The 108,299-nt window shown below is 41.8% G+C and overlaps 4 protein-coding genes across 6 annotated transcripts; 2 read left to right on the top strand and 2 right to left on the bottom strand.

The window, feature by feature from the left end:
- The first annotated feature begins 34,845 nt into the window (after positions 1–34,845).
- LOC135932403 (cholecystokinin-like) lies at positions 34,846–38,263 on the top strand. Its single transcript, XM_065469879.1, has 4 exons — positions 34,846–34,896; positions 35,461–35,581; positions 35,661–35,816; positions 37,828–38,263. Exons 2-4 carry the CDS (start codon positions 35,461–35,463, stop codon positions 37,962–37,964), a joined length of 414 nt encoding a protein of 137 aa, XP_065325951.1. The 5' UTR covers positions 34,846–34,896; the 3' UTR covers positions 37,965–38,263.
- An 8,184-nt stretch (positions 38,264–46,447) lies between these two features.
- Positions 46,448–66,216, bottom strand: LOC134623162 (trafficking kinesin-binding protein 1-like). 3 transcript variants are annotated; one of them, XM_065471210.1, is made up of 18 exons: positions 66,056–66,216; positions 64,972–65,166; positions 62,089–62,165; positions 61,849–61,965; positions 61,671–61,771; positions 61,460–61,565; positions 61,292–61,370; positions 59,250–59,380; positions 59,072–59,146; positions 58,838–58,975; positions 58,682–58,758; positions 54,730–54,981; positions 54,339–54,616; positions 51,689–51,807; positions 51,302–51,509; positions 50,980–51,085; positions 49,976–50,101; positions 46,448–49,620 (listed from the first exon to the last, which is right to left on the bottom strand). In XM_065471210.1, the coding sequence occupies exons 3-18, from the start codon at positions 62,137–62,139 to the stop codon at positions 49,026–49,028; spliced, it is 2,559 nt and encodes an 852-aa protein (XP_065327282.1). In that variant the 5' UTR covers positions 62,140–62,165; positions 64,972–65,166; positions 66,056–66,216; the 3' UTR covers positions 46,448–49,025. The 3 variants fall into 3 exon arrangements, with proteins under 3 accessions (XP_065327282.1, XP_065327280.1, XP_065327281.1); XM_065471208.1 differs by lacking the exons at positions 64,972–65,166; positions 66,056–66,216 and adding an exon at positions 62,946–63,066; XM_065471209.1 differs by lacking the exons at positions 64,972–65,166; positions 66,056–66,216 and adding an exon at positions 62,311–62,341.
- A 4,534-nt stretch (positions 66,217–70,750) lies between these two features.
- Positions 70,751–83,391, top strand: LOC134623164 (solute carrier family 22 member 13). The gene is made up of 10 exons (XM_063468364.2): positions 70,751–71,209; positions 74,301–74,404; positions 75,176–75,330; positions 77,981–78,149; positions 78,297–78,411; positions 80,215–80,321; positions 80,416–80,627; positions 80,726–80,834; positions 80,918–81,130; positions 81,294–83,391. The coding sequence occupies exons 1-10, from the start codon at positions 70,877–70,879 to the stop codon at positions 81,394–81,396; spliced, it is 1,620 nt and encodes a 539-aa protein (XP_063324434.1). The 5' UTR covers positions 70,751–70,876; the 3' UTR covers positions 81,397–83,391.
- A 1,903-nt stretch (positions 83,392–85,294) lies between these two features.
- Positions 85,295–93,145, bottom strand: LOC135932402 (digestive cysteine proteinase 2-like). The gene is made up of 11 exons (XM_065469878.1): positions 92,984–93,145; positions 92,268–92,327; positions 92,092–92,184; positions 91,319–91,491; positions 90,096–90,357; positions 89,810–90,005; positions 89,517–89,710; positions 89,345–89,436; positions 87,123–87,284; positions 85,896–86,085; positions 85,295–85,810 (listed from the first exon to the last, which is right to left on the bottom strand). Exons 1-11 carry the CDS (start codon positions 93,027–93,029, stop codon positions 85,623–85,625), a joined length of 1,656 nt encoding a protein of 551 aa, XP_065325950.1. The 5' UTR covers positions 93,030–93,145; the 3' UTR covers positions 85,295–85,622.
- Positions 93,146–108,299: the final 15,154 nt, after the last annotated feature.

Here is a 108,299-nt window from a genome sequence, read left to right as displayed (position 1 = left end):
GAGTTTTCTGTTTGTTTCTTCCTCTCTGGTGACTGTGGAAAACCCACTGGTGAAGAGCATCAAAGTTTGTTTCATGCTGAGGCTTTTATTCTGAACCTCTGATGCGCTGTAGATGAATTTGCTGGGTTTTTAAAGCCTTGTGGCCTGTTTTATAAATTAGTCTAAGTAATGAGAGCTCAGACCTTAGTCATCTGCATTTTTGATAGATCCATCCTTCCACTGGATCTATCATCCTTCCACTTTATAAGACAACAAGAAAACATTAGACATCTCATGGATAAACTCCTGAGATACATCAAATGGGCATGAATGGAGAGGAAAACCTAGCAAAAACCGAAAGACATCCGGCTCAGTGACAAAAAGTACTGCAAAATTATGTTCTGATACCAGCTGTCCTTGAAACGCCCATAAAAAGGGTAAAAAGGCAGACACACACGAGCAGCTGAGGCAGGAAACACTCACACGCCTCAAGCAAATCAACAGCACTGCTCTCTACGGGAAGCTTAAACTTTTAAGCTTTCAATTTTGGATGCTGCCCTAACTCATGGGTGTATCTCAAGCAAATTAGGTGTAGGGTATGGTGAAGTCACAAGTGAGGAAATAGTTTAGCTGCTCTGAGGTTCACTGCTTTTTGTGGATTTACACACCTGAATTTAACCAGATGTCAGCAGATGTTTAATGAGTTGTCCTGGCTGATTTCCATCCTCTACACTGACAGTACACAGTTTAGTCTGTCTTTATATTAGACACTGTACAGTTGGTATAAAGGTGGAATTCAGTGAATAAACTCAGCATCAGCTTAAATTCAGATTAATCTCCGCAACACTTGATGTAACCTAACTCTGACCATGAGCACCACAGCTGCTGTGCACCAGTCACACACTGTTCTTTACTTTAAATCCATCACAGTACAGCAAACTGAACTGTTTATCCAGCAGAGGATTTTCATGCAGTCTTTAAATAACACAGTTAGTCTACCTCAGTTTGTTTTACAGCATGTTTCACAATATAAAAAAACATAATGTTACATGTACAGACCCAAAATCTGCTTTAAAAACATAAAGACTTAGATGTAAGCTTTACATTCCCATTTCTTAAATCCCACTGAGCAGTCATTACCTTTAAATCTAACCTCTATTCTTCCTCTCCTGCCCTCTTTCTTAGCTTTCTCCATCTCTGAGTGAAGTTAGCTGGACCTTTAGCTAGCAACACACTGTGAGACAAACTGCACACAGTTTGTGTATTTGCTGATGTTTGTTGAGCTCATAGAAATGCTGCATTTAAAATTACCTGCCACTTAAAAAAAGTCTCTCTCTTTATGTTCTCTCTTTATCCTTTGTCGCGCTAGCTAGATGCTGAAGTTGCAACTACAACTTATGTACACCTGCAGTTGGTCTGGTGATATGCTAAAAAAACAAAAAACTCAGAAACAAAACATCCACCGGTTACCCAGATGATTCATAAAATAAAGAGACTGGGTCATTATTTGCCATAGATTACCAGGATCCGCCTCTTAAGTCTGATATCATTAGCCGTTTCCGGGTCCCAACTCCTTTTATTTCCCAAACTCAAACAAACACCTGTTAAACACACAAACACATTATTATTATGTAATAATAATTATTATTATGTAATAATTATGTAATCAGTTCCACTTGTCTGTCTTACTGTTAGCACAGTAGTTCACAGTTTTCAAAATATAAAATATAATTTGGTGGGGATAAGAAAAAGAAGCTGAGTCTGAGGGTTCAGGTGGTAACTGTTTTCTAACATTTATTTTATTTAGATATGACTGATTTTATATTGAAGGACCCAAGTTGTTAATGATCTACAGGGGACACGTGGGTAAACTTTCGTTCATGATGGAGACAAACCGCACCTTGACATAAATGATATGTGCTCAACATGTAAAAGTCATCTGATAGCGAGATAAGGGACTGCAATACTGTCTTTGTTTCATTGCAGGTAATGATTCAGTCAATATCACCTGAGGATGGCAAACACGGAGTTGTTGGCACAACAAACCACTGAGTGATTAGGTTTCCAGGGGCAGGGTTGGGGTCGTAGTGATTCAGGTTTTAGTTGCTAGGTGCTGTATATCCTCACATGCATTTGTTTGTTCTGGATATCAGTGAAATACGTGAAAAACAGACAATTTAGGTGGAAAATGAATTGAAAAAGCTCTGAAAATTAACCATTATTTTACAGAAACCTAACAAAAGACCTCAAAGGGAGGTGAATACTGTCACACAACAGGTACGACCTTGACAGATGCTCTGCGTAAGTGAAACTACTGTTTTTAATAGATTTTATTTTCTTTTTTTAAAGGTAACAATAACACGTCAGTCATAATAACATGTCATAATAACATGTCAGTGTTCAAGCTTGATGCTCAGTTGGCTTTGAAAATCAGGTCAGCACAATAAAAAAAGAAAAGCAGCTTACAAAACCAAACCAGAGCCCTAATTTCACACATGCTGCTAATGTTCCCTTCTTTCTTGGTGCAGAAGAAGAAAAAATAAGCACAGCTCACAGAAAGCGTGGCCTCTTTTCTTTTTCACAGAATTGAGATTTAAACTTCGGAGCCTGATTTGCGAAAGCCGACGTGTGTCAGTTGACACCACAATATCTGCAAAGTCTCTGGGCCCATCAAATATTGAAGGGATGTGCATTAAAAATGCACGAGGTTAACAATAGTGAGTTGTTTCTCTGATCCTTTTCCCACTGATCATCTTAAAGGACCCAGACAAGCGGCCGCTTACACAACAAGCTCTCGCACAAACATGAATCATCGCCGAAATGGTTTCCAGTGCAATTTCACTCGATCTGTTTTATTTCTCTGGGAGCACACAGTGTTATTGACGTCGAACAAATTGAAAAGAAGGTTGTTTTTTTCTCTTTTTTAGATGGCAGTACCTTTTTTATTATTGGAAGAATATTTCAAACACTTTGAAACTTCTTCCACTTTACATCTTTAAAAGAACCGTGACCCTGTGACCATTTCTCTGTCATCAGCACTTCAGTCTGCATCTGTAATTATACACTGCAGGTTTATGCATATTTAGATATTATACTTCATTGAATTTACCCAAAGGCTCCAGTTTTTCTGCATTCCAGCTGGATACATTTAATTACGTCTACCTTTGCTCTTAAACAGATAGTTGAGGAGAATGGCAGAAATACATTTAAAGTGCAAATGTTCTCTGATATCTCTGCCGTCTCCCTACCTCTGTCTTCCTTTGCTCCCAACTCTATTTCCTCTTCCTTTATTCCCTTTTCTCTTTCGTTCTTACTCTGTAACAAAAGTTTGGAATAAAAACTAATGAAGACCAGGGAGACTTCATAATGACACGTCACCACAAAGGTCTGCAGGCTTTCATGAATTAAGACGGAATGACAGTGAAGGATTTTTTCATCTTCATCATTATTATGATGATGACTTGACTTGAGCTAGAAACACATGTTATATTTGGTATAAAATGAGGAGCAGACCGATAACCTTCCACCACGCATAGACCCCTGTGTGAATATCCCTCTGCAACAGCAGAAGCACCGCCATATGCTGTTGTGATTGTTGTGTGTCTCAAGGCTGCTGTATTTTGACATGCAGTGATTGTGGATGAATCCATCAGGTTAAACAGGACAGGGGGATCAAGAGATTAGAAGCTTTACTGCCGTCCTCGCTGTCAGCATGGAGGACAAGTGATGTGACGCTGCTGGGAGAAACGTAATACATTTTTAAAGAGGCAGTTATGGATGGATGCGTGCGTTTTTTTTGCATTCTCAAACGCATGCTAAATCTTTCACTTTGACAGCAAAAACACTGGTGATCAGTGGCACTACAAAAACACGGAAGTGCCACAGGGTAAAAGTTAAAAATTTAAAATGTTGACACTTTATGGAAAAGCTAAGACTGGGTCTGCGGCTTAAACTGAGAGCACTGGTTTGTTGCCTAAGATAGATATCCTTGACTCATACACGATTGTTAAAGTTACTTATTGCAAATTCCTGTTTTAAAAAGCTTTCTTTACATTTCTTAAGAAAATGTCAAGAAAAAAACTTCAGTGTTTTTATTTCCAAAAACATCTGTGTGCAGTACTTTGTTGAAGGGATATCAGCTGAAGCTGAAGTAGGGCTGGGCTGTACTTTTGTCAAATATCAGTTTTTACCACTAGGTGGTGTAATGAGCTATTTAGCCAGGCAATGCATGCCCACTGGTGGTGATAGCTTTAGTGAAATTATTCAGAGTGTAATGACATCTTTTGGGGACAGAGTTTACTGTTATAGATTATTTTTCATGACCTAAGCCAAACTAATACAAAGCTTCATGGAAGGATGCACAAAATAATGAAGTGGAAAACTGAACCATGAGCTGAAGGGTCGTTTTCCCATTGACTTCTGTGTAACTGGACTTATTTGTAAAGAGTGATGTATATCACTACTGACCATTAGAAAGAATCCAGGTTTAAAGGACTCCTGCAGTCCATTCAACTAAATCCACTGTTATGCTCAGATATTAGTAAAATTATTATCCTTACACCTGAACCTATTGTTATTATTATTGTTATTAATTAATAAATTAGACTACTGGTGTCCTGTTGTTTTTAAAAAATAAACAAAAAGAAAAATTAAAGGGTGTTTGTTCACCAGAACAGTGAATATTAGTGCATTAGATAAGAAATTGGGGGAAGACGCACATTAATGTACCTTGGTCAAGCTCAGGCTGCTGCAGTGAGCCTTCCAGCATATGGTTTCTCTCTAAACCAGGTGAGCTAAACTGGTGCCAGTGCCCTATTCTATTCACAGATGATGTTGTAGAGAGCATAACGTTCACCAAGGTGTCTCCAGACTCTTTCATGCCTTTCACATGTGGTCAGTGTGAACCTGCTCTCATCTGTGCAGAGAATGGGGTGCCAGTGGTGGACCTGCTAGTTCTGGTGATCTGTGGTGAATTCCAGTTGAGCTGCTAGGCTGTGACTACATCCCACCCTCACGGACACTATGAACTTTGGTCAGAAACATGCCCACGAATAACCTGCTGGAGGTCATTTCATGGGGTTCTGGCAGTGCTCCTCCTGTTCCTTCCTATGGACCAGATAGCGCTCCTGCTGCTTGGTTGAAGCCATTCTACGGACTTCTCAAGCTCTCCCCGTGTATCTCCCGGCATCTCCTCTACACTCTTGAACTGTGCAGGGAGACAGTAAAAATTCCTGGAGCTGGAGTCCCTGTGCAACCTAAATGGGCTAAATGGGAACGTGCCATGCCACCAGCAGTGAGAAGGACACCACTGAAAAGCAAAACTAAAGAAAAACCGGTGAGGAGGATAATGCAATGGTCTGTGGCCACCACCTGCTAAACGGTTCCCTTTTTAGGGTTTGTCTCAATAGTCTCTTCAGTGCACCTGTTGTCACTTCCATTTGCACCAAAGCAGATGAAATGCATTCACCGTGGTTTCTGCTTCCTAGCTGGACAGATGATATCCCTGAAGCTTCACTGACTTTGTGTCACGCCGTGATGATCGAGTGTTCCCTGAATCATTTCTGACCATTGTGGTGTCTCTAGCTGTTGTCATTCTCTCAAACTGCACAGTAACCAGTTGTTTTTCAATTATCGACTGCTTCTCGCAGGAAATTAAATAATCTACTGTAATAATTTAATTAGGAGCAGCGCTGGTGTATTTTTGGTAGGGTCAGCAATAGGATGGCCTTCTAGAAATCGTAGCAGTCGATCATCGCTGCGCTGTAGCTCCTGCTTCTCCTGACAAAGAGTAAAGGAACGGAGAAGAAAAAAGACAAAACCACAGCTGTGATTGAGGGACAGACAGATGTTATCACCCCCTCTTTCTAATTAACACCCCCTCAGACGAACATCAGTGCAGATTGATTTTAGTCTTGAGTGCTCCATTGTCAATTCCCTTGTCTTAGAGGGAGTGATAATTAGTACTGTTACAGGACATGGCTTACACTAAAATGACAAGTAATCAGTCAAGAGAGGTAGTTTGCCCTAAATTACATAAAACATTTGAGACATTTTGTCTTTATTAAAACCTCCCAGAGGTGCAGCATTGCCTCTTTACTGTATCACCCACATACTTCAACGGAGGGGGGCTTGATTTTCAAAATTAAGGCATCTTCCGTGGATTCTGGAACAAAATTAGGAGTTACGGTCAATGTTGATACATTTATTTGAATTTTTTTTTTAAATTAGCCCATGCCCAAACTACAACAGCACATCTGGGGCTAACGTTCAGTTTTTAATCTTCCCCAGAAAAAAAAAGAATGATCCAATTCATTCCCGAGTAACCTTGATCACTGAAAGACCCAGCTGTTCACTGCTGTTCGCTCATCTCGTACAAGCCATTAAAACTCGCACAAAATGAACTTCATAAATTCTCGAGGATAAAATTATATCTAATATCCATGTAGTGGAGTGATAAGACTTACTGTGCGTGCAAGTCATTTCAGCCGCGCAGTTTCTGGTCCATTAGTGTAATATGAGTCAACTGAATGGATCAAAGTGCAAAGCATGCTGTGAAAACTTGTTTTTTTTTCTCTCTCTGTGATACAACATTTCAAGTAACTCTTCAGAATTAGTGTATTATTTAATTTAAAGCTGAATTAAAACAGTAATGCAGTTGTTAGATGGCTGCACTGATGCAGGGGAGAACAAGAAGGTTCTGGGTTCAGTCAGCTGGAGCAGATTGCATGTTCTCCCTGTGCTTGTACGGGTTCTCTCTGGTCCTCTTGCTTCGTCCCCAAGTCCAAACATATGCATGCTGGCTTACATAGAGCTTTAAATTGGCCTTAGGTGCAAATGGTTGTCTTTAAATGTTAGCTCTATGATAGGCCGGTGACTCCAGAAGGGTTTTCCCAGCAAGACTCCAATGCTATCAGGGAATCACTCCAAACCACTAACATGGTAAACTTCATACGGTTAGTGAAAGTCAGTATTCATAACCAAATTCATAAAGATGACCACTGAGGAAAGTATTACGATATTTATGTATTTACCGTATAAAGAGCTGTGAAGTCTGGAAACGCCTCTTCTGTTAACTGATTACTTAGACCACTTTATGGAGCAATGTAGCCAGCAAGTATTTTCATAGCGGACTTCCTGGATCATGTGCCATCCCACGTTCACATTCAGATTCAGTCAAATAAATAAAGAAAGCAAAGCCGATTTTTAAAAAAGAAAAAAGGAAAACATTGTAAGATGGTAGCCAATGCTTTCAAGAAAGCCAATCAGCCGATGTGCTACTCTTCTGCTCTCAGACTGTTTACTTGGATGAAGCCAAAGTCCATTAAAACATCCATCCATCTTTTTCTTGACTCATCCACTCAAACAGGACTGGGGAATATTCTCTCAGCAGACTTGAAATGAAAACCAGAAAGTTAAGATGTCTATATGTCTACAGATGTCTGATTATTAACTGTGTAAAGCTTCAAGCATGAAGTACTTGCCAGAAAATTAACATTTTTTGCTGCTGTTGCTGTCATATAAATAAGAAAGGGGCTGCTGAGTGAGCTACGCTGACTTATGTCACTTATGTCACACGGAAAAATTCCTCTAAATCTTGTTTTATTTATTGCTCTCTAGTTTGTTTTTTTGTTTTTTTACCATTTGCCCCTTCGAGTGATACACACTCACTTAACTACAGGTGTGACCTATTTGTTAATGACTCTCACAACATATAATTTTAATTACAGGACAAAGGCACGCTACTTCAGTATTACCAAAACACCACGCTCACTCTGAGTAAAACGTCACGCCTGTGTCACAACATATGGCATCCACAGACAGAGACAATGGAAAAAATATTAATGAAAGTTTTTTAATTCTCTGCTGAGCAACCTCTGAACTGTGACATGCTGCTCAGATTTAACACATACTGGTCGCTGAATTGCGGACTGTTGCGATTCGCCTTTGCTAACTTAATAAAAGTAAACACATTTCATCTGCTGCTTATTTAAACATTAATTTTAATAGCTGAAAACAAAACCTAAGAATAAGCACGGGCAGTCAGGATGGGGCTGCTGGTGAAGTGGGCGGGCCCTGGCCCCATGAGGCCCACCCACATCACTCCGGTGGGGTCTTATTCCTGCAAAATGTAGTGATTTAGTTACTGCTAATGCAAACTGAGCTTTTCCTATACTGTTGAAGCTTCAGATTAAATACTTTATTACAAAATAAGCACATACAGTTTTAAGTGGGCTTAAAACTTACAGCTAAAATGCACTCAGAATTTTATGACCTGTTGTTAAACAGCTCAACACACAGTCTTACCTAAAGACTCACTGAAACCATTTGATTATTCATTGATTTATTGAAAAAATGGAAACGTATTCTAACTGCTAGTCCAAAAACCAAAAGATGTTTTTAAATATCTCCTATAAATAATCACTTCTCAGTTTTATTAAAACTCTTGGCGGTTTACCGTCTGTCAGAAGAGTAAATCATGTCATCTGAACACTTCACAAACACAAGCACAAGCCAGCCAGGTCGTATGACATCATAAAATCCACACAAGGGTCAATTTAAATGTTATTACAAAAAGGAAACATGGAGTACAGCCTTTTTTCATTTTCACTTTCACAGCTCTATAACCAAATTGAAGAGCTTCACACTTTCTCTCAGACCTGAACGTGGTTTGTTTTAAAGAGGTTTTCGCACAGCGACAGAAGCTTCATTAGATCTTAAAGGAATTTTGAAGCCTACACCCCCCTAACCGCTTGTGGATGGAGCCATCTGGGAGATGGGCGGCTTGGCTCCTCTGAGATCGTCTGTCAAGCCTTAGTGCTGCCTCGCCTGTTTGGCTTCGTCTCTGTGGGATTCTCTGTAGATTCAGGTTGCTTTCTTCTTCATCTTTGTTTTACTTCCGTATCTCGTGGACCACATGGACTAATGGGTTGCCTGCCACATGGGTAACGTGGCTGTGCATTAGACGTCTCTGTTAACAAACATTTATGAGTCCGCACATTGTTAATTTCTTAGCCTTGACTTTTGTTTAAAAATGTAGAAGTTAAAAAGCTTTTATCTAATTTTTTAGCAACTCTAGAAAAGAAGATGAAGCGCTATTGTCAGACTTGCGTTATTGCCAAAGTATTAAATTTAGCTCTGAGCAAATATCTACCTAGTCCACTCGCCTTACGGAGCAACGTCCTTGTTAAGCTTTCCTGCTTTTCTCTGTAAACTTCCTGACAAATGTGAAACAGCATCTTTGGTCATTAAACCTGAAGTAAGACAAATACGAGTAGAAAAAAGGATGTTTACAGAGAAGCAACTGGCTGCATGACTTTCAAATTTTTTATGGATCCCATTTGAGTCTGAAAAGAACAAAATGTGGTGAAATCGGGAAGCAATTGAGCAGACCTTTCCTGGAAAGTGAGTACATACCACAGTCTGTGCAAAGAAGAGAGAAAGGAGAGTGGAGAGAGAGAAATACATTCTTAAATGCTAATATGTGAACAAGGTCCAGGTGTACAGGAGACAGGCAGAAGAGGTACCATCTGCTTATCTGGACAAGGCATGCCAAATATGAAATATTCATTATGATTCATAGACACACACACACACAGCCATACCATGCATACTGTATTTCAGCAGGGTCCGAGGCTACGGACATCCATATGCAATAAGCTGGGAGCTGGATGTAGCTGTCGGGATGTGTGAGAAAGAGAGACCGAGTGCCCACATAAAATAACTGTCTGGGTTTCAGTGTGGCTGTTGTCATGGCTCTGTGACTAATTCCTTCATGCCAGCTCTAGTTAGGAGCGTTTAGCCTGTCATTGCTGGGTGACTATATGACTGTGTTATTCCAAGGAAAAAAAGAAACGTCCCCACCATTCCCACCCATAAATGTTTTCATAGTATTTTTGTGTATGTGTGGATTTTTTGATTTGTTTCCAGCAGTTCTGTAAAGTAAAAGATTTGTCCACAGTTTTAAATATATGGATGATAAAGTTTCTGAGAATAAAGGAATTATATGTGAACATTTAAACGAGGTTAAATTATATATTATATATAAAGGATGAAGCCCCTATGACACCCATGTCAGTGATTGAAGTCTGATGTTGACGCTTCAGTGTAACATCTCAGCCCCCATCTTTCTGGATGCCTTGAAGGCTGTTGATACTCGAACTGCTGCAGTTTTAAATTTTATTTCCTGGCTGGTAATTTTTCAAAAATCATTGCAGTGTTTTTGTCTTTATATCAGGTTTCCAATTATATAAATTTTATTTAAAAAAAATGTATGCTATATTTTCACGTTTGTTTCTACAAAGACGTTGTCTTTATCATAACGATAAAACAGGTTTTATTTCCTCTTTGTGTTTTCTTAAAATTATTAATTATGAAGGAAAGCCTAACCACTCTGTTATTAATTGGGATATATCTTTAGACATACACACATAACTTAGACATAACTCTACCAGAAGTTGTGTGTGTACAGAAGATATGCAGTATGACAGAAGGGAACTGGAAAAATGTGAAACAAATTGATTTCTGTGTATGTATGGATCAGAAAGTGAAAAAAGCCAGTGCTCGAAAAAACAAGTACAGTTATGCAGATAATAATAATAATAGTATGTTGTTGTGATAGGTAGTGATAAGTTCACTTATCTGTCTGGTGTTTAATGGTTTAGGCACTAAAACATTCACAGCAGGTGGGATATCCAATCTTTTAAGTGATGATCTGGGTCCAAACTACTCTGCGTTTATTAAGGCTGGTATGTTTTTAACACATTTTAAAGTTTTGTATCTTGTTGTATTCAATCTGAACAAGCTCCTAAAAAAAGTCAGTGATCACTGTCGGCCTCTCTTGTTTTTTATTGCCGCTATTCAATTTAAAACTCAGTTTTTAAAACCTTACGATGTAACTACAGCCCAGCCCATGCAGCAGTATATTAATGACTAACCTGGTATTGTGGATGGATTATCTCAGTTGTTCTCCTGACTGAAGTTTGGTCCGTTTACAGCATCCTGCCATGTGATTGCATTTGTCCCTAACCATCGGGAACCCTCGCGTTAAAAAAGTTAGCGTTCATCATTCTTCACTGTGTTAATAATGTTTATATTATGCTAACCACAGCTGTGTAGCTAGCCACCACGTTAGCACATCGTTATATACCAGCTAGCCCGACTTCAGTAACCCTATAACCCTCACTGCTGTTTAGTTTTCTGTCTTTATGTTGGAAGTGAAAGCGGAACTGTATGTTGTAATTTTTCAGAAATCCCTCAATCAGAACATGGTATATAATTTAATCTTAAAATTTCTTGGAGACTTCCCACATGCCACTAGAGGGAGCCCACGTACCACCAGTGGTACGCGTACCACAGTTTGGGAACCACTGGTTTAGCCCTTGACTGTCACATTCAAAGCCGAGCATATCACGTTTACGGTACATTTACCTCTGATAGAACAGCCCTGACCCTAACGCTAACTGTTAGCTTTTTAAATGTTTAAATTTACTGCATTTTTAGCTCCAAAAATTGCGGACTCCATGCCTGAGAAAATACTGTTGTAGCTGCATTTGTTTTTACAAAAAGAAGGCTTTAGGTGTGAACATATCACACCAGCCTTCTGATCTGGCCTCAAGTGCTCAAGCTACAAACTGCAGTTTTCAGCAGTTCTGCACTGGCTTCATTTTCCAGACCCACAGGTTGCTGCTTATGTGTTACATGAGTTGTTTGTAAGGCACTCTTCTTGAAACAGACCAAATCTGCTCTCAGTGGGTGTCTGCAGTCCTCATAATTAAATTTCTTGTAAGCTTTTGTCTTCTTTCTCTGTACTAATAGCTCTGTATAAGAGGAGTGTTTTTGCACCTCCTAGAGATAACCTGTCAATCAGACAGCGCTTCCTGTCAGCACTCTCTCCGTAGGTGGCACTCTGTTTATTCAAGGTGGCGATCAGTGTTCAGCTTACTACCCACTCCTTCTATTTATTCCCTTCAAAGCAATGATAAAGGTCAAATTTTGCTGACAAAGTCCCATCAGAAAACAGATGCTGTATAGCCGATAATTTATACAACAAATATTATAAGTTTCCACGAAAGTTGCAAGTTGAATTTCTACTTTAGCAAAATAAAAAAACCCAAAACAAAGCACAAATATAGAGTTAAAAGTCAGATTTATAGATCTATCCACTGGTGACATGTCCAGGTATACCGTGCTTCTCATTCTGTGACAGCTGGGAGAGACACCAGATCCAGGTCCAGGACACCAGTTGATTCCCTACACTGGAAACAACTAATCAATTTAAACACTTTTAACATATTTTAAGCAACTGATGTTGTTTCACATCAAAGCATTTTGAAGTCCTGAGGGTGCTCAGAAAAAAATTTAACTGTCATCCTAAAAAGATCATGGTCTAGAAATTACTTTCCATTAAATATTTGTAAAAACTTTACTTTTATTAAGGTGCTGGTTGAGCTCACTGAGTGAGCAGGCAACCATATAGCACATGAAAAAAAAAATCAGCGGTCCAAATTCAAGTTCAACTGGTCGCCCATTGCTATCTTCACAGTTCCACTGTGCAAAAAAGGGAAAAATACCCAAACTATAATTAAAAAGTAAACTTAAGTCATTAAAAGTCTAATAAATATATTTTATTAATATATACATCTATAGTACGGCGAGTTCTTATTTTTGTTGCATATTTGTCAACTTAAATGTTTCAGATCATCCTGAGTAAATACAAAATGCAGTTTTTAAATTATGATTTTATTTATTAAGTGAAAAAAAGTTATCCAACCTACTTGGCTTGGTGTGGTTGTGCCACCCTTGGGAGTAATAACTGGAATCAAGCGTTTGTGATTACTGGTAATGAGTATTTCCCTTTGGAGGGATTTTGGCTCGCTCTTCTTTGAAGAATTGTTTTAATCCTGCCACATTGGAGGGTTTTTCCACCATAAACAGCCTGTTTAAGGTGACGCCCAGACATCTCAACCTGATTTCACTATGGACGTCATCTACATCAAAGAAACCTTCATTTTCTTTTTTTTTTAGCCATTCAGAGGTGGAGTCGCTGCAGTTTTTCAGATCAATGTCCTGCTGCACAATTCAAATGTGCAACAAACCAGCTCCAGACCATCACAGTACCGCCACCATGTTTGACTGTTGGTGTGATGTTCTTTTTATGAAATGCTGTTAGTTTTAGTTTTAGATGTGACGGGACTCAAATTTCCTAAAAGTTCAAAGTTTGTCTCGCGAGTCCACAGAATATTTTCCCAGAAGTCTCAGGGACTATCAAAATGTTTTTGGGCAAATGTGAGACAAACCTTTTTCTTCTTTTTGGTCAGCTGTGGTTTTTTCCTTGGAGCTCTCCCATGGATGCTGTTTTTGCCCAGTCTCTTTTTGTTGATCTGAAACATCTAAGTATGGCAAATATGCAAAAAGCGAAAAACTCAGGAAGGGAGCAAATACTTTTTCACAGGACTATGAGTGTGATAAAACTCAGAAAGATTTATTAACAACTCCACGTACATGTATACTGGTATTTCCATGGCTGACGGTTGAAGCAGCACATTACCAGAAGCATTTTTTTGTTCTGTTTTTAAGAAGTGCCAGGGTGACATAACCCATATGGAAAAGAAATAGAAAAAACTTATAAAAGACTTGCATCAGATGTGGCCTACTTCATATAGTGAATCATATAAGGCTTATATGATTTACTCATGAAAGTGGCCACTTTCATATATTGTTTTAGTAAGTATCCAAAACATACAAGTTTCATTTATATAATTTTTCTAGGGATCTTATATCTGTTTTCACTCTTGTATGCTTTTCATACAAGTTTCACACAAGACAGAAACAAACTTTATAAGATTTATATATATCTTTTCCATATGGGAAGCCCTGAATATCACCTTGGTACAAAAGCCATTATCACCTAAAAATCTTTTGGATTGGATCGACTGAATCACTGCTGCTTAGGAAGACTAATAGATGCTTTCCAATTCTGAATTCCTCAGCAGCATCTCTGACATGTGCAACGTACCTCAGTGCTCTCAGCATCTGTCATTCTCTCGGGTCAGTGCTTGCACACCCCCACACACTCTCCTTCTTCTCTGTGCTTGGACCCTTTACTTCTGGTAATTGCCAAATTTGTGTCACATTACTACTCTGAACTCTCACAGAGCCAGCAGCTGCCAAACTCCACTAACGCATAATTAATAGTACATCCTGTTGGAGGCAGAGCCAGGCAAAGGGTGTGTGTGTGTTCTTAAGTCATTAACTTCCCTGCTGTCTTTAGCATTCAACAAGTATTTAGAAATGGAAGTTGAAGGAATAGTGAGAACATTTGTATGAGGATTTTAGTTAACTGACACTAATTTGTTCTAATTTTTATGACTGAGAGACATGAAAAAAAGAAAAACCTCATTCAAATTCAGCAAAGCTCGCAGGAAAGCTTACAGAGCAATTGCTGGTCCGCTCTGTTACCTATAGGTAACAGAGCAATCTGCCGCAGTCACACCTTCAGTTTGTTGTCTGTGGTGCAAACCTTTTAAGCCTTATCTGTTGATCTTTTTTTTACATTCATGCTGCCTAATCACACAATAAATAAATAAAATATAAAAATAGTTTAAAGTCAATATGCTGTGTTATTCTACGCGATCCAGAACACGCAGTATTATACATTTCCTTGAGCAATAGCACGTGTCACATGCGGCGCATAAATATTAATCTCAGCCGATCAATATTTGGTTAGTTTGTTAAGATTGTGTTTGATCGTTACAACTGCAGCAATCAATAGAGATTCTCCGGGCCGGATTTTAAATCTAGTTAATGGTTTCCCCTGATGACAGATAACGACCGCTGCTTATCTCCTTTTATTGGCCGATTCCTTCTTGTGTCACCAGCGCAAACATTGAACACAAAATCTGCGGCGCACGCCTCATATACGCACATCCAAGTGTGAGTCCATCATTCTAAATGACAATTAGCGCGTGTTTAATATTTAATGATTTATCTAATGGATTTGTACTTAACTGGCTTTGACGTGAGTTGTGGTTCGCATTAACGCGCCCGACTCTTCCCAGGCAAACACCGTGAGGTGGAAAAAGAAAAAAACAAAACGTGATGAATCAAGTGAAACTTTCCAAAAACCAAAATGAAGGGGGAGGATTCAAATCAGAGTAAGTGTTTAATTTTTGACAATGTTGTACTGGTGAGCTTACTGAGGAACAGTCTAAATACATTTAAAACTTAAAAATAAATTATCAGGTATTGTCATTTTCTAAAGTTTTTCTAAAGTCCTGGACAAATTAATCATGAGGTTTCCTCCATATTGGATGCGATACAACCACCAGTCACTAAGGAAAAATGCAAGTTTTCCCCCAAAATCTACTTGTCACTGCATTGGTTGCAAGCAGTTTGCTGCAGCTGTATTTTGTATAAAAGACAACAGCTTGTCTGCAAACACTTGCTAACTACTTGCTAAGAGGAAGCTAAACTGGAAACCCACTTGGCTTCAAAGTAAAAGTTTTGCACTTTACTGCTGAAGCCAACACATTTTAAAAGGAGCAACTTTTACTTCATGTTTCTCGCTTGTGCCACAAAGCTCTAGCACAGTGGTTCTTAACCTTTTTGGAGGTACCAAAAAGGTGAAAAATAAAATAAGATTTTTTTCAAATTCAAGACATACATATGTTTTTTACTGGTGCACAAAATGAGCCGTGCATGTCACGGCGGAGGCTGTGCCGAACCCCTGAGACCGACTCACCGAACCCCTAGGGTTCGATTGAACCCAGGTTAAGAACCACTGCTCTAGCAGTTTCCAGACAAGTCTGCTACTTCCATGTAAACACTGGGTGACCACGGCTGAAGGCCACAAGCTGAAACGCGTTAGTCAGCTAATAAAGTTGTTCCAGATCTTTGTCCTTCTTTGGATGTGCAGTGTGCAAGCAAGGAGCTTTTGGCCAACAGGTCAGGGAATAACCTCCAGCAACCAGTCACCAACCAGTCAGGGAATGAATGTTTCTCTTCCATTTAGTGGTTGCCAGAATGTTGTGGATCCGTCTCCAGGCTTGCATGGATGGAGCCCATCACTCTGACTTCACCCACGAGTAGTGTAGTGCTGTGGCGTTGTTGGCAACATCTCTGTGACAAAGTATCCGTTAGACTGTTTAGCGCTACTTTTTAAAAACTTTGACTAAATGAACGAGCTGCTGGTGAAGATGCTGATTTTGTCTGGAACATACAGCTGTAGCTTCAGAATGATGAGTCATTCCATCTCAAGTCAGCATATTTTACAAACATTTTCTAGTCAACCAGTTTTTCTTTGCCTTAAAATTTTATGGTTTAAAGTTTGGACACATAGAATGATTATTGTGAGATTTAGTAGCATACTTTTTAATATGGAATTCTTTATCAGTTGTGACCTAAAAGAAAAATTGAGAAAATGCTATTTTCATCCAAAATCCATGCTGGATTAAACAAATATGTCAGAATCCTGTCTTCTCTGAACAGAATAAAAATGTGAAGTTTCTGATCAGCTAATAAAATATTTGCTAATTTTTTTTTAAAAAAATTAAAAAATAAAATAAAGAATTTTGTAAAGTATGTCTTTATTTTCAGAGCCTGTCGTGGCTTCTTGTTGCAGAATATTGAGAGAGCCTCTGAGTTTTGTTAAAGCTCTAGATATTAGTTCTTGTTTAATTTCATTCCCTTTTCTTGTCCAGTCTCTTAGTCCTTCCTCGCTGCTCAGCGTCCCCAGTGTGTTGTCAGTCATGTCTGTTTACATTTAACCCGTGTCTGTTGGCCTCGTCATGTGTGTGGTTCTCATTTTCTACTTTGGCTATTGCTTGCTTTCATGTCTGTTCCCCTTTTCGTGTCCAGTCTGTTGTGTGTTTCCATGGCCGTTTCTCAATTCTCAAGTATGCGAGTACGTACTCGCGTTCTCGGCCAGTACGTACTCGCGTTCTCGGCGAGTACGTACTGGCCGAGAACGCACGGGAGTACGGACTGGCCGAGAACGCGAGCACGGACTCGCGATTTGTACAATTGGAACACCAGCGTACGTGATGATGTCACAGGTCCGGAGTTTCTACTGCCGTCCCCTCTTAATTTAACTGTGCGTAACATGTTATGAAGCTTAACTTTAATCACAGCCAAACCGGTTTACTCAGGGACAAATAAAACACTGAAATAAACCAAACATTAACATTTAGAAGTGATCTAAGTGACTTGTATATCATTTTTAACCTCAGTAGTGAAACCTCTATTAATAAAAATAGTGTACATGTACATACGTGTACATACCTTAATAAAAACAAGCAGGTGAGATGTTGGAACGCTTCTATTTTTATTTTAGTGGACACTCAATACTATAGACAGCTGCTGGGGTTTCTTTAACCTGAGTAGTGAGAAGACCGCGAGCGGGGGGGGGGTTGAAAACGATGTGCCGGGAGTCCGCTGTTGAGTTTTGGACGAAATGCATTCTGGGATATTTAGCTGTACCAAGTCCACACAAGTCACCACCGATGCATGCTCGATAAAACGGGCGGAGCGAGAACACATCCGGGACTTTTTCGCGTTCTCGGCGTGATGCGTACTTCGAATTGGAACAGTACTTGGTCTCCGACTGATGACGTATCACGAGTACACGAGAACGCAAGTACGCACAAGTACGCATATTGAGAAACGGGGCATGTCTGTTATCAACTGTCCTAGTGTCAAGCACGTCTTTGTCTCAGTCTCAGTGTGCTGGCCACTTCCTGTTTTATTTTGATAGTCCCTCATCTCATGTGCGTTCCGTTTGGTTTTGCTTCCTGTGTTTCATTAGTTAGATTTCTTCCATCTGTGTTTTCCACCTGTTGCCCATCCTCTTTTTATCCTGTGCATTTAGGTCCTTAGTTTTCCCTGTTCCTTGTCACGTCGTCATCATTCCCTCCTTGTGTGTTTCCTGTTTGCTCTGTTATGAACTCAGTAAGTTCTAGTTTTCAATTTAAGGCGTGTTTCTTGTTTTTTTGTATTTTATTTCGTGAACTGTTTAATCTGTTTAAGTTCTTGTAAGCCTGCCAAGTCCTGCATTTTGAGTCCTCTCTCTGCCTACCATACACCCTCACGCGGCAGACCCCTTTTTTTGTTTGCACATTGAAGTCTGAGGCCATAACTGAAGATGAATATCTATATCAAAATCTATTACAAATAAAACCCCAAATTTTCCCTGTTCTTTCTTACAATCAGAGTAAACCAGAATCTGTCATTTGGGACACATTCATCAACAACTGAATGCTGTGTTTGTGTTTTTTGATGAAATAGGCATGAAATGAGTTTGTTAAAAAAAATTTGACCTAAACATGCACTCACGTAGAATACACAAGTGGTTTCACTGCATGCGTAATCATCAGCAGTTTATCCACTCATGATAAAAAAAGATGTGCCTCCTCTTCCCTTTTGATCCTAACCTTATCTCCCTCTTATGTTCCTAAATATAATATTTTTATTAGCTTTTACCTCGTTTCTGTCAGTTACAGCCGTCTGATTTGCAGCCCCTACGAGTCAGATTTGATGAAAAGAGTCCCATTTGCCCCTTTTGTTAAATTGAAGAGAAAAAAAAACCTCATACTGTTTCACATTTACTGCACATGAGTCCGTGTCTAAATGTAAGTGTAGGAATAAAGCCATCTCAGATATCTTTTCGCTGCTTGATGCCGCTGTTTGCTCAGTCGGAGTAACCTACAGTATATCCACTGTCGTCTGTCAGCCGTGACACACCACAGGATCATTTATAATTCAGTGCAGAGACCAAGTAGAGCCAGAGGAGGCACACGGATAGCTTTCCTGCAGACAACGCCGCAGCCGAGAAACAACCACCATCCTCTTGGGCCCCTCTCCACCCATGTGTGCCGCATGTGTAAACACGCCGTGCAAATTCGTTGATGACATTTTAGAGCTTTTAGATAAAAACCGGGAGGACTGACAGTGAGAAAAACTATGTGTGTGTGCGGCGCCTGTCCGGTGTGATCCATGTTCCATGACAGAATTAATAAGGTTTCAGCTTACCCCATCTTCTTCTATAGGCCTTCACTAGTTTTTGTCACAGGCTGCCTTTCCTTCAAAAGCTTTGTTAATTGCTTTGGGTTCAGAAATGTGGCGTCAATTAATGAAGGCTCATCAACTTAATTGGATGCGCACGATTCACATACAGTCAATATAGCAGCTGACTGCACACATACAGATAAATGTGCACGCGCACATACTGTACGAGTCAAATGCAAATGTGCACGATAACATATTTGCGTCCTGATTCAGGCTTTAGCCGAGCAGCTAGGAGGAAAATTTATTGTACAGGAAATAGTTTCTTAATGGAAGCTGTTCCTATATTTTTTTTGGGGGGGGGGGAATCCAAAAAAAGCCATCATTTCAGCTGGAAGCCTTTTGCAAGCATTAATGAGCAAGTTTTCTTTAAAAGCCATTCTTCCTCTAAAGAGACAGATCCATGCTTGGTATTGCAGGTCAGGATATCTATAAAAAAAACAAAAGCCCTACTTATTTCGACAGTTTTCTCTTCTTCTGGGCTGTATCCCCCGACGCCAGCAGTTTTCTAAATAAGAAAAGTGATGCTGTTATATAACAAGTCCTGACGAGGAGATGCCAAAGATCAGGACACGAAGGAACCGTTTGCGAGAATATAGCTGAGGGCAAAAACCTGGCTTCCCAGTGAAATGCGAAATATGTTTGTGTATCTAAATTTTTTCCTGAACGATAATGACACTAAAAGCAAACAGTCTGTTACAGCTCTGCTGCATTTTACATCCTAGGTTGACATGAGGTAGTAGTCACTTAAATAGATGACCCCATCTCGGTACAGTCTCATTACCTACCATTACTAAATGTGGAAATCGAGTCAGTTTTCCCACTTTTCCCTGTTTGACATCATGCAATTTGACTTCTGCAAAAGTCACAATGACACATTTAATACTGTTTGCAGTTCAGTCTACAGCAACAAGGTGACACTATAATAAGCAGTGTCATGTGTTCTGCCCTAAATCAAAAACGCCTGTCTCTGTTGTGCGAGGCTTGATGAAACTGATTCAGATATTGTTGAGGGCAAAGCTATAAAATAATGTTGGCTGTTCTTTACTCTTGACTTGACCTGAATCTGGATGGACTTCAGTAACACTGTGAGGAATCTTTGAGTCGTTTTTGACCACGATATGTCCTTCAATGTGCACATGAAAGAAATATGTAGGACTGGTTTGTTGCATTTGTGCAGTCTCTAAAATTAGAAACTTCCTGTCTCAGAGTGATGCTGACAAAGTAGTTCATGCATTTATTACTTCTAAGTTGAACTATTGTGGTTCATTATTATCAGGATGTCCTAAAAACTCCCTGTTAAATTCAGAATCAAATGTAAAATACTTCTCCTCACATACAAAGTCATAGCACCGTATCACCTCATTAGAGGATGTCGCTGTTTTTGTGCTTCCTGGAGTATTTAAACGTATACTGGGAGGCAAAGCCTTCAGCTTTCAGGCCCCTCTTCTGTGGAACCAGCTCCCAGTTTGGATTTGGGAGACAGACACTCTTTACTTTTAAGATTAGGCTTCAAACTTTGCTTTTTCACGAAGCTTACAGTTAGGGCTGGATCAGTTGACCCTGAATCCTCCTTTAGTTGTGCTAGGCTTGGGGGCTTCCCATGATGCACTGAGTGTCTTCATCACTCACCTTTTTTCACTCGCCATAAGTTTATACATCACTCTCTTGAATCATTAGGTATTATTAATCTCTGGCTTTTTTCCCACAGTGTTTCTTCTCTTGTGTCTTTTTGTTTGTTTGTTTTTTAATCTGAATTTTAGGTTGATCAGATATTTTCTCATGTTGCATTATTATAAGTTGGACTACATGTTTGTACTGTACCTTTTCTTATTAACCTCAAGCAGTAAAACAGTAAGTTCTTTCAACGGAGCTACGGGAACATAGCAGGAGCAGTAGTGTTGTTTAAAAAAAAATATAGCTTATAGTTCATGTGCCAAATCATGCATGTTTTGATGGAGCTGATCATTCAGTGTATGCTCATTGTAGAGAACCACATGGGTACGCTGCCATGGCTTATTTGGCTGGAGATGATGTAAATTTTGCATGTTTGGACTACCAAATAGAAGCAAGAGTCTGCCAGCTCGCTGGAGTTGGCTTGGTTTTTGTGACATTCACAAATTAGTCCCGAGCTGATGAGACGCAATTTAGCAAATACAAAACTAACTTGAATCTTCAGACTGAGAGGAAACATAGTCTTCTCACTGAATACAAAATGTAGTGCCTTTTATTTGTATGTAAATGAAACATGCAAAACATAACCCACACCGAGTCTACTCTACATAGACTGATAACCACCGGCGTTTCGAAGTTAAATATGAGAAAAAGGCTCATTTACTACAAATCGCAGAGGACCAACTATGTGCTGCTGGAACAATGTGTTAACAGATGAGCTTATCATGAAATGTGAAAAGTGGAAAAATGAAAGCGCAGATGCTCCTGGAAGCCACGAGCTGCCTTAAGCTCTGGCAGCAGAGAGGCTTTTCAAAAAGCAGGTGAAACAATGTTTTCATTAAAGTGAATCCATACTATTGACCACCTGAACATCTTTTAAATAACAGCTAAACTATACCTGCTGTTAATGATTCCTTCCTTCCTCTTGTTTTTATTTTTTTAAATCTGAGACTCTTCCTTTTGTCTGCTCTTTTCCTTCATTCAAATCTGTTTCCCCTCTTTTCACTCCTGTCGTCAGTTTAATTTAGAATAGAAAATGAACACCACACAGAGAGGGAAATCAAAAATAAATTAGATAGCCAATACATTATATTAATTTCTTCCACCTAACACATTCCCATCTCCGTCATATGAGACGGGAGGAATAACGTGGACCAAAAGAAAGAAAGAAAAAGCTTAACAGGAAGAATTTCTGAGCAATTCGCACGTGATAATATGTGTGAGCATGTCCATCATAGTGGGTCCATTGCTGCGGTGAGACGAGTTCAGTCTCATCAACCCATGTGTCAGAACAATTGATGGGAAGCAGGGTGTAATAGGTCTCCCTGTCCTGTCCGTGCTGGTGCTCGATCTCCCGGGAGATTCATTCACACGAGACGTCGCCTACGGCCCGCGAAGGAAAATGGAAAAGCTTCATGTGTAGAAATTAATCCTAAACGTTCAGCAAAGGAATGAATAAAATCTCTGTTTTAATAACGTTTCCAGTTTTTTTCACTAGATTTCTATAAAAGAATTGATTTGGACATATGGTCCGTGTATGGTAAGCTAACAATGAGATTGAAAGAAACCGAGATCTGCATAAGAATGCTGAGAAATGAGTTTTTACTGTTCCTTTTTGAGTTTGTAATGGATGCAGGATTGGATGATTTCCTTCCAGGTATGCGCGTCTGCGTGTGTAGGTGTGTAAAAGGGAGCGCGGGGGCTCCTTCCTTGTATAAATGCAGCCGAGTGCCCAGGTGTCTTTTTCATACTCCACTTGAAACTGAATTCATTGGGACTCGAGTGCTGCTGGACCACCTCAGTATCAGCACCACCGGCACAGAGCATTCATCCATAATGTAAAAGTATGTGTGCTTAAACTGTTTCAGAGCAAACCTCCAGGCATACACCAGTGGGTGGTTGCTACGCTGTTGTGTCGCTCTGCACTTGAACTGAGGTTGTAGCTTTACGTCATAACACACAAAGGGTTACTGAGAGCTGATGACAAGCACTGGATATGTAGTATCATCTGCTGTTGTGCAAGACGATTACCATTATTCGTTATTTATTGAAAATTTTATTGCAAAAAGCATAAGAGATGAGTCGCTGTGACTCATCAGTCAAATAGGATTATACATGGCTATGACAGATAACACAGTCTGGAACAAGACTTACGCCATTACACATCGAGCACGCTGTGAAAAAACAGCTGGATTTAAATTTGTCGTGTAACGCATGTGCCACATCATTTCTAACTTACCACAATGACAAGGCCGTCATCACACAAACATACTTTCGGAAATATTGTTGGAGGTTATGTTTTTCCTTCTTATTGATACTTTGGGCACAATTTGGACATTTTCCCTTAGGGGTGTACTTACTTTTGTTGCCAGTTGTTTAATTAATGGCTGTGTGTTGAGTTATTTTGAGGGTACATCAAATTTACACTGTTATACAAGCTGTACACTGATTACTTCACATTGTATCAAAGTGTCATATCTTCAGTGATGTCTCATGAAAAGATTTAATAAAATATCTACAAAAATGTGAGGGGTGTACTCACTTTTGTGCGATATTGTATGTAGCAAAGAAAGAAATGATAAATAACTCTAACATGTCTTATATTTTAGACTCCTGAAAGTAGTGACAGTGCTGCAAACCCTTGGCCTTCACAGGTGTGTCAGGGTTCATTTGTGGAATTTCTTGCCTTCTTAGTGGGGTTGGGACCATCAGTTGTGTTGTTCAGAAGTGAAGTTGGTACACAGCTGACAGCCCTATTTGACAACTGTTAAAATTCATATTATGGCAAGAACCAATCAGCTAAGTAAAGAGAAAGTCCATCATTACTTTAAGAACTGAAGGTCAGTCAGTCCGGAAAATTGCTCAGACTTTGAATGTGCCCACAAGTGCAGTCGCAAAAACCATAAAGCTCTACGATAAAACTGAGGACACATGAGGACCGCAGCAGGAAGACCAAGAGTCACCTCTACTGCTGAGGATAAATTCATCCGAATCACCGGCCTCAGAAATCAAAAGTTAAGATCAGATTAGAGCGCAGATGAATGCCACACAGAGCTCCAGTAGCAGACACATCTCTACAGGGTGGGCCATTTATATGGATACACCGTAATAAAATGGGATTGGTTGGTGATATTAAAGTCCTGTTTGTGGCACATTAGTATATGTGAGGGGCAAACTCCTCAAGACGGGTGGTGACCATGGTGGCCATTTAGAAGTCCGTCCTAGCTTCATTCAGCAAGAGCCCACAGCGTAGCACTCGCTGCATGTCACTGGAGAGTGGCATTAGTCGAACATCCCTTCAGCAGATATTAGCTACTCACAAATGGCACCCTTACAAACTCCAGCTACTGCAGCATCTCAATGAGGATGACCCAGATCGGTGCACAGAATTTGCAGAATGGGCAAAACAAAAATTGGAACAGGACCCTCAGTTCACGCAGAAGATTTTGTTCAGTGATGAGGAAAACTTTTATGTTAATGGTGAAGTTAACAAACAAAACCACCGCTATTGGTCTGACACTAACCCACATTGGATGGATCCCTCCAAGACTGTTGGAACAACAAAAGTGATGGTTTGGTGTGGTATATGGGGTACAATGATAGTGGGTCCATTCTTCATCAATGGAAACCTCAAGGCCACTGGATATTTGAAACTTCTACATGATGATGTGTTTCCCTCTTTATGCACTGAAGCTGGCACGTTCCCTGAGTTTTTCCAGCAAGAAGGTGCACCACCACATTATGGGTGCCAGGTCCGAGCATTCCTAGATGAACAGTTTCCTGGAAAGTGGATTGGTCGTCGTGGGCCAGTTGAATGGCCCCCAAGGTCTCCCGATCTGACCCCCTTAGACTTTTATCTTTGGGGTCATCTGAAGGCAATTGTCTATGGTGTGAAGATACGAGATGTGCAGCACCTGAAACTACGGATACTGGATGCCTGTGCTGGCATTTCTCCTGCGTTGTTGCTATCAGTGTTGAAGAGTGGGAGAAGAGGGTTGCATTGACAATCCAACACAATGGGCAGCACATTGAACACATTTTTATAAGTGGTCAGAAACTTGTAAATAACTCATGAATAAAGTTACGTTGAAACCAAGCACACCATTGTTTTTCTTGTGACATTACCAATAAGTTTGATGTGTCACATGGCCCTCTTCCTATTGAAAAAACAAAAGTTGTATCCAAGATGGCCGACTTCTAAATGGCCACCATGGTCACCACCCATCTTGAGGAGTTTGCCCCCTCACATATACTAATGTGCCACAAACAGGACTTTAATATCACCAACCATTCCCATTTTATTACGGTGTATCCATATAAATGGCCCACCCAGTACATTAACAGTTCAGAGGAGACTGTGCGATGGTGTGGGGGTGCTTACTGCTGATACTGTTGGGGATTCAAAACTGAAAGCACACTGAAGCAGCATGGCTACAACAGCATCCTGCAGCGAAAAGCCATCTCATCCGGTTTGCATTTAGTTGAACCATCATTTATTTTTCAACAGGACAATGACCCCAAACACACCTCCAGGCTGAGTAAGGTCTATTTGACCAAGAAGGAGAGTGATGGAGTGCTGCACCAGATGGCCTGGCCTCCACAGTCACCTGACCTAAACCCAGTGGAGATGGTTTGGGATGAGATGGACCTCAGAGTGAAGGCAAAAGGGCCAACAAGTGCTCAGCATCTCTAGGAACTTCTTCAAGACTGTTGGAGAACCATTTCAGGTGACGACGTCATGAAGGTCATTGAGAGAATGTCAAGTGTGTGCAAAGCAGTAATCAAACCAAAGGGCGGCTATTTTGAAGAATCTAAAATATAAAACGTGTTTTGAGTTATTTCACACTTTTTTGTTTACTAAATATTGTTCATTCAATATGTTCATTCATAGTTTTGAATCTACAAAGTAAATAGTCATTTAAAAAAAGCGAAACCTAACATAACCTTTCCCAAAAAGCTGATTCTGTTCATCTGGACGTAGCGCTTTCAGTGGGAGAAACGTTTCGTCAATCATCCAAGTGACTTCTTCAGTCTCAGCTGACTGCAGGTTTCCCCAACCTTAGAAACAGTACTCATGGCCATTGATCAATGGTCATGACAATTTGCATATTAATGATCAAGGAATTGACCTCACAGTCCATTGTTCCTTCAGTGGTGCTACTTTCAGTCATTGTGCAAATGTACTGTTTATAAGGTTTGGGACACCTGCAGTCAGCTGAGACTGAAGAAGTCACTTGGATGAGTGATGAAGCGTTTCTCCCACTGAAAACTCTACGTCCAGATGAACAGAATCAACCTTTGGGATTTACTTACCCGGATGATTGAGCATAAATCAAGACACAATGACCTAACCTTTATTTTTATTTCTTTATTTTTTTAAATAAAACAAAAATGAGAAGGTGTGCCTAAAGTTTTGACTAGTAGTGTAGATGGCTAGTGTCTAGGCATGTCCATAAAATGCCATTAGGCCACTGTATTCAACATGGCTGTTTCCATAAACTGCCACTCACACCTATTTATTTTTAATGGGTTTACTTTAAGTATGAGAAGACATGTAACCAATGCATATTTATCAGTACAATATCTTTTTCCCTAATGAATAAACTCAAAAATTGACTGACTGTACCTTTAAAGCATACCATTCAAATGTGAAAGTTATATGTTTCTGTGTAAAGAGCTGCAGCATTGTTCGGATGAACTTGTTTTTTGCTCTTTTATCTTATCAAAAAAGATCAAGAGCCTGGACTTCTTGGTTTGGTCGGTGTATGAATGCTGAGCTTGATTGTAACACCTGGGAGAACAACTACATTGATCATGTAATTGGAGAAAAATCTGGAACATTTTTACCTCTGATAGTGCCTCAGTTTAAGTGTGTTTGTTGAAGAACTAGGAAATGGCTTGTTATGTCAGGCATTAGTACCGTTGCTCTGGTTACGTACAGTTGGAATAGTTATTTTTAGGGAGCTAAAGGTGGGGTTCATCTGTTTACTAGAACAAATCATTATCTTTTTTTGTATTTGAATGACCTCTCTTTACTTGTTTAGACCTTAATTATGAAAACAAATAACTCCAGTTTGTCATGATCATGGCAACAGCAAAGCAGTGTTACTAAATATAGTCTAATATTTGTTTTGGTTACTTTTACTCAGCTCATAGCCTCTCAAACAAAACTTAATACTGCATGTATATACCGGTGTATAAATGGTTCATATCATGGTGGGTGGAGCATCATTTTTATGCTCATGCCTACATTGTTAGACTCTGTAGTTGCATGCAAACTATTGTTTTAATTTTAATTGAAGATTTCTGGTTTAAAAGTTTACGTGGGATGAGAAATGTGAAATGAAAACAGTCAGATTTTACCATGCACCATTGCATTTAAACCAGGGGGGTCAAACCCAAGGCCTGCAGGCCAGAATCTTCCCTGCACAGATTCTTATCGGGTACACTGGATGGTTTTGGAAAACCATCCAGTGTTTTACAGCAGTTTTACAGCTTTTTCTACTGATAAAGACCTCCCCCATGGCAATTCATACGACACCAAGGTAATTAAGTAATAGATTAACAATTAAATAACGGGAAAGTTCATGTTTTCCTCTATCTACTGTTTGTGTTTTGTGGATCATTGTGCAAATTAGCAAAAACTTTCTGTTTTATAATTACAAGACAGTCTGTGCCATGAGGTACCTGAACCTTTCTGTAACTTTACACAGTAATTTCTTACTACTTAAGCTCATAGAGTCGTGCTGACAGATTTATTTATTAGAGCAGTATTTCTGTATCATGTAGAAAAACTGTACTGTTGAAATTCTTTGTCTTATATTAGGATAGCTGAGCAATTAAATGTGTAGTTAAACTTATTTACAGTGACTAGAGGTGGCTAAAGCACAGACTTTCTGTACTTAAGTAGAAGTACAGATGCTTTTCTTAAATAATACAACTTCTTCACTCAAGCAGAAGTGAAAACGTAACAGGCTCTGAAAGGTAGTCAAAGTAAGAAAGTAAAAAGTAGCTCTTTGAAGGACAATTCTACCTACCATTTTGGTACAAAGGTAACTGAACTATGTGCTACATTTGAGATGTTACTCTCAATGTTGTTGGCGCATTTCAGGAGGACGCTGCTAATAAAGTTACACAATTACACAGTGAATTCACGTTTATTATTATATTTACAAAAAAACACAGATTTTGTCTTGGTCGTATCATTTTATTTTGTTGTATTTATCCGCGACACCTTAAAGGCCGGTCCGTGAAAATATTGTCGGACATAAACTGGTCCGTGGTGCAAAAAAAGGCATGGACTGCTGCTTTACTATACATTTACCACATTGATGCAAACTAAATTGTTTATCCTGGACAAAACTACCAGGATTTTCTTGCAACATTTGAGCTGTTGGAAACGTAAAATTTGAAATTACCTGCCCCTTAAATTATGTCATTCCCTTCATGCATCCTGCTCTTCTGCAGCGCTAGCTAGAATCTGAAGTTCCTCAAACATAACTTACGGACACCTGCAGTCCTTCCGGCCGTATAAACCCTATAGATGAACCTAAAGTCTGTTTTGTTAGAAGTAGAAAATACAGATATTTGCATTAAAATTTAGGGTGAAAAAGTTGTCAAAAAAATAAATACTTAAGTAAAGTAAAAATTCTTCCCACCTCTGACACTGACAGATCAAAGTATGTGGTCCATGGTGTAAAATGAGTTTGACATCCCTGGTTTAAGAACATGTGAGGTGCAGGAGTGCGTCATTCATCCAGAGTGTATTTTCCTGCTGTCTGGCTATGCTATGGTCTTCGGCTTTTGTGATGTCATTGAATTTCAGTTCCTGTTTTATTTATTTGTCTTTCAGTGGTTTCCTTTCTTGGTTTCCTTACATCTTGTTTCATTTTGTACTACTTGTCTACCTTTTGCTTTCTCCCTAATTGTTTCCACCTGTGGAAACCTCTTGTGTTCCCTCTCTGAGTCCCCCCTTTGTCAGATCATTGGTTCATCTCCAGTGTTTGTCCTAGTTTGTCTTTTTTTGTGGGGGATTTTTGCAATAAGCTAAATAAAAGACACCTTTTCATTTCTTTTGTTTGGCGGATTTCCTGCATTTGTGTCCTCTCCACACCACACCCCGACAGATTAAGGCTGTGACTGTGGCAAGTATAGCATAATAACAATGTCCAGTCAATCCACAGAATGCCATTTTAGCCCGGAAGCCACTATAATTGGGACGTGAAGAAATGCAGAAGAAATGCCTTCAAGCATCTACATCACCGCGGAGCAACTGCACAGAAAAAAACAAAATATTTTCAAAATGTTTACATGTTGCAGTTTTTCTTTTGTTTATGTGTGTATACCTGTGTATATACGTGCGTACATATAGATATTGTGTGGACACTGAGATAATAATAATTACCAAATAACATTGAAAGGCATAAGATTGCATAAGTTTATATTTTGTCCTACTCTTTTTTCAGTATGTAAATTGTGCCGTATTTCTATTGGCTATTTGTATTATATTATTTTTGCTGACATCTTCAAAATCAATCAATTAAAACTTGCATAATAAAACACGTAAATATGTAAGCCATTTAATCGTGACTGCTCTAAGACGCTTGTTTGAGTGGAGCACAATGCTACTGAGACAGATGCATTAATAGATCTATGCATTATTTAGTGTGTTTACTAACTGTATACCAAAGCTGTAGCAAACCCCTCAGCGAGGGGTCTCTGCCAGTTGTCTCTATAATTATGCGCTTTAAGAATAGTTACTTCTGGAAATCTCCTTGAGTGTCATCAGTTAAATTCTTCATTCGAAGCAGTAAAACCCGCCTGTCTGGCCAGATGTGTGCTGCAGATAGACATTTAGCTCTTGGAGTGCAGACATTTTGCTCACTTCCACTAAAACCTGAGAGTGAGAGCAACAGGTTGCCTCTTGGCTGCCATCTCGTCTGTCCACATCCCAAACACACATACACAGCCCAAGAAGAGACGCCCAAAAGCAAGTGCCTGAGACAAACATGCACGCCTCCCACACCGCATGGTTAATTAATTCTAATTTGAACGACCGTAGCCTCACCTCCTACACTCATGCCTTCTGATGGTGCCTGGAGAAAATGTCTCAGTGATCTTCAGTGAGTGGAAAAGCCGAGCAGAGTGAAGCAAAAGCATGAATGTGAAAATAGAAAAAAATGTCAGGGGGAGGTGATGTGATTGGCAGAGACTCATTGTTCCTGTGTGGTGGCTGGGAGTTTGGCTCAAAGTTTTAAAGGCAGCTTTGCAAGTGGCAGCCAGAAGTGCTGGCTTAATTGGATTGAGATGGTCATCAAGTGTGGTGTTAGTTCTTGGAGGATACAACGTCGAGCTCCGCTGCAGTCAGTGCTAGGACACATCAGCTGATGGTGCAAATTTACACAAGTGATATAAGGTGCTTTAGCCTGTCCACAGTCTAAGTTCAGAGAACTGAAGAAGCTTCTCGGATGAGAGGTGAAATGTCTTCAAGCAACTTAAAGAAGTCCAGACGCTTTTCTTTCCAAGCTTCTTTGACTACGATGACCTGGATGACTGAGAACCGTCACAGACATGTAGCCTGTCCACAGTTACTGTGCAAATGCAAGCCACTTTACAACCCACCGACCAAAAGCAAGGAACCCACTAGCTTTTGGTCAATCCATCCATTTTTTTCTGTTTATCCAACTCAGGGTCACGAGGAGGCTGGAGCCTTTTGTAATTATGTTCTAGCATTTCGTTGTTATATTGCTCTTGAATGTCATATACAAATAAATATTTGACTTTACTTACTTACCTCCACACACACACACACACACACTCCCCATCCCCATGCTGTATGTAACTTAATCAGTGTTGTACATGTTGCCACTGATGCCTGATGTTCAGTGCTGGCTTCTCGCTGCCTTATGAAATCCATGTGTGCACAAAAAAAGGTTGGGGATGTCCCAAAATGAAATCATGTTGCCACATAGATTAGATAATATTACAGTACATGGAAAAATCAATCTTCTTTTAACTACAGTGGTTCTCACTGAAGTACCATAATTCTTTTATGATGTCAGTAAACAGTTTACAGCAGTTACACAACCTGGTGAGGTTATGATATCTAATGCAATTACTGGGATTATAGAGACTAGTGCGATAACCACATCTGTGCTCATGTCTTGCAGCTAATTAAGAAGAATATTTAAGTTTGAATGTGCCACTCAAACCTCCATGTATGGATGGCACATGCGCAATGAGACTGCTGCTGTAATACAGATATACAGACAGTTACATTATTTGATGCATGTGCAGGTGAGACGAGTGCCGTGGTGGTGAAAAACTGTCTATTGTGAACATTAAGACTATACAGAAAGGTGTTTAACCTGGGGTGTAGTCATTTTCCCTGTTCTTCCACAAGCAGCAAGATAGCCCAGAGAAACATGAAGATTCAGAGTAAAAGGTACATGTGTAACTAAGATGATTAAATCAGGTGTGCTCAGTGTGGTATATGTGGTATAAATTATATAAAACATAAAACCAGATTTTTTTTGGCTGCTTGGGGGCATTGATGTGTAAGGACAAGAAAGAGCTAATTCATTAGTTTGTGTGGAAACCTCGTGGCGCTTTTGTGAATCTATACCTGTACCGGGCTATAATCACAGCAGATGAAGACTGGTGAATCACACTTTTTTGTTTATGTTTATTTCATTGATGTACTGTAAGAAGTATTAGTGTTTTGAGTTTAAAGACTAACCAAAAGGCAGTGCGCCTAAAAGAGCGGTGAGAGATTGTACAAATGTGTAACGTTGCTCTATGTCTATACATTTGCAGCAGTAAAGGCGAAACTCACAAAGCTACACTGGTTTTGATTCATCTTAATCCAAGTGTGCAACAGATGAAAGCAGAAAACACTGAGAAATATCCCAGCAGTTGGTGCTGAATAATGACTTTTTTACACATCCAGCAGCTACATTGGATTTCTGACATTTACTTAGATTCATATTAATGTCCATCTGACAAATGTGAGGCCAGTTTTTACTCTTCATTTTGGTGCATTATTAATGCAGTTAAGACAAATAATATTGATGGCTCCATGGTTAATATAGTTAATGGCCCCTCTAAGAAGTGTGTGCTCCAGTGTGGGAGATTTGGGTATCTGTGTCTGTGCGTTGCATTGTGTATGGATGCATCTCGCTTATTAACTTACTAGCAAGCTTAGTAAGCTAGCTTACTAAGCCACTGACCAAAAGCAAGGAAACCACTAGCTTTTGGTTCCATCTGGCCATGTTTTTTTGTTTATCCAATTCAGGGTCACTAGCAAGCTTGGTAAGGTAGCTTACTAAAGCTAGCTAAACTGAGATGTTAGCACTGCACCTGTTCAACCAGATACAAACAACCAACATGGCAGCTAACTAACTAAAATGCTAACTCTGGGGCTTCAAAATGCTCAATCCAAAACCAATAGGTAGCATCATGGTAGCTACGTCCATGACGGGATTTATTGGGGGTGTTGGGCTACATCATCTCCTAAACCATTTTCATTCCTGGTGGGGATCAGTATTTATATCTTAAAACAGTTTACAGATCAAACAACACTAAAACCAGGAACTCTCTTGGGATTTCAGCAGATGATGATGAGTTAAATTTATTCAGCTTTTTATTAAGCTACCAAGCACTGGCGTTTCAGAGTGTGCAGCTTCTTCTGTTAGCTATAGTGCTTGCAACATTCTCCAGGTAGAAAACCGTGTTATAAAGGGTGTCTCTGAAGAAATTACCCGCACAGTTTGTTGGCTCTGCAAATGATAGTACAGCTGCTGTGATGAGCTGATATAGAGGAGCAGCCACCCTCCTGAGTGAAAAGATAAACCTTAACCTGTCCGCCATTCACTTAATCAGTCACAGCTGGAACTCGGGCTCCATTAGACTGAGCGAGTCATTTTCACGTATTTATTGACTCTCCAACTCCAGAAGTTTGCAGCTGATCTCAGTAAATGGAACAGTTTCGTCCTCCTCTGTTTAGAGATGCAGATGTGGGTTAAAGGGAGGCAACTCGCTGCAGGTGATGTTCTGCAAAAAGCAGAAAGAGTACATCGTCAAAGTGGACTGTTTTCTGAGTTTGATATGTAGAAATTTACTCTGCAGGGTGATATTTATATATTTATTTATTTGTTTTTCAACCGACAGCATTTTGTTCTGGTGAAATATTAAATGCATTCAAGTGGCACAGCTGACCAAATAGCAATGAAGGAAGTGGGATTTAATTCAATTTTATTCATGCAGCGCCAAATCACAACAACAGTTGCCTCAAGGCGCTTTTTGTTGTAAGGTAGAGCCTACAATAATACATACAGAGAAAAACCCAACAATCATATGACCCCCTATGAGCAAGAACTTTGGCGACAGCGGGAAAGAAAAACTCCCTTTTAACAGGAAGAAACCTCCGGCAGAACCAGGCTCAGGGAGGGGTGGCAATCTGCTGCGACCGGTTGAGGTGAGAGAAGGAAAACTTTTATGACTAATATGTAATTATTTAAAGCACACAGGATATAGTGAAATGAATATTGGTACTGATGACATATTTATTTCCTCCTGGGTCTTTGACACTGCGAGTGACCTCTTTCATATTAAACACTGATGATGTAAGCTTTCATCTGGTGCAGCTTTGCATATTTTACAAACCTTTCCACTTTGCTAATGCAAAAATGTTAATTCGAACATGGTATTAAATGTGTGAGAAAAACTGCAGCAATTTTCTAATCTCTCTGTTACAGGGTCACACCATTAATACAGCTTCTATTTTTGACTTGTGGCTTAAATGCAGCTAACTCTCAGTGTCTTTATATATGTCTGGCAGTACAACTTCTGGACAGGACAGGTTAAAATATATATATATATATATATATATATATATATATATATATATATATATATATAGGGGTACATTTAAAATCTCCATCTTTTAAACAGTGGATGGTGTCTTTAAAGAGATTTTTCATCTGCACTGGCAAAAAAAAAGCAAGGTAAAGAAGTTAAATGTCAGGAACAGTTATTGCTTTTAACAGAAACCCCCCAAAGAATCTTGGAATTGTGATTGTTTTTCACTTATTTGACAGCAAATAAGCAATTAATCCATATTTCATGGAGATGTAAGCATACTGTAAACTGTAGCTGCTTTGAAACATTGCTCGAGTACACCTTCAACATCCTCTCCACTTCAGACCCACCACTCATGTTTCTCCTAATTAGTCTATTTGTGAGAGAAGGACGTCTGCGTTCCTCTTGTACAGTTCCATTGTTCACTTTAACCTTATTTAACAGCCTTATTGACGCTACGTTATCTCAGCAGGTAAGAAGAGCCCCGGCGCTCTAAGTCGTCCACCAGCATCGGGAAAATCAGCGTCATTAATAAACACACCTTGCCCATAACAGCTGATCAATAGCAATCAACCGATTTGCACCTGCATGATCAATGAGGCGGGTTAATCCTGCGTGGTTAGAGAAGCAGAGAGGGTGGGGGGAGAGAGACAGTAGGTGGATGGTGAGGATGTCTCACTTCAAGATCGGTCAACTGTTAAATGAGCAAAACCGAAGATTCTCATTTGTGCTTCCGCCCACTTTTTAAGCAGCCACTGACATCTAACACATATGTGGGTGTGCACAAACACTCACACCTACACATGCCTGGCCAAACGGCCCCCACTCACACACACACACACACACATGCACGTGTGCACACACACACACTCATGCATTATGAATGTCCTCGATTTTCCTACATGGATACTGTAGAACTTCTCAACATTTAAATAGCAGTTTGAGGCTTTACTTCAGATCAGAATGATTCAATGTCGTGTGCAATGTTCACAGATACGTTCACGATCAAACACACGCACACACACACACACATATAACGCAGTGTCACTGGATGTCAAACAGGCAGCTCTTGATGTGGAGTTTTATGATAAGCCAACAAACAATAAAAGTGAAGCTCTCCGTTGTATCACTGTAACAAGCACGCTTGTGCACGGCTCTCAAACACTCAGAGGGATACACAGGATGCACACTCAAGGCAAATCACGCACACGCAGACACACACTCTGAGGGCGCTGAGCAGGGAGTATAAAAGGGGCATCCTTCCCACTCAGCGCAGAAGTGCTCTCACTCTCACACACTCCTATAACGCGCTGAAGATCTTTTCTCAAGGTAAGCTTTATTTGCTTTGTGGCAGGTGATTTGAGGCTTTTATGAGGATTGTTAAACTAAGAATTTCCTTCTTTTTTATTATTCTTTTGTTTTCTTTTTAATCATTTCAAAATTCAAACACAGAGTCTATTCTAAAACAGACAAAAAGTGAGGTACAGAGGATAAAATCTGATATTTTTGTGCTAATCTTTAATTTTTTGAAAGCTACACATGCTCCCTCCTTATCTATACAATTTGATTAATATGATTTGACACTAATTCATAAAACAAATTCCAGAGATGTTTCCCAAAATCAAAATGGACATTTTTGTCTGCAATAAAAATCAAGTCACTTCCACCTGGTGAAGCTGCATTCGTGATGCATTCGGCCAGAGTGTGTTGCGCGCGGGTGACTGTGTTAATATGTTAATATGCTGCCCTCATTAATGTGTTGAGTCAGAGTAATTGTTAGTTGTGAAGGAGCGCTTGTCTGGCAGATGGTCCAAGCTGTCGTTTCTCACTCTGGACTGCATCTCTGATTCCTTCTCATTAAACTTCTGTTTGCTCCTCTCCCACCGCTCTCAGATGAATGCTGGGCTGTGTGTGTGTGTCGTGCTGGCAGTCCTGTGTGCGAGCTGTTTGGGGCTCCCCTTCTCCTCCCAGCCATTAGACGAGGGCCAGCGCCCCATCTCTGCTCTCTCTGAAGGTAAAAGTTGCGACACGTTTCTCGCCATCACAGTGAGTTTTTGTGCCTGACTCGTGCTTTTCTTGCCTGTTTTGAGCAGCTCTCCTTGAGGCTGACACCCACACCTTGGGAGATCTCCACCTCCGACACAGGCGCTCTGCCCCCCAGCTGAAAGCTCTTCCTCTGGCTGAGGAGGATGCAGACTCCCGGGCCAATCTCAGTGAGCTGCTCGCTAGACTCATCTCCTCCAGGAAAGGTGTGTTAGTGAGTGTGAGGAATGTGGATTTAGGTGGCATCCTGTCCATGCCTGCAGCCTTAAATGATATATGTGTTTAGAGAAGTGTCTGTGTGCATGTGAGTGTGAAACAAAAAACATCTGGCAACAGTAGTATTTGGAGCGCAGTGCTTTTTCCTGCCTTCCCCCTCCCCTCAGTCATGCTAATTACGGGAATTAGTGCACAACCAGCTTTGTAAAATGAATTAGTGGCTCTGAAAAGCTTTTGTGGTTTGAAAGAGCACGTATTAGTGTGTAGAGCCTTCCGGCCACTTGCCTCATACCATCTTATTTCACTTTTGTTTTCCCCTATCTGACTTCACATCACTTTTTTTCTTTTTTTTGCTAAGGAAACAAACCCTTGACCCTGTCGTAGATTATAACGTCCAGCACTCACGTCTCTCGGACAGCTGACCGGACAGGGGAAAACACACAGACGCACAGACACACTGTCAGAATCAGACTTTTCCACTTGGCTTCCAGATACTGAAACTGACTCCTTGCGTGTCTCTTTGTAGGACAGTTTGTACAGACTGAAACATTTTGCAGAGCTACAGACGGACAGCGAAATCTTTTATTTTGGCATCAGTGGCTTTAGTGAGAAATCTGGATTTTGTTTTTACCCCGTTCTTTAGCTCATTTTTTCAGCTTAAATAAAACACAAATATGTATTTGAGTTACAGCCGTACTTTTACTTTGCTGTTGTGTAATATCGATTATAAAAGTTCCCCAGACTCAGATAGCGTTGGGCCAGACAGTGAACACTCTAAAATGTCAGAGGGCGCCGTGAAACTCATATGTAATGCCTCAGGGAATGTGTGTTTCTGTTAATCGTGCGTGTGCGATTGTGGGTGTCTGTGCTCATGTGCATGCTGTTCACTTGCATGTTTTGGTGTGGGAGGTGTCGTTATCGAGTCTTTCTGCAGCCAATCTTCTCAGCACGCCAGGGAGTTGAAACGCAGTGTGTATGCATGTGCATGCCGCCGTGTGCGTGTGTGTGTTGTGTAGGAGGATGTGGGTGGAAAAAAACTCCATCTCTGTGAGCGCGCAATTGATTACCAAACGGAGAGCAGTTCTGCTCCAGTTCACTTGGAACAGAAATCAAAAGATCGGAAGCAGACGTGTTCTACAAGATCTGTGTGTGTGTGTGTGTGCGTGTGTGTGTGTGTCTGTGTGTGTGTGCGGTCATTTCACTGCAAAGCACACACAAATTTCTGCACACATGCACTGATACAGCGATCATGACACACAGGAAGGGAGGCTAATGGCACGCTGTCAGGCTAAACTTCAGCTGTGTCTTTAGTGTGTGTGTGTGTGTGTGTGTGAGAGAGAGAGAGAGAAATAATGACAACGCGAGCTCAGAATCACTACCGGGCAATTAAAATGCCCAAAAGCCACCCAGTTTACTGCAGAGCGATCACAAAATGAAGCGAAGATGAGAACATTTTTTCAAAGCCCAGCTCACCAGCCAAATATCCTCAGTGCGGAGAGCCAGTTTTCGAATATTGTGCGCACTTTTTCTTCCAGAAGGCACAAATAAAGAATTAAGTTAAGCTGTAAGCTGGTAATGAACACAGCTAACTGCCAAAGTGCCCTTAAGTGCACAAAATGTGCCTTAAAAAGTTGGAAAAGAGATGCAAATTTAGATATTCAAAAGATAAATCCCTGAAAATGAGCTTTTGTGCAGAGTCTATAAACTGCTTGGTTTATGAGAGCACTTATTTGCCTCAGCGTTTCCCACATTTTTAAATTTCCTGCATGTGCTAAAAACCTCTCTGCCCTGCTCAAGCTTCTCGCGGAATTAAAAGTCTGATTCATGTCTCTTACTTTGAAAATCAGAGCGTCTCTATGCAAAATAAGAAATCAAAAGTAAGATCTCACCGCAGAGAAGTTCTCAGCTTCTCTCATGCTCTCCTCACTCAGAGGAATACTAATTTCACTCATGCTCTTTTTCTCTCCTCCACCCACGCTTTTTTCCCTCCTCCCCTCCAAGGTTCTGTGCGCAGAAACTCCACGGCAAACAGCAAAGGCGTCGGACCGAGTGCCAACCACCGGATAGCAGACAGGGACTACTTAGGCTGGATGGATTTCGGCCGCCGCAGTGCAGAGGAGTATGAGTACTCCTCATAAGGGGAAGTCATGGCTCACACCACCACCACCATATGGGCACAAGATAAAAAGAAGAAAAAAAAAACCCTGCGCAAGCTGTCTCACAATAAGAGTCTATTTATGATGTATTTGTTGTACATTTGTTTGTAAAACTGTAATAATGCAATATACATACAGTATGCCAAATTTTGCAGAAAAGCTCTCACTGTCCAACTTTGTTCGTTTTTTGGATTTCTCTGGTTTCTTTATCTTTCAAAGTGGAAAGGAGTCGGATGGTGTCAGGGCTTGTGGAAAGTAACCAAATAAAGTTTTAAACTATCGCTCTGCAGAAGTATTCTTCCAATGCACGCTGCTTAAAGTAGATCCGTTCACATTCATTAACTGCTGTTACATAACATGCGTGCCGAAGAACCAGATTATCTGAAACACTTCATTTCTAGTGCAATCATACTCTTTTATATAGCAAGGAGCCGAAATGACAACATAAGCATGGACTAATACTCAGTACATATTTACTTTGGTGACAGTTTATGAGAGTAGACGGCTTGTAAATCAAAGGTGGCAGATAAAACATCCCAGTCAGGGTTAGGGTCTACTGTATTTAAGTGTTTCTACATCTAAGATTAACAGTTAAAAGGCACATTTGAACCCAGGACCTTCTTGCTGTGAGGCAACAGTGCATACTACTGCACCATTTAATTACTTAATTTGCCTAAATAAAATAACCTATTGCCTCATTTAAATAAAGTTATATGTTGTAACTGCTATCATTTATTTTGAGTCCCGGTGATTAAAGTAATAAAACCACTGGCTGTATATAAAAAATGGAAGTTGCTCTCTGGTTTGTTGACTCACATTTCTGAAACCTTAACATTTTGGCTGCTGCAGTTTATTTTGAAGTCAGACGTTGCTATGTTTAGATTAGCAAGTTATCATAATCAGTTAATGCTAGCTACTTTAAATATCAACATCTATAAACTCTACATGTGCAACACAGAGACTACTGCTAACTGATGTTCTTCAAAGGCACAAACACCTCAAGAAATTATGGTATGCTCCAATTCAGTGACCGGTCTTTGTGGAGTGAAACATTGCAGGCACTGATTTGCCACAGCTGCCTCTTAATCTATATATCCTTGCCTGTCAGTCCACAGTTTTAATAAGACATCACTCCCTGTGTATTATAAAGGAGAAAACTATCCATAGAGATTCAGATCGCTTTGAACATGTTAATGTGATACTTGAAGGTTGGAGTCTAACACTGGAGTCTGTGGGGAAAGACTGGTTTTTCACATTAGCCTCAAGTGTTCTTTAAAGGAAGTGGGGATTTTAACTTTTCCATTTTGAAAGAGCCAAAGGTTGATAGTTGAATAAAACTCAAACTTAATACACTATTCCAAAGTAAGCAAGCTCTGCTTCCATGTTAGTTTAGAGTTTAAAGATAAATCAACTCAGAAAAATGTGATCATGAAAGGTTTTATTTATTTACTGTAGAAAGCTAAAAGTACACGAACAACAACATTACATATCAGTTGACAGAGATGTCCAACACACTGCACAGCTAGTGCAAACACTATTTTTATTAACATTTGGACATCAACTCAAAAGCAAATCTTTAATCTCCGAGTCAGAGAATCTGAATTCAGTTTTCTCACCCCTCCCATTTTAAATCCATAATTCTAGCGATGGCGGTCGCTGTAAGACAAACAGCTCTGGCTGTAAGGATTGTAGACTGTTGGTCTGCCGTTTACCTCAGCTGACATTATTTACTCTGGAGGAGTCTGATATGAGTCGATGAGTCAGTGAAGTTCACTTCTGTTCAACTACAGCAATAAAGAGGTGAATTTTTGAGGATATCCTGAACTTCTCTGTCAGTAAATGCTGTTGTTTTCGCTACTGTTAGCATCTGTTAGCATCTTTTAGCTGCCTTTAGTGAAACTGTCTTTATTGGACCTAATATTGTTGAACTTGGATGCTTAGAGAATAAACTCTCATACGATATAAGAATGTAATCAAACTGCCTATCAGAGGGAAAGTGTTATTTTTATCACACTCGAGCCTAACATTAGCTTCATTAATGTTAGCTGTTGTTGTTGTTTAGCTGGCTTCCTGTCAGTTCATGTCAGGACAACATGGTGGCTTCCATTAACTGGCGCCTTCTCCTTTGCATTTTTAATGGATTCTAAGTTTATGAGAACACATCAATGTGTTGGAATACATAATTATGTTATATCTATCAGTACAATACTCTTTTTTTCTGTTAAATAACCTTAAAAATGACTGACTGCAACTTTAAATGCTGCATATGTGAAATAATATTTAAGAAAATCTTTATTTAAAGTTAAAAAGCAACATTACAATTATTCTTTTCAGTTGTCAGTGCGTAATTGTATATATTTAGAAAAACAAGTTACTAAAATATTAAATGAAAGTAGGTATGCAAAATGTACATGAGCCAGTATAAGAAAGCAAAGTTTAAATATTAGTGTAAACTGAGCTAAAAGCACTAATTTGTTGCAAGCAAGCTGTTTATTTTCATTTATAGTGCATTTTTAGTGAAGCTGAACCTTCAGGATGAAGTACCGAAAGTGAGTCCCTTGGAGCTAGTGATAGAGAAAGACAATTACTATCTGATTCTGCCTGAAGAATAAAAATACAGACCACAGCTGGACTGTAGCCATGGCCTTGGTGTGACGGGGTGGAGTAAATCAAAGCTGGGAGTCTGGGGTCTATCATTCCCCCCAACACTGAATTACCATTTCTGATCTCAGTATCTGCAAACATTGGCTCATCTCCTTTACTAATATATGCTTTTATCATCTGACTTTTCTCCTCACTGTACTGCTCTCTACTTTTCTTCTTTTTCGTACACATGATGAAACTGTGTGAATAAAGGCCTGCTGCAGTGAAGTTGCTTGCACTTGCAAGAATATTATAACACTAATCCACTGTAAGCAAGTACAACTAAATGGTGAGAAACTACTGCTAATTGCATAAATTATATATGCAATACAGTATATATAGCGTACACTTCACTCAGACGTGATGTCCCCTAATAAATCAAATATAATTGTAGACTGGAGCCCATGCTCACCATTTCTGGTCCTTGGGAGAATGTGTAGCTAATTTGATAACTAAGATATGTTAGCAGGTGATAGCAGTAGATGACTGGTTTGCAGCCACATGTTTTCAGGAAAAAAAACTTTCACTAAGCGGCCAGCTGGAACTACTGCAGCTCTTTTAGTGGCAATTTGAAGCTGGCTTAAAATGAGCCGATCCCCAGAGTCTGTTAAATGTTAAAATACACAGCTTTACAAGCTTTACAGCATGTTTACAACCTCATACAACCTCATACATTGTTGCTAACAATAAAAGAAATTGCTGAGGGCCCATAGGTCTAGAGATCAGTCAGTGACTCACTGGTAACTAGGCAGACGTTTTTATTCTGCAACAGGTTGGCAAGTGGTTGGTAGAGGTTGCTGGCAGACTCTAATGTGAAACTGGTTGCAAAGAGGTATGCGGTGCTGCACCAAAACCTCCTTGCAGTTGCTTTTGTCACAAGCAGGTTGCTGCAGTCAGTAATAGCGTGCATGCAAGATGCCAACCTATCTGCAAACACTTGCCAACTACTCGCAAAGCTGCACTGAATCTGTAAAAAGTATAGCGCCAATTGAAAACGGAGAATGTTCGCCTTCAAAGTAAAAGTTGTATATTTTGGAATTTGTTGGTCACAGCGACAAGACATGACACTTTTTTTTGTTTCACTTCTCATTTGCACTGCACTCTTTCAAGTTTCACTACAGTTTGGTGGACAGTGATTATTTATAAGTATTTTGTTAAAAAATCTATAACATCAATCTCATGTTAAAGGGAAAGAGAAGTGCGTTGCAAGCATTGTATAATCACGCGAACACAGAGGTCATCCTACGCAGAAGATTAAAAAAAACCTTGCAGGGACATGAAGAATTATGGGTAATGTTTAGTGTTGTCTTTAGAATATGATTAATGTAAAGGAGAAAACGTCTAAGGCTGACATAAAGGGACAACTTGGAGCAGCACAAAGGAGATGAAAGTCTGAGAGTGTATCATTTAGGGAGCCAGCTGGAGAAAGTTCAAAAATATCTTCAAAAGAACAGCAAGATCGTTATGAGCTTTAACGTCTACGCTAAATATTGAAATGGCTTGAAGCGTCTGGGGGAAACTGGTATCAATTGAATTATTAAAGCAGGTCTGAATCTAAATCCTAATAATTGCTTTTGACTCCACTTGAGAGACAGGAAAGGCTTTTGCGGAGTCTGGTATATTTTGGCGTGCTGTGAAAACAATGTAGGCAAAGAGAAAAGCTGATTTGATAGCTCGGCACTGACATTTAGTCATATTGTTTACTCCAGTCTACTTGACATTTTGGCTCTTTTCTTTGAAATGATCTTGAAAACAATACCAGTGGTTACAAAGGGTTATAAAGTTGAGCCTGTAGAAAGTATTAGCAGACACAATAGCCACAGTGGTGGTGAATTATAATGAATGATGCCCCTTATGCTGCTCCTGGCTGTGTGTGTTAAGTGAAAGATGTGTCTTTGTGAGCGAGAGGTGGAGAGGGCGATCGATGAACAAAGCAGGTTCGGTGAATTATTCAGAGAAGTGGGCTGGGAAACCCTGGGGGGAAAAGTTTGGTTTTGCTGTGCCTGTGTGTGTGTGTGTTTTGGGCATTAAAGCCACTGGCTCGGACTGAGGTCGCACATGAAGCAAAAACCTACAGAGCCTTGAGATTCACAGCGATCCATGGGAATCGATTCAGCTTTCTGTTTAAAGAGCTGAGGCCAGAAAGGCTACAGAGCTAAAAAGGCTTAGGAAAGGTTTAAAGGCTTCAGTGGAACGAGCTGTAAATGTATGTGTGTGTGGTTTCAGAACTGTCAGTGCAGAAATAAAAAAGGTCAAAGCCTACCATAAGCCTACCGTATCCTATGTTAGGCAATTTGAGCACTCCTATATGCACAAGATTTTGTTTATGGGCAAAGCCACGCAGTCATGAAAGGAACAGGCGTGAGGCTGTAATGAAGTTCCAGCCACGTTGATGAGCAGATGGTCTGAGCTCTTCCTGAAACTGGCTGAATATGCTGCGTTTCATTCTGTTCTATCCATCTCCAAAACTTTCCTTCCTTTGACTTCAGATCTGTCATTTGAAACACATTTCAGAGGCGTCTAAAAGAAAAGGGCTTGTGGTAAAATCGGGAGTCTTTAATGCCTCTGATGTTTGGAGCTGAACTCCAAAATGCTCCGATTCCAAGCTTACATAACGCAGATTCATCTAACAGCACCACCACCTGACAGTGCAGCAACGACGCGGATGATAAAATGGGATAGCTACGCATTTTGAACTGTTAGAAAGATGCTCTTAGTGTTGGTGCTAGTTGGGAATACATATGGCAGGGGCCGGTTAGTTAATAGGACATGTTAAGTAGTTCCTGTAATGCTTGTTATTTTAGCATACTTTTGTTATTAATGGTTGCAATTTTAATTTATAATTATAAAGAAAGTTGAATACATGATATATAAAAGGCTCAGCTGGTAAATTTCCCAGTACGAGAGGCTCGGTTTTGTAACTAAAATAGTAAAAAGATAGCTCTTGTGTTTTATTTAGCTTGGTAGCTATTGCTACCCAGTGATCATGGTTCAAGCAGTGACAGTTAAAAAGAACGAAGGACTGTAGGAAGGAATATTAATACAATAGAAGGTCAATCAGATCCTCCAGAGCAGTACACCTTAAACAGTGATAAATAACCATTCATGCACACTTTCACACCTTTGGACAATTTACAGCCACCAGTAACCCTAACATGGATATCTTTGGACCAGTGTTGGGAAGGTTACTTTTAAAATGTATTCCACTACAGATTACAGAACACATGCTCCAAGATGTATTTTGTAATGTATTCCATTACATTACTCAATGAGAGTAACGTATTCTAAATACTTTGGATTACTTAATATAATCAAGCTTTTACAACTACATGAATGTACTATTGCTGTGTGATTTATTACTATTACTGAAGGTTACTCGCCATAGCAATACCAACTAGATTTTTAAATCTTAATATAAAATGAGTAACAGTAGGGTGGACATTAGGTAAGGCTGCACTTTTTGCAGCGATCTCGTATAGAAACTAATCCACGTAAAGCCACTCAAATACTCTACCACTTCCTCTCCAATAAACATCATTATCGACCAGAACCTGACCTAATCTGGAGGTGAACTCAAAGGAAATTTTTCTTCTGCCTGCACACCATCCTCAGCCTATCCAGTATCCTCCTCACTCGTTTCTACTTTCAAAGCCTGAAATAATTATTGCTTGTATTCATTTTCCTGCTAAAAGCATGTCTGTTAATGTCTTTATTGCAGTTTACATTCACACATGTCTTTAATATCTTCGTAGACTCATCAGCCATCTTTTAATCCTTGTAACCGACATGTTAAATCAGCCAATCACGTGGCAGCAACTACATGCAACATTTAGGCATGTAGACATGGTCAAGCTGACCTGTTGAAGTTTGACGTGACCATCAGAATGGGGAAGAAATGTGATTTAAGTGAGTTTGAACATGACATGGTTGTCGCTGCTCAGAATCTGATCTACTGGGAGTTTCCCACACAACAATCTCTGGAGTTCACAGAGAATGGTCTGAAAAAGAGAAAATGCCCAGTGAGCCATTGCTCTCTAGTGAAAAGGCCTAGATCTTTGCGAGGTCAGAGGATAATGGCCAGACTACTTGGAGCTAATAGGAAGGCAGCTGTAACTCATATAATCCCTGGTTACAAACCAAGTTATGCAGAAGAGCATCTCATGTCAAACCTTCATCATCTACACGAGCAGAAGACCACACTTAATGTCACAGTACAGGAAACTGAGGAAACTCATTAAAACTGGACAACAAGAGATTGGAAAAATGTCGTCTGGTCTTATGAGCCTCGATTTCTGCTGCAACATTCGGATGACGGGATCAGAATTTGGCAGCAACATAAAGCATGGATCCGTCCTGCCTTTTATAAACAGTTCAGGCTGCTGCTGGTGGTGTAATGGTGTGGGGGATATCTTCTTGGCACACTTTAGGTCCATTAGTATCAATTAAGTATTGTTTAAACGTCACAGCCTACGCGAGTCCATGTTCATCCCTTTATGGCCACAGTGAACGCATCTTCTGATGGCTGCTTTCAGCAGGATACCGCGCCATGTCTCAAAACCTCAAATCATTTCAGACTGTTTTCTTCAACATGACCGGAAGTTTACTGCACTTAAATGGTTTCCATGGTCACCAAATCTCAGGCAAGTACCTAAGGAGACACATTTAGGATGTGGTGGAAGAGGAGATTCCCATCACGGATGTGCAGCAGACAAATCTGCAGCAATTGTGTGATGCTACTGAATCAAAAATTCTGAGGGATGTTTCCCATCAATAAGTAATCTTTTCACTCGCTGCAGTGCACATCTTTGCAATCAAGAAAAGCTACTAATCCCATTTCTCGAGAATATCATCTTGTTTGTTTTAGGTGCTTTCCCCCACTCATCTGCACAAATCAGGTCCAGACACTCATTCTTCCACATTTGAGTGGGAAAAAAGGAAACACATGCACAGGAAAAAAATCTTTTTATTTAGGTGTTTGACTTTCAAGAGGAATTACTGTACATCCAGACTGCAGAGCACCAGAAATGAACTAAAGAATATCGCAGGGAGGGGCTTGAATGTCGGAACATGAACCGGTTAACAACCAACCCTAGCCCAGCATTTATAAAGAGCACCAAGCAGTCTGCAATCCAGGGGCTAAGCGAAGACGTTACAGAGAAACAATGTTGTACTAAAAATTTAAAAAAAAAAAAAAAAAAAATACCCCAAGCCTTTAATAAACACTAAACCCTGTGAGAGTAGTCTGGGTGGTAGTTATTGAATAAAAACGATGCTTCCAGACATCCTGTCCATTATCACCTAAAATGAGCTCATCTGGTATATGACAGGTACCAAAGCTCATCTGTTGGGGCTGTGTCATTACATCCAACAAAAATAAGGTTATGAAATAAGATTATCAAAATGCTTCTCTAAGATGACAAATATCTGACATGAGCGACATCACTGGCATTTGAAACCAGTTTATTTTTTCTAATTAGACTCGCCGCCTGCCACTGTGACATTTTTTGGTTATTGCTCACCTCTCATTCACCTGTGGCCAGCCTAAGTTTAATAAGCAGCCTTCGTCATATCCCCTCCACAAGATCCAGATGGTGAATGGGTAATGGATGATGACTGCAGACAGACAGATGAACGCAATACACATCCTCGCCGTCGCGTGTCGAGTTATTTGTGAGCACCATCTGCTGGAGGAGGCCAAGCAATCATTTCCTGCGTGTGTGGCTTTTCTTTATGTCGTTATTACCCCGCTTCAATTCTGAGTCATGTTTTAAAACTCCATCACACAGAAAGGAAAAAGAAATCCTATTAATAAATTATTGTTTGATGACTTTTTATTTGGAAAAACCCTGATTACATGCTCACCCAGATACTTACAGCAATGTGTGGTTCTTGGTTAACGCACTACACATAATGGTTCATCTACACATGACATTATAGTGACTGTGAACAGTATATACATACAGTGTGTAAGACGATGCTATTTTTTACAAAAAAATATCTTAAAATCAGGATTTTTAAAAATAAATAAACACAAGTGCAAACTATGGTTGTGTGAGCGCCTTCGGACCTGCATGACAAGGAAAAAATCACAAAACACAAAAGGCTGAGGCACTGTATTGCTTCATTTCTCTGATAAAACCATAAAACAATAAGGGAAAAATAGCTTCCAACCACGATAAAGCAATCCCTCAGTGTATTGATCTCTCCAGTTCAGTGGAAGTACCATCAGCTTTACTGTCTAACGGCCATTTAGAAAATGAAACTGAAGTACCTTTAACACTGGCGTGAAATCTATTCGATGATTTAGTGAAAGTGACTTGTCAGACTCACACTTAATCCCTTCAAAAGAAAGGAGAGAGAGACAGAGGATGACATATTTTATGAATTCGGTGTACTTTTTTTAAAACCACTTATGAAATTTTTATCTGCTAGTATTGAAGTAGAAAGGCATGTTTCAGTGCTACAGCGACTACAAATAGCCAGCCAGTGCATGGAAGATTTAGCAGAGTGCACCTGTGTGAGTCTGGATGTGCGTGGGATTCTGTGGATGTGTTTCAGAAAAGGCAAGAGTGGGAGTACTACATCTAGCCAGCAGAGTCAGTCTCCAAAGCAGGAATCCGAGTGATATTTCAGTAGCTCGCTTTCAGTGTATTCTGTTTTAACAGGTCAGTTCACCCAATTATGTAAAATTAAGTTACATAAAACTGGCTTTGTGTGTCCAGAAATTTAGATATCTGAAAATTAGAGAGTGAGCAGAGATTACAGCAGCTCTATAAAGAGTGCTTTGACATACATGCTAAACTCAACATGCTAACAATGACAAGGAAAGACTTCCAGATGCTCAAAAGCATTTCATAGGGGGTGCTTATGCATCCATCCATACATCCTCTGCCCCCTCCGGGTATGACTTGTCATCAGGTGATCCTATTCAGATGCCTGAACCCCCTCAACTGCCTCCTTTTGATGTGGAGTAGTAGTCCTTCAAGTCCCGCCTGAATAACTAAGCTCCTCCCCTTATTTCTAAGTGAGACCCATTTCTGCTGCTTGCATCTATTCTTTATGTCACCATCTATAGCTCACAGGGTAAGAACAGCTACCATTAAGGGTTCCTCCCTTAATGGCATGTAAATGCTATAAATTCTTTCCTGATCAATCCGTGCGCATTAGAAAATGACAAAACATTTATGTACATTATTAGCTTCCGATTAAGAAAACTTTAAGTAAATGTGTTTTTATTTCAGTTCAGACATATTGTCAGTGTTCCACTTATCAAAATTTTAAAAAATGTGTATTTTGTGGCTAGAAGCAGGTATAATAGAAATAAATTAATAAGAAGCATTTGTTGCTCATACACATGGAAGAAACTAGTTACCATCTTAAGAGTTAGCATGTTAGCATGCTAAGGTTTACTAATAATGGCTAAAGTCAAAATAAAGCTGAGGCGGGTGTGTTTGTTTTCAGTTTTGCAGGAATTCTGGCAAAAATTTAAACTCAGACCTGTTACAGCTAGAGAGAAGGTGAGCCTCGTCATCACTTTTAGTTAGTCTCATCATTAAAACCAGAACTACAGCAGGTGTTCGAAATATAAGCAGCTGCATGTATTATTCAGCACCTTCCCACTGTCTATCAGAAAACTGACTAAGTGTTCCTGCCTAGACCCGTCCTGTGAGATCCAATCAAATTCACATTTAGCACTCTTGGCTTTTAGAAGCATGACGTACCTGAACGGCATAATTAAATGACTTTTTTCTCCTAAAACTGCATTAGCCTTTTCCCCTTAATTTTTACATCATTACAGCGTATTAAAAGAGTGCGCTTCTCGAAGAAAAACACTTACTAATTTTTATAAAAATGAAGATGAATGCAGGTGACGTGGGAGCACTTGTTTTCAGTTCGGCAGGAATTCTGGCAAAAATTTAAATTCAGACCTGTTAAAGCTAGAAAGAATGTAAGCTTCGTCATCACCGTTTAATTTAATTTAATAATTGAATTTAATAACTGAAAGTCTTTAAATGTCACTGTTCAGTGCTTACACAGAAGAGCCTCCAATCTGTCCGGTCATTTTAGCAATATCTCAAAATCCGGGCACACAAAAGCAAAACTACAGCACAGACAGTATATACCAGCAGAGCTGTGTCAGAAGATGTTGCTGTGTAGTTTGGATGAACTGACCCTTTAAGTTATTTTTCTCTTCGTTCAAGCGTGAATCACCACTGTAAAGCACTACAGAGGTGTAATGTTTGTGTAAAACTGTAGCTGTGATTAGAAATAGGTCAGTAGTGCCATGTTGCTGTTGTACAGTGTGAATATTTTTATGGGCTCCAGGTGACTGATCAACAGCCGGTCCTTGGCCCCGCTGGGCTCCTACTCGTCTACCCTGTTGGCCAGCAGCTATCCAGACTACTCTTGGGGCCCTGGGGCTTTCATGACCATGCTGGCTCCAACCATGCCTGGATAACTCCGATTCCTCCTCATTCCATCAGGTCCAAAAGGGGAGCCAGATCTACGCAGTCCACCCAGAGGCCCTAGCATGGGACCAGGGCTCATCGCTCTGCTTCCGGGAGCTCCAGCCACACCCAGCCGCTTCACCTTGTCTACCAGGTTCAGATTGTGGACGGCCACGCTAACGTCTGTTTGGCTTTCACAGTCCCTCCCTCGCTGCCTGCCTCTCATCCCCCCTGTCACCTCCTTCAGGATGGAACGGGCTGGTTTGGAAGCCAGGAAGTTCTCATAAGAAGGACTCTTGAAGTCAAAGCCGGCGGAGCTTGGCACAGCTGAAGCTCCCTGTCTTGTGGGAGAGTTTGGAGGGGTCGAGGGCCGCAGAGGATCGGGATTAGATGTTCGGTTGGGGGCAATGGAGGTGCTTAATAGGACTCCTCCGCTGCCCTGACCCTGCTCCAGGCCCTGGCTCTGGTGATACACAGCTGCTGAGATTCCTCTCTCCTGGAGAAGACGTACCAACCCCAGGGAGGTGCTGGTGGTGCGTGTAGCATCTCTGCACAGACATGAGACAAAATAGACACATAATGTCCTTTCTTAAAGGAACAGTTCACACCAAACTCAAATGCATATAGTTTTTCTGCTGATTATTTATCCAAATAAACAGCCAGCTATAACCAAGGAACTACACCTGCCAACCAAAGGAAGCATTCAGCCCGACAGAGAGGGAAGGCATTAATGCTTACAATACCACAAGTCTGTGATCTCATGCAGTTGAATGCAAACTTACTTTTTATATGCACTCAATTAAATATGACATTATATAAAATATGAAATTAGCTAAAACAATCTTTTGATTTTACTTTGTCTTTTAAATAAAAAGGAAAATGTCAGAATATGCAGTTTCTTGCCTGAGGTTAGTTGAGGATTCAGAGGGCCTGAGACTGAGCCTGCGGGACGTGCAGGGAGTAGCAGCAGGAGTACCCAGCAGAGTGCTGGTCATCACACAGGAGGACGATGCAGGCACTGGGTTTAAACTGGAGGGAATGAGAAGATTTCAGCTAGGTTAACAAAAAATATATATATATAAATCACACTTTCAGATGGTCTCATCATTAAAACCAGAACTACAGCAGGTGTTCGAAATATAAGCAGCTGCATGTATAATTCAGCACCTTCCCACTGTCTATCAGAAAACTGACTAAGTGTCCTGCCTAGATCCGTCCTGTGAGATCCAATCAAATTCAGAATGAGTGCACATTTAGCACTCTTTCGGCTTCTAGAAACATGATGTATCTGAACGGCATATTTAAATGACTTTTTTTAAAAACTGCATTCGTTTTTTCCCCACTTAATTTTTCTTGTCACTACAGTGTGTGAAATGGCATTAAGTGCAGTTTTAACTTTCTAAAAGGGCGCGCTTCTCGAAGAAAAACATTTACTAATTTTTATAAAAATGAATTGCTCGATTTTTTTTATTGTAAGGTAAAGACCCTACAATAATACAAAGAAAACTCAGAGCCAGAGTTTCATTGTAAGCGTTGTTATAAGACCATTTTAAGCAGAAAAGCTCAATTCTGCAGGAGTCAGTTATAGGTAAATTTAGTCAGGGTCACTCTAAACAGAAAAAAGATATTTCCATGTGTAACAATGTCCATAGCTCTGGGAAGCAGCAACAAGCCCCCGGCTCTGAGTAGAGTAGCATTAAAAGGTTATGCTGGGGAGGAGGTGGGTTACAAAGCAGCATGCAGATGTGCAGCAGGTATAGGCAGGCTAAAGGAGCTTAAAGAGTGTGCCCATTGTGAGAACTGTTATTCTCATCGCCTGCCTGAACTAACACTATGTGTGACTTTCGGTGGCTCGAATAATAACAAAGAGTCGATTCTGATCACAGACACTTAATGATGCCGCTCACCTTGGCGTAACCCGCGTCTGCTCATCAGTTGGATGGAGGATCCGACAGGTTGTAAAGGTGTAAGTGGAGCTGGTGTGCGCCATGCATTTACCTGGGTAGTATGCAGCTGGAAGTCAAACACACACAGCCCGTCACTGTCAGTCAGCACATTTTAGCCTTTTATACATGTTCAACAATGTGGAAGTATTCATGCACTATACTGCCAGAAGTGTTTGCTCACCTGCCTTCACACGCATATGAACTTGAGTGAAATCCATTCTTAATTATACTTTTGGCAGTATAATGTATTTAGAGTCAATGAAATTTTACTATATGTCCTCACCCAGAGCATCGGTGTTGCTGAGGTGTGGTGATGGTGATGGTGAGGGCGGAGAAGGTGGAGCCAGGGTGACTGAAGGCTGCACGAGGTTGGCTTCACTTGTACTGGAGGTGGGGGGCACTGCCGGTGAGGCAGAAGCTGAGGAGGTGGGAAGATTTTGGAAGTATTGCTCTCCTGGTTCATCCTCCTCAAAGCCGCCCCATGGGTACGCCTTAACACAAACAAAGAGCCATGCAGGGAAGGGAGAGGAGTGCTTTACAGGTGATAAGGTTTGATTCTCGTTACAAGAGGATGGGCCTAAGTTTAAACCAATACAGCGGTACATGTAATCAACTGAGATCGTTTAGCATGAACACAACAGATACACGCAGAGAAACCTCACACACAGACCTGCTCCAGCTCTAGTTCTAGAGGTCTGTAGCCCTTTGGCACAACTCCTGGCCTGGCATCCAGGATCACACCCAGGTGAGGCTGGGCTAACTGTTGCCAGTGGTGCAGAGTGGCAGATCCTGGTGGAGAGAAGTGGATTTAACTTAATGTACTTAACTCCACCTGCACCATCTCCAAACACACAGACAAAAAAACATTTAGGGGAATATGAAACTTTTTCAACTGGCTGCTTTACCTTCAGCAGATGTTTTATACCTTAAATCTCCTGAAAATACTTGTTAGCATTTTAAAAGGCATTCCTATCTTAACAGGTTTTAAGAATTATATGTAACTGAGAAGTAACCAGCAGTAACAGTAGTTCGGGATCAAATGGACAAGCAACAAAACAGATATTGTGCACACACATATCTCAGAGTGTCAGCCAGTAATTCATGCAATTAAGAACAAAAAGTATTTTAGATCCTTTTCTCTAAAGAGCTCATCCATTCAATAAAAAAGTGAAGATGAAGATAATACTATAAGTGAAGAGGATGGCAGAGAAAGGTGAATATTAAAAAGCTATGAATATCAGAGGAATGATATGAAAAGGAAATGAAATGGAGGAGCAAAGCAGAATGAGAATCTTTTTATTAAGACAGCCACATGGATTAATGACAGAAAAATAAACAGAGACAGCAAAGAGGTGACAGAGTGAGCAGTGAAAAAATGAAAAAGCTTAAAAAACAGAAAGTTACGAATGAATATGGACAGAACAATGTGTATAAATATATAAGAATACATATAAACAAATCCACAACAGCAGGGCTTCTGTATGCCATCTAGATACAGTTTAAATAAAGTATAAAATATTACCAGCAGAGGGCAGCATAGGCCAAAGGAACCTGTTTTGAGTGGTTCTATTCTGCTTTGCATTATTTTCTATTGCATACAGAGTATACCATTACAGTGGTGGACACTCATAATAAACATAGCCAAAGTTTCATATAAAGACCTCAAAGTATGTGCAAATAATCCCTGAAGCTCATGATTCAGACTTCTCTTAATGGCCAGCAAGAGCAGATTTCCCTAATTTTGTCAACTTTGTCAGCAGTGTTGCCAACTCCTCAGTAAGGAAAATCGCTATTGGCTGTCCCAAAAGTCGCTAGAAGTCGCTAAATTACGTCATCGCATAATTAGCATAATTGGTGACGCTTATGTAATTGCAAACTACGTTGTAGGAGAGAGAAATAACATCGTGGAAGCGACATAAAGTCAGTAAAAAACAGCCTAAGTGCATTTAGGATATATTTAGAACTACAAGTTAAATTTCTTTTAGCAATTGTTGTTTTTTTATGTCACAATTCCAACCCTCCTCCTTTATCCAGGCTTGGTACCAGCAAAAGTGACCCGAAATAGGCAGTCTGGCGGAGTTACTTTTTGTGTTTGTTTGTGTGTGTGTTTTTAAAGTAGTTTTAAACCTTGTGATCCACAAAAAGTAAGAGTAAAAGAAGAACTGACTGTTATAGTCAGGGCGGGAGCAGCGGCTTCGCTCATGTGCGATTCATTTGCAGTTTGGACGTGTAGGGGTGAACATGTCCTGTTCTGACAGCAGCTGGGGGCGACTTCTGCGTGAGGACGATCCGCCGCCTATAAGCGCTTTGGCACGGGCAAGGTGCCCACAGCAGCACCCGCTGATTGTTGAGAGTAAGAGTGATACGTGCTTTCACGTCAAAAAGTGGTCATTAGTCTTCCTAATAGCACCAGCAAAAGTCGCCAGATTTGTCGCTAGTTACTTTTTAGAAAAAAAGTCGCTAAAGGGGTCTGTCGCTATATTTAGTAAGTTTTCAAAGTCGCTAAGTTGGCAACAGTGTTTGTCAGTAGTTTTAAACCTTCTGTTTGCGAGGGACAACCAATAAGAAGACACGCGCCTTAAAAAGAACAGGCAGGAAGCCACAACAGTCCGTTTCTGACAAAGGTACCAAGGTTCAGTAAAGATAAATAAGGTTAGTTTGAACTGTAAATCATATCAAACTAATCTAGCACAGAGTCCAGTAATAAATATTTGGCACTGATCTGGAAATGAGCATAATCTTCTTTAAGGTTAAATCTAAGGACACCAGCTCCTTAATTGTACATGCTGACTGAATACTACTGTGACTCTATCACACTGTACAGATCCTAAGGTCTGCCTGTTTCCCCTTTTAGCCCCGGATCAGTTCATGAGCAGCAGCCAGTGATTTGGATAGACTCCGTCTTACTTCCTCTGTGTAGTGCATGAGTGCTCAAAGCCACCCTCTGGGCTGGGTTTCTTTGTAATAGCTGTGTGGAGATGCAAAGCTGCCAGACTTGTGATGATGCATCAGAGACCAGAAAGAGTTGAAGAGCATCAGAGACAGGGGCCTCTCTGTCCACTCTTGCGCACTCCTCATCTTCTTGCTGCCGGCTCGGTCTCTAGCCCACCTCCTTCCCCTCTCCCTCTCTATTCCAGCTCCAGTCTTCCTCGTCCATCCCCACACTCTCTCTCTTTCCCCTTGACTGCCATCTTGCCTCCTCTCCCCCTCTGTTCCCCAGCCCTGCCTGCTCCCTTTTTTTGCCCCGGCCCCTCGGTGGCTCTCTCCTTCCAGGTTCCTCCCTGCCTTGCCGTTCGTTCCGTGCTCCCTTTCTACCTCACCTTCGAGTGGTTTGACGATCTGAAGCTTGTCGGGGAGGTAGGGCCCTCGCGAGGCCCAGAGGTGGAGGTTTCCGAGGGACATGATGCTTTCGGATGGGGTTAACAGACTCTCCTGGCTGAGGGCATCGTGGAGTCCAGGGTGTCCATCCCGCCGTCGCTCTCGCTCCTCTTCAAAGAAGCGCCTTTCACTTAAATTGTTTTGTCGGCGCAAAGACAGGCGACGCAGAGCGAGCCGCAAGTCCTCTGCCCCACTTGCCTTCTTCTCCTGGCCCTCTGTGCTGTTGACAGAGCAGGGTTAAAACAAAAATCAATCAAATGTTTTAAAATAAAATCATTCTTGAGAAAACTGAGTTTGATTCATGCAGATGACAGCAGCATTTCTCGGTCTTACCAGCTTTCCTGATTGGATGCCGTCTCCATTAGGATGCTCTGTGTTCGGTTATCAAGGGCTACACTTTCTCCACTAAGGTCACCTCCATATATGCTGGAGTGGGGTGTGGAGAGACCACTCGATTGGGGTGACGTTCGAGCTGACAGGGACTGGTTAGAACCCGGGATGTTGGAGTTGGTTGGAGTCAGAGAACGCTGACGAACTGTCTGGTTAACATTTTTGACCGTCTCAAATACACGTTTCCGATGGATCCTGCACACAGTCAAGCACAGGAGTATTATACTGATGCTCTTCAACAGTGGTTCACAAACCTTTTTACCTAAGTTACTCCCAAAGATGGACTCAAGAACGCTTCACCAAGATTACGTTTATTTGAACTCTTAACATTAAACAAATCCCAACTTTAAGTCGAGTGTTTAAAGCGACTAACAATCAGAGTGAAGAACACCATCCACCATAGCCGTGTGAAAAAGAAAGTTTTCTTGTGACACTATGGAGTTCTGTGAAAAACTAATACTCCATGTAGCTTATAGAACCATCAGTAATAACCTGAAGCGATTGTTTTCTCTATGACTTAAGCCATCTCTCACATTGTTGTGGAGGAATTTTGGTCCACTCTTCTTTACAATATTGCTTCAGTTTATTGAGGTTTCCAGGCATTCATTTGTGCACAGGTCTCTTAAGGTCTTGCAACATCATTTCAGTAGAGTTGAGGTCTGGACATTGACTGGATCATTACAACACTTTGATTCTTTTCTTTTTCATGCTTTTGAACAGTTGTTGCTGTGCTTGGGATCATTGTCACGTAGCTAATGCTAAGATTTAGCTGTCAGATGGATGGCCTCACATTTGACTCTAGAATACTTTGACTTTGATAGTTAAGTGACTGTGAATTATGACCAGAAGTCTCCAGAAAGTGTCCAAGAAGTAGCTTTAGATTTTTGTGCAGTTTCTTAAGCATTGCATGGTCTGAACTTTGGGTGATTTTTTTTGGACGCCCACAACTAGGAAGACTGTAGTACTATGTTAACACATACCCGAATGCTACAGACCAGGAAACTGCCAAAACAGAGGTACCCACACTTGCTGATGATCAGTTAATCAAGTGCATTTGATTATAAGCACCTGGCTGCAACTTACCCTTTTAACATGGTGTGCTTAGTTTTTCACAGAACTTCATGACAGCGTAGTAGACAGTAGTGTCCATTATTAGTGACGTAATAAGGAATTTCTGTATGATTACCATTCATCAGTTACACTTCATTTCATTGCACTTTACATTTTAACCAGTTTTTTCCTATTTTAAGCTACTACTTTATTATAAGTGTATTCATTAAGTTTTGTTACTATTTTTTTTTAACAATTTAACTATTATAGCTAACAATTTTAGCTAGAATGATATTTAGCAGTTTAGCTAATCCTCTCCAACTGTATCAGATCTGTTATTTAGCACAAATTAACAGTGTCTGTGTATTTTAGCTATACAGCTTGCTAAATAAAAGTCTGCTAGCATTAGCTGATAACTTAATACGCCACCTGTTCATCCAGACATGGCAACTTCAGGCTTCTAAAAAGAACATGATAGTGGCTACAATGCTAATGCTAAAGCTAAACATTTCCAAAAGTCCAAACTCAGTAGGTGAGGTCACAGTGGTTACATTCCTCTTTTATACACTGTATTCATAACTTTTACTAGTTACTATGCTTATGTATACTTTTAGAAAAAGTTTTAAAAAGACTTTTAGTGAGCTATGCTGGTAGGGTTGCCAACCGTCCCTTAAAAAACGGAATTGTCTCGTATTTAGAAACAAAAGTACACGTCCCGTATTGAGCTAATAAGGGACGCACTTTGTCCCGTAATACAGTGAGAATCAAAAGTAGTCTATAAATGTTAATGGAATTAACGCTTTGTTTGAAAACATAATTCCCAGCCCCTCTCCTGCTTTGTGACCAATGAGCTGACAGCACACTTATGACAATTCGAGTATGACAATTCAGATTACCGCTTATCTCATTGGTCGAGGAAAGGTCGCTTACGGAGAAAATACCGGAAGACAACAGATGACCACAACAAGAAGCATGGCCAACAGGGAAACAAACGCCGACACTGCGGTGCAAGTCTCGGACGACAGTACACCTTAAGCTGGGCTTACACTGTGCGATTTTCAAACTGCACGATTGACTCGCAGGGGTTAGAAGTTGGTAGGTCACGATGCAGGGTCTCACACTATACCGCCCGATGCTCTGACCTGAGTGCTCACACTGTGCCTCCATAAAATGAAGGTTATAACAGAAAATCTGTCGCTCACTCTCCCCTTCTGTCTTTCACTCACACAGACACGCACACCACCACCATCAACTTTGCTAAATTGCTAATGAAAAACATTGATCAGGCAGCTGTGACTGAGCAGCAATGTAAATCCAACTATTTTCACGGTTGTTGTGGTCCTGATAATTTTGTGAAGCCACATCGAAAAGGCTCGGATGAGCTTTCCAAAGTTCTACAAGTTGTGCCTCCATCACTTGTGTCCAGATCACAGGCTGCACAGCCATGATGCTCCGTCTTTTTCACCAACGTTTACGTGTTTGCGCGTGAGCAGTGTGAGTGGCTGCGGTGACATCCTCACGAGCGATTGATGATCGGGAGCTGGTCGTGAGGTGTTAATCGCTTCTCGTTGCCCCACGTATACTACACGATGCACGATGATGGCTAAAATCAGGCCGATCACCAAATCGGTCACACGACTCAAAAATCGGCTCAAAATGGGCCAAAAATCGCACAGTGCAAGCCCAGCATTAGACCAGCAATGTTTGTTCCCCTCAGAGAAAGAAAAAAAATGCTGCAAAAGTACAGGGAGGAATGGGAAAAGGAAAACACCTGGCTGGAAAAAGTGCACGATAACACCTATAAAGCGCACTGCACTGTGTGCCGGTGCACTTTTTCCATAGGCATGCTTCTAATGGTGGGCACATGAAGAACATGAGAGGCGTGAAAGCTCGGGGAACCCTTAACCAATTTTTTGTCCACCAGGCCACGGCAGAAGCAGATATGGTATGTAAACACTGTTTTTTTTAAACCCTCTGGTTAAGGTTAATATGGGCATGTGCAGTGAATATCAGCGCTATGTGGCCAGAAGTGTGATAATATAATTTATTTTGTGTAATAAACAACTGCAAAGGATAGATGATTACAACAAATAGATGACTAATACATAAAAGTAATACATAGATGAATAATGATGATGAGTTATGATGTGTAATCATGGGAACAAGCGGGTTTACAAACAGGAGCAGCTGATTAGCATTAGAAAAGCTGAAATAATACCTCAACTGAAGCCAATTGTACTAAATGCACTATATGTGCACTGTTACAAGAATGTTTTTCGTTCTATTGTTTTCTATTAATTTATATAATTTTAAGTTAAGCAGGACAGAGTTCTTTTAAAGAAAGATTTACTTATATTGTCAAAAGTTAAGCATGACAGGCTTCTGTTTAAGAAAGAGACCTGTTTTATTGTGTTAATGTTGTCATTTTGAGCTAAAAATAAATGGCTAAATGATCATTTGTTTCCCATGTGTTCATATCACAAAGAATATGCATCTACTTAAATCAAATTCAAGTCAAATGGTTAAAAAAATAATTTCACACACAAAAAAAAAGAGCTACAAAATTCACCACACTGGGAAGGGTGAAGACAACTGGGTTGCCCGGCCCTGGCCACGAGGTGTCCCTTATTTATTTTTCAGGGAGTTGGCAACCCTATATGCTGGCTAGTTTTTCACTTTTTTTGACAATTACTTATGCATTTACTTTTAATCGTAGTATATTTATTTTCGCTATCTATTTCTACTGTCTGTCCATTACTTATTGTCAACTCTTTTGCTCAAACAATTCCCAAACCTGTTCCCATGTTTGGGAATTGGCATCTAGTATGCATGCATGAATACCTACTTCTGTTCTTCACACTCTGGGTCATCAAGACTCAGCTCCTTCCTCATCGTTCCCTCAATCTCAGCTGCCAGAGAGTCCTGCAACATATAAACTTTTAAGAGGGGAAGACAATACCCACAAGCAAAGAGAGGCACACACACTTTTACAGTAACTCACCATCGGGTACAGTCCCAGCGGGTGGTAGCGGCGTGGGGTTCCTGTAGGGTAGTTTCTGTTTCTCAGGTTCTTCAGCTCCTCCTGAGCTTCATGCAACATCTCAATGCACTCTGAGTACTTCTCTTCTAACTCCTGGAGCTGTTGTATTGTAAACACAGCAATTAAACTCACACTCACAGTATTTAGGGAACAAACTGTGATTGGGGACAAGCTTGGCAAGCAAAGAGAAGTTACCTCTGCTGTGAGCTGCCTTTGGGCATCTTTAGCTGCCAGCAGGTGTTGAGAGAGCTCCTCATTTTCCACTGCATACTAGAGACACAAATGCAGCTTTGACTGAGCAAACAGCTAAACAGGACAAGACCAGTAAAAATATAACCAGTCAAAGTATATACCTGTGTGCTTATATACTCACAGATTTGGCTTTCTTTTGCAGATCTACTATCTGAGAGAGGAGGTGTGTGATCTCTTCTTGCTGTCGTGATGCGTCTTCAGTCTTACGGGCCAGTTCCTCCGCTATGGCAGAAATCTGAAGACTGGACAACCCTTAAAGTTTGACAGGGAGTTCAAAAAGAGCACAGAGAAAAATGAGAACAAAATGTGTCAAGCAAAAACATTTTTCTGCACTGCACATAAAATATAAATGAAATCAGAACACTTCATTCATATTTTCAAATTCATATTTAAAGTGCAATGAAACACTGAAATAAAAATTTCAAAAATTATAATTTTTAAGGTTTAAAAAAAATAGATAGTCATTTTGACTTTGCTACCGCTAACCTCAAAAACAGGGACATGCAGTACAATTTATATACATTCACAACAACAGTCACCTCAAGGTGCTTTACACTGCACGACAGAGACCCTACAGTATTAGAGAGACAACCTCAACAGTCAACTGATTCCCCATGTATGGAAGCTTGATTCCACCACTGAAAAAATAAAACTGCCATCCATTACTTGAAATTTGAAGTTATTTTCTCCAAATTTCGAGTTATGGAGGGCATTTTTTTTTTTTGCTATAAACAAACTGTCATACATCTGTGAGCGACCACTCTATGACAGTGGAAATGAAAAACTCCCTTTTAACAGGAAAAAACTCCAGCCAGGTTTAGGGAGCGGCAACCACCCACCCATCCATCCATTTTCTTCCGCTTATCCGGGGCTGGGTCGCGGGGGCAGCAGCCCAAGCAGAGAAGCCCAGACCTCCCTCTCCCCAGCCACCTCCTCCAGCTTGTCTCGGCTGGCCTGGGTCTGCCCCGGGGCCTCCCCCCGGTGGGACATGCCCGGAAAACCTCACCCAGGAGGCGCCCGGGAGGCATCCTTGTCAGATGCCCGAACCACCTCAACTGGCTCCTTTCTATGTGGAGGAGCAGCGGCTCTACTCTGAGCCCCTCCCGAATGGCCGAACTTCTCACCCTATCTCGAAGGGAGAGCCACCCTTCGGAGGAAGCCCATTTCCGCCGCTTGTATTCGCGATCTCGTTCTTTCGGTCACTACCAACAGCTCGTGACCATAGGTGAGGGTAGGGACGTAGATCGACCGGTGAATTGAGAGATTCGCTTTTACACTCAGCTCTCTCTTCACCACAACAGACCGGTGCAGCGTCCGCATCACTGCGGCCACCGCACCAATCCGTCTGTCGATCTCCCGCTCCCTTCTCCCGTCACTTGTGAACAAGACCCCGAGATACTTAAACTCCTCCACTTGGGGCAGGAACTCATCCCTGACCCGGAGTGGGCACTCCACCCTTCCACAAAAAAAAATTTTTCACTATATATTTTTCAGTCTGTTGTCTGCTCTTCAAAAATGCTGATTAAATCCAATTAAAAATTAGATAAAGTTGTAACAAGATATGATTCTAAATGAGTTACATCATTGCCATAGACAATATAAAAGGTGGATGTAGCTACCATGACATCACTCAATGATTTCTGAAGTACTGCTTTGACGATGCATTTTCGCTGTTACTTTATTGCAAAGCCGCAGATGTGATGAAGAAGAAAGAGTCTCACTATGAAACAACAAACTCGAACTACTACTAACTACTTGACAAGATGTGACAAAATGTGAAAATGATCAGCCATTGAACTTGGAGTTTCTTACCAAAGATAACCCTTCACAGACTTAACTTTTTATTCAGCATGATCCAAACCAAGTCAAACTCAGCAGGAAAGTGTTTAAAGAGGTCAAGTCATAAAGCCATTTTCTCGTAGACAGTTACATTTACAGCTTTTGCCATCCAGTAGAATCCAGGTTTAAGGCACTTGCACTCTGGCTTCAGTATTCCGCCCTGGAAGCTACAGCCATATTTTATACTGTCTAGAGTGATTGCATTGTGTTTTTATTCAAATATTACACAGCATGCAAACTGTTGGAGGGAGTTGTGTAAAGAAAAACAGGCAATTTCACACACAGAAGCTCCAAAAAAGAAATTGGTGGCAAGACAAAACTCACTGAGCTCTTTGACACAGTCGTTCACGAGCTGCTGCTCCTTTTCTTCATAAGTTTCGGTCTCTGACTTTAGATGGTTAGCCTGCAAGTAGACGTCCACAATTACACAAAATACTCTGAGCCGTTTTGGTACCTCACCTCCCGTGTTGCTCTCATTACTGCGTGTGATACCTCTGAGCGGAGTGACAGGTTCTCGTCTTCCAGCTCTTTGAGTTTCTTCTGGAGCGTGTCGCTCACAAAGCCTCCTGAAGCAGTTTCCACTTTGCTTTTTTTACCCCTTCAGAAGACAAACAGCCAGTACAAGTGAGGTTATATTTTCACACCTGTGAAATGGTAACAGTATTCACGCATTTTAGGAGTGACATTAAGAAAGGAAACTAACGTTGGGGAGCTGCTGGATTCATCCTCGATCTCTTCAGCTGCATTGGTGTAAAACTGCAGCAGCTCATCCTTCAGGTTCAGCTCATGGTGCAGCTGGGCCACCTGCAGGAGGACAAGTACTGTTCAACACCTGTAGCACCAAAACATTTTTTCCTGCTCTAAATTTCTGTGAGGCATACCTCCTCTGTGATTTGTCCCACTTGTTCCTCCAAATACTCATTCTGCTCTGTGAGAGTCCGGTTCTTCTTAAGGAGCGACTGGCCAATCTTTGCAGCAAGCTCCAGATCTCTCTCTTTCTGTTGGTTGCAATGTAGGAGAAGCAAACGGAGGAGAGGAACATCTCATTATCATTTGGTCTGATTAAAAAAAGAAAAGCTTCAATTTACCCTCAATGAACTGGCAAAATTAAAATACCTCACCTCTTCCAACAAACGTGTGACAGCATCAATGTCATTGTAGGTTTTCGTCATCTGGCCCACTCTGTCTGCACATAGCACTGTGGAAAAACAAAAAAAGAAAACACAACCGAGCGTCAAAATGCCGAATGACCTTCTGGTCATCCCATCACTTGAGTTGTGATCTGCAAACATGTGTGACTGCATGCAAAAACGGCCCCATTATGTAACACAAAGAGTATTTACACACTCAGAGGAAGTGGACGTGCCACGTATAGCGTGCAACACTTCCATCACCGCTGTTTGGAAATGCACGAGCAGGCGTTAAAGGGGAAAGGGTCATGTTCCATGGCGCACAGCGTGTGGCTCTGCTGCCGCGGGGGTGGCAGCAATTATTGACTTCAGAGCTCGAATCCATAACGTGCTGCACAAAGTTATCGAATCCATTATGGTAAGCCTCTGTAATCCTGTTGGTACTCTAAACAACACAAAAACGTCCCATTTCTGAAAGCAAATTTAGGTGATGGCACTGAAATAGTGATCAGCGCTGGTTTACAGGGGTACAACAGAGAACCATGGAAATTAGATAGGAGACATGCGTCATCTTAGTGAGGCGAACTAACTAAGAAACAAACACCGGAGCAAAACTATCAGCAAGAAATAATACAGCTTTTCTGCATTACTGGAGCTCTGAAATGATGAGACTGCAGCCTGTAATCCACCGCAGTCAGGAAGCAAAGAGGAACAACAACATTCAACAAAAATCAGAGTACTGAAAAGAAACTAATATCCCAATCATTTGATCACATCTTTGAGCAGTCCTCCGGCCCACACTCATCCCTTTCTAATCTCTGCTCTTGCTGTCCGTATCCTCCACTTGCCTTGATGACAATCGACCGCTGGTCCAAAACACCGATCCATTCACTTTCTGTCTCTCTCATGCCACTGCTCAGCTACTGTATCACAGGCTTACAGATTATATTACCCTCCACCCACACGGACGTCCCTGTGTTGGTGGAGCGAGAACAAGGTAGGCGGAGAGATGAGAGAGAGCGTGTGTGCATCCTTTTTGGCTCCACAGCTGCGGAGGTGAAGTGGAAGTTGTGTTATGATTGGACAGGCGAGGATGCATTATCCAGGACAGAGTCAATAGAAGTGACTCCCACTTCTCTCATTTTCACCTTTCTTTCATTACCTCACTTCCTCTGTCTTCTGACTCATTCTTTAGCGCCGATCATGCTGCTAACACAATAGACTGGGAACCTGTAATCAAACTTCCTCAGCAATTAAACAACTTAGCTGTATGCTAAGATGTCAACGCTGAAATCATCTTTTATCTGAGTAAAGATTAGAGACGAGTCTATCTGAACTGTAAAAACTCAATCTTAGAAATTATAACTCTTCCAATCAATCTCAGATACGCACAAAATAAATGAAGAAAAAAAATTCAACAACGTTTCAGACAACATCCTTCACGTGACACGATCTAACGTCTCAGTAAGCCTAGAGTAGAGTCAGATTCTTCCTCTTTTCATTAGACGACCTAAATTCTTCTTCACATCTTTCCATTGTGCAAGTTTTCCATATGGGTCAAGGAAAAAGTCATTTGCAAAAGCTACAGGAGAGATTTTACCAACTATACAACCCCAATTCCCAAAGTATTGGGATGCTGTGTAAAAATATGAATAAAAAGATAATGCAGCGATTTCCAAATCAAATAAACCCATATTTTATCCACAAGAGAACACAGATAGCAGAAAAAAATGAAATGTTTAAACTTAACTTAAATGTATGCGATTTGCAGATCAATGCATTCTGCCTTTATTTACATTTTACACACCGTATTTTCATTTTGTCCACTTTTTCATACTGGGTTATTAGAGACAACCATGTGGACAGAAGCTGAAATACCAGCTTTATCCATACAGGACAAAGACAGACTAGACTAGATTAGAATAGAAAACAAACAATCCAAATATAACATTAACATCTTATTGAAGATCACTCTATTCAAATGTATCTGATCTTCAAAATGTCAATCACATCCGCTTGTGTCACGCCCACCAGCTGCATGTCCTCCTTCACCTGCATCTTGATGATCCGCATGTTTGATTTTGCACAGATTTTATGGTGGATGCTCTTCCTGACACAGCCGTCCCCATTTATCCAGGTTTGGGACCGGCACTCGGAGTAGGCTGGCTCGGGTGGCTCGGGTTATACTTTATAGACAGATGCCATCAAAGATTCAAAGAACAATGTAATGCGATGACAGCAAGAGTTAATATTGTTTAATATTGCACATTAATCTTTAATGTGAGAAAGCCTCTGCAGACAGCACTGTCCTTACTCCATAAACCTCTTCTGCTTACTCATAAAGCAGAGTATTAAGCAGAGTGCTGATATGATATACGAGGAGTGCAGCAATTATCCAGAATAAACAAAGATGCATTCATGTTTCAGGGCCAAACAGAAATAAAGGGCTTGGTATCCAAATGTTTTTATGGCTTAACTTTGAGCATTAAGTCAAACAGATTCATAAAAGACATCAAAGGGCTATTCGAAACCTGTCTTGTTCATCTACTGTAGGAGGGGTTCTCAAATGATTTTAAGGGAAAGACCCATAAAGGCAAGTAGAACACCTGAGTACCTTGTAATTGTAATAATTGTCGACTACAATTTGTACTTTGTGCTGTCATTAAAATTATTTGTATTCTAAAGCTTTTTAACTGAAACACTGCTGCAATTTTAATAATGATAAACAACGTTTCAGTTTTAATCCTGCAGTTATAACCTGAAACCTTTAAATAGGGAGTTCTGTTATCATTGCCTTCGGCAGCTTTTCCTTCTTGCTTTCAGTCTATCTCGGTGTGAAACATTTAAAGTACCGGTGCGATCGCGCAGACTTACAGAAGTATTTTAGTGTCTCTTCGATCTGCTCGGTGGTCAGGTCGAGCCTGGCCTCGGGAGCGACGAGGGGCGTGTGGAGCCAGTCGTCATGGTCGTAGCCATAGACGGTGTCGGCCCGCAAGCGGTACACCGGCAGCTGCTCCTCCAGAAGACTGATGATCTCAAACTCCGGCAGGTCAGTGCTGTTACAGACATCTGAACATTAGAGGGAGAGAAAGAGTGAGAGAGAGAGAGAGAGAGGATGAGGGTGGATGAGGCGGGTGGGTTTTTTCTCCACTCATTCCCTGCGTGACCACAGCGAGTCAGGTTTGTGATGGCTGACATTAAATCTGATCAGACATTTGAAAGGCAGGTTTACGTTTAATCAGAGACAAAAAATATTCTGCTAAAATAAAATTAGATAACTCTTCACAAAACTCTTTTTTTTGTAAGAGGACGTGTTTTAAACAGCAATGTTTCAAATAAAGACAGACAGCACACGGCTCTGGCCCCTGGACACCTGTGGGTTCAAAGCTAATGTTTACGTGGAGCAGCCAATCAGGTGAAAGCTGGCTTAAAGGAAGGGGAAAGGGCAGAAAAAAAGCTGAGGGGCTACACCAATAGCACAGGATTATCTTGATCTGTCAATCATGCAAAGCTACTCTAGTAGAGTCCATGAATGAAACTATGGAGCTGGAATTTAACATAACACGTCCTATTTAATGTGAAATATTTTGAAAAACAAGCAATACTGTACTTTAAAATCAAAAAGAAACACTTGTGCATTTTAACTTAATTATGACTGCAAGCTCAGAATGGTAAAAGACTAGTTTCACCAACTGGTATCACTTTACTTTGATGCATGGCTACATCTATGTGCAAACTGTGGAAAAGTAACTTTTATTTTGAAAAATTAAGTTTGGAATTGCACATATAAAATTGCTTTTTTTAAGAAGAAGAAGAAAAAGCAATATTTTATTAATAAAACTATTAAAAAAAAGATTTATTAGAATAGTAATTTCAACACTGTCACCAGACGGTGAGCTGCATACTCAAAACTTTGTTGCTATATTTGGACTTTTGGATGATCTGAGTTCTTCTGCACCTGTGATGGTTTCGGCGTCCCTGCAGTCGGGAGGCGCCGGACGTGTCTCGGGCTGGTTGTACTCGCCCTCGCTCACATACTGCTCCTCGTGGTTGTGCCGCCGGTCGGGCTCAGGCTCTGACTCCGGGTCCTGGGACAAGGAGGGGGCTGGGGAGGCCAGCTTGGCTCACCTCTCGCTAGCGGAGAGAGACGGGGGCCATGGAGCTGGAGCTCCACTGTTGTAACGGTGACACGGGACAGACGATAGACAGCAGACACAGACACCTGCAGGGCACAGAAGAGAGGAGAAGGAGAGAGCTTTACTTTTTCTGCTGCTGTGATCCAAAGTCCACTTCAATCAGTGAGTCTCTCTTTCCCTACAGACTCTTTACCACAAGTGCTGCTGCTGACTCTGCAGAGTGCTTCCTGCCAACAAGCTGCATAAAATCACAGCCTACCCACTGCAGACACCAGGTTTCATAAGTTGCAAGACTTAAATAAAAACAGACGGTGGTTGGAGGGGAACATTTATGCTTTTCTCTCTTTCCTGTCATATATACAGTACAGTAGTGGATGCCCATATGAAACATGGCCAAAGTTTCAAATCATGAGCTCAGGATATGTGCAAATAATGTCTGTGGGTCAAAAGAGTGGGCTTCAGACCTCTCTAAACTCTCCATTTCTAACACTTTTCCTAACATCTCCAGTTGGTGTCAGTGAGAGTGGACATCTCTGGTACGATCATCACAGGCATCCAGCTCTGGCTTGAAGCACATAAGCTCCACCCACCTGCTTTTAAACCTTCTGTTTGTGAGGGATAGCCAACAGGAAGAAAAATAGTGCAAAGGCCTTGTGTAAGAGCTGTAAATCATGAAGATCTACTCCAGCAAACTCCAAATAAATAAAAATAAAATATGGAGCTGGAAATGAGCATAAGAGGTCCCCTGTGCAGCTCTTTATAAAGACATTATACCGAAGAAGAGAAGAAAGAGTGTTCTACCTAATCGATCCAGTAACGTTAAATTAAAAGGACAAACCTTTTAGCTTCAGCCTATTCCAGCTGACCTCACAGTCACCTTAGACGGCCTCTTTCGCAGTCACACACTGTACTGGGATCCCTGTCTGAAATAAACACACCGGTGCTCATTCACGGTGACCTTGTATATTTCAGTTTGCATCCTGCAGGGATCAGCGTGTCGAGGCAGGGTAAAAACACACACAAGCCAGATGAAACAAATTCACCTGAGCGCCAGATCAAACAGCCGGTGCTGCAGCTCTGAACAAAAATAGAGCCTCACTAAAAGTCTCTGTGAATATGCATGAGTGTTTGTGTGAGCCAGTTGCATGAATAGCCGGTTACCTCTCTTAAGAGAGACATGTCGGTGCAGAAAGTGTATGTATGTATAAAGGGAGGGACACACGGGCAAGCACGGGTCTCTGTCATCACTGTAGCTGCAGTGCAACCTTGGAACGTCTTTCCCATTGCAGCAGTCTGAAAGCTGAACTCACACTGCTCACTGTGACAGCAGCATCTTATGGGAATTTATCTATTTTTAAAAACCTCTCCACATACTCTGTGGGTGAAAGATGACTTCAGATTTGAACTGACAACACGCACATGCACCACATGCAGATTTGGGATTAAAACAACACATTAAAGCTGCAATCCCGTGCTGACGAGGATAAACGTGAGGTGCTTATTGGATGTCCTGCAGGCCCAAATATTACAACTGTCCCGCAGTGAACGCTGACAGCTGCTCCTGCTGATTGTGCTGCAGTAAATAGGCCAGGGTTCATTCACGCGTGGGGCATACACAATGCCATGTCTGAGGGCGTGGCTTCATCTACATCAGCACCCGTCACGGATGCGAATCTGGGTTTTTGCAAATCGTGTCACCCTACAAGTATGACAGTAAGTACCAGAACCTGATCAGCTGACCTTATGATGCACGGCATCGCCATTAAAAGCATTTAATCGTGACAGCAGTGCATCAGCCACTACACGGACACTCACGGTGACGGATCCAAGCACGGTTCCTTGTCCGTGATCCAGGGAGGACTCGGGTGAAGCTGAGCAATCCTGCAGCTAGGAAATGTTTAGACAGTGAAAATGTTTCCAGGATGGGCAGCCGAAGACGGTGTCTGCCACACAGTCCGCGGTCAGGCCGGGCTGGAGCGCCGTGACGGGGGATTCGCGCGGTCTGGACTCCCACTTCCACAGCGCAGACACCTCTGGATGATCAAGATCACCTTAGACCGCTGTCCAGACTCGCTCCTAACCTGGTCCACTGCTCCAGCCTTTCAGCCACCTCCCTCTGTCTCTCTGTTCTCTCACTTTCCCTGCGATCAACCTCCCTCGCCACTGTCACGCCACACAGCATTAGAATAATAGGACTTCTGGCCGAGACCTTCAAAATAAAATCCCTATTCCCTAACAGCTTTAAAAAAACGTGGATGCATATTTTGCACCGTAGTAAGTATGCTGTTACCATGCGCCTGCAGAATACAGTGAAAGTGCACAATGATCATCTTGAGATTAACTTCTATTTTCACTTGATGATTTTAATATTTATTACGGCTTAAGTTGAAAAGTTTCGTACTTAGTAAACGCGTTGATGCTTTTAATTGTAAGGTGCTGCTTTATTTCGCACGGTTTCCTGGGTAACTGTATATGACTTCACTTTTTTCCCACCCTGCTGCCACCCAGAAGACTCCCAAACCAGAGACCCAACCCGTTCTGGACCGAGCATCAGTGACGTCACACGCGCCTAACAGGAAGAGGTTGGGGTGATCATTTGCGGGCAATTTAAAATTATAGGATCTTTACAGCTTTAAAAGCTTGTAAGGCTAGTTTTGCTGTAATCATTATAAGGAACATATTTAATTTCTAATCAAGATTTGTCCAGAACAAAGTGGTCACGCTGAGCAATGATATTCTTACTTTGCGAGATTTCCTACACGCCAATAAATAAAATCAATCTATAATAAAGGAAGCACTGTGTACAGAAGGGTAGAGAGTGGTCAGAATATAAAGTGCAATTAGTTATCCATACTATTGTAACGTCGAGACATTTAGAGTGTTATTATATAAAAGTGTATAATTTTAGATTAAAAATAAAACTTGCATTGTGTGCAAAGTTACAAATGTACAGGTCACGACAGATAATCACGTTTCTCCCACAGATAATTTTTTTTAATTTATTGTTGATGACACACAATTTCAGTTCCCAGCAATCCTCAGTATTTTCTTTCTATTTGATCAACTGCACAAGTGAGAGACGGGGTAACTTAAGTAAAAACAGCCACTCAGGTCCTCTTTCTCACTGTTTCTCAACCATTTTTCATCCTGTTCTGAAAGCCAGCTGCATCAGTGCAAACGAGTACGTCTGAAACCAGAGGTGCCACCCCTGCACCTCCATTTTTTGTCTCCACCAAGCATAAATTCTGTGATCATATCAGTGCAGCAATATGCAGAAATGACAGGAGGACAGATCCCCCTTTGAAATATTATATAGGCATGCGCTGTAACCTGTGGTGATTATAAACGCAAAACAAGATAGCCTTGCATTATCAACTGTAAAGTAAGAAGTGTGTCCACAGTTGCATTACTATAAGTCATTTGTTAAATGGTTTATCTTGGTGTTTCTTTATGATTCCTTTTCTGATTTCTTATGCTTTTATTTTCTAATTTTCCCAACTTGAGCCCCTGAAAATGAAATCTTATGATGTACTCTGGACTCCTCCACCGCCCTCCTTTCTATCCTGATGTTCATATACCACTAATCACTAACATTTCTCTCATCTTACTGTTTTTGTTTGTTTTGTTTTTTTATTTGTCCTGATCCCTTTGTGCTCGTCATTTTTCTGCCCCTCCCTGATTCTGAAGTTTCTTCCCTTTAAACAGAGTTCCTTCTCCCCACCGTGGCCACCGCCTGCTTGTCTCCCTAACACTTTATGGTCTTTACCTTTCATATCTATATAAAGCACTTTCAGGTGAATGCTGTGATAAACCCCGCATCCCCTCCGCTGACAGAGGTTTTGTGCCTACCATCGCATCAAATGGCAGGTGGCAGCAGAGAGCCTCTTAGATAACGCACAACCTGCTTTTTGCGAATTGAGAGCAGAGCTGTTGTGTTTGAAGGCTGTCTAACAGCTGAGTGCTACACCTGCATCCACGCAGTGAACGGCAGCACGTGAGGTTTACACGATTTCCACATTGAAGAGCTTTAAATCCGGTAATCTGTGAAACCACTGCGCCTCAGTGGTGGCCCGTGATTCTTACACTGAGTTTTTTGTTGTTTTGTTTTTTTTACATATGAGATGTGGTAGCGATGCTATGGCCCTTCCCCTATAAGTAACGGATACGTAACACCACACGCGCTCCCCGCTGCCATAATGTGCACATTTTGCACCGAGTGGAAAACAACACTGGCGTTTTGTTGGGTGCGCGATTTTACTCCCTGTGCAATATTTACAACGGAAGACTAATTGTGGATTTTTTTTTTAAATTTAATTTGATGCACTTGTTACTTGGTTTGAGTCTGAAAAACTTTGTCCGTCTTGGAGCATTTTAATCGATCTCTGTGAAGCCTCATCTGCAGACACTCGCTGCCCGTGAGGTGAGAGTGTGTTTGCAGGGAGAGGATACCTTCTTGAGCTCGTTTCAGTAATTGTTAAACAACTTCACGTGGACTGACCACGGCAGCACATGGGAATTTATCTTGTTTGTCTCCATACCACCGCAAACACCGCCTCAGTATCTGGTCGGTATTTACAACCATCTTCCGCCTCCATCTCTCCGGCTCATCCACTCCATTGGAGCCAATTTGACCTACATTTGAAATGAATTTCGATCAGATCCTCTCTGCCATTGGAGGCTTTGGCAGATACCAGAAAATTCTCTACATATGGATATGTCTACCTCAGATCCTCCTCGCCTTCCACATGCTGGTGAGCATCTTCACCGGAGCCACGCCGCCTCATCAGTGCCGCGAGGGCTCGAGTCCAGCAGCGGGGAATCAGTCCCTGTATTCAGCCACCCTGAACTTCAGCCTCTCCAACTCCTCCTGCTTCTCCCAGGATGTCGTGCTGCTGGGCAACGGCACTCAGCGCGTACCGTGCGGTGACGGATGGGTCTATAGCAGGGAGACTTTTGAGAGCACCATCGTCACCGAGGTACAGAAACATGACCATCTGGTCTGTTCGGTTTGGGCTGAAGATCAACTTTAGTCATTAATCAGTTCACTTTCATGCTGGGAAAAGAGGCGGAAATGAAAAAAAGAGACAAAAAGGTGTCAAATATTAGACGGTAGGCTATTATTTAATACTTTTTATTGCTTATATTACCTATTAAATACTTATTATAAGTATCAGAGTAAGGATTTTAATCTCACTAATATATAAAAAGACATATCCAAAGATCATTTGCTGCCAGTGTGGTTTTTAAGCTATGATGTGGTATACTTTAACCCAAAGTTGGGACTTTTTTGTATTACAGCAGCCAAAACTACCAGTGTTTAACACATTTATTAGACCAACACCTAGTGTAGCGTTTATGTCTAAATTAACCATATTGATATTTACCAAAATCATCTTCTTTTGTTTCTGCAAAGCCTAATCCAAGCGTGCTTAATTTTTTTTTATTTAAATTATATTTTTTTATGCTAAAATATAATCGTTGTTGTTATCCGTTGATTCCCAAATTTACTGTTTTATAAGCAGAAAAAAAGGGAAGCACTTAAAAAATTATATTAAGATGTCAAATTACGGTTATTTACTTGCATTGTTGGCCTATAATATGTGAAACACATGTAAAATCTGTCCCGCGTGAATGATATTAATTCGTTAAGTGCCAGAAAGAACATTTCTGTCACAGGGTAGAAGCCACAAAAAGTTTTTGGCAAAGTGACTTTTATCGATCTTTTTAAGTCAATGAGACTTATGTGACCAAGTGGGTAGCAGAAATTGCATCAAATATCTAGAAAGATATTTTAATTGGCCATAAAGGACTACACTGGTTATAATGTGGCAGTCACAAAGATACGAAGTTACATTTTGTTATGTAAGCCCTTTGTAAATTCTGTTCACTAAAGTCTATTTACTGATATAAATAAAGATATTACACATAGAAAACGCATAGAAACATTGGCAATCACTTTTCGGCAAAACCTGAATTTAGTGTTTTATGTTCCTAATAAATAACAATATAGTTTTCTTTTCTTTTTTTAGCCTGTTTTTGATAAATATGTCAAATATTTGTGTTGTTCTTATGACATGTGGTCACATCACAATGCTTCTTGGCAATAAATTTTAGCTTGTTTGTTTTCCCTAAAGTGATGCGACATTTGTCAGGAAAAAGCATTTGTGGGTTGAGCAGCAGAGTTGAGTATGTGGGTTGTGCCGTGAAAAACTTGACAAATCTTAATCGATGTTGCTAAATTTTCTGTGACCAGCACAACCACATTGTCTGCGACAAATACTGATTAAGACTAGGATGCCATGCCAAAGCAGTGTGTGGCCAAACTAGTGAGGAGGAGGTGCCAGGCTGTTGTGGCTGTGTACGGCTTTTCTACATGCTGCAGAGGCCCCTGTTTGATAAATGAATCAGTTGTTAATCTGCCAATATCTCTTGTTTCTTCACACTTCAATCATATAAGCCAATAAACAACACCAAACAAGAGTCACGATTTAAGAGAAGATTGGCAAGTTTTTCATGGGTGCAATCCACATATTCAGCTCTGCTGCTCAACCCACAAATGCATTTTTCTTACAAACGTGGCACCATTTGGCACCCAAATAAACTGGCTTTCCACTGGTATAACTATTATTGCCAAGAAGTATTGCTTCAACAAAGAAATAATCAACCAAACATACATTTCCTTATTTTTGTGCTAAATGCATGTAATAAAACAATATGGCAAAGCAAATATCTCAAAATCTATGGGAAAGAAAGGAGCTAAATAAGGGAAAACATGAATAAAATAAAAGTCAGATATGTAAAAATCTGAGAAATTTAATTAGAGTTATTTCATGAAAGACTGAGGTGATGATAAAGAGTAATGAACAGCACAGCAAACATCCACATTAACTTTCCAAAGGGCCTTGGAGCCAAAATAAGCAACTGGCTCCACTCACACCCTGCTGCACCCCTGCTGTTCACGGCTGCTGTTGTAATCATGCACAAATTAATCAACAACAGTTTGTATTATATTACATAAGAGTCTTCTTGGCATAAAGGTTCTTGTGTCCTTGATATTGTGCTGTAGTGCCACATATTTTCCTTGACTAACAGTCACTGTCTCAACTATAAAGGGATTCAGAAATGATTGGCATCATTTTGTACTGCTACCATATCCTGGACAGTTTTGTCACTTCAACATCGTGCGGATGTTCTTCTTGGACTTTGGAAGGTTCAGTTTGTGTGCAAGGACTATTTTATGTTATACGTTTAATGAGCCAGAACAGAAACAAATGACAGTGTAATTTGAAAATCATCAGTGTCTGGTCATTTACAGCGGGTCAGCTGCCATTTTTGGCAAGTATAGACTGATTTAATCATGTTTCCTTAGAGGTTACCGTCAATCTGACCCTGATGCAACCCTAACCCTTTCCTAAGGTCCATTTGCACTTGGAACTTTATGACAGTGCTTTGTTTTGTCCAATACCAGTTTGATGCCATACTCTATAATCAATATCAGCAAAGAGCAGCCCAAACACACAAGCAAATTTACTTTGACAATACTCTACATAGACATAGGTACTGGGCCAGATACAGCTACAGGATCTGGATAAACATGGAAACTCATCCTGTGAAGCTCCCAGTGCACAGCTTTTGTGCTGATGTTAATGTCAGCAGCAGTCTGGAGCCCTGTAGTTACTGAGTCAGCAGAGCGTTGGCAACTTTTCCACAATATGCGCCTCAGCACTTGAAAGGCCTGCTCTGTAAGATTATATGGTCTGCCACTTTGTGGATGAGTTGCTGTGGTTTGGTTCCTAAAAGCTTCCACGTTGCAATAATACCACTTTCATGTTATTGTGTAGCATCAAAGGAGGAAGAAATTTCAGGAACTGACTTGTTTCACTGATATCATCCTACTACAGTACTACACTTAAATTTATTGAGTTCTTTTACAAAAGTGAGGTGCTTAAGATTACGCGATGTAGCCCGATACTTTGCCCACAGAGTGTATGTCACTTGCATGGCCATTCACCAATACACAAGAAATAAACAAATGCACGAGGACTAACTTCTTTTTCTATCTACCAGTGGGACCTGGTGTGCAGCAAAGCTGTGTTCAACAACATTGGATCATCTATCTACATGTTTGGCCTGCTGGTGGGATCGGTGGTGTTTGGAGCCATGGCTGACAGGTAGGCTTTTCTCACTCGGCGCACAGATAGAACAAAGTGTCAGATCCTCAGCATCAAAGCACGACTGTAGGGGTGGCCACTGCTGGAGGCCTTTGCATGTGGTGACTGTATGTAAGGGAGCAGGTTATTTATTTGTTTCATCAGCTACAGATACACACGATAAAACTGTTCAGACTTAACTGTGTGACACTAAAAATCACCCATACTTTTAACATTGTTGTTCATTCTGTTTTTGTTTTTTTTTAACTAGAGACAATAGAAGGGTATTATCATCAATATCTTGGAAAAGTCTTTGAACTGACACAGTTGATCTATTGCAGAAAGACAAATGGGAGTGGGTCATGAGACCTGTGCTTCCCTTTTATTGACGGAGCTGAAAGGGTTAAGAAACTGAAGAGTGAAGGCTGCAGTGGGTGGTAGTGAGCAGGTAGCAATATGTGGTCTTCCTGGTAAGTTAGGGCTAAAGTGAACAAAAGGAAGCGTTTGCACCTGAAAAGAAAAACAGCCCAGGGAACAAACTGAAGTTCCCAGCTTTGTTACTAATTTTCAAACCTCAGGTTTTCTCTGATGAACATAAAGTTATAAGCACTTGGTTTCTGACAACTGCACCTCCTACACTAAGAACTAGATAAAGACTTAGTATTTTTGTCTTTTATGTGTTTCGAGCTTAGTGTGATATCTTTACTTCTGTTTCGTTGGGTCTACTGGTGCAAATCTTTAATAATGAGGGAGGGCTAACTCACATTCCTGTGTCCTCTCTCTGTCTACAAGGTATGGCCGACGTTTCGTCCTGCTGCTGTCCCTCGCTCTCCAGACTGTGTTCGGTGTCGCTGTGGCTTTTGCACCCAACTTCCCAGTCTATGTGATTCTTCGCTTTGTAGTTGGCACAACAATATCTGGTGTCATCATCAATGCTTTTGTACTTGGTACTAAACACATACACACACACACACACACACACACACACACACTCAAACCCTGCATGAGTATGATGATTTGAGGTTGCTGTAGTGGAACGTCAGCACAGAATACCCGACAGCCACTTACCTTCCTACTGTAATCATTGTAGTGTATGTATGCATATGTGTTGGGTGGGCCAATCGGAATGAAGCTGTGCACGAACATCGTCATGCATGGAGCAATTATTAACATCTATATGTTTTTAAAAATATTTTAAATAAATCCAAATTCTTTTGATTTTCATATAGATCATGTCTCATGAGTCATGTTCAACGTACGTTGCCCATTCGAAACGTAATGGTCACCAAGACAACCATAAATAAAGGATGAAAAATTTGAGAAAGTGCTGCTAGTAATTATAAGAAAGTGATGTTTTCATAAAACACAGTGGCTGATATATAATGTCAGGTTCATTTAAATGGTGACAAAAGATAATTCATTAATATTTTTTTAAATTGTCAATTATTTGACAATAATGCCATGTATGACAGGACTGACATTTTTGTTGATGCAGGATAGTGTGTTTATGTTTTTTAAATGTTGGTTAGCGTTCCTATTTTAATTTCCTTATTAAGACTTTAATTTTAAAGCAATATCAGATCAATAAGATGCATCTCAGACATTTAAGGATCTCATTTATTCATATAGAACTTTTATACTAAAAAACAACTTACATTTCAATATTAAATATTTAATTTGGTAATTAATTTAAAAATGAATTAAACTATTAATGTTATTATTATTTTTCAAAACTTTTCACACTTTTCTGATGACTTCAGGGTTTGTCATTTTCAGAAGTGTTTTTAATAAAGAACACATAATGACATACGCCTCAACAAAATAACTCAGAGAAATGATCCTCCTAGTCAGTGTTAAGACTTTTTAAGTTTTTATTAAGTTTTATTAATCGTCACAGATCCAGCACAGGTGTGTTTCTGGTTGAGTGTCCCAAAAGTGTATGTGTAAAAAAACACGTTGGTACCTGTTGTAATGTAATTACATTTACTTGAAATGAACATTAACGGTTACGACACTATTTCAAACCCACATAGTTTTATATTCTGGCTGATTAACTTCAGTTTTATTTACTCAGAGTGGAAACATGGAAACAGCTAACGAGGCTCTAATTAGATACACTGAGAGACACCGCTAATAGAAATTTATGGTTGGTGTCTGTGTGGAGTCTGAGGGATTGTGGGATTTGAGTCTATAAAGATATACTTGTGCACAGTTCTCTAAAACAGCCAACAGCGCATTAACCGACATTGGTGGCCCTGCAGATATGTTCACTGCTGACTGGTTGAAAGTATATATAAAAAAAAAACATGCGTGGGAAGCACAGACAGTATTTGCAGTGGTTAGTCTTTATTCTTTCACTTGGTTTCACTTCACTACAAAGAAGTTCTTATTGTCTTACAACCAGAGCCAGTATCAGCACAAACATGAATCATGAACAGGTCACAGCTCTGCGTGTTTTTGACACCCCTCTTAGGGAACAGTACACAGCTATAGCATGCTGATCAGTGGTTCCTGCAGGCTGCTGGTTCTCGCTGGATGAAATCAGTTACAAAGAGGATGCTGCACCATAAACCTCCTTCTGGTTTGAGATTACTGTGGTTCCCAGTCGTTTGCATGCAACACGTCAACTTATTTCCAGTCTGTGACTGCCAGCTGAGTGAATGGTGAATGGATTGGCTCTTTTATAGTTATAGTTAAAGTGTTCTACTCTACAAGCACCTTTTTCTACATCTGCATCTAACATTCACACTCACACTCTGATAAATGCACTGGGAGCACATCAGGGTTCAGTACCATGCCCATTGCCCAAGGACTGGAACAAGAACACTAAACAACAAGCCCACCGATTTGTAGAAGACCTGCTCTGCCTCCTGAGCCACAGTCACCCCATGGCCAAGGTGGCAGCAAGCCTTGATAAAGCCAGAACGGTGACTGCAACAACCTGCCACTGACCAAAGCAACCTCAAGGAGGTTTTTGCCAACCCGCGGAGTGATACACATTTTTTCCTTGTGACCAGCGGTTGCCAGGTTTTCACTGAATGGGTCCGGGCTTGTGTGACGGGGGTTTTAGGAGTCTATTTCTCAACAACTGCCAGCAACCTGCAGAAACCACTCAAAAACTAGTCGAAGAATACTCACATTTCCCTCACGATTGGTTGGTGCCAGATTGTTACAGAGCAGCCTGTGTGACTATGGCCTTACTCACTTAACCCTTGTTACACATCCAAAAAAGCAGACAGGTTATATCAGGTGATTAACGGTCACAAGATTCATGGTCACATGACTCAAAACCTCATAGACTACTAATGCACCACCATGCCAGACATTTAAGAGCTTGTCTAGCGTTTTCCTTATTTTCACCTGAGTTCTCATACAGTTATTTTTAGTGCTAAGTAAACATGACAGAACTTTTAGATGTAAGTTCAGGCTTTAGACAGTGCTAGGCTCTCCTCATCTTTATGCTAACAAGAAAGGAACACATTTGTGCAGACCTTTCATTATCTTCAGATATGCAAATAAACTGGTTGAAAGCTGTTTTTGCAAAACCCTTGCCACCATTACCCACAATTCCTCTCCTCTCCTTGCTTCGTTCTACAGGTACTGAGTGGACATGCACCAAGAGACGCATGCTGGCTGGTATCATCACCGACTATGCCTATGGCCTGGGTTATATGCTGCTAGCAGGAGTAGCATATCTTATAAGAGACTGGAGAAAGCTGCAACTAGCAATATCAGCCCCGGGCTTCCTGCTTAGCTTCTATATATGGTGAGAAATTCAACTGACATCTGAATATAAAATCTGCCCTGCTCAGACATGAAAATACACCTGCATTTCTATGAGTGTCTTGCATGTTTTCATTCCTCATTTTATCCTTTTCTCTACCTCTCTGTTTGACCTCTCAATGCCAATAAGGGTGCTTCCCCATTCTGCCAGATGGTTGTTGGCCAACAACAGGAGAGAGGAGGCCATCGCTCTCCTTCGCAAGGCAGCGCTGGTTAATGGTCGTGTCTTACCTCCCACCGTACAGGTGTGTGTGTTTCAGGATCACCTGGTTCAAAAACAGTGTTTGTGACAGTGCTTGGCTTTATTTTTATAGTCACGTTTCTGCTGTTTCCTCTAAACTGTAAACTCTCACAAAAACCTCGTACTCCTCCAGCAGCGATCGCACACAAACCTAACTGCGTTTCAGATCACACACCAGTAGTGAGCATTCATTACACGCTACATTAAACCAAGGGAAAACAGTGAACAGGGCATGTTGTCCTGGAAGCAAATGTTTGCTCCTTTGATCCTCATGTAGCCGCGTGCGATTCTGTAACAAAATTAAAAGAAAATAATCACAGAGAAACCTCCTCCCCTTACAGTTGCCTTTATATCAGCAGCGTGATTACTGAAACATCTGCACACAGTAAACATGTTGACCTCGGAAAAGCCGCAGAGATTTCGTCGTCTTCATCATTTCCATGTGAAAAAGAAAACAAAAAGCCATATTAAATGTTTTGTTTTGTCTCGTAGGACTCATGCTGCAGTTCTCTCATGAAACGGGTCCCTTTGGCATTTTTATCTTGCAAGATATTCTTAAGAATTAAATATGAATCAAGTGAATGCTGAGCTTCCTGAGGAAAATGAGACAATCACGAAATGAGGAGTACAACTTTATACAGTAAAACTTAATAAATAAATAAATACATATATTTCTAAGCTAGTTTTCAAAGCTGAATCCTCTGATTTGATGATGGTCACATGAAAGCTGAAGGACTTGAGGTTTTGTGCTGAGAACACTGTTTTCTTGATTTTTTTAAATGCAGCGTGTAATGCATGGTCAGGATAGCTGGGATTTTCACTGGCTGTTTGCTGAACACGTGCAGGTTTGTGGCACAGATGAAACTTCAATAACTGGGTGTCACGACCCACAGCTGGTGATACACTATTGCAGTCTAGTGACGACCTTCCAGACGAATCAGCAGTCTCCCCGTTACCGTGGTTTCATGTACAGAGCTAGACAGAGAGATACACAGTAACTATATTGTTTGATCAACATGTAAAAAGGCTTGAATTAATTCACTTTATATGTAATGAATATAGAATATATGCAACTTTACCTTTTCGAATGAAATTACAAATAAACGTAACTTTTCCATGAATTCTAATTCAGTGCTATCAGGCCAGTAATGATCCAACAATATCCTGTATGTGGCTGTGAAAAAGGCCATCCTGCTTTACTACTGAGTATTTTATGTACTTTAAATATATTTTGATACTAAAACATGTTTTATTATTAATCATGTACAGGGGTTTAAATTGAAATTGTTAGGTGGGGAACCCTGAGATAGATGGAGCAGTGCCACGGAGGGGGGGGGGTGTAACTTAAATAAGTCACATGATGATGTGCACTGGGAGCTACTGTACAGTTTCTTTGTGGACAGCCGGTGATCAGCTGACCTGTACTCCTGGTGTTGTTGACTCAGAGGTTTACTGCTCCTTGTGGATTTAGCTAAATGCATTCGGCAAAGATATAAGCAGTCGTTACATGAGCCATCATGACTGCTTAAAGCCAGCGTGGCTAAAGGCACCTGTACCACAACACTGCTAAGTACTAGATCAGCCTACACATAACTGTATGGGGTTTGTAAGCTGAAGCATGCTCCACACCTTATAAAAACATTTGGTTTGAGGATTTTTAATGTAGCACTTAGATTTAAATATAATATTTTGATTTAACATTTACAGTACATCAAGTAGTGTAGGGATGTTTTTAATGTACAGGTAAAATGTAAAATCTCTGAAGCCTCTTTTGTGGTTTCTGATTCATTTGTGGCGTCACCATCAGGTTGAGAAGTGTGAGATATCGGTCGAGGGGAAGAGAAGTCACTCGGCTGTCGATCTGGTACGCACGCCTCAGATGAGGAAAAGATCTCTGATCTTGTTCTATGTTTGGTAAGACTTTTTGTCGTGATGCTGTCATTTTCAGCAGAGACAATGTCTCTGTAGCTTTTTACCACCCCTCCCTTTCTCCCCTTTGAAATCACAGGTTTGTGAATGTGCTGGTCTATTACGGTCTCTCACTGGGCGTGTCCAGGTTGGGGACAGACCTCTACCTGACCCAGTTTGTGTTCGGGCTGGTTGAGATCCCAGCTCGTTCTCTGGTCCTCGTCTTGCTGCCCTTCAGCCGCCGTCTCACTCAGAGTGGCTTTCTGGCAATCGGAGGCCTCGCCTGTCTGCTCATGCTTGCGGTGCCTGCAGGTAAGATGGAAACTTGCTAAGATGCTTTTTTCTTCCTCAAATAACTGATATTAAAATTTATTGCATCACTTGAATGGTTTTTCTCCTTCCGTCTGCAGATCATCCTAATCTCCTGAGTGGTCTCGCCATGGTAGGGAAGTTTGGCATAGCGGCGTCGTTTGCTGTGATCTATGTCTACACTGCTGAGATATTCCCCACGGTGCTTCGGTGAGACTTTTGTCCTAATCATCAAACAGTTATCTCAGTGATGCATTCCTGAAACTGTCTCTTTTCCCTTGCTGTGCCAAAAGGCAAACAGGAATAGGCGTATCCTGTATGTTTGCAAGGATGGGTGGTGTGCTGGCACCCATTATCAACATGCTGCATAACCACAGCCCGGCCACACCCCTCGCCATCTTCGGCATCTCCCCGCTTCTGGGAGCTGTCCTAGCCCTGGCCCTTCCTGAAACTGCCGACAGACCTCTTCCAGACACAGTGGAGGATGCAGAGAACTGGGATGTTAGGTAATTGTTTAAAAAACTGCTTGCTTCTGAGCAAAATACAAAAGAAAGGATGAAAGTAAAAACGCAGGTTAGCAAACTTTAACACACAGTCTTCAATTTGAACTCCAAAGCACATGAAACCTACAATTATGAGTGTCTACTTTTTGTTATTCCTCTCTCACAGGACACCTCCAACCGAGGAAAACCCAGAGATGCATGAAGATGATAGCCAATCAGGACGCAGCACAGAGAAGCTGGAGTTATGCAATCTGGCAAGCCACACCTAATGCACAGCCTCAGCTTTGTTGCCAGAAATACTACTTTTCACAAAACTCTCTATGCAATTACACGTCAGGTGTTTGATTCTGAGCAGAACATATTTCAAATGGGGAAAAAAAGCACCGAACAGTCAGAAATATTTGTGTTTTACAATCTTTTAAATCCATCAGAGATTTACACCTTTTACTTGAGGTTTGAATGTGGGTCGGCAGAGTAATAGCTCCTATTAGGATTTTGCATATGTGTATATATTCATCCATGCATGAGAGCACTCATACATCACTTCCCTGCCACCAGACCATCTGCACCGCCTTTTGGGTGAAAACAATCAGCGTAAAAGTGTATTATTGTAGGGTCTTTACATCAATATAAAACTGAATTGGATTGTTCTGTAAGTATGTATGTCATTTAAGTCAAATTTAAAGAGTAAACAGTCACATTTGTAAAATCTGCCAGTTTAATAATAACTCTATAGCAACAATGAAAACGCAGCAAAAATTAATTTAATCTTCTCCTGTAAGTAAGTCGGCTAACAGTTAGCTTGTCAGACATGGCTACAACAAGCTAAAGCGACTTCCTCTCTCCTTCTGCGACACTCGTTAACTCCAGAAACTTCTTGTAGAACCACATGCATTAACTTGAAGTAATAGTTCTCTGTATGTCTTTCTCAGTCTACCACGTTATCGTGGAGGAATTCTGGGATATCTTCCTTACAGCGTTGTTTCAGTTCATTGAGGTTTGCAGGCATTTGTTTATACACAGCTCTGTTAAGCACCTGCAACAGCATTTCAATCAAATTGAAGTCTTGACTTCAACGGGACCATTGTAACGCCTGGATTCTTTTCATGTTCAGCCATTCTGTTCCTGCTGTGCTGTTACATGACCATATTTGGGTCAAACGTTAGCTGACGGACAGATAGTCACACATTTGACTTAAGATCACTTGTGTGTACAAAGGAGTTCATGGTCGACTCAGTCACTGAAAGATGCTTAGGTCATATGGCCAACAGGAAGCCTGAATCATCACCCCTCCACCACCGTGCTTCACAGCTGATATGAGCTGTTAGTGCTGATATGCTGAGTTTGGTTTTTACCAAAAGATATTCTTAAGAAGTGTTGTGGTTTGTTCAGATGTTACTGTGCAAACCTAAGCATTGGTGCCATGTTCTTTTTAGAGAGGAGATGTTCTCCTGGTAGCTCCTCACAAGCAAGCGACTTATTCTGTCTTTTTTTAATTGTACTGTCGTGAACTTTAACATTTAACATTCTAACTGAAGTGTGTAGACTCTGAGATGTAGCTCACGTAGCTGTTTTTTGCAGTTACTCTGAGCATTGCCTGGTCTGACCTTGGGGTCGGATTCGGTAATGTGTTAACACACACCTGAATGCACCAGACCATCAAACGTCTGCTTTTATAGAAGTGGTCACGCTTGTTTTTAGTCAGTTAAATAAACTGTGTTCTATTATCCTCTTAATTGCTTTGGAAGTTTTAAAGGTGTACTTGGGTCTTCACGGGCAGCGTGAAGTCCAGTGAAAACTTTCTGTTTCACGTGACTGTAACGGTGCTGATTGTTGATCTGGGCATAGGCCCACTGTGTGCTGCGTGCTATAAATTAGCAAAGATCTCCGGACTGTGTTTCGCACCACTTAAAATTAGGTATTGTTTTCACTGGGTGTGCGGTTGCTGTTCAGGGCAAAATCCCTGGACACGCTGTTCTTGTGATTGTGGGGGGCCGAACGCACAACTAAACGTTATTTAAAGACTGGAGAAGAAGACTAGCAGACTGCCAAAGGCAGCACACCTATTCTCCAAACATTATTACTGCATTTTAAACATTTTGTTCAAAGAAACATGTTTGATATTTTTGTATGAAAGTGTTTTTGTTTTGGGCATATGTTGGTTGTAGCACAAATTTATATTGCAAGCAACTGCCTCATCCTCGTCTCAAGCCAAGAAAAATGAAACTAGTCAAGAGAGACTGCATGCACTAATGAAGCCTTTTGGTTAGACTGCTGTATTTAATACATTTGGATGAAAAAAAAGATTTGACTGTTATCAGCATGTGGAAGAATATTTGATTTCAGCATTGTTGTTGTTGTTGTTGTTTTTAGATTTGTTCTCCTTTTATTATTGTCCAATACAAATGGACTGCAGCATGTATCAATGATAACACTCAATGAGTCTTCACAAGCAATCAAGGGCTGTTATTGTTATGAATTATAGAAGAAATTCGATTCATGTATCGGATGCACTTGAATGTGCAATATGATGCCATACAGTCCTGTGAAGAAGTATTTGTGCCCCTTCATGATTTTATTTTTACACATTTAATGAAATGATCATTTAAAAACTGCATTTTGTGTTTACTCTGGTTATCTTTGTCTAATATTACAATTAGTTTAATGATCTGAAACATTGTGACAGATGAGCAAAAAGAAAAGAGGGAATCAGGAAGCGGGCAAATACTTTTACACAACACCGTATGTTTGTGCTGTTACTCAGACAAGCATTTACATGTCCAACTGTAAAATGTAAATAGAAATAAAATGCAATGATTACCAAACCTCATAAACCCACATTTGATTGACAATAGAATATGGAAACAATATGAAACATTCAAACTGAGAAAAAAATGATTCTAGCTGCTCATCCATCCTGAGTCTTTATATCTTGTTCTCTTCATGATGTGGCAAATGCTTTCTGTTGCTGGAAGGTCTGGACTGCAGGCTAAATTCCAAGAAAAAAATGGAAAAAACCCCCAACATGTTTTACATTAAAGTGGCAAATTTATGAGAAAAATGGCAAATTTGCCAGGAATAACACAAAAAATAACCTTTTTCTTAGATGACCTAATTTAATTATACTTTTCAATTGGACTTTGCAATAAAGAAATCCTTGTGATTTAAGTTCAGAATCACCACATTTTCAAAAGCGTCTGAGCTTCAAAGAGTCGTTGTCGTGAACTGCTATTCAGGAGAAAACACACTGACTTGGATGAGGTAACAGCCTGTGTGTGAAGTACTACAGCACAGTTGATATCTTGAGGACTTGTGGTACATCAGGACGCAATCCAACAGATTATTAAAGTATTCAATCCTCATGGTTTGAAGGATTGAAAGCACTGTAGGCTCGATGTTCTCTCTCAGATTTGCCACTTTAATGTCAAAAATCTTGAGTTTTTTCTCAAAATTTTATACCCACCCTGCTTTTTTATTTTGGGCCCTCATACGTATGTATATGCCATTCAGCACTAAAGGTGCCTTTTCAGATGTGTAAGCTGCCAATTGCACAGCCCCTGATGCACTCACACACTGTGAAAGACGCAGGATTTATCCGGGAGGACATGACGCTCATGTTTTTCAAAAGGAATTTCACATTTCTGACCACAGAGCAGTTTTCCAATTTTTCCGGCATCATCAGAAGACGGCATCATTTCTTTATCATGTTCCTGTATGACTTCATATTTTTGTGACCTTCCATCAATTTTTTTAAAAAGAAAAGAAAATAGTAAAGTCAGCTGAAACACTTGATATTATTTCTATGTTCCATTGTGAAAACAATTTGTTGTAAAAATTTGTGTAGATTTAAAAAAACATACTAAATTCCTGTTGCAAAGAAATTAAAGAAACCGATTGTATAAATGTCGATATGCATGATGTGAGAGTGCACGCCTTAATGCTGACCACAGCATGTGATGTTAGATGTCAGCACAAATGCAACTTCTTTTTATAGCAGGAATAATTTGTCTGTAAAGGACGAGTGGAAATTTGTGACTTACCTGAAATAAGGGCATTGAGCCAGTGTGCCTTGAGCAGTAAAATTTTAATGACTGAGTGAACTTGTTCTGTGTGTGTTTGTGTGCCACCAAGTAGAAACAGACAAAGCAACGGAGTTAATAACTTCCTGGGACCAGCAAATTTATTTAAATTTGTTTTCAATAAAAATTCTGCCTTCCAGCAGCAATTAAAAAAACTAACATCACAGAGACAAAATTGATTATCGGGACGTAACACTTTTTACTTCACAATGATCCAGTTTGTCTTGTTATCAATGCAACACACTGTAGTGCTGTCTCCTCCCAATCAGGCCGTCATGTTTAGTTCAGTCCACGATAAGTTCTTAGGATTTTTTTCCCCATAAAGCTGGCCTAACACACACATCAAGATTAAGTGTAATTCAGCAGTCATGAAGTGGCATCAACAGCAACATAAAGGCTTTAAAAGAAGACACAGTCTATGCCAGTGTAACATATGTAGCATCAGTGGCAACACCACAGTTGTTGTCCTTCATAGACATGAGGATGTAGCCATCATTGCCCCAGTATGTGGACCAAGAGTTCTTGATGAGCCAGTATGGCTCTCCATTCAGGGTGCCATATCCCACTGCAAGCACAGCATGGTCCAGATCATCCACAGTGTTCCCTGAAAAACAGAACCAGCGAGTTACGTTGTTGTGAGCGTGAAGGATAGTTGTAAACGTAATCACTGGGGAAAGAAAAAAACTCACCACAAGCAGGTTCGTAGTAGACGCCGTGGCTGTAGAAAACAAACGAGCGGTGTGATGCGTCGATACTCACGGCTACGGGGCCGTTTTTGAAGAGCGCTTGCTTGAGGGCCAGCTGATCGCCAGACGTGACGTTCGTGTAGCTCTGGATACGTGCGGTGAGCTCGGATGAGTTCACGTGGCAAAATCCGTTCTATTCAGAGAGAAAAAAATATTTTTAAGAACTTTCTCACAGCTTCTCGAAATCCTCTTTTGTGTTGAAATCCACTGTTAATAAGGAGGTGCTGTCCCAAGTTGGTAAATGAAACAAGCAGGCAGTTATTCTGCTGGCTTGTTTTTTAAATATAAATTTGTAGGTTTTGCTTTAACGTTTAGGGAAGAATGTATTGAAATGAATCATACACATGTGATTTACTGGGGTTTGTGGAGGGCAAATTAATGGAAAAACAATCCATTATTTAACACAGAAAGAAAGTTTGATGTTTTGCTCCTGTTGATTCTATGATAGCTGCAAGGAATGTTATTTTATTTGGAATACCAGAGGGGAGGAATTATTGGAACAAAATGTGAATCTTTGTTTGGGTTCTGAATATTTCTGGACCTTAAAATTGCTGTTTTATTACAAAGGAAAACTTAACAAGGAGCACTGAAGAGAGTGGTAGAATAGCTGCCCAGTAAAGGCAATTTATACACACCACCAGTTGTCATTTCAACTTGTCATCCACCTCTGTTTTTTTGTGACCTAGCACATGTGGTGCAGCTGGGTTAAAGACATGAACAGACATCACATAGTTTATTTTTAAATACATGTATAATATTTAATACTACTCTTTAACAGCAGATCTATGTCTGCTTAGTTAGAGCATGCTAGATTTATGACTGAATTTTGCAAAATACTGTTCAGGTGTCGCTACTTTCGGGTGACTCCGGAGCAATTTGGGATAATCACGGGTCACTGGAAGTCAGTCTCTTCCGTTGATGTTAATAAATACACAGTTATACACAGTGGGGCAAACTGACAGTAACTTTCCGAATGCTTTAAGTATTTAAGAGACACATGAAACAATCTCTGGTCAAAAGCTTGTTTAACTGTAAGACAGGCTTCCTGAGCCTGAAATCAAACATGCCGTTAATGCCACAATTATAAGATTTGTAGAATTACACTATTAACGTCGTGAAACGGCTCAAGCTCTTTTTAATTTTTGATTTGTTGTTGTGAAATCATCTCACCATTCCCATGTAGGCGCCATATGTTTCCATTGTGGCGATGCCTCCGTGCTTCATGATCCACTCGTACGCTCTCCACTCCTCCCCGCCATCGCAGCCGTTATTACCGAAACCCCAGGAGCAGTCGATCAGCATCTGCTGAGACAGAACCTGCAGGGAGCCCGTCTGAAAGACACGAGCAAAAGTACGATTACACTCGGTATGATCATCAGCAGCCTGCGCTTACTCTGCACTAATCATGAATCACACTGTAATAAAATGCAGACATTTTAATCCACTGATCCACTTTATTGACATTTGATTATATGAAACACAAACAAGACAGCTAAACATTTATAATCGGCTTTCATTCCTACACCATTTTTACTCCAGCTGCAATCTACAGGTTTCTAGGCAGATGCTGTGAGATCACGAAGAACTAAATTCAAAGCGTGCCCCCCCACTGAGTGGCTCTGTTTATGAACCTGCCCGTGGGGAAAGGGTCACTGCATCGCTCAGGTTCAAAGGCGACCTGCTGCAGCCTCACAGCAGTACTTCCTCCAAGCCAAACCAAACTGTTCTTACAATTACTGCAGAGCAATTAGCAGTTCAAGCTGCTTTACCTCAGTGAGAAATGTTAAGGTTATTACACGGATGAATCCCTTACATTTGTATATTTATACATCGCTAAACAAGAAGTAGCTACAGAGACCAAAACCAGACCTTAAAAACATGTTTTGGTTTAAAGTTGGACATTTTTACATGGAAGTCTATCACGACCACTGACAGTGTGAAACAAGGACGTAACTACCACAAAGTTACCTACTGCATTGTGAAATCTCATTGCAACATCATCTTGGTGTTTTGAACCACATGTGACAGCGAGGGGTAATCTGACCGTGAAACCGCGCTGATGCCGAGGAGCATGTCCTGGATAATCCTCCTTTCTGACACTTCAAATGACTAAAATTTACAAAAAGGATAAAGATTTATGGGCTCTTCTCCTACAGACTTTTATAAGGCAGGAGTATTTTTAAAATCACAGATATCACCTCCCTGGTGGCTTTAAAAAAGAATAAACTTGCAGTTGCTTCACTTTTCAGACCCAGAGGCTCTATCGATCTTTTATATTAGAGTGAATCGCCTTTGCAGCCAGTCTCAAGGGGCTCACTTCCACATTCACTTTACTTTTCGATCCTGGATTTTGGTGTTCGTTATGTACTTTGCATTTTCTGATCAGTAATTTAAAACTAGATGTGTAAATAAATACTAAGATCAGATTTTACTGATACTCAGTGGGAAATTTCCAAGCTTTCCAGCAGCACCTTAAGTATACTGCGATGCAAAAACATTTTACTTCAGTAAATGTTTAAATGTTGTTACTGCACTGTGATGAAGCAGGAGCTTTAATGTAAGTATAAGACCTGAGACTGCCTCCATCACTGGACCTCAGCCTAGGAGTTACAGAGCTACAGGCCAGGGGCAAGACACATAATTAAGAGTCTCCTATGTGAGGGAGAGACACAGAATTCGGTCACTTCAATGGGGTGCCGTCAAGTCCCAATAAACTGATCCTATGTTTGGATCAAGTTGCTAGGCAACACGGGATAAGGAATGCCTTTGAGCTCAGCTTTCTACGGGATGGAGGCAGCCCAAAGCTGACGTCCCCTCAGATTCATTCATTCACACAGACACACACACTGTACAGCCCGTCCAACACGACTGAAGTTACACAATGAATCTTCCTGTGGACCTGCCCCCAAAAGGAGGGCTGCACTTCAGAGAGAAGTTTGTTTGTTTGTTTTTTAAAAAAGGTCAGTAGACTCAAACAGCGGCACTACACTGAATAAATGTGACAGACTGTCACATCTATCTAATTTACAAATGGTTATTTTTAATTTTGCAAATGATTCTGCTGGTTTTGTCACAAAGAATCTATATCAGTCCTGCACCTTGAATGATTTGCATCTTTGTATTTTATTAATTTCATTGGGCGTATTCTTCTGCCTGCACGAGCCACTTCCATACAAGGAGTATTAAAATAAAACCTAATTTCTCCCTAAAACATCAGAAACTATAGATTTATACCAAACGTAAGTGCAATGGAAATAAACCCAAACAAGAACAGATGAAGCATCAAGCTGAGCATCTGCAGCTTCAAAGAGAATAGGGAAGGAGCCCCATTATTCGAAGACACTGGAATGGGGCCAAGGACTGTGCAGCAAGCTGCCTCCTATCCTTTTTACCTTTAAGAAGAGAGCGCCCTCTACTGCTCCAGTGGTGGCAAAGCTCCAGCAGGAGCCACAGATGGCCTGGTCCTTTACTGGGGTCACGGCGCCTGGGAGGCCAGAGTTAAGGTGAAAAAACAAAACTTCCTCACAGATGCATCTTTGGTGAATATTTAAAGCTTATACACACCATAAAGCCTCCAGTCGAGTGACTCGGGAAGATTTACTCTTTCGTAAGCTTTGAAGGGGAAGGGGAGCCCTCTGTTTGGGGTCTTTCCCCTTTTTCTTCCCCTCATGGTTGCCAGCTCAGACATGGTGCGATCTGACAGAGAGTTCAGAGCCAGAGAGAAAGACATGCCCGCTCTGTTCTTAGAGTGAATGTACCTAGAAAAATAGGAAACCAGTCAGAGACACATCGCTGAAAAACTACTGCTAAAGCTGTAGCCTCACAATTATTATTAAAGTATTAAATGCTGCTCTCACCGTAGGTTAAGAACAAAAGCATGCTCTCTCTTCTCGTGCTCCCTTTCATCGTTGTACTGCCGCTGGAACTTGTCCTTGAAATGGCTGAACATGCGCTGTGACTGGCCTGACGCTGAGGTGTGGATGAGATCTTTCATTGGATTGGCCAACATGTGGTGCTCCACTCCAGGACCCGGAAACCCGCCACAACTCATGCCTGTATAGAAACACAACAAGAAGGAGTTTTTGTTTTTCTTTTGTTCTCTGAGTCTTCCAAAAGGTCGAGCAGGTATATATTTACACAAACCTTCAGGCAGCAGGAAGACTTTGGGGTTCACCTCAGTGCTGAACTCCTTGTATTCCACCAAGTACTTGTCATAATGGGACCCCAGCAGAGTGTTGTATCCCATCATCTCATAGTGAATGGGAATGGGGGTGTCTTTTCCTCCATCTGCACCTCGCTCTGAATGTGTCACCCACAGTGTGTACGTGTTCTTCTTGTAACCCACAGTGGTCACATTCTGCCAGACTTCACACAGGGAACCTCTGTAGTACTCCACCCTCAGGAACTAAGGAGGGAAATGAACAACTTGACTTGTCAAAATAAAAGATAAAAACATTCAATGAAATATGTGACTAAGGTATAAATACTCATAAATGGTGACGGTTTGTTTTCCATTAAGACGTGCTCTTTAACTGAACTTTAATTTACAAAATGAACATGACACTGTAATAAAGATCTTATGACTTATGAGCCCATAAACTCATCAGAAAAGGTTTACTGAGGTAAGAGCTCAGGTAAGCAGTTGAGTCATTTACCTGTGTTTTCTTTTGCGGTTTTGCTGACACATCACCACTGACCATGTGATGTCAACTTGTTAACCATTAATACCATGTGTGACAATCATGGTGACAACATAGGGTCAAGTGAATGCGTCTACAGTGACACGGGTCTAGAGAGTGACCATCTGACAACCATCGAACGTGAGGAGGAAAATGAGTACTCCAAGACCAGCTGTGAATGACTGCTGGAGGCTGATGGCAGTTGCTGCAAAAATGACTGCTATAACCAAAGTCACACAGGCCTACAGACAGGTTAGTGATTTCCTGGAAACCACTTCTCACTAAAGAAATATTAGTATTCCCCCAATGTTAGTAATACTGGCAATGGTAGCATATTCCCATTTACTGGTCTGACTGTAAGTGAAGGGCTTATCTACAAACACTGGCGATCTACTAGAAACACTGCCAACTGGTTGGGGAACAGAAGTTTCCCTAGCAACCGGTGGTTGCATCATGTCCAATGTCGAGGTCAACTCTTAACCGATGTGTGCGTGACCTCAGTACACTCTGACTTCTTCTTGCAGTAGGGTAATTACCCCCTTCTGGCCATTAGAATGATAGATGTATACAGCTTTAAGACTTTTCTGCTTTGGCTTCTGTTTTAACAACCGGAGACTGTCTCATATATACACTTTTACTCATGAAGATAAAACTGAAAAGTGGAATAAAAAGAAATAAAACACACACCTGGAAGCCCTGCACATCGGGGAGCGCAGCCTGCGGTGTGACTGCTTCGTCCTTTGTTCCGTTAATCTGGAAGCACTTCATCACATTTAGCTCCTCTTCAGTGGTCTCAGGCGAGATCTTATAGGCAGTGCCATACTGCTGCTCTGAAGCTAACTGGTAAGTCGAAACCTGGCCTGTTGGTGATAAAGGATGTTAAAATTAGATATTATTGACTTCTCTAATGTTAATAGTACATTTATTTTGTTAATAGCTCAAGATTTCTAAATGAATATGCTATGTGTGGCTCAGACAAAACCTTTATTAGCTATAGTCAGGGCCTTTTGGCATATACACCAGTCAGTAGAAATGCATTATATCAGGATTCAATTTTATTATTATTATTTCATTACTACTTTGAATGTATTCATTCTTCCTTTTTCCTAACAGACTACAGTTATGTACAAGTCAAGATGATGATTTGTGTGATGGAGGAAAAACTAAATAAAGAGGAGTATTCATGGGTAAGTTTGCACCAGCCGTCATCAGCACTGTAAGCATATAAAAACACAATTTTGGGAACATAACCAAGGTACAAAGTCACATGCAACACGAGTCATCAGATTATGTTCATCACTCGTGCTTACTCTTTCTTCTTTCACTTCTTTTTTTGCGATAATGTTACAGTCTGGTATCGTTTCTCTTACACAACAGGCACTCAATTTCAAATTAGTGATTAGCCAAGCAGGGGAATACAGAATCTGCTTCAGGAGAATGAGCTGAAGGGGGTTTCTCACCGTGGTAGTAGTCTATTCGGCTTGATTTTGCTGTTAGGTCTAACCAGGCCTCAAATGGTTCCTCAATTTCAGCATAGGGCAGAAAGATGATTCCTGAAATGTAAATACTGAATGAAACATAACTTCCAACAAGGCCCAAAACATACTGTGTAACCCTCTGTTAGTTCACAGCTTACCTTTGACGTGATAGCTCTTTCCAAAATCAGGAAGGCTATGTACTGCCTTTGCCTCTGTACCTGACAATGAAGCAGAGGTGACAATACATATTAGTAATATAACTACAGAGCTGTGTGCAGCTGCAACAAGCAGCAAATAGCAAAGCAAGAAATGCTGACAACTATCCCTGGATATTTGCTATAACTGGTTACATGGATGCCACAAACACTGGTCATTTACAGACGCTTTCTTAAGTTCTCACACACGGAGCAGAGGATAAAACAGACGTTTGTAGCCATTTCGGCATTATAAGTTATAAAATTAGATAAACTTCTCATACCCCAACCTTCATTTTTTAAGTTTTAAAGTCCACTTTATCATAAAAGGAACAGTTTTAGCTTTGATAAATAATAAAGTTAGTTGTGTGCCGAATTAAAGAGTGGTTAGTGGCGCTCATAAATTAGCACTTCTCTCAAGCTAAAACAGGAAGACTTTAATGTGAAAGTTAAAAATTATCGTATGTATTCCTGCTTTACTGTATAGCTACTTACACCCAAAGATAGCCTCTTATTTAGCAAACTGAATGCTAATGTAAGTTTATTAACATGTCTATTTGCATGTAATGACTGCGTAACAAGAGCACCGAGTATAGCTACCTCCACAGCATGTAACGCTGGCTGACTGTAAACAGCTAACCTAAAAAAAAACCAAACAAATATGAAATGTAGTTCCTTACCAGCGACAGCGCACAAAAAAATAGCTGCAATGTACCAAAGCTGCATTTTTTTTATTCTGTATTCTCAGAGAGACAGTGAGAACAGCTGGCAGACTAAAGCCAAACCTCACAGAAACATTGCTCTGCGGACTTTCTTTAACCCCCAAAACAATGATTAAATCATGGAGAACGGTGCCTGCCCGGTCCACCAATCACATCGCGCCGAGGAAGTGTCTCCTCCAATCACAGTTTTATTTGCACACACATCATGTGAAGTATGTCATATGACTGTAGTTAACTAGATAATAGGAAAACAGCGGAAAGGGCAGTGTTTGTGTGAGCTACCACTGCGTTTCACTAAAGGCCGAGGCTTCCCCTTTTTGTTTGGAGCTCTTAAAATCTTTAATTCAATCAGACAAAAATACTTTGATTAGATAACTTAATTGTGTGCTAATTGTTTGTTAAATGACATTTACAACAGGATTAGTCAGAATTCCCTCTTGGGTTTTGTTTGTTATAGAGAAGGTTTGCTTTTTGTAAAGCTATTCTTTATATACAATCCTGTGCAAAAGTGTCAAGTCGCCCCATTTTGATTCCAATGAGCCAGTTTAAAAAAATAATAAAGTGATGTTGAGGATAGTCTTTCAAAGTTTTCTTTGGACAATAACTGCTTTTTAATTCACGTTCAGTCCAATCCTCATACCTGACTATTTCCAGAAGTTTTTAAAACAATTACTATTATTCATTTTTATTTATTTATTTTTATTTAGAATAGAATAGATAGAATAGAATAGCCCTTTATTGTCATTGTATGTGTAAAACGAAGTTGTGGGTGCTCCACACCAACGGTGCCAGAATAAAATATAAACAGTAGACAGCAGGAAAAAATAGCAAAAGAGGAAAAATATATACAATCAAGAGGAATATATTCGGAAATAAGAGAAAGACAGACATTGGAGAGCAAAATAGCTTCAAATAGTGGCCTGAGTTATGAGGGTCACACAAACCATGGCTCAGATTTGTGAGGTGGGTGTTTGTTAACAGTCTGAATGGCCCAGGGGAAGAAACTGTTACTGGGTCTGGAGGTGTGGGACCTGATTGACCTGAGGCACTGACCAGAGAAGCGGGTAAACAGATGGTAAGCTGTGTAAGGGTGTAAGGGCTCACCTATGATTTTCCTAGTTTTCCTGAGACAGGAGGATCTGGCAATGGTCTCCGGGGTGGCAGAGGGCAGCCAATGATTTTTTTGGGTGGTGTTGATTACCCTCTGTACAGCCGTCCTGTTCTCAGTAGTGGACTCTGTGTATCAAACACCCAGTGAGTAGGAGAGCATGCTCTCCACAGAGGAGCAGTAAAGGCCAGCAGCAGCTTCTGGTCCACATAATTCTTCCTCAGGACACGGAGGAAGTGCAGCCGCTGCTGGGCCTTTACCAGGGCGTTGGTGTTGTGGGTCCAGGTGAGATCTGGGGAGATGTGGGTGCCCAGAAACCTGAAGGTGGAGATAGATTCAACCCATTCTCCATTTATAATTAGAGGGGAGTGGACCTGTCTGTGTCTGTCCATTATGAGTTCTTTAGTTTTAAGGATGTTCAGCTTTAGGTTGTTTTCGGAGCACCAGCGGGAAAAGTTCTCTACCTCCGCCCTGTACGCTGTCTTATCTCCATCAGAGATGAGTTCAACCACGGTGGTGTAATTAGCATACTTGACAATGACAAGAGTTGGCTGGGTTGGTGTGCAGTCATAGGTGTACAGGGCGTGGGATCTGGTGCTGGATGACAGTGTATAAAAGGAGTGTATAAAAGGCCCCAAAGTTCATAGAATAGTTTACTAGTTTAGTTTATATTTAGTTTATAAGTTTATATAAGTTCATTTAATATTCAGTCTTCTGTCAGTTTGGGCCAGCCCACCTTCTAGTGACATCATCCGGTTAGTAAGGTGGGCAGTTTAATGGCGGATGAGCAGTGTTGGTCTGGAGGGGTTGCGCTGATTCCTGGGGAATGTTATGTGTGCGTAAATGACAAGTGAGTATTGACCTGTGTTGTATCTTGCCTTTGTTTGTGTCAGTACTGTAGTATGTTTACCATTTAGGAGCTAATGTAGTCCGTAGTCGGAGCGGTAGACCACGCACGCAACGCGTGAGTTCACCCTCATTTCATATGCTAACCTATGTCGTTAGCTTATCCTGGTTTAGCTTTGTTGACGCACGGCCGCTCGTATGTCCATAACGTCATTCCTGTGTTATCAAACCTTCTCTGTATGTTGTATGGGATGCTTGTGATTGTTTACTTTAAAGAAGTGGCGTTTGTAGCAACAATTAGGTACGAGGAATAATAAAATAGCGATCGTAGTTTGACCGGAAGTATGGTGTTCCCGCTTGCCCTTCACAACAAGAGCATTACGGCTGATTATAAGGGGGAAGCTTTTATTTTGTACAACTACCGGAAGTAGTTCCTGTGTACTGACGGTAACTTAACCTCGCACTAATGCGGTTTAGTTGTATAGTGTGAGTAGTTTGAAGTGTATTGTATTGTCTTATTTCTATATTTGTGATTATGTCAACTATGTTGGATCATGTTTATATTTGAGTGTTTTACTTGTCTATGCTCTTTATTGATCTTGTATTTCCATTGTTTATTTCTTTTGTAGGAAACCACACACACCCACACACATACACACCTATGTACACCTGCTGTGTTTACAGCCCCAGAAATTGAGTGTTAACAATAAAGTGCCTCAAACGGACCCACAAGCTCCCTTCTTCTTTCCTACTCTGGGACAACTTGGCCTTAAGTGGTGTTCTGGCCGACACACCGGGGTGACCGTAGTGCTTAAAGTCTGAATCAGTGCCACAGCCGTGCCCATCTTTGATATCTCCACTACATTTAATGGTCCTTCGAGCCGGATTGCACTAGGCTTGCCTCAGAGATGGAATCAGTCCCAGAGTATGAGGCTCGCGGCGCACGCCCCAAACGACATGCTCGCCCTCCTGGGCGCTACGCAGATTATGAGGTGGAGTACCCAGGCTACATTAGCCAGGCACATAGAGAGGATGTAGAGCTCACACACCAAGAGGACAAGGCCAGGATGACCTCCCTCGCTTCCCCCTTTAGCTACAACCTAGCCAGCCCTCAGTGGAGGCGGGATGCTATTCCCCATGAGACGGCCTCGCGCTATGGAGCTCAGAGCCAACAGCACATCCAGGAGAATCAGCTAGCCCCCCAGCTGTATCCAGAGAGAAGTCGTGGGGAACAAGCCTACGATCACTCTACTCCTCTACCCTTTGTGCTCCCCTATACACATCCAAATAAGGAAATAGGTGCAGAGTTAGAGGACATCCGTCAGGAGCGCCACCTCATCCAGCAGACCCAGCAGCGTATGTCATCAGATCTGGTCGAACTCAAGGCACTGCGAGCAGAAATGAGACAGTTAGTGGAAGCTGTCCAGAGCATGCAGGGCCCATCTTCTGTCCGAACCAGTAAATTAATGCAGTCACCGCTACCGGGTGATGCAGCAGAGATTGAGGAGGATGATGACTGGCCTGCTCCACCACCGTGGCCAGATCCAGTTGAGGAAGCACCACTGCCTAGTGACCCACCAGCGTTGAACCCCCATCACATAAATGCATGTGTTTTTCCAGCCATTAAGACAGAGGCAATGGCAATCCCACCTGCTAATAAGTTTGTGGACCACCCAGGACAGAGTCTGTCACCAGATCCTCCCCCTGCTCCCAGGTTTCCAGATAAAGCCTCCCATAATCCACCTCCTTGGTTTAAGCCGGTTTATCTTCCACCTCGCTCAGGCAATTTCCCACTGGGAGGGTCCAAGCATCCGCGCGCCACCTATGGGGACGGTAAGACTGAGCATGACTGTAATCCAGCCTCCACTGAGCAGCAGTTCAATCTGTCCTCTACACAGCCACTGCCGGACAGACCGAATCTGGGCAGGGCTTCTATCGCCTCAGAGACAGTTTACCATGGTCCCCGCCCAACAATTCCCAACTTCTCAAGTCGAGACCCTAGTGAGTTTGCTAGGCTTAAGATGGCATTGGGGAATCTTCTACCTGAGGACGCGACTGAGCTGTTCAAGTATCAAGTGTTGGTTGATCACCTGCACCTAGAGGAGGCTAGATTAATAGCCGACGCTTACCTCAACTCTACCACACCCTTCACTGATACTATGGAGGCGCTCAATGACAAATACGGCCAGCCACATCAGATAGTGCTGAGGCGTATTGCTGCGATGATGGACTCACCTGACATCAGGCGTGGAGACGTCTCGGCATTTGAGAGATTTGCCCTCCAGATACAGTCACTAGTGGGGATGTTAAGGACACTAGGCCCAGAAGGAGAAGTGGAACTACATTGTGGTTCACATGTTGCTCGTCTGCTTAGTAAACTACCCCCCGAGCAGAGAGCAGAGTTCCGCCGCTGCATGTTCCAACAAGGTGTGAGGATGCATACCTTGGCAGATCTCGCAGGGTGGCTTAAGTATGAGTCCTGGTGCCAAGACTCTGAAGGGCAGCTAGCAGCGAAAGTGACGAAGGAGAAACAGTGGTCCAGGCCTGAGGTGCGCCAGGGTAAGAGATCCATCACAGTCCTTCATGGTGCAAAGGAGGTAACGACAAAGCCACAGGCAGTGAGGCCAGGTGGTGTGGCCAGTAAGAACAAACCATACTGTCCATTCTGTAACACAGAAGAGCACTATCTCAGCCAGTGCACAGTGGTATCCAAGTTGACAAAGGACCAGCTAACAGAGTAGATAAAGAGTAACAAGAGGTGCTGGCGCTGCGCACGGTCACACCAGGCGGCCCAGTGTAATCTGAGGAAGACGTGCAGCCTCTGCCAAGGGAAGCACCTGCAGGTACTGCATGATGTCAACGTTAGAACACTGAAAGGGTCACCGACAACAGCGATGGTGAGCGGTGACTCGAAGGCGGCGACCGACGTCCTGTATCTAGACAGACCCACTGAAGGCTGCAGAGTCCTTCTAAAGATCGTCAAAGTCTGCATTCATTATGGCAAGCGAACAATCAGCACTTATGCCGTCTTGGATGACGGGTCAGAGAGGACGATGCTTCTGCCAGAGGCTGCCGAGAAGTTAGGCATGCAAGGGGTCACAGAGGACGTCCCACTGCGCATGATTAGGCAGGACGTGCAGACTCTCAGAGGTGAGTCAGTGTCGTTCTCTGTTTCCTCTCCCTCAAGGCCCAGGACCAGGTTCAAGATTGCTGGGGCCTTCACTCCCATGGAGCAACTTAGAGAAAGGTATAAACACCTGATTGGCCTTCCGATCCACACCTTGATAAATGTGAAACCTTTGCTACTCATTGGCAGTGACCATCCCCATCTGGTTACCCCCGTTGAGCCAGTCAGGCTGGGACCTCCAGGAGGGCCTGCTGCTATTCGCACCAGGCTAGGTTGGGCGCTACAAGGGCCAGCAAGTATAGTCGGCCAGTTTGCCCAACCACAGCAGTGCCTGCTGACAACTGTGGCACCTCAAGTCAGTGAATTAATGAAACATGTAGAGAAGCTATGGCAGGTCGACATTGTTCCGTTCCGAAACGAGAAGGTTGTTACTCGTTCAAGGCAAGACCAAGAGGCCATACGCATTCTGGAGACCAGAACTGTCCGAGTAGAGGTTGAAGGCATACTTCGCTATGCCACCCCACTGCTTCGCCGGAAGGGGATGCCTATACTGCAGGCCACCAAAGACGCTGTCATGCCAAGTCTACGGGGTGTGGAGAGAAGGCTGGCTAAAGACCCAGAACGAGCTGAAGCCTACAAGGTGGAGATGGAGAAGCTTATCAAGGCTGGCTCCATCGTTAAGTGTGGCTCTGGGACACCTGCGACAGAAGGTCAGGAGGCGTGGTACATCCCTCATCACATGGTGAGCCATAATGGTAAGAACCGCTTGGTTTTCAACTGCTCATTTCAGTACAGAGGACAGAACCTGAACGACTACCTGCTGCCTGGGCCCACCTTAGGTGCGTCTCTTCTGGGAGTTCTATTACGCTTCAGAGAGCATGCAGTTGCAGTGAGTGGGGACATTAAAGGCATGTTCCACCAGGTTTGTCTCTTACCAGAAGATCGTGCCCTGCTCAGATTTGTCTGGCGCGACATCAGTGACGAGAGCCCTCCAGCAGTCTACGAGTGGCAGGTGCTCCCGTTTGGAACCACGTGTAGCCCCTGCTGTGCCACATTCGCCCTGCAGCGTCACGTCATGGATAACAGCCAGCCAGATGATGACGTGAGACTCTCAGTCGAAAGGTGTTTTTATGTGGACAACTGCGTTCAGAGTTTCCCCACCGTGGAAGAGGCAAGGAACCTTGTCGACAAGTTACGGGCCATCCTAGCCTCAGCAGGGTTTGACCTACGACAGTGGGCCAGCAATGAACGTGACGTCATCAGTCATTTACCAGAAGAGAGCTGCTCTGCTAGTGTGGAGCTATGGCTGGCCCAGAACAAGGTCGATACCCCAGAATCTACCCTGGGATTGAGCTGGCTATTCCACACAGATGTCCTAGGCTACAAGCATCGTCAAGTTCCATATGCAGTCCCCACGATGCGCAATATCTACAAGGTCCTGGCCAGCCAGTACGACCCCCTAGGGTTCATCTTACCCTACACAACCAGAGCGAAGGTAATCATCCGCCATCTTTGGGACAAGCAAAGGGGTTGGGATGACCCACATCTACCTCAGGAGCTCATGCAGCAGTGGACAGCCTGGGAGGAAGAGTTGCAGTTTCTGCCTGAAGTTACTCTTCCTCGACCATATGTGCCTAAGCAAGTGGACACCTTCAGCTGTCAGAGAGAGGTACACATATTTTGTGATGCCTCTGAGGAAGCTTATGGCTCAGTAGCTTACCTCCGGACCACTGGCAGAAATGGAGAAGTGCATCTGTCGTTCTTGGTGGCCCGGTCCAGGATTGCCCCCAAGCGGTTTCACTCTATGCCCCGATTGGAGCTCTGTGCTGCACTCACTGGGGCCCAGCTCTCACAAGTGCTGGAAAGGGAGCTCACCCTTAGAATCGACCAGACGGTCCTATGGTCTGATTCTACAACAGTGCTGACATGGCTGAGGTCTGAATCCTGCCGATTCAAGGTCTTCGTTGGCACTCGTGTAGCCGAGATACAAGAGCTGACAGACAGGCACTCCTGGAGATACGTCGACTCTGGAAGGAATCCAGCCGATGATGTGACACGTGGGAAGAAGCTGAAAGAGCTCGCTGTACCGAATAGATGGAGCCAAGGACCATCCTTTCTCCTTCACAGTTCAGACTCCTGGCCAGAGGATCTCACGGTTGACCAAGCAGATGATGCCGCGGAGCTGCGCAAAGCTGTGTTCTGTGGGACCACTGCAGCTGCTCCATCAGGTCAGCCAACTTCAGATTTGAGCCGCTACAGGACCTGGAGTGAGATGTTAGAGGTTGCAGTGCGGGAGCTACATGGGGCGGCCCAACCAGATGTTCATCCCACTGCTGAGGACTATCGCGAGGCGGAGAGGCTGATCCTACAGAGGGCCCAGATGGATAGTTTTCCAGAGGAGTATAATCTGTTGAAAGTCGGTAAGCCAGTTCCCAGGAGCAGTCGTCTTCTCTCTCTGTCACCCGAGGTGGATGAGACCAGACAGCTCATTTGTGTTGGAGGACGACTTCGTCGATCTGAAGATTTGGCACTGGAGACACTCCATCCGATTATCCTGGACCCAGGCCACCCAGTGACCAAACTCCTGATCCAAGACTTTGACAGCCGCCTCCATCATCCTGGCCCGGAGCGGGTGTTCGCAGAGCTTCGGCGCTCCTACTGGATTCTGCGAGGGCGTGAAGCTGTCCGGCGCTACCAACACCTCTGTGCTGATTGTCAAAGGTGGAGAGCTAGACCTACAGTGCCGAAGATGGCAGACCTGCCAGCAGCCCGGCTACGTTTATATAAACCGGCTTTCTACTCTACGGGAATGGACTGCTTCGGGCCGTTTGAGGTCAAGGTTGGACGGCGTATTGAGAAGAGATGGGGAATCATATTCAAGTGCCTTACCACCAGGGCAGTCCACTTGGATGTTCTTAACACCATTGATGCAGACGCATTCCTGATGGCTATTCGGCGATTTGTCGCTCGTAGAGGTACACCTGCCGAGCTGTTTTCAGACCAGGGGACCAACTTCAGGGGAGGTGAGAGGGAACTGCGTGAGACCTTTCTGAAGATGTGCCCGGAACTACAACAGCTTCTAGCACCCCAGAAGATCAGCTTCCGCTTTAATCCTCCAGGTGCCCCACACTTTGGGGGAGCATGGGAAAGGGAGATCCGGTCGGTTAAGTATGCCCTCGATGCTACAGTTGGTGCTCAGTCAGTTCCAGAAGAAGTGCTTCGCACTGTACTCATCGAGGTGGAAGGGATACTCAATAGTAAACCACTGGGGTGTGTGTCGTCCGATGCCAGAGATGCAGATCCAGTGACTCCCAATGTTCTTCTGATGGGGCGGCCGGATGGATCGCTACCTCAGATAGTATACCCAGAGAGTGAGCTCCTCAGTCGCCGTCGCTGGAAGCATTCCCAGGTGTTGGCTGACCATTTCTGGTCACGTTTCATCCGTCAGTACATTCCCAGTCTGCAGACTCGCCAGAAGTGGCAATCGACAGCAGCTGATTTGGCTGAGGACTCTGTGGTGATGATCGCTGATCCACAGCTTCCCAGGGCTCTCTGGCCTGTGGGGAGGGTGATTAAAACTCATCCTAGCCCTGATGGACGCATCAGGTCGGTTGACGTGAAGGTGAAGGAGAGAGTCTACACTCGGCCGGTTGCCAGACTGGTTGTCCTCCCTGCGCTGCCCTCTGGAGAAGATGAGGACAGCTCTGCGTCGAACTCACCACAACCCTAGAACTTTGTTGCCTCATTGATGAGCAAATGTCTTACCTACATTTGGGGGCGGCTGTATAAAAGGCCCCAAAGTTCATAGAATAGTTTACTAGTTTAGTTTATATTTAGTTTATAAGTTTATATAAGTTCATTTAATATTCAGTCTTCTGTCAGTTTGGGCCAGCCCACCTTCTAGTGACATCATCCGGTTAGTAAGGTGGGCAGTTTAATGGCGGATGAGCAGTGTTGGTCTGGAGGGGTTGCGCTGATTCCTGGGGAATGTTATGTGTGCGTAAATGACAAGTGAGTATTGACCTGTGTTGTATCTTGCCTTTGTTTGTGTCAGTACTGTAGTATGTTTACCATTTAGGAGCTAATGTAGTCCGTAGTCGGAGCGGTAGACCACGCACGCAACGCGTGAGTTCACCCTCATTTCATATGCTAACCTATGTCGTTAGCTTATCCTGGTTTAGCTTTGTTGACGCACGGCCGCTCGTATGTCCATAACGTCATTCCTGTGTTATCAAACCTTCTCTGTATGTTGTATGGGATGCTTGTGATTGTTTACTTTAAAGAAGTGGCGTTTGTAGCAACAATTAGGTACGAGGATTAATAAAATAGCGATCGTAGTTTGACCGGAAGTATGGTGTTCCCGCTTGCCCTTCACAACAAGAGCATTACGGCTGATTATAAGGGGGAAGCTTTTATTTTGTACAACTACCGGAAGTAGTTCCTGTGTACTGACGGTAACTTAACCTCGCACTAATGCGGTTTAGTTGTATAGTGTGAGTAGTTTGAAGTGTATTGTATTGTCTTATTTCTATATTTGTGATTATGTCAACTATGTTGGATCATGTTTATATTTGAGTGTTTTACTTGTCTATGCTCTTTATTGATCTTGTATTTCCATTGTTTATTTCTTTTGTAGGAAACCACACACACCCACACACATACACACCTATGTACACCTGCTGTGTTTACAGCCCCAGAAATTGAGTGTTAACAATAAAGTGCCTCAAACGGACCCACAAGCTCCCTTCTTCTTTCCTACTCTGGGACAACTTGGCCTTAAGTGGTGTTCTGGCCGACACACCGGGGTGACCGTAGTGCTTAAAGTCTGAATCAGTGCCACAGCCGTGCCCATCTTTGATATCTCCACTACAAGGAGAGAGGTTGGGGGTTGGACTGATTGATAAGATAAGATGACCTTTATTAGTCCCACACGTGGGAAATTTGTTTTGTCACAGCAGGAAGTGGACAGTGCAAAAGTTATGAAGGACAATTAGAATAAAATAAAATAAGAATAAATACAGTACACAACTGTACAGAATAGAATAAAAATAGAATACTATATACAGTAGAATAAAATAGAATAAAATATACAATAGGATAAAAATAGAATACAAATGCTGTATACAACAGAGTGAAAAATACAACGGTGCCAGAAAGATTATTGCACATTTGTGTTATTGCACATTTGTGGATGTGTGTGTATGATCAGTTAAAGTCTTTGTTGTGGAGTCTGACAGCAGTGGGGAGGAAAGACCTGCGAAATCTCTCCGTCCCACACCGTGGGTGCCGCAGTCTCCCACTGAAGGAGCTGCTCAGTGCTGTCACAGTCTCATGCATGGGGTGGGAGATGTTGTCCAGCAGGGATGACAGCTTAGCCACCATTCTCCTGTCACTCACCACCTCCACTGGGTCCAGAGGGCATCCTAGAACAGAGCTGGCCCTTCGGATCAGCCTGTTCAGTCTCTTCCTGTCCCCAGCAGAGATGCTGCCACCCCAGCAGACCACACCATAAAAGATGGCTGAGGCCACCACAGAGTCATAGAAGGTCTTCAGGAGTGGGCCCTCCACTCCAAACGACCTGAGTCTCCGCAGCAGGTACAGCCTGCTCTGCCCTTTCCTGTAGAGGGCGTCTGAGTTATGAGTCCAGTCCAGTTTGTTGTTCAGATGAACACCAAGGTACCTGTAGCTGTCCACAGTCTCAATGTCCATACCTTGGATGTTCAGTGGTTGCAGTGGAGGATGTTTGTGCCTGCGGAAGTCTACCACCAGCTCCTTGGTTTTACTGGCATTGATCTGGAGGTAGTTCAGCTGGCACCAGTCCACAAAGTCCTGAGTCAGTCCTCTGTACTCCTTGTCGTCCCCATCAGCGATGAGGCCGACTATAGCAGAGTCATCAGAGAACTTCTGCAGGAAGCACTGGGTGGAGTTGTGGGAGAAGTCTGCAGAACCGTTCCCTGTGGGGCCCCCGTACTGCAGACGACCCTGTCCGACACACAGCCCTGAGTCCTCACATACTGTGGTCGGTCGGTGAGGTAGTCCAAAATCCAGGTAGTGAGGTGATGGTCCACTCCAGAGTTCTCCAGCTTGTCCTTCAGAACCGAGGGAAGAATAGTGTTGAAGGCACTGGAGAAATCAAAGAACATGATTCTCACAGTGCTTCCAGCGGTCTCCAGGTGAGCGAGGGAGCGATGTAGGAGGTGAATGACGGCATCATCCGCTCCAATGCCAGGCTGGTAGGCAAACTGAAGTGGGTCCAGTGATGAGCTCACAAGGCGCCGAAGCTGAGCCAGGACCAGCCGCTCCAGGGTCTTCATCAGGTGGGATGTCAGAGCCACCGGCCTGTAGCTGTTGAGGTCCTTGGGGCGTGAAGTCTTTGGCACTGGTACAACACAGGAGGTTTTCCAGAGCTGTGGGACTCTTCCCAGCCTCAGGCTCAGGTTGAAGAGGTGCTCCATCACACCACACAGTTGGTCCGCGCAGGACCTGACGACCCTCGAGCTGATGCCATCTGGACCCGCTGCCTTCTTGCCATTAATCCTCCTCAGTTCCCTCCTAACCTGGGTGGTTGAGAGAGACAGTCTGGAGCCTTGTGTTGATTGTGTATTGGATGCTGTTGTTGGGGGTGGGGAGGAGTGAGCAGGGTGAATAGAGGAGGTGTGAAGTGTCTGAGGTGTCAGAGGTGGAACAGCAGCAGTGGGGGTGGTTGAGTCTGCAGCCGATGTTGGAGACTGCCTCATGGCTGAATCAAATCTGTTGAAGAAATGATTCAGTTCATTTGCCCACCTCACATCCCTCCCAGGCAGAGAGTTCTGATGTTTGTGGCCCGAGATGGTTCTGAGGCCTCTCCAGACTTCACCAACGTTATTTTGCTGAAGCTGGTTCTCCATCTTCTGCCTGTAGCTATCCTTCCCATTCCTTATCAGTCCCCTCAGCTCTCTCTGCACCCTTTTCAACTCCTCTTTGTCTTTGGATTTGAAGGCCCTCCTCTTCTGCTTGAGGACAGCTTTAATTTCCGGGGTAATCCAAGGTTTGTTGTTGGAGAAACACCGTACAGTCCTGGTAGGTACGGTGTTATCCACACAGAAATTAATATAGTCCGTAATGCATGTAGTAAGGCTGTCGATGTCCTCTCCGTGGTCGTCACAGATCACCTCCCACACAGTCGACTCAAAACAGTCCTTAAGAGCCTCCTCGCTCTCCTGCGACCATCTCTGTACTGTGCGGGTGGCTGGTGGCTCCCTGCGCACTAAGGGCTCATACACAGGGACAAGGTGCACCAGGTTGTGATCAGATCTGCCCAGGGGAGGGAGAGGTGATGAACTGTATGCCTCTTCAGCATTGGCATACAGTAAGTCCAGTGTTTTATTGTCTCTGGTTGGGCAGGTCACATACTGGGTGAAGGTGGGCAGTGTGGAGTCCAGTGAGGCATGATTAAAGTCCCCTGATATTATGAGGAGGGCTCTCGGAGATTGTGTTTGCAGTCTGCTGACCACTGAGTGGAGAGTGTCACAGGCTGCATCCGCGTTGGCCGAGGGGGGACATACGCTGTTATCGCGATAACATGCGAGAATTCCCGGGGCAGGTAGTACGGACGCATGCTAACGGCTAACAGCTCAATGTCTCTGCTACAGAGTTGTTCTTTTACAGTGATGTGCCCAGGGTTACACCATCTGTCATTCACAAACACTGCCAGTCCCCCTCCTTTCCTCTTACCGCTGTCTCTCGTCCTGTCCGCTCGCAGCAGCTGGAATCCCGGTAGTGTCACGCTCGTGTCCAGAGTTAGCGGTGTTAGCCACGACTCCGTTAGCATCATGATGCTACATTGCCGGTACTCCCTCTGTGACCAGGTTAGCGACGTGAGCTCATCCATTTTATTGTGCAAAGACCGTACATTTCCAATAATTACAGAAGGAAGAGATGGTCGATAACGTCTCCTTCTCGGGCGACGGCGCTCCTTCCCAGCACGACACCCCCGTCTTTTCCTCCTCAGCTCGCTGGGAATGTCGGGTCTGTCCGCCGGCAGTACTGCTGTGGGACGCAGCGCTAACAGCTGATCCTTACTGTAAACAAAGGATCCCTGCTCTGGGTCCCCACACACGGGTGAAAAAAGTAGAAAAAAACTAAGAAAAACGACCAGAACTAGCACAAAACGGTAGAAGGCTGAGGCTGATTTGCGAGGAAATCTTTGATCCAGGAGCAGGTAATAGGTGCTCCAGTTTGGTGGTGAGGATGTCTAGTATTATGGTGTTGGAGGTAAACGCTGCGCTGTAGTCCACGAAGAGCATCGTCAAGTAACTCTTCCTGTTCTGCAGATCATTTAGTGCTCTGTGAAGGGTGATGGTGTTAACAAAGAACTTATTTTAAATGGCATCTTTAAGCACTTTGTTTCTAATAGCCTGTTACAAAAAGACAGAATTTGTTCCCATTTCTTTTGTTGAATGTTTGAAAAATGTCAAAGAAAATGCAGTTTGACAAGCATGAAAAACTATTTTTACAACAACAATTTTATTCCAAAACAGCTATTGTCTGAGAACCTGGCATACTCAGCATGGTGTGCAGTGTGTCCTTAAAAAAGTAGCGGACAACGGAGGAAGTGACAGGCCTAAAAAACTGCTGTAAAACACCCAAAAGGAGAGAAAATAAATAACTAATCGAGTAAGAGTTTAATTCTCTAACTCTGTCTGTTAGAGACACGTTTTAATGGTTGCAGAGTTGTTACAAAAGAAGAAGATGTGGTTTTGTGGGTGAGTCTGCATGCAAAAAGATTCATCTTGCTGATTTTCTTCTTGATTGGAAAGTGTAGAGCTGTGGAGGTGTGTGTGTGTGTGTTTTGTCTGTCTGTGGGTGTTTGAGTATGTTTGTGAGCGTTATGCTGGTGGCATTTCAAAAGTGATAGTTGTTATTGAACAAAAAGCTAATACACAGTAACATCAACGTTTACAGCTGTGTTATTAACTACATGCTGAATGTTTTCCATTTATGTTCCAGTGCATTTAAAAAAAACACCAACGTGTGCACATTGTGACATTTTAAAGAAGAAGAAAAACCTGACTCTTAGTGACAATGTCTTGTATGTACATTGTAGTTACAATATTTATAATTTTATTGTTAAAAGAAAGCATGGCCCCTGTCAGTTCTGAGGTTTTACGTCCCAGGATAACAACATTTTGATCCTTAGCAGGTCTCAAAATTAGACAAACCAAATGTCAGGTGAGCTACAACAAAAGTCTTCTCATGAGTGGAAATTCTCCCCAATGCTCAGTTGAATTGTAAAACAAAAAAATCCAAGGGCTGCATCTCAGACTCTACAGGCCTCGGTTAGTATGTTATATGTTAAAGTTCATCACAGTACAAGTAGGAAAAGTCTGAACTAGTATGGCTGGTTTGGAAGGACTGCAGGGTGACAGCCGCTTCTCTCGAAAGAGAACATGGCAGCACAGCTTAGGTTTGTACCTGAATAAGTTACAAGACTTCTGGAGCAATGTCCTTTGGACAGACAAGACCAAAGTGGAGCTGTTCGATCATAATGGACAGCACCACGTTTGGAGAAAACAGAACACAGCATATCAGCAGAAACACCTCATACACTGTTGCTTGGTGGTGGAGGGGTGATGATTTGGACTTGTTTTGCAACCATGGGGCACTGGGGATATTGCAGTCATTGAATTGGCCATTAACTCAGTATAGCAAAGTATTCTAGAGTCAAATGTAAGGTCATCTGTCTGAAAACTAAATATTGGCTGAAACACAATCAGGCAGGAACCACAAGGATTTCCCAACCACAGCAGGAAATCTACAACTGCATGGCTAAACAAGAAAAGAATCAAGGTGCTGCAGTGGCCTGGCCAAACTCTAGACCTCAACTTGATTGTGATGCTGTGGTGGGACCTTAAGAGAGCTGTGCATAAGCAAATGCCCAAACCTCAGTGAACTGAAGTTACGTTGCAAAGAAGAGCGAGCCAAATTTCTTCCACAGAGATTTACGAGACTGATCAAGTGGCACAGAAAATGATAATTGGTCGAAGAGGTTCTATAAGCTATTAAATATCAGCGTGTACTCTGTTTTTCTGCATTTCGGCCTAATTTTAAATGAAACCAAACAAATAAAGTGAGAAATCTGATCTTTGCTGTGTTACCACTGAAATGAAACTAATTTAAGAACATTAAAAGTGACAGAGGGCGTACTTTCTTTC

Source organism: Pelmatolapia mariae, linkage group LG22, assembly GCF_036321145.2.
Source record: "Pelmatolapia mariae isolate MD_Pm_ZW linkage group LG22, Pm_UMD_F_2, whole genome shotgun sequence".
Lineage (NCBI taxonomy): Eukaryota > Metazoa > Chordata > Actinopteri > Cichliformes > Cichlidae > Pelmatolapia > Pelmatolapia mariae.
Note: the sequence above shows the minus strand (reverse complement) of the source record. Positions and strands in the feature narration are given on the sequence as shown.

What these genes read in the sequence shown, in the direction of transcription:
- LOC135932403 (XM_065469879.1), top strand. Translation starts at nt 35,461, where the DNA reads ATGAATGCTGGGCTGTGTGTGTGTGTCGTGCTGGCAGTCCTGTGTGCG. An exon ending in CATCTCTGCTCTCTCTGAAG is followed by an intron (nt 35,582 to 35,660) that starts GTAAAAGTTGCG and finishes TGTTTTGAGCAG; the next exon opens with CTCTCCTTGAGGCTGACACC. An exon ending in ACTCATCTCCTCCAGGAAAG is followed by an intron (nt 35,817 to 37,827) that starts GTGTGTTAGTGA and finishes CTCCCCTCCAAG; the next exon opens with GTTCTGTGCGCAGAAACTCC.
- LOC134623162 (XM_065471208.1), bottom strand. Translation starts at nt 62,985, where the DNA reads ATGGATCGGTGTTTTGGACCAGCGGTCGATTGTCATCAAG. An exon ending in TGGGACAAATCACAGAGGAG is followed by an intron (nt 61,772 to 61,848) that starts GTATGCCTCACA and finishes GTCCTCCTGCAG; the next exon opens with GTGGCCCAGCTGCACCATGA. An exon ending in CGCTGGGACTGTACCCGATG is followed by an intron (nt 58,759 to 58,837) that starts GTGAGTTACTGT and finishes TATATGTTGCAG; the next exon opens with GACTCTCTGGCAGCTGAGAT.
- LOC134623164 (XM_063468364.2), top strand. Translation starts at nt 70,877, where the DNA reads ATGAATTTCGATCAGATCCTCTCTGCCATTGGAGGCTTTGGCAGATAC. An exon ending in TTTGGAGCCATGGCTGACAG is followed by an intron (nt 74,405 to 75,175) that starts GTAGGCTTTTCT and finishes TCTGTCTACAAG; the next exon opens with GTATGGCCGACGTTTCGTCC. An exon ending in ATATTCCCCACGGTGCTTCG is followed by an intron (nt 80,835 to 80,917) that starts GTGAGACTTTTG and finishes CTGTGCCAAAAG; the next exon opens with GCAAACAGGAATAGGCGTAT.
- LOC135932402 (XM_065469878.1), bottom strand. Translation starts at nt 93,029, where the DNA reads ATGCAGCTTTGGTACATTGCAGCTATTTTTTTGTGCGCTGTCGCTG. An exon ending in GCTTTTGTTCTTAACCTACG is followed by an intron (nt 89,711 to 89,809) that starts GTGAGAGCAGCA and finishes CTATTTTTCTAG; the next exon opens with GTACATTCACTCTAAGAACA. An exon ending in AGGGCGCTCTCTTCTTAAAG is followed by an intron (nt 87,285 to 89,344) that starts GTAAAAAGGATA and finishes CGTGTCTTTCAG; the next exon opens with ACGGGCTCCCTGCAGGTTCT.